The sequence below is a fragment of the Oryctolagus cuniculus genome, chromosome 5 (genome assembly GCF_964237555.1).
Source record: "Oryctolagus cuniculus chromosome 5, mOryCun1.1, whole genome shotgun sequence".
Taxonomy (NCBI): domain Eukaryota; kingdom Metazoa; phylum Chordata; class Mammalia; order Lagomorpha; family Leporidae; genus Oryctolagus; species Oryctolagus cuniculus.
The window spans coordinates 135,164,879-135,304,357 of record NC_091436.1 but is presented as its reverse complement, the minus strand read 5'-3'; the positions used below and the strand labels follow the sequence as shown (position 1 = coordinate 135,304,357).

Below are 139,479 nucleotides of genomic sequence, written 5' to 3'. Positions count from 1 at the left end.
CCTTGTGACCGTGAGGGGAACCATGGTTGTGTGGAATTACATAGGAAAGCCCTGGACCTGGGAAGCCCCTGGGACTGCGCCTGCACCTGTGGCTGGCCGTGCTGGCGATAAACAAACAGGAACCATGGAAACACCTGTTGCTCAGCCACCTCGAGCGGGCTTTTCTGTTCCTTACAGCCAGAAGCATCCTGGCTGACACGCAGAGGGAGAATGGGCATCCTCAGTGCAGGGCCGGAGTGAAAGGCTGGACAGAGCAGCCTGCATAAGGGCTGGGGGGATGGGCAGACCCTAGGAGGTCCCGGAGCACGGAGCAGGGGTGCTGTGTTGGTCCCAAGGGTACCGGTGTGAGCATGGTCACTGGCCAGCATCTGCAGAGCCTGGGCAGTCTGGGACCCCCAGCCCCATCCACACCAGCCACCTCCCAGCACGGCTTGGCTCAGGGCCTGCTGCACTGGACAGGGACACGGGCAGGACAGCCTCTCTGCATCGCTGGCAGAGCTAGGTCCCTCTGTGTCTCGGTGCCACCGCCAGGCCACTTGTGCAGGCAGACGCGCCCTCCGCTGTGTCGGCTGTGAGGCTCCGTGCCACAGCCGCTGCCCGCGCACACCGACCCGGCACCAGCCGGCACAATGTGGCATCTTGCAGCTGCAGCCTCCGGCACGCCCAGGGCTCTGCAGGGCCGGCTCGGCCTCCTTCTCACGCCAGGGACGGACAGAGGCTGTCGCCTACAGGGACCTGGGTGAGGACCCTTTGCACAGCTGTTTACTGAGTCCACATGCAGAAGGCAAGGGACACCCCCTTTCTTCTCGCCAGATCAGATGGAGATAGCATGGACCCAGCTGCTCTAGTTGGCTCTGTCTACGCAGCCAAGCTTCCGAATAATTCCCCCACCTGCCTGGGTCTCGTGCAGGAAGGCTGCGTGGGCTCTGAGCAGCACCCTCCATCTCCCGGAGTCCTGTTGAGAGGTGGGGGCGGGGGCTTCCCCTCTCCCCTGGGGCTGAGGAGGGGGCTTGCTCACTTCCGGCCACCGGGGAGCAAGGCCGCCCCCCTCCCTCCAGTGGGAGTCTTCCTGCTGCTGCCTCCTCAGAGCACCCCCTTTTCCGGGACCAGGCCTGTCCCCTCCCTCCCAGCCCCGCCATATGGGAGGGAGGACTGGGCCTTCAGGAGAAGGCCGTGGGGGGAGTGAGCTGTGCAACCCCAGCCCAGGGGCGCCCCAGCTGCTCACTCCAGCTGGTGGGGGGGCGTGGGGCCAGTGGACCCCCCACCTTGCCTCAGCTCTCCCCTCCCTCCTGCCACCCGCAGACGCTGGGCACCCAAGCAGCCCCCTTCGCCTTGGGCCCTCCCGCTTGGCTGCATGTCTTGCTGCTGCCATCCTGAGTTTGTAACCGTTTTTCACAAGGGGTGCACGGCTTTTCACCCCGGCAGCCTGGCTGGGGCTCCTGTTCCCATGATCACAGACCCTGGCCTGTGTGTCCTCCGCGTGGGCCCGCAGGTGCTGCTCTCAGGGGCACGCCTGGCAGGAGCCCCAGGCACCTCCCTCACCCTGGACCCGCCTGACTGCAGTGGCTTCCAGCGCACCAGCCCTGGAACCTCTCTGAACCACACACTGTACCGTGGCCTTCACCTGCTTATAACGCCAGGGGCAAAGCACTCCCCCTTGTGTATTCAGAAACCCTGGCCAGAGGGCCGCCCTGGACCCTGAATCCCGTCCCATACCCAGTCCCGGAGAGAACTTGCTTGGAGCTCTGCTCTGCATCCCTTATCCCGGGCCTTGTCATTCTCTAGGAAAGCGCCTGGGTACAGCTCAGGGACAGCAGGGGCACACCGACCCCTGGGGGCACTGAGGTCAGCGTCTGTGGACCGCATTCAGGAGCAGGTGCTGGGGGAGCAGACCCGGCCCTATGGTGGTGGCCGCAGCGCGCACAGCACGCTGCCCTGCAGGGCGCAGACCGCGAGCTTGGGAGCCAATAAGTGCAGGAGAGACCAACCCAAGTGGCCGGAGACCGATGACAGGGTGTGTCCCCCCACGGCCACTTGCCCTGTAATCAACAGGTCCGTCCCACCTCGCCCTCCACCCTCTGCCCCTTGGCCCGGCGCCCCCACCTCCCCAGAACAAGGGGCGCTCCCTGGCCTTGCTCCTTCCACGGCCTCCTTGGCGTCACCTGCGGTTGCCTCCCAGATAAACTTCTTCCCACATTAAATCTGGAGTTTAACTTGCACCAACTCTGCTTCTGGGGGCCCTGAGGAGGCGGGGCCACTCCTGCAGCCCAGGTCAGGCTTGCCCCGCCCCTGCGGCAGAATCCAGCCCTGGCTCACTCCTCCACACCCACTGACTCCCCCTCTGCTGTGGGGACAGAGAAGCAGCGGGGCCCAGGACTCCCACTGGGAAACGGAGCATCCTTCAGCCCCGCTTCCCTTCCGGCTTCCAGAACCACCTTCCTCCTCTCTCAAGTGTGTTTGGCACCAAGGATGGCTTCCTCTGCCCTCACACCACCGCGGGGTGCTCCTCGACCCCTCTCTTTTACCCCAGAATCTAATCTACAGTGAACACCCGAGATTTTTCTTTAAAGATTTGTCTATTTATTTATTTGAAAGTCAGAGCTACAGAGAGGTAGAAACAGAGAAAGAGAGCTTCCATCCACTGGTTCATTCCCCAGAAGGCCGCAACAACCAGGGCTGGGCCAGGCAGAAGCCAAGAGCCACTTTTTTCCAGGTCTCCCACATGGGTGCAGGGGCCCAAGCACTTGGGCCATGCTCTGCTGCTTTTTCAGGCCATTAGCAGGGAGCTGGATTGGAAGTGGAGCGGCCAGGACATGAACCAGCGCCCAAATGGGACGCCGGTGTCACAGGCAGCAGCTTTACCCACTACACTGCAGCGCCTCCTAAATCATTTCTGGACCTGTCCACATATCTCTTGGTTGCCAAGCCCAGGCCAGGGCACCTTCACTCAAAAAAGCACCTTAACAAGTATTACCAGACAAAATGTAAGATGCTGAACTAAAACTGATTTTCAGACAAATTTTATTTAGTGGAAGTATGTGCCAAATATTACACAACCATTCATGATTTTTCTGAAATTCAAATCCAGCTGGGCTTCTATTTTTTGAAAAAGATTTGCTTATTTATTTGAAAGGCAGAGTTACCTAGAGAAAGGAGAGGCAGAGAGAGAGGGGGAGAGAGGTCTTTCATCCACTGGTTCACTCCCAATTGGCTGCAATGGCCAGAGCCGGGCCAACTCAAAGCCAGGAGCCAGGAGCTTCTTCCAGGTCTCCCACACAGGTGCAGGGGCCCAAGCACTTGGGCTATTCTTTACTGCTTTCCCAGGCCATAAGAGAGTTGGATCGGAAGTGGAGCAAGCGGGACTCGAACCAGCATCCATATGGGATGCTGGCACTGGAGGCAGCAGCTTTATATGCTACACCACAGCGCCAGCCCTGGACTTCTTTTTTTCTATTGTTCTTTGCTAGTTAAAATTCTATGAAATCATGTCTGACATTGTGGCACAGCAAGTTAAGCCACCACCATCCCAACACTAGCATCCCATATGGGCATCAGTTCAAATCCTGGCCGCTCCACTTCCGATCCGGCTCCCTGCTAATGCACCTGGGGAAGCAACAGAGAATGAGCTGAGTGCTTGGGTCCCTGCACCCATGTGGGAGACCTGGATGAAGTTCCAGGCTCCTGGCTTCAGCTTGACCCAACCCTGGTAGAGGGAAGATCCCTCTCTCTTCTCTGTCTCGTCCTCACTCTCTGTAACAATGCCTTTCAAATAAATAAATAAACTTTTTTCAAAAATTCTGTGAAATCCTTGAAATGTTTCAGGATTATCCTGTATTTCTGTATCCTGATCTGGCATTCCTAATCCTGCATCATCTCCTCCCATTCACACACTGTGGTCTGATGACCTCGCTCGGACGAGACCTGCCAGGCCGACCGTGAAGTGTGTCTCTTGTCATCACTAGATCCACCACGTTAAGGAAAAGTGCACAAGGAGATATAGTAAAAGAAGCTAATAAGTAAATTAGAATTTTAAAAAAGTCAAAAAATCCAAATGAAAGAAACAAGGGAACAATAGAAGGAATAGAAATAAAATCATAAAATGAAAGTTCTAAATCCAAGCATATCTATAATACACTTTTTAAAAGATTTATTTATGTGACAAGCATAGTTAGAGAGAGAGAGAAGGATAGTCAGAGAGAGAGAGAGAGAGAGAGAGAGAGAGATCTTCCATCTGCTGGTTCACTCTCCAAATGATCACAACTGCTGGGGTTGGGCCAGGTTGAAGCCAGGAGCCAGGAGTTCTTTCTGGTCCCCCACATGGGTACAGGGCCCAGGAACTTGGTCCATCTTCTGCTGCTTTCCCAGGTGCATTAGCGGGAGCTGGATTGGAAGTGGAGCAGCCTAGGACTCGAACCAGCGCCCATATGGGATGCCGGCACTGCAGGTGGTGGCTTTACCCGGTACCCCACAGAACTGGAAATACATTAAATATAACTGATCTAAACATCAATGAAACAGACATCTAAATGACTAGGTAGCAAAAAAAATCAAATAATCTGATTTTAAAATGAGCAATACTCTAAACAGGCATTTCTCAAAGGAAGACATATAAACGGCCAACAGGTATATGAAAAAAAAAAAAAAAAACAACTATCATCACCAATTACCAGGGACATAAAAATCAGTCACAGTAAGAAATCACCTCACTCCAGTTAGAGTGGCTATTATCAACATGAAAAAGATAACACATACGTAGAGGATGTGGCAAAAAGGCAACCCTTGCACGCTGTCAGTGGGAATGTAAATTAGCACAGTCATTGTGGAAAACAGAGTAGAGCTTACTCAAATAATTAAAAAGAGGACTCCCAAATGATCCAGGATATCTAACCAGAGAAGGTGTGGGAGACACATCTGCACACCCATGCTTATTGGAGCACCATCCATCACCCATGGCCAGGAAGTGGGAACAAGCAAACTGTCCATCTATGAGGGAACGGGGTAAAGAGAATGTGGTCCAGGTACACAATGGCACACAGCTCCACCAGAGTGTGTTGTCAAGATACAGCCACAGGTCATCATGGTAAATGAAATAAGCCAGACATGGAAAGACAGATCTTACAAGATCTCGTTCATATGTAGAACCTAAAAAAGTTGATCTTATAGAAACCCCACCTGGGAGCTGTTTTGTATCCCAGTTGCTCCACTTCCAATCCAGCTCCCTGCTAATGCACCTGGGAAAGCAGTGGAAGATGGCCCAAGTGCTTGGGCCCCTGTACCCATGTGGGAGACCTGGAAGAAGCTCCTGGCTCCTGGCTTTAGGTTGGCCCAGCTCTGGCTATTGCAGCCATTTGGGGAGTGAACCAGCAGATGGAAGACATCTCTCTCTCTTTCTCTCTGAACTCTACTCTCAAGTAAATATTTTTTTTAAATTTTACTTTAAAAGAAAATAAAAGTCTCAAAACACAAATTCAAATTCCATCCAGAGAAAAGAGCAAAATAAACCCAAAGCAAGCACAAGAAAGGAAGTAATTAAGGAAAATAACAGAAAACAATGAGATTGGAGACAGAAAAACAATAGAGAAAAATCAACAAAACAAAAAATTGGTTCTTTTAAAAGATCAACAAAATTGATAAACTTCTAGCCAAATTGACAAAAAAGCTTTGTAAGGTCTGGATGGGGAACATAAGAAATGCTGATGTAAGAAAGCCAAGGCCTGAGTAAATGGAGAGACATACCATGTTCATGAATAGGGGAAGTGTTGGGGGGGAGTTAGTCGGCCGTCTTCTCTGGACTACTCTGCAGATTAACCCAACACCAACCCAAATCACAGTGGGGGCCAGCACCATGGCTCAATAGGCTAATCCTCCACCTGGGGTGCCGGCACACCGGGTTCTAGTCCTGGTCGGGGCGCCGGATTCTGTCCCTGTTGCCCCTCTTCCAGGCCAGCTCTCTGCTGTGGCCCGGGAGTGCAGTGGAGGATGGCCCAAGTCCTTGGGCCCTGCATCCGCATGGGAGACCAGGAAAAGCACCTGGCTCCTGGCTTCAGATCCAATGGCCGTGGCGGCCATTGGAGGGTGAACCAACGGCAAAGGAAGACCTTTCTGTCTGTCTCTCTCACTGTCTACTCTGCCTGTCAAAAATAAAAAAATAAAATAAAATAAAATAATAAAAAATAAAAGCAAATCACAGTGGGACATTTTTTTTAGTAGCTGTAAGCAAGCTGATTCCAAAGTTTATTTGGAAAGACAATGCAACCAGAATGTACAAAAATAATTTTTTAAAAGAATAAGCTGGAAAAGTCAGACTACCCAATGTGACGACTTAATAGAGCTACGCAGTAAAGACAGAGTGTACAAGCACACAGAGGCCGACAGAGTGCAATAGAGAGCCCAGCACTGGAGCTGCACTGAGAGCCAGTGGGCTCTTGACACAGGCACAGAGACGAGCCAGGCAAGAAAGCGCCTTGTGGGAGCAGAGGACACCTGCACGTCGCAGGAAACCAGCCACAGACTCAACCTCACGCTGCACAACAGTCAACCCAAACAGTCCCAGACCCAAATGCCAAATGCCACACTACAAGCCTTTTAGAGGAAGACAGAGAAAATCTTCACGACCTGCAGTGAGGCAGCGAGTCCTCCGCCAAAGCACAGGAAAAAACCACAAGGTGGACTTCATCGAAATTAGAAACCCTGATTCTGGAAAGATGCTGTTTAGGAAAGGAAAAGTCAAGTTGTAGACTGGGAAGAAGATGCTTCCACACCACGTACCTGACAAAGTGTGTGTACCTGGCACGCGTACGGGACTCACAACAGTCAGCAAAAACAAACAACCGTTTGGGAATGGGAACCACGGCTACGTCACCAAACTGAAGGCACGGATGGCAAACGCACACCCAAGAGACACCCAACATCATTAGCCTGCAGGGAACTGCAAACTAAGCCGCACGTAGCCACAGCCCAGAGCAAGAGCAAGGGGAGGGCTTAGTTGCTGCTGGCGGGAACGCAGAGGGGCAGCCATCCAGAACATTCAGCAGCCCCTTGAAAGTTCACACACACACACCTCTCACGTCCCAGCAATTCCGCTCCCGGGGATTCACCCTAGAGAAAGGCAAACTGCACAGACGTGGGACCACCCCCGGCACACCATCTCCCACCTGCAGCTTCCACCCTGCCTCCCTCTTCCGGGTTCCTGGAACTCACCTGCTCTCCCCTGCCTCAGGACCTCTGCCTGTGCTGGGCCCCTTCCCCGCAGCCTGTCCTGTCGCTCGCTGCAGTGAGTCTGCGGAGAGAGCCTGTGGAGAGGAGCCCCCTGACCCATCCCCAGGAGCCGGTGGGCAGCTGTCCACCTCATCCACCCTCCCAGGCCCCCTCTGCCACTACTGCCCCTGAACTTGACCCTGAGGACGGCGAGTTTGAAATGCAGATTCTGAAGTGAACCTCAGAACACGCTCCTCCCCAGGGGCCTTCCGATGTGTTTGCCTCGGAATCCCGAGTGTCAGGGCTGACGATTAGTGCTCAATCCCAGAGGCAGGCCCCCATCTCAGAGCGGGGTGTCTGGCCCCACCTGGGAAACTGCATTCCAACGTGGCCATGGGCTGGGGACCACAGCCCACAGCCCCGCCCCATCTCCGTCTCTGTGGATGCCAGCTCCCAGCCCGCTCTGTCTGGACACCCCGTCATGGACTCCTTCGCCGGGGTTGACTTCTCTGCTGCTGACTCGCTGGGGGCGCCCAGGCACCAGGCCCTGGGAACACTTAGAATTGTCCCGACCATGGCCCTGACCCTGGGAGCAGGGCTGCGAGGGAGGCTGGGCACCTGGCTGGGTGCAGGGGCGGCCCGGGAGACCTTGGGAGTCTGCCTGGGTGGCAGGTCTGGGAGGGGCTGGCTCTGGCTCTGCAACCAGGGGAGGGGGCGAGGCTGGGGGAGGGGAGCGGGGGGTGGCAGGGACCCCTGTGACCAAGCAGAGTCTCCTCCCGCCTCTGCCCTCCAGAACCCGCAGGGCCTCCCTGGCCGGCAGAAGTGCAGCCCATGGGCCCCTCCTGCAGCAGCCTTTAAACACCAGCAGGGCAGCTGGGGGGTGGCAGGTGCCCACGGGCACCCAGGGGGTCATGAACAGCAGGGAGCGAAGGCCTGTCACTCACAGGGACCTGCAGCGGGAGGAGCACGCGCCGGAGGGGAGGCCGCCCCTGCCCCAGCCCTGGCTCCCCACTTCCTTCCCGCCTACACTCAAGTCACAGCAGAAGCCCAGCCCTATGACGTCCCCACTGTCCCCACACTGGCCAGGACCCCAGCACTTCCCCTCTGCCCTCAGAGCTCCCTCCTCTGAGACCCAGCAGAAGTCCAGGGAAGCCCGGTCAGGGCCTGTCAGGACCCCTCCCCACCCACGGCTCCTGTGAGTAACACAGCACACACAAGACCTGTGCCCCACACACCCCTGACCTCCCTCCCACCCCCCGCCACTGTCCCTCAACCGCTGCACTGCTACTAACTCAGCCTTCAACAGGCCAACCTTGCTCCTGCCCCAGGACCTTTGCACTGGCTGTCCCTGCCACCTCAGTGCTCTCTCCCAGATATACATGTAGCTGCCTTGTTTGGTCGAGGCTCTGCTCAAACGTCAGCTTCTCAGGCTCCCTGGCCACCCCGTGTGAAAAGCAAACCCCCTGCTGCCACCGCCCCACTCACTGTCCCTGTCCCTGTCCCTGTCCACGGCACTGACCATCCCCTGAGGTTTGTTTAATAGCAGCTCCCCAAGCACAGGACCTCAGCTGGGGTCACCGCTGTGTCCCCAGCACCTACAGCAGTGCCCAGCACACAGTAGGGGCCAAGCCAAATAGAATTCCAGGTCAGAATCGTGCCCCCACCCCGCAACAGCCCTCTCACCCCCTCCCCCTCAAGCCCCACCCCCGCCGAAGAGTAGGGGTGGGCGTGGAATGGGGCAGGTGGGGAGGGAGCTGCAGGTGACTCACTGCCCCAGACCCAAACCCAGGACCAGGCCGGGCCTCGCCCCTCATTGCCGTGACCACAGGCCTCCCTGCACCTGGTCTCCCTGCAGCGCTCCCCTGGGGTTGCCCCGGGTGGGCACTGCCTGCCGGCCCATGCCACCTCCTCCGGCCTCACAGAGACCCCGACCCCGGCGCCCAGCTGACTTTCTACCTGGAAGGAAACGGAGAGACTGGAGGGGCTTGGGAACTGGCCCAGAGCCACGGGGACCCAGAGTGCCCTCGGAATGCCACACCCCGGGGCCTCTTCTCCTGATGCCACCAGCCCAAATGCTGGGCAGGCCGCTGACCCTGCTTCACAGGCTGCCCTTGTGGCTTGACCGTCCCACACGCCACCCATGCCGGCCGGATGGCCCCGGCGTGGGCTCTGTGCACAGGAGTGGGGAGCAGCTGTGTGCACTGAGTTCCCGCCTTGGCCTTCTAGCCGTCCCCTCTGGGAGCCTCTGCAGGACCCTGGACTGAGGCCAGCCAGGCCAGGGCGGGGGGACTTTCAGACCAACCCCAGCACCCTGAGGTCATGGGCACCATCCCTGAGCCTCCCATCCCGGGCCGCCGTCCCGCCATCCCAGTGTGCAGGGAGGCCGGGCCGCGGGAGCCTGCGGGGGCGGCCGCGCGCTTGTTAATTTTCTGCCTCGGTGGATCTGCCACCCCAGCCGGAGCCCGCAGAGTTGCCATCGAGTCTATTAAGCAATTCTATCTGGGAAGGACCTGGCATGCGAGCGGCCTGCTGACGGGCCTTTAAAATTTAATTGCTGTGCTAAACGAGATTAGATGCGGGAGCGGGGCGTGCTGAGCCTAGAGAGGAGGCAAGGGGGAGTGGCGAGTGGGATGCTGTCACCCCCATGACGGGCTGCAGCAACTGAGCCCCCCAGTCCCCACCCCCGTGCGCCATCCTGGCCACACCAGCTTCCTCCACCTGTGCTCCTGCGGCCTCGTGACTCACTCAGGATGCCACCTCCCCGTCACCCACTCACACTCCCCTCACTCCCCTCATCCTTCCGGGCCTCACCCAAGGCAGTCCTCCAGGCCCCAGGCCGGCCCTCCACCCCTTTCTCTCTCCCCTTCCTGCTAAGTGGCAGCCCTGGGTCCTCACCCTCCCCAGTGCTCCCGCACTCCCCACACACCAGGGACCTCTCAGCCCCTCGCCCCAGCCATACTCCGCTCTCCCCCAAGCCCTGCTCTCCCGGTACCCAAGTACCCACCCGAGGCGCCACGCCCCTGTGCCCACCCTGCAGGAAACCAAGCCCACAGTGAAAAGTATTCACAAGGAGGAGACTGCGCTCCTTGGTTCCGCCAGCGTCTGGGGACTGCAGACAGCTGCAGTGACAGACACCGTGTGACAGGACTGACTGGCTCCTGTGCCCTCTGATGGAGAAGAAAACGAGGCGTGAGCAGGAGCATCCTTGGCTGTCTGGGCAGGCGACACCTGTGCTGGGGCCTGAGACTAAGATGTGCCCACTGTGCTGAGCTTTGCAGAAGAGAATTCCTGGTGTGTGTGGGGGGGTGAGGTGATGCAAAGGCCCTGAGGTGGGCGGGTGTGTGGGAGGCTGGGGAGTAATACCCCAGGCCTGGGTCGCTGATGGTAGGGAGAGAAGGAGTGATACGAGACGGGTTGGCATTTTGACCCCCAAACCCTGGCTCAGTCTGGGGATGCCCGGGGTCTGTTTGGATGAGGGTTCCTGACTCTCTGAGGGCCGAGGTTAGAGGGTGGGCAGCGCAGTCACGGGTGACAGAAAGAAAAAGCGCACAGACCAGTAGGAGGTGTTGCTATGGAACCCCAGATCCCACCCGATTAGCAGAGAGCTGAGCACTGACATCGGGGGGTGGAGGAAAGTGGGGGTTCACAGCGGAGCGAGGAGCTGGCAGGTGCGACTTTGTTCCCAGGTTCCCAAGGAGTTAGGAGAGGGCGGGTTCTGGGAGGTGTGTGATCAGCTCCTGTCCAGGTTCCTGGTTGGTCAGTGGCGCTCCTGGCCTTCCTCTGATTGGTTGGCGGAACGTATGAACTGTATGATGGGCAGGTGGGTTCCAGCTGGCCTCGGGAGCGGGGAGGGGGTTAGTCACCTTCTGCCCCAGACCTGGGATTCCCCAGCACAGACCCCTCCAGACCACACCGAGACCCCTCGGTTCCGGTGATTGGAAGTTTGTCAGGCCAGCCGCATCGTCCCTCACGCCACTGGCTGCCTGCTGAGAAAGGACAGGCCCGCACGACTTGGGCTCAGGGGGACAGGCAAGAGGCCGGTCCTGCCTTGATGTTCCAGGGCTTCAGTCTCTGTTGGCCTCTCCGTGGCTGCAGGGAGACCCTAGCAGATGCACAGCCCCTGACAGGCCTCCTGGTCAGACCTGCGGAGCAGGGCCTGCGGGCCCTCCGCCCCGGCCGCCGGCCTCGCCATCTCCCTGCCCTGCCCTCTGGCCTGGTTCCTGCCTCCCGGGCCCGGCACTGCCCACAGCCTCTTTTCTAGTCCTCACCACCACCTCCGTGTCTTTCCTTGACCTCCCTCCTGCAAAAGAACCAGCCGAATGTTCCGGGCCCCTGTTCAGTGCTACAGCTGCTGTGGGCCACGGGCCTGGGACTGCCAGCCACATGTCCCGTGTGGGTGCTGGCAGCTGGTGCCCAGGGCCAGTCCTGCCGGGGCTGTGGCCCGTGTGTGTCAGGAGAGGCAGAGGCTGTAAATGCGAATCCCATGACCTCGGCGCACCCTGTGTGAAAAGCGCCCGCGGGCTGTGCGGGGTGGAGCCCGAGTGTCCAAGAGCAGGGCTGCTCTGGCAAACGAAACTCACGTGGTGCAGATGAGAAGGGAGTCCGTCGCTTCTGAGTGTGGACGCCCTGGGTGTGGCCAGATGCACCCACGTGGACGCCGTGGCCCTGCTGTGACAAGGGAGGACAATCGCCAGCAGATTAGGCAAGACAGGCAGAAGGCAGCTTCAACAAGAGGAGGAGGGGCGCGCGTGTCTGTCCCGCGCCGGGCTCGGCCTGCGACCCTGTGCGTGCGCTCCATTGCGCCGTGCGCCACGGTTACTCTACAGGGAGGAACCGCGAGCTGAAAGAGGAGTTTCGTTTCCCCCAGGATCCCTGCTCACAGAGCTCTGAGAGCGTCCGTGGCCTTGGGTCACGGACCCCTTGGCCTCCCAGGCCACAGCCCCTCATCTGCAGGAAGTCCTCCACGGCTCTGACAGCTGGCCCCTCCGTCACTGCGTGGATACCCAGACTGGCGGGGAGCTCACCCCCTGCTGAGGCTCCCTGGTCCGGTCTGTTGGGGGCAGCTCTAATTGTCCAGCTTCTCCTCCTCGCTGAACCTACCCCCTTATCTGTCAGAACAGGCGTGGCGCCGTGTGGCAGGCCCGACTGCGTGAGGATGAAATACGACGCCCGCTACGTGCTCCACGATGCTCAGGCTCTTGTTCCTCTGTGAGCCGCACTCCGAAGGGCCGACAGCTTTACACCTGCGGGACAAGCGCGTGGAGTGGACTGTGCCATCTGTACGGGTGGGCAGGGAGAGTGTGGGCTTCTGGAAGACCCCTGAGGCAGAGCTGGGGGTGGGGCAGGGGTGGGGCAGGGGGAGCCCAAGAGAACAAAGTGGCGCAGCCCCGGGAGCCTCGGCCACTCCACACCCCCAACCCCCAGCCCAACCCCGCCAGTCTTGGAGCCTCATCTGTCTTCTCTCCTGTCACTGGGCGGGAGCCTGGCGGAGGCGGCCAGGGGATTAAATCCCAGGCCGCCCACACCCCCGCCACGGCTGGCACTTCATTACCCGCCTGCCCAGCTGTCTGCGCCCATCGATCGGCCCCGGCCCGAGTGACCTCCGATCGATGGGTGCCGTGTTATTTACTGGATTCTGTCCCGAGCAGCCTGCAGAGAGCGGAAGGGGCCTGGTCACCGGCGTAGCCCAGGCCTCTGGGGGCCTCACCTGAGGCACCAAGGACCTGGGCGAGGGAAGGGGAGCGGTGGCAGGGGCACCGGGTTCAGCCCCGCGGGCCCTCGGCGGAGGTCTCCAGGGTCACAGGGCAAAGACAAGGCAAGGGCGTGGGCGGGGCCGGAGCCCTGGCCCTAGGGGCACTGCAGGCCCCCCACGGGGTCTCCCAGCACTGCCTTGGCGGGAACGCTGGGAGATTCTATCCTCCCCGCAGGCAGGCATCTGCCTGGCCGTCCACGTGCTGCCCCCGCCGTCCACCTCTTCCCGCCCGGCTGTCCACGAGCTGCCTCCCAGCTGCTGTCCAAGCCAGCCCCTTGACCACAGTGCAAAGCGGAAGTCAACTGGTGGAGACGGGGCCTCCTTCCTGCACCCGCTCCTGCTCCCCCTCCTCTCAGCGCTCATGGGCTAGTTCCCCTGGGACCCACCTCTCTCCTTGAGCAAGTCCCTTCTCACCTTGGTTCCCAAGCCAGCTAGTGCGAAGGCAGCCACCAGGGCAGGTCTGGCCCACGCAGCTGCCTCCATCCAGGCTGTCCGGACCCACAGCCCAGGTGCACAGTCCCTGCCGCCTGAGGCATCCTACCGCAACATTTATTGAGCGCCTGGTGTGTTCATTGCATGGGTTGTCAGTGAGGAGGCCTGGAAACAAGGCTAGGGGGAGGTGTGTACCAAGTGGGGAGTGTGGGGGGTCCTGGAGAGGCTTCCAGCAGGGGGCTGCAGTTGAGACAGGCCTGGCCAGGACAGAGGACATGGAGGGCCGGGTCCAGGACTGCGGAGGCTATGTCGCCCTCCTGGCCCCCAAGGCCCCTCCCAGCTCCTTCTCTGGTCAGCCTGGTGAGGCGCACTACCATGGCCCCGGCTCAGCGCACAGGAGTGTGCGGGCCCCTGACCAAGGGAGCCGTTCGCTTGGGACAGAAGCGGCCTTGACCTGGAGCTTGCTCTGGCCAATGTGGCTGCGCACAGGGCAGTCACACAGCACAGGAAGTCCCAGGAGAGGCCAGAATGGCACCTGTGAGCGTCGTGAGTACAGCCACCGTGGCTGGGGTGGGCCGGGGCGGGGATCACCCAGAACAGGACCCAACCAAGGCCAGCCCCCCGGCTCCCCACTCCACCACCCCTAGCTCTGGGCCCCGGGCATCTTCCTGAACCTTTGAGGAGGGAACCGGGGGTGTCTGTTCTTCATCACCAAAGGCCCCGAGTGGCAAGCACACTCCCCGCAGTGGGTACGGTGCTGGTAGAGGTGGGAGATGCTCCCATTTGGGGCAGGGAAGATGTGTGGGGAGGGCTGTGCCTGTGCCTGGGGGAGGGAGGGGACAGGCTCCGAGTTGGGGAGGGTCAGCAGAGAAGATGAGATCAGAAGCCAGCAAAGCTGGCTGAAGCCAGGTCCCCGGGGCTTTGGGATGTCAGGACACACTCAGGACAGGCAGACGAGTCCCCACACAGTGCTGGGCCGGCGTGGAGAAGGGGCTGGGGAGAGGGAGGCTAGAGGCAGAGCCAACACAGGCCTGCACTAGGACGGGGACCACAGCTGGCTGCTGGACGCCACATGGCCTGGGCAGAGCGGGAGAGGAAGGGGATGTCTGGACCCTGTTACTCTCTCTCTCTCTCTCTCTTTTGAAGATTTATTTATTTATTTGAAAGGCAGAGTTACAGAGGGGCAGAGAGAGAGAGAGAGGTCTTCCATCACTGGTTCACTCCCCAATTGGCCACAACGGCCGGAGCTGTGCCAATACGAACCCTGAGCCAGGAGCTTCTTCCAGGTCTCCCATGTGGGTGCAGGGACCCAAGGACTTGGGCCATCTTCCACTGCTTTCCCAGGCCATAGCAGAGAGCTGGATCGGAAGTGGAGCAGCTGGGACTCAAACCAGTGCCCATATGGGATGCCGAAGATGCAGGCGGCGCATTAACCCACTACACCACAGCACCAGTCACCCCTGGTACTCTTACAGATCCTTTTAAGCAGAAGGAATGTATAAAGTTATAACGGAAAGTATAAATAGGGGCTGGCATTGTGGTGCAGCAAGTACAGCTGCCACCTGTGATGCTGGCATCCCGTCTGGGCACCGGTTTGTGTCCCGGCTGCTCCACTCCCGATCCAGCTCTCTGTTAACACACCTGGGTAAGCAGCAGAAGGTGGCCCAGGCGCTTCTGCCCCTGTCCCCTTGTGCAAGACCAGGACGGCGTTCTTGGCTCCTGGCTTTGGTCTGGCTCAGCCCTGGCCGTTGCAGCCACTTGTGGGTGGAGGTGGGTAAACTAGCAGATGTAACATCTCTCTCTCATTGATTTTCAAATAAATAATCTATTTTAAAAAGCATAAATAGGAGCTGGCGCTGCAGCGTTGTGGGTAAAGCTGCCACCTGCAGTGCTGGCATCCAATTCATGTCCCTGCTGCTCCACTTCCGATCCAGCTCTCTGCTGTGGTCTGGGAAAGCGGTGGAAGAAGGCCCAAGTCCTTGGGCCCCTGCACCATGGAAGAAGCTCCTGGCTCCTGGCTTTGGAGAGGCGCAGCTCCAGCCATTGTGGCCATTTGGGGAATGAACCAGCGGATGGAAGACCTCTCTCTCTCCTTCCCTCTCTCTCTCTCTCTCTCTCTCTCTCTCTCTGCTTCTGTGTCTTTGTAACTCTGCCTTTCAAATAAATAAAGAAACCTTTTAAAAAGCACAAAAACAGTCCTAAAGGAAGTACGTCTTTGTGAACGATATCCATTTTGAAAACAGAAGAGAAAGCGGTGGCCTTGTTTTGCAACTTGTAAATCTTTGGAATACCTGGCTCAGAGCAGGAGCTGGCCCGTCTCTGCTCCCAGATGGACTCTCCTGCAACGTGTGGTCTCAGCTGAGGAGAGAAAGGCCGGACAGCCCCAGACGCGGAGCGGGTCCAGGGAGGGTGCTGGCCTGGTCGGGTGCCGCGGGCGCTCTCCTGGGTCTCCGCCCCCACCTTGCATCCGGAGCCCCTGTGGGCTTCTTGCAGTCTGGAATCTAAAACCTTGTCCTAAGTGTTCTGTTGTTTCCACCCGCGGGCCCCCCCGACCCCCCACTCTGAGTGGCTCCTGCCCCAGGCGCCGCTGTAACGTCACCTGACCCAGCCGGTGGGGACAAGGGTGGGGACACTGTGGAGCTCCTGGCAGGACACAGGATGTTTTTCAAATGTCAAAGTATTGCTTGAAAGCTCGAATGTTATCATTGGCAACAAATCCCGCCGGTTGTTTTCCTTAAAGCAAAACTCCCTTGGTTCACGTTCCAGAAAAGGCATGCCAAGTCGCCAGGACTCTGACCGCAGAGCGTCCGCAACGGCCTCTCGCAAGGAAGAAATGCTGTTCCGCGGTGGGGAGCGGCAGCGCCAGCCCCCACCACCCCCGCTCCCACGGCCTCCCAGGGCTCCTCTGGATCAATCGCCCACCCTCTCCCAGGCTCCCTGCGCATGGGCACCCTCCTTACCGCCCCCTGAGGCTGCTGGGAAGGCGTGCACTCCAGGACAGAGAGTTAACGCAGCTGGCCTTTTAAAAAAATTATTTATGGGCCGGCGCCGCGGCTCACTAGGCTAATCCCCCACCTAGCGGCGCCGGCACACCGGGTTCCAGTCCCGGTCGGGGCGCCGGATTCTGTCCTGGTTGCCCCTCTTCCAGGCCAGCTCTCTGCTGTGGCCCGGGAGTGCAGTGGAGAATGGCCCAGGTGCTTGGGCCCTGCACCCCATGGGAGACCAGGAGAAGCACCTGGCTCCTGCCTTCGGATCAGTGCGGTGCGCTGGCCGCAGCGTGCCAGCCATGGCGGCCATTGGAGGGTGAACCAGCGCCAAAAGGAAGACCTTTCTCTCTGTCTGTCTCTCTCACTATCCACTCTGCCTGTCAAAAAAAATTATTTATGTATTTGAAAGTCAGAGATAGAGAGATGAGAGAGGGACACACAGAGAGATCTTCCATTCTGATTCACTCCCCAGGTGGCCAGGCCAACACCAGGAGCCAGGAGCTTCATCCGGGTCTCCCACTTGGGCCATCTTCTGCTGCCTTTCTCAGATGCATTAGCAGGGAGTTGGATCGGAAGAGGAACAGCCAGGACTCGAACCAACACCCATATGGGATGCCGGCGCTGCAGGCAGTGGATTTACCTGCTAACGCCACAGCGCTGGTTCTGGATTTGGTCAGTTTTGATTGGCGCATCAAAGACATTCTTACTGAGACTGGCTCTCCTTTGCTGCCGGCTAGTGTGTGGTGGTGAGGGACACCCTGACGCCCGCCTCGGCTCCGTGGAAGCGTCTCGGCCCCTGGGGCCTCCTTGAAAGGGCATTGGAGGCCGGAGCTGCAGCTCACTAGGCTAATCCTCCGCCTAGTGGCGCCGGCACACCAGGTTCTAGTCCTGGTTGGGGCGCCGGATTCTGTCCCGGTTGCCCCTCTTCCAGGCCAGCTCTCTGCTGTGGCCCGGGAGTGCAGTGGAGGATGGCCCAAGTACTTGGGCCCTGCACCCCATGGGAGACCAGGAAAAGCACCTGGCTCCTGGCTCCTGCCATCGGATCAGCGCAGTGCGCCGGCCGCAGCGCACCGGCCGCGGCGGCCATTGGAGGGTGAACCAACGGCAAAGGAAGACCTTTCTCTCTGTCTCTCTCTCTCTCACTGTCCACTCTGCCTGTCAAAAAAAAAAAAAAAAAGAAAGGGCATTGGAAACCCCCGAGTTCGAACATCACGCCTTGAGGCCCGATCCCTGGAAGGCAGGGCCGTAGAGCCTCGTCCTGGGTCCTTGGGGCAGAGCTGGTGCCCGAGAAATGCATGGAGAGCACCAGGCAGCACTGCTGAGCGCCGGCTGTGAACTCGCACTCACCCTCACGACAGCCCTGGAGACAGGTGCCCTTATTATTGTACCCACTTTACAGGTGAGGCGACTGAGGCACAGAGCTGTGCCTCACACCCTGTACAAAAGAGAATTACGCCCAGGTGGGGAACCAATGCACTCTGTTTTCAGCCAGCTCTTCCGATTCTACCTGGAACCTGTCAAGTGCCCCCTTGGGATAGGCAGCAGGTGTCCCCAGCCCTAAGCTGTGGTCGGAGACACGGAGACCCTGAGAAGTTCAAGAACTGCCTGGACCACAGCCCGGATGTGCCAAGGTCCTGGACACCAGGGCTGCCAGTGCCCCGAGTCCAGCCCAGCTGCTACCCCCCACTCGGAGATGCCTCTCTCCACGCCCCTTGTCCCAGGCTCTGTGGACAGGCCCTTGTGTGCCCTCGAGAGTAACACCCCCTCTCTGGGCCCTCTCACCTCATCCAGGGAGTGGGGCTGTGGGGTGTGGGGTGTGAGTTTTCTGAGCCCCCCCCTGGCTCCCCCTGGCTCCCCCATGTTGGCAGCCAGGCCCCTGCAGGCCCGCTGTGCGTGCCAGTCGCCCCCTCCGGGAGGCTGGGCGGCCAGGCTGCCAGCATCAGTTAACACAGGGCCGCTTCTACGCTGTTTGCTGAGGCCCCTGGGGACCCCCCACTCATTTCCCCCTCCCGGAACTGCAGAAAAGTAAATAACCAGCCGGCTCGCCGCGGCAACAGGAAAACAGCCCGAGTTTGCTCTCCAAAATGCCACGGCCACAGTCACAGCCACGGTGCGCCCTGATGGGTCTATCTGTCTCCTTACCTTCCTTGCCACGCAGGAGGGAGCTGGGACCAAGCCGAGAAACTTCTAGAGGCGGAGGGGGAGGGGGCAGGCCTGTGGGGAGCGGAGTAGGTGCAGGTGCACCCTGGAGGCAGCCGGGACCACAGAAGCCAACCCCTGCACCACTGCCTCTGGCCCTGGGCTGGGTGGCCCTGGAAGGGTCTGGGCACACAGCTGAGTCCCAGCGTCTCTGTGAGGTGGGGACAGCCGGGTGTGCCTCGCAGGGCCACTCAGAGCAGAGCGCACACAACACGGCGGCAGTTCAGAAGGCAGCGGCTCCAGGTGCTATTATCATTGCTTTATTATTGCTATTATTATTATTATTACTAATCATCATGAGTGCCACGGCTCAGGCGATGCAGGAAAGTCCCCAGTCCCGGCTTGTAGGGGGCAGTGCCCCCCAAGCCCCTGAGGGCCCCTGAGACCCAGAGCCAGGGCTGTACTCACGCGACGTGGGTGGGGGGATGAGGGGCGGTGGACATGTGACAGCCGGGATCAGAGGCTGAAATACGCCAGGCGGCAGGCACGGCCACCGACAGCTGAGTGAGGACGGCCTAAGAGGATTAAGCTCTGGCGGCCTGGGCCGTGAGAGGGCAGGAGGCCGGTCGATAAGCTGCTGCAAGGTTGGATAAGAGAGCTCCCTCCCAATCCCTGCACCCAGGGCGGGCACGCTGCAGGCTGGAGCACGGTGTCTGGGGACAGCTGGGAGCCAGGGCACAGAACGAGGTTGGGGATCCAGCTCAGCCCTGGGGTGCCCAATGCCAGGGGCCCCCCACGCATAGAAGTTCTGCCTTGGCTGGGAGGAGCCCCTCCCCAGGCTATAGGCGGGCCTCGGGGGGCTTCCCACAGCACTGACAGAGGGCCACCTGTGTCCCCTGGAGGCTGAAGGTGTCCCCTGGCCACAGGAGCCAGCTGTAAAGTCCAGTCTGCAGGCTTTGTGGGCAGACACTGGGGTGACCACCTATGGGGGTTTGGGAGCTGGGGCCGCCGCTCTGTGGTCCTGGCTGGCTCAGGCTTCCCTGTGTAGAAATACACTTGCGCCGTGTTCCAGCCGCTGCTAATTTGGGTCCCCGCCGTAGGCCATCGATCCCAGGCCTGACTGGCAGCCCCCGCAGTGGCTCCCCCGCGTCTCTGCTGGGCTGGGGACGGCAAAGGTAACCTCCACGGCAGGGCCCCCTCCCTGTCACACAACTCACCTCGCGCCCTCCACGACTTTTCTGGACCCCAATGCATGCACATGGCACATTTTAAAGGCACGGTCACGTGTCATTGAGACTGGGTTTGTCTGGGAGGAAGACTGCCACTTGCCAGGGCCAGAAGCAAGGTGGACATTTCTCTCTCTCAGATGCAGGCCTGGGGGCAGCCATCCCAGCCCCTTCTGCTCCTCAAAGCAGCTGGACACTCGGTGCTTCCTGCTCCTGCAGCCCGGCCTGGGCCCAGCTCGGGGTCCGTGACTGCTCGGCTCCAGGCAGCAGGGAGGAGGAGGGGGGCGGGAGGGGCCAGGCGCACCCTGGCTGTCTCTGCTGCGGGTTTTAGACACTGCCTTGTGGTGTTTCTGCTTACACACCACACACCAAAACCTAACCACACAACCGCACCAAGCCACAAGGCACACGGGGAAGGGTGGACCCCACTGGGCAGCCACGCACCCAGTCCCCTGGAGGATCAGAGACAGGTGTCGGTGCACACCCGCCGCGCAGAGGGGGTACAGTGAAGAAGGGGCATGAGGGAACAGCGTGCACCTGCAGGCAGGCTAGGTCCTACAGGTGCCGAGCCTTGTGGGCGTTCACTGAGTGATCCACGAAGATTTGTGCTCCTCGCTTTGTGTAAATAGTATTTCCAAACATCTCAAAGCCTCCGAAAAGGAAGTGTAAACAAAATATCGAGCTGCAGGATTTCGGGGGCAAAGTACAAAGATGTCTGCAACTTACTTCAATGTGGAGACGCAGCAGGTGGCAGATCGCGTGCGATGTCGTCGGTTGTGGAATCTGAGTGATGGGTGCGTGGCGCCGCGCCTGCCCCGTGCTCACCAGCTTTCTGCAGTCTGAGATGCTTCATAATAAAAGGCGCTCCTGCCTCCATGGGGTCCTCCAGCCACCCAGACCCCCACATCAGCTTCCCGTGCAGCATCACTGGCCGTGGTGGGGGTGGATCACGCAGCGGTGCCAGCCACATGCTGGCTCCAGCCACTGCTCTGTGTGCTGTGTGTGTCCCATGACTGACAGAGTTCTCAGCTGAGATGCCCCCTGGGAGCTGCTGCCCCCTGAGCTGCCCAGGCAATCAAAGCAGCAGCCCCCCAGAGCCCTCCCACGGGGTGTCCGCCCTGGCCCTCCTGCACCTGCTCATTAGCGTCCCCCCCAGTCCTCTCCATCCCCTGCATCTCCATCCCCCTTCCAGCCACCTCGGCACCCTCTGAACCCTGGCTGGGTCCTTGCCCACCAAGCAGAGACCCCTCTCGCGCACGCCTCACGTCAGGCTCAGCGGGGCAAGGGGTCCGCCTTTGCTCCCCTGGGGCCCTTGGTCCTCTTGGCTCAGATCTTTCTCAGACTCTCGGCCACTGGTTTACGGAGGAAGCCGTCAGGCAGGGCTGGAAGATGCCCATGGCCGCCTCGGAGCCAGGCCCTCTTTTAATTTTTAATCTTGCACAGCGCAGCCAAATTCCCCTCCGTGGGGACTGTGGCGGCTTCGCACCCCTCCCGTGAGGTCCTCGAGGCCGGCTTTGGCCGTGGCGTGGTGCCGGGCGACAGCAGCCAGCCATCGATTTTTCACACAGGCTTGGCCAGGAGCTGTGCTCTGTCCCCCAACGGGGTTGCCCCGGTGCCTCTGTGTGCCGCTCCCGCCCCAGGGCTCCTCCCGCAGCTGCCATTGCGCCACCCCTCACAGCTCCACCCTTTCTGGTTCTGCATGGTCACCACCATGGCTTCCCAGCTCGCTCTGCCCCGCTTCTGGGTGCGGCATCAGCTGTGAGCTCTTTGTGCACCAAGGGAGGGGCATTCTTCCCACCGCTGGGTGGGCAGCACAGGTCTGCCTCCTGCCTCCAGCTCCTCTCGGAAGGAGACACGGCTGTCGGGAGCCGAAGTATGAAGCCCCGGGGTAGGACAAGCGGGGTCAGAATCTGCACTCCAGGCCAAATCCAGGCCCTCAGAGCCGGCAGACAGCACGGCTTCCCTCTCCAGGTGCCTCCCTGTCTCCAGGGGCTCCTGGGGTTCTTAGCCCCAGCGTGACTGAGCCTGCCCTGCCGACCCCCAGCAAGCCCTGGTCAGAGAGGAGAGCAGCCGCCCTTCCCCGCCCCTCCGGGGTGGGGACAGGCACAGGGACATGGGGCTGCATCCCTGCCTCGCAGCGCCCACGCTCAGCCTGCACGGGGTCGGCCATGGTCCAGCACTGGAACACAGTGGGAGACAAGGGCCCAAAGCCCCCGTCCCCTGGAGCTTGCAGTCCAGTGAGGGAGAGACAGACAGTGACTGAAAAAGCAACCGGCATGTGATGGTGTCCACAGCACCCACGAAGGAATAGCCAGGCCAGTGGACAGCGGCCTGCAGGGAGGGCTGTATTAGGTGGGAGTGGTCAGGGAGGCCTCCCTGAAGAGGTGACATTTGAATAGAGACCAGGAGCAAGCGAAAGGGCAAACCAGTACTATAGGCAGAAGTGAGCGCAAAGGTCCTGGGGCAGGAATCTAGTTGGCACTTGGTATGTATCCTGAACACTGAAGCTGGAACCGAAAACTGGCATGCTTGCTCGCTCTCGCTCTCTATCCTCCGCAGCTAGGATTAAGGACTAGGTTGGCAGGCTCTCCTGGGGCCTCCTCCCTCTGAGTTCCCCCCACCTGCAGCCCCAGACCCTCTCTGCCAGCCCAGCCACTGTCCCTAGTCAACAGGGAACCACGCAAGCTGCTGCCAGCCGGGAACCCAGAGAGAATCCTGTCTGCGTGCCAAGTCCCCGGAAGCGTTGCCTCAAAGCCGAAAGCCGCGATGCCTGACTGCTGGGATCCATGGGCGGGAAGCAGGCCGGGGCAGTCTGGCTCCTGCCCACTGGGAGTGGCTGGCAGGAGGAGACCTTGAAGGCAGATGCCCCCTCTTCCCCCCACCCCGCCCACCCCAGCCAGCCCCAGGTAGCAGCTGGTCAGGGAGGGCTGTGCAGAGGACTCCTGTAGACCCCAAAAGCCCTGGGGAGGCCATGCCACAGTCCCGGCTGCTGCCCACCGAGGGCCGTTCGTCCCCGGGAGGTGCCCCTCCCGAGTAGGAGCTGGGCTGCGGAGTGAACGCGGAGAACCCACAGCAAGGGCTGCAGGCCTGTTTTTTTAAATGAAAAGGAAAGTGCTTAGTAAAGAGTATTTTGAGATCACATCTCCCATGTAATTGTGCTTAGAATGTGCAGTAGGAAAGGAAGGGGGTTGCCCCCTTTAAGAATAATCTGGAAAGAAACTGCTTCCGTCAGCACAAAGTCGATGATTAGAAAACAAAGCAGGACTTGCCAAGGGTTTAATTAGGTCCTTTTAGGACTTGAAGGCCAGCCTGGGCGCCTGCGCAGGCGGCACCAGTGACCAGCCTGGGAGGGGCCGGCGTCCCTGGCCTGGGGCATCAGCACAGCCCCTGCCCCCCAGTGTACCCCGGGGGGTAGCCCTGAGCTGCCTTCCCCTCCCGCAGCAGGCTGAGCTTAACCAGCAGAGCCCCGGGGCCTGTAGTCCTGAGGCTCAGCCCATAGGCACCTGACCCTCAACAGCGCAAGGCACCATGGATGTAGGCCCAAGGCCTGGAAGCAAGACCTTCAGGGGGGGAGGGGGGTGGCGCTGTGGCACCGTGGGGTAAGCCACCACTTACCACGCCAGCATCCCATGTCAGTTAGGGTTCCGGCTGCTCCACTTGCGATCCAGCTCCCTGCTAATGTGCTCAGGGAAGCAGTAGAAGACGGCCCGGGTGCTTGGGCCCCGGCATCCACGTGGAAGACCCAGATGAAGCTCCTGGCTTCTGTCTGGCCCAGCCCCAGCAGTTGCAGCCATTTGGGGAGTGAACCAGTAGAGGGAAGATCTTTCTCTGTCTCTGTCTCTCTCTGTCTCTTCCTCTCTCTCTCTAACTCTGCCTTTCAAATAAATAAACCTTTTAAAAAGAAAAGGATGCATTGAGACAATGACAAGTCCACTGACAATAGAGGAGTTCAAAGTCCGCACGGACGGTGCTCCCTTGTCCTTGTCAGCTGCCTGGACAGCTGTCACCTCTCCTTTTCCTCTGTCACTGAGACGCACTCGCAGTTTGTGCTTAAAAGAGAAAAGAGCGTGAGAGACAGACGCCGCCACAGCCGCCCTTTCCTGTCCGGCGCCCACGGTGGCGCCTCAGCCTCCCCCAGAGGGCGAAACAAAGGCCAGCGTCATTGAGCAAGTGCTCCACGCGACATCCATCCACTGCTCCTCACCACGAGCATGCCGGGCTCCCCCTCCCATATCACAGATAGGAAGACTGGAGCCCAGGAGGTGACAGGACCGCTCAGCCAAACCATCCTGCTTGGAGGTCTCCCCCCTACAACACACACAGGAGGGGGGCTCAGTGGTGAGCACTGGGGCTGGCTGCCCCCTCCACCCCCCCTGGGGGGGCCTCCTCTCTGGGGTCCCTCTGAGGGCCAGCAGCCTGACAATCAAGTCCCTCAGAGCTTTTGCCACCAAGTCCTGGAGAGCAGCTTAAAACCTGAGCCGAGACGCCTCAGACATCCAGGAAAAACAAGAGGAATGGAGAGGCGCGCGCGTTCTGGAAGACTTGGCGCTGGCGGGGCGTCTGGGAAGATTCAACCCGCTCCCGGCCACAATCCCAGCGGGTTTTGCGGACATTGACAAGCCTACTGGAAAACACAGAAGAAAATGCAAAGCACGTGCAACAACCAAGACAGTCCTGGGGAAGAACTAAACAACGTAATCTGCCCAGTAGCCACTGAGACACTGCGGTCGGGGCTGGCGCTGTGGCATAGCGGATAAAGCCGCCGCCTGCAGTGCCTGCATCCCATATGGGCACCGGTTTGAGTTCCGGCTGCTCCACTTCCGATCCAGCTCTCTGCCATGGCCTGGGAAAGCGGTGGAAGATGGCCCAAGTCCTTGGGCCCCTGCACCCGCGTGGGAGACCCGGAAGAAGCTCCTGGCTCCTGGCTTCTGGCTTTGGATCGGCACAGCTCCGGCCATTGTGGCCAATTGGGGAGTGAACCAGTGGATGGAAGACCTCTCTCTCTGTGTAACTCCGACCTACAGATAAATAAGTAAATCTTTAAAAAGAAAAAAAAAAAAAAAAGACACTGCGGTCTTGGCTGAAGCGTAGGCGAAGAGACCCAAAACCAGATGCATCCACGCCCAGCTGACGGACTGACAAGGCAGACACCACTGCAACTCACCTTTGCAGGAATGGGGCCGGACCAGCGGCGTGCTGGGGTCATCCAGAGAAAGACTGCAGACGAAAGTGACTCCTAATGAATCGCAGATCTAAATGAGAATGGCAAAGCAATGAAGTGTCTAGACAAAAACCAAAGAACATACAAGAATATTTATTTTTCTTTTTAAAAGATTTATTTATTTGAAAGACAGAGTTAGAGAGAGAGAGGGAGAGAGAGAGTCTTCCATGTGTGAGGTCACTCCCCAGATGGCCCCAACAACCAGGGCTGGGCTAGGCTGAAGCCCAGAGCCAGGAGCTTCTTCTGGGTCTCCCATGTGGCTGCAGGGAACCAAGCACTTGGTCCATCTTCTGCTGCTTTCCCGGGTGTGTTAGCAGGGAGCTGGATTGGAAGTGGAACAACTGGGACTTGAACCAACGCCCATATGGGATGTCAGTGTCATAGAACGCTGGCCCCCAGGAATATTCTCATGACCTGGGGACAGGCACACATTTCTTACACATAACACGGAAAGCACTATCTCAAAGAACACGGTAAATTAGATTTCAATGAGATGGAAGACATCTGTTCATCGAAAGACACCATTAAGAGAATAAACGTGCAAGCCACAGGTGGGAGAAGGTATCTACCTATGCATGTAGCCAGAAAATATAAAGAGTGCTGACCAGCGCTGTGCCTCAATAGGCTAATCCTCCACCTGCGGCACCGGCACACCAGGTTCTAGTCATGGTCGGGGCGCCGGATTCTGTCCCGGTTGCCCCTCTTCCAGGCCAGCTCTCTGCTTGGCCCGGGAGTGCAGTGGAGGATGGCCCAAGTGCTTGGGCCCTGCACCCGCACGGGAGACCAGGAGAAAGCAACTGGCTCCTGGCTTTGAATTGGCGCAGCGCACCGGCTGTAGCAGCCATTTGGGGGGGTAAACCAATGGAAGGAAGACCTTTCTCTCTGTCTCTCTCTCACTGTCTAACTCTGCCTGTCAAAAAAAAAAAAAAAAAAAAGAGAGAGAGAGAGAGAGAGTGTTTATGAGTCAAAAAGGAACAAATAATTCAATTGAAAATGACCAAAGACCTCAGTAGGTATGTCACAAAGCAAGATAATCTACTTTTCCAATGAGCTACAAGAAAGCACTTGGCATCATTAACCACCGGAAAATGCAAATTAAAACCAAAATGAGGGGTGGTTGGTTCTTTTTTTAAGCTATTTTATTTGTTTATTTGAGAGGTAGACTCATAGACAGAAGAGACTTTCATCCACTGGTTCACTCCCCAAATGGCCACAACTAAGCTGATCCAAAGCCAGGAGCTTCTTCCAGGTCTCCCAAGTGGGTACAGGGGCCCAAGCACTTGCGCCATTTCCACTGCTTTCCCAGGCCACAGCAGAGAGCTGGACTGGAAGAGGAGCAGCTGGGACATGAACCGGTGCCCATATGGGATGCTGGCGCCAGAGGTTGGGGCTTAGCCCACCACGCCACCGTGCCAGCCCCGAGGGGTGGGTCTTTCTCATGACCGTTAAGATGCTAATTAACACCCGGATTCCCACATCAGCATACCTGCGTTTGATACTCGGCTGTGACTCTTGATCCCAGCCTTTTCCTAATGCGGACCCTGGAAGGCAGTGGATGATGGCTCGAGTAATGCGGGGTCTGCCACCCACGGGAGAGGCCTGGCCTGAGTTCCCGGCTCCCGGCCTTGGTCACTACTGCTGGCATTTGGGGATTGAACCAGCAGATGGGGGTTTTTCTCTCTCTCTCTGCCTCTGAAATAAATAAACACTAAAATCAGTCACCACGGTACAGCCACTAGAGCAGCTACAAAGAAAAAACTGACCGTACCAAGCACTGGTGGAGAAAGAGCGCTGGGCTTCTCCCACACTAGCAGGGAACTAGAATCGATCCGCCCACTTTGGAAAATGACTTGGCTCTCTCTGCTCCAGCCAAGCACCTGCCAAACCTCTGACCAACAGTTCCACCCCTGATGTTTAGAGAAATCCAAACGTGCGCACCAAAAACACGGCAAGAATGCTCACGGTAACAGCTCCAAACTGAACGATGCGTTAAAGGAAGGAGAGTTAAATAATTTGTGGTACAATCCCACGAGGGTTTATTACTCAGCAGGGAAAAGGAACCAACCACTGACATAGGAAACATCTTCAAAAATTCATGGAAAATGTGTATAATAAAAAGCGATGCATGGATTTCAGAATTTTTGCACCAAAATAAACCTCTTTAAAATCCGTTTTCCACGAACTTTTTGAAGTACTCTCATGCACAACAGCATGAATAGCACAAACCCCGGACGGGATGAAAGAAGCCCGACACAAACTAGCACGTACTGCGCTGGATGCGCACTTTGCTGTGAGTTAAGTCCCAGCTTCAAAAACAAGGTGACTCCGCAGATTAAGTCCCTGCCCGCGGCACCGGCATCCCATATGAGCGCCGGTTCAAGACCCGGCTGCTCCACTTCCTATCCAGCTCTCTGCTATGGCCTGGGAAAGCAGTGGAAGATGGCCCAAGTCCTTGGGCTCCTGCACCCACATAGGAGACCTGGAAGAAGCTCCTGGCTCCTGGCTTCAGATCAGCGCAGTCTGCCTGTTGCAGCCATTTGGGGATGCAACAGATGGAAGATCTCTCTCTGTCTCTCCCTCTCTGTCTGTAACTCTACCTCTCAAATAAATAAATGAAATATTTTTAAGAAATAACAATCCAAAGGAGAGAAGCTGCAAACGCTAAGGCTCCAGGGACTCAGGCTCTCTTCCGAAGAAAGCCCTCGAGCCCAGGGGGGTGGGAGGCCCTGCAAAGCTGCGGGGACAGACGTGTGTGCACCTGTGGTGACGCCTTAGCCCTGCTCATGCGTCCCATCTCCAGGCCGCTTCTCACCCCTCAGGCCTCACCCGCGAACCCCGGTGAAGGATTTCACAATGGGAAAGGCCAGTGCCCTGTGGGCATGGCTGGCTGTCTCTGTGCAGTACACAGAACCGAGGGTAAGCGCAAGGCTGCCGGTCACTGGGATGCAGATGACTTCCATCCAGCAGAGATGCCACTGAGCACTCGCCTGTGGACCCTGCCCAGTCCGCCGTCTCCGACTCGTGCCCTCGTCTCCTGTGTGTGAGACCTGCCCTTCAGCCAGCCGCCGCATCTCATTGGTTCCCTCAGCAAACAAGAAACCAGAGTCTGGGTCTCCTGTTCAGGTGCTAGCTGGGTGACAGTCACGATTCCTGCCACCTCCCCCCGCCCCTCCTCTGGGTGAAGTGCCCGCTCTCTCCCGAGTCTCCCACGTGAGGTCAGGCCTGCCCCCTCCCCCCCCCGGCAGCCCCTGCTTCTTCCAAGCCATGCACATCACCGAGCGCCCGATGTTTGCTGGGCTCTGCAGGTGTGCAGGGGCTAGAGACCAGCTCTGGACACCCAGGCCAGTGCTTCCGGGGCGGGGGGCATTCCAGACCTCGCCGAGCCCTGCCATGCCCCTCGGGGCAGCCGTCCCTGTGAGCAGGGTCACTGTGCTCACGTCCACCCCACCGGGAGGAAAACAGGCCAAGAGAGGTGGGCTCGCTTGCCCAGGAGGGGATCCAGGACTCCAGGCTGGGTCTCCCCGCACCTGAGAACCTGGGTGCTTCCTTGTGTGCTCACACGGGTCAGCCCCTCCCCAGAATCCTCCTGGGTGCCTCTGAGCGAGCCAGGGCTCTCCCTGCCCAGCTGAAGGCAAGGAGGGAGACTTAACATGAATGGCAAAGCAATGACGTGTCTACACAAAGACACGAGGGAATTCTTTTTCTTTTTTCTCTTTAAAAGATGTATTTATCTATTTAAAAGGCAGAGTTACAGAGACAGAGACAGAGAAAGGTCTTCCATCTACTGGTTCACTCCCCAGATGGCTGCAACAGCCAGGGCTGGGCCAGGCCAAGGCCAGGAGCCAGGAGCTTCTTCTGGGTCTCCCACGTGGGTGCAGGGGCCCAAGCACTTGGGCCATCTTCCACTGCCTTCCCAGGCACATTAGCAGGGCGCTGGATCAGAAGTGGAGCAGCTGGGACTCGAACCAGCGCCCATATGGGATGCTGGCGCTGCAGGCAGAGGCTTTACTCACTGTGCCACAATGCGGGCCCCTCATCAGAGTTTTTAAATTCAGTATTTATATGAGAGACAGAGAAAAGGAGACAGACAGCGCTCCCATCTGCTAGTTCACTCCCCAAACGCCTGCCGTGACCTGCGTCTGAGGCCAAGGCTGGGAGCCAGGAACTCAGCCAGGTCTCCCAGGCGCGTGGCAGGAGCTCCGTCGCTTGAGCCACCTCTGCTGCCTTGCAGGGCACGCTGGCAGGAAGCTGGAGTCAGAAACGGAGCTGGGTCTTGAACCCCAGCCCTCCGACGTGGGGTGTGGGTGTCTTAACACTGGGCCAGTCCTGCCTCCCTCAGCTTCTGAGACCCTGCGGGTGAGGCAGGGCCTTGGGAGCGCACTTGCTGAATTCAGCCAGGGAGGAGCCACGCCCGGCGGCTCTCAGATGCCCTGCAGGGCCAGTGATGCCCAGCGGAGCCACGCAGCTTCCAGGGTGCTCACGGCGCCTGCTACGGGCCTCTGGCCGGCCACCCAGGGCTGGGGCCGCCCTCAGAGGGCAAAGGGAAAGGAAAAGAAGCCCCGCCCAGTGGCCTCCGCTGGACTCGCGTCAGCCCCACAAGAGGCCAGAACTGAGGCACAGAGACGCTGACCAACACGCCTGGGGTTCACACAGGGAGCATGCCGCCAAGACGGGATTCAGACCCGCGGCCGGGCTGGCCTATCTCCCAACGTCCCCCAGGCTGGAGTGGGTACTCTAAGAAGGAGTCTGCTCCCGGCCGCCATCGCAGACACCTGTTGGGTCCTGACAGAGGGCCCAGCGCGCCGGCTCACCTGGCCCCGCCCCTGCAGCACGGCCAGCAGTGGGCAGACCCGCGCCCCGCGCCCAGGGCGCCACCGGTCTGCCAACGGAGCCGGCACAACGTCTGGGGGTCGTTCCGCCCCAGCCAGTACCGGCTTGGCACACGTGTCGTCCAAGAGGGAGGGTTTGTGAGGCCTTGGAAGAGGCGGGTGTAGACGAGCTAACCGCGCGGCGGGCAGATCGCGGACGCCGGGTTGGGCAGCGGCTTCAGTCTCCACGGCGACGGGAGGGGCCCGCAGATCGATCTCGCTCCAGTCAGATTCAATCCTGAGTGAAAATGGATTTTTTAACACGTCTATTAACTGCTCTGAAAATGCAAATTGAGTTCAGGGGAGAGGGAGGCTGCCTTCAGAAAACAATTTGGCCCGACGGGTGCTGTGGCGTAGTGGGTGCAGCCAGCGCCTGCAGTGCCGGCATCCCATATAAGCACAGGTTCGAGTCCTGCCTGCTCCTCTTCCGAGCCATCTCCTTGCTGATGGCCTGGGAAAACAGTCAGTGTAGGCACCAGGACAGATCTGTAGCCTCCCCAGCCCTAGGGCGACTTGTGGACCAGCTCTCCTACAGAAATGAGCAGCCTGAAGCCCTGGAGTGCAGGCAGTGACTGTAAAGAGTGCAATCCAGGAAGGCTTCCTGGTTGAGGTGAGATTCTAAGGGGCTCAAATGAACAATGATGCCCAGCGAGTTTGTGCCCAGCGCTTTGCAGTTGCTAGGTTTAGTCGTCAGCTGAGATTGTGAGTGAAGGAAACCCCGGTTGGATGGTTTACGCACTGGAGATGCCCACATCCCAGGTCCCTCTGGCAGGACCATGGCTGGCCAAGCCCCCATCTTGTGAGACCTGCCCTGTGGGAGGGGAGGAGGGAGCTGGAGGCCTGTCTGGGGGAGGTGTGTGGGGTGGAGGGGAGTAAGGCAGGCCTGGGCTGTCCCTGAGGCCAAGGAGGGGGAGGGGCACAGGGCATGGGGTCAGCTTCAGGGACTCCCCCATCGCCATTCCCTGCGGCTGGAGCTTCTTTGCATATGCAAATGAGCTCATCCTCTCACAATTACTCTAATCAGGAGCAAATTACCTTCTTGCTGTTTACTTTCAGCGTCCTTAATTAATCCAGTTATTAGACGATTAATGAAGCTTGTTTGGTGAGAAATTCATAGCGAGAATGGAGCCAGAGGTGCGCACTGCGGGGGAGGGGCGCTGCTACCCTCGCCCAGAACACTGGCAGGGCCCCACCCCCCCTTCTCACCCACCCCCTCCGCGGCCCACCCTTCCCAGCTGCCTCCAGCAGCCCCGTCCCCTCCTCCAGGAAGCCTCTGTGGGTTGGAAGGCGGCCCTGAGCATCCTCCAGGCCCGCGAGGACCGTGGCTGCAAACAGGACAGTGAGCTCCCAGGCCTCCTCTGTCCACTGCCCTGGGGCTCCGCCAGGTAGAGCCCCAACTACCCAGCCCCAGCCTGCCAGGCCCCTCCAGCAGGAGCAGCCGCCCACTTCGGGGTCAGGCCTCTGCCCAGAGGCTGCTCAGGGTGCCCTCCGCACCCGGCCCGCTGGGCTCAGCGAAGGTCCCGTTTTTAGGACATTGGCACAGCCGCGGCCTGAGCCCCACCTGGCCACGCTGCCAGCACTGCTCCGAGGGCCACCAGCCTGGTCCTTCTGGACAGCGTGTTTCACCTGCTTTGGGAGAGCCTGCACCGTCAGCGGGAGAGGTCTGTGGGCCTGGGCTTCCCCTCGTCTCCCCGCTTCCTGCCCAGGATTTGTCTTTCTGATCATTTCTGATTTTTATTTTCAAAGATGTATTTGAAAGGCAGAGTTACAGAGAGGCAGAGAGAGAGGTCTTCCATCCACTTGCTCACCCCCAAGCTGGCTACAATGGCCGGAGCTGGGCCGATCCAAAGCCAGGAGCCGGGAGCTTCTTCCGGGTCTCCCACGCGGGTGCAGGGGCCCAAGGACTCGGGCCATCATCTACTGCTTTCCCAGGCCATAGCAAAGAGCTGGATGGGAAGTAGAGCAGCTGGGACTCGAACCTGACACCCTTATGGGATGCCAGCACCGCAGGCAGTGGCTTTACCTGCTACGCCACAGCACCAGCCCTCTGTTCATTTTCGTGTTTTCCTTGTAGCATCGTTTTATGTATGTGTGTGTTATGTATCTGACAGGCAGACAAAGGAGGGGCACTTGCTTTCGTCCACTGGTTCACTCCCCAGATGCCTGCAGCAGCCAGAGGGCTGAAAGCAGCAGCCAGGAACTCAGCCCAAGTCTCCCACCCGGGTGGCGGGAGCCCAGCGACCTGAGCCGTCCCCTGCCACCTCCCAGCGCCTGCACCGGCAGGAAGCTGGACTCAGGAGCCAAGGCTGAGAGCCCAAGCCAGGCGCTCAGTGCAGGGCCCGGGCGTGTTAACCGCGGGGCCAGGCGCCTGCTCCCTGTTGTTACTGATTGGCGATCGGGGCTTCCTCGCGCGTTGTAATTCTGCATCGCCAGGCTCCATCCGCGGGAACCCTGGTACAGCAGAAGTTTGGGGTGCGGCCTCCCCAGGGCATTCGCCTTTGCTTCTGCCAGCCAGGTAAGCAGGCGCTCCCGACGCACTCGGACTTAATTCCACCGCTCAGGGTTCCTTGCAAAGCACAAACAAGGCAAATGTTTACCTCAGTCCCAGTGTGGACAGGTCGTGGTTACAGATTTCAAGAAGGCTTTATTTTTCCACCCAGAGCACAGGCTGGGACAGAAAAAAGTGTTCTTATTCTTTTTCTTTGCCACTGACTTGGTTTTTATCTCTATCTTTCCACCAAAAAAAAAATACACCTTTGAGAGTCCTGTATTTTCTTTTTCTTAAGATTTGTTTATTTGAAAGGCAGAGTTACAGAAAGAGAGAGAGAGAGAGAGAGAGAGAGGTCTTCCATCCACTGGTTCACTCCCCAAATGGCCATCAACAGCCCGGGCCGGGCAGGGCCGAATCCAGGAGCCTGGAACTCCATGGTGTCTCCCAACTGTGTAGCCGCGGCCCAAGTACTTGAGCCAGCCCCTGCTGCTTTCCGATGTGCATTAGCAGAGAGCTGGATCGGAAGTAGAGCAGCCAGGACTCGAACCAGCGCCCATATGGGATGCCTTTAACCACCTACGGCGCAGCCGGCCCCTAGGGAGGGTCCTGGGTTTCTATGGAGCTCCAGATGACCCCCGCCCTGGGCTGGCAGCCTGGCTCCTCCCTGCAGGGCCCTGCACCCACGCTTGCAGGTGGTTCCCCACCTGGACAACTGTGTCTCCAGGGGACCCCTGGCAAGACCTGGAGACATTTTTGGTGTCCCCCTGGAGGAGGGAGGAGACGCAGGCACCCCAGTGAACAGGGACCAGCGATGCTGCCAAGCAGCCTACACCGCACAGGGCAGCCCCTCCCAGCAAACAAGTGCTGCTGCTGACAAACCCTGACGTGCAAATGGCCTGAGGTCTCCACGCAGCCTCACACGCTCAGGTCCAGCACCCAGCGCAGGCTTGCCAGCCTCAAAGTCCTCCTCGCGTTCATTCTTTCATCTATTTTGCAAACACATGGTGCATTTAACAGAATAATTGTTCTCTCTGATATGCAGTCCTTTAGGGTATGCCAGAGATTTTTCAGAACACCCGCTTGTCCTTCTTGCCTGAGTCTCCCTCTTGGCGTCCACTGCCCCTGCTCCCCTCAGACTGTCCTCTCGGGGCCGGTGCTGTGGTGCAGTGGGTTAAGCCGCTGCCCTGCAGGGCCGGCATCCCGTGTGGACACTGGTTCGAATCCCGCCTGCTCCACTTTCGATCCTGCTTCCTGCTAATGCACCTGGGAAAGAGTGGAAGATGGCCCAAGTCCTTGGGCCCCTGCACCCTCATGGGAGACCTGGAAGAAGCTCCTGGCTCCTGGCCTTGGCCTGGCCCAGTGCTGGTTGTTTTGGCCATCTGGGGGAGTGAACCAATGGATAGAAAACCTCTCTCTCTCTCTTGCCCGCCCACCCCGCCCTCCCTGGGGCCCTGGCTGTCTCCGTGAGGCCGAGGTCACGGAGAGAGGGTTCCCCTCCCCCGCCCCCCCCAAGTGACGCCTGCAGCAGGTGCGCGGGGCGCTCAGCAGTGGCTTGTTGCAGGAAACCAATGAATGCGCGAGTCCCCGCCCTGGACTCGGGCCAGCCAGTCACAACAAGCCAATACAGGGCTGCTTTTAAACCCCTCGTGGAAGTGGAATTAAAGGACGAGTTTAGGCGGCAGGCGTTTTGCCCAGCAGTTAAGACGCCGGCTAAAAATGCCCGCCTCCCACCGCAGAGTGGCCCGGTGCGTCCCCTCCTCTGGCTGCCCATCCAGCTTCCTGCTAAGGCAGAGCCAGTGGGATTCCTGGACCCACATGCGAGACCCCGAGGGAGCGCCCAGCTCCTGGCCTCGCCTTGCAGGCACTTAGGGAGTGCACAATGGGAGTGCTCGCATGCTCGCTCATAAAGAAAGAAATGAAAGTTTATTTGGATGCAAAAAATGCTGAGAGCCACGCGCAGTTGTTCATAGTACACAGCCCCACGCACCCACGAGGAGCTGCGTGGATGATTTCACTTGGAAGGGACGCGGACACGGCGTCGGCTGAATGGACATTTAGGGAACAGGGCTGCGTGAGAGCTTGCGGGGCCCCGCCGGCTGGGGCGCAGCTCCCGCAGCCTCGCCAGCTCGGCCATTGCCTTCGGATGTGCTTCCTCTGACAACGGGGCGCAGCCTGCATGGCTGTCACTGCTCCTCCCCCAGAAACCTCGGTGCCAGCAACCCCCAGCCAGCCCCTCCCCAGTAAAGCAAGGTCTCACGGGGCCAGCGTGTGCATCTCATATGGGCGCCGGTTCGAGTCCCCACTGCTCTGCTTCCGATACAGCTCCTTGCTAACGCGCCTGGGATCTCTCTCTCTCTCTCTCTCTCTCTCTCTCTCTGAGGGGAGGCAGTGAGGAGGGGGCTCAGGAGGAGCCCTGCAACTGGACTGCCTGGGTTCCATTCCCACTTCCACCACCTCCAGGCTGTGGGCACATGAGCAAGTTATTTAACCTCTCTGAGCCTCAGTGTCTCCATCTGCAAAATGGGTACAAAAAGAGTACCTTCTTCACAGAGTGGTAAAGCTTAAACAACCTGATGCATGTACAACTCAGAATTGAGTTAGCCCATCTTGTTACCAGGCCGAGGGCAGTGAGAAACCACAGATGGAACCGGGAAGGGAATGGCCTGATCTGATGTGCCTCTCGCAAAGCCAGGAGGACACTTCCACTTCCAACCACGGTGAAGCAACCAGGACATCGTCCTGGTCCACTCCTGCTGCTGTGACAAAGTGTGGCAGGCCGGTGGCTGACACACGGCAGTCCTGGGGCCGCAGGTCCCAGCTCAGGGTGCCAGCACGGACCTGAGTTCTCACCGTGCCTGCACACAGCAGACAGGTGGAGGTCATGGGTCAGAGTGCAGAGGGAAGAGTGCTGGGCGGGGAGAGGAGCCCAGAGGCCCCTCCAGTGTGAGCTGTACACCAAGCATGCAGGCACAGCGCGGGGGGACAGAGCCTCAAGCCAGGACCTGAAAGGCCCACGCCCCTCCCAGAGGCTGAACCACAGAACAGTTCTGTATTCAAAAATAACCAACAACCGATGACGCAAAATGCACAGTGTCTGGCACCCAAAAGAAAGTTAGCAGGTAGATAAAAGAAGAGGGAAATGAGACCCATAATGAGGGGGAAAACCAATCAAATGATGCCAACCCAAAACCGACACAGACGATGTACTTAGTATGCGAGGATATCCAAACTGTTATTATAATCCATTCCATATGTTCAAGGAACTACAAGGGGAAAATGAGCAATTAACTAAAGACATGGAATTATTTTTAAAAAAGACCAAATCAAAATTCTGATGACGAAGGCTACCATGCTGACATTTTTTTTTTCCAAGTGTGCTGCAAGCAGCTTAGACCCTGCAAAAGATAAAGTTCATGAACTTGAAGACATGGCAACAGAAGCCGTGTGAACTACACCACAGACAGCAGGAGGACTGAGAAGGCAGAGTGGGACGGAAGTACTTCGGGGCAAGTGATGGCCCCCGATTTTCCAAATACAATGAAAAGTACAAACCCATAGATCCAAAGCCAAGTCCAGAGGGCATGAAGACTACACCGGGAAGCGCCAAATCCCCTTGCCTGGAACCAGCCAGGAGGGGGCATCCTCCCAGCGGCCTGAGGAAAGAGACACACCGCACAGGAGGCGGCAGGGGCGAGGGTGCCGCGGAGGGCACGCCCCCAGCAGGTGCACCTGTAGGGCTCCCCGTCCAGGCCGGCAGCTGTGGAGGAGCTGGCTGCCGGCGCCGACTGGCAGGGGGCGGGACGAGCTGAGGGCACCACCACTCGGGGAGGAGACAGCAGGCAGGAGGGTGGGCAGAGAGCAGGGTGAGAGGTGGGAAGGGGGACTCAGGATAGGGGACAGGATGCAGGCCGCTAGCTGGGTGGCTGCCCAGCACCAAAGGGGGGAGCCTGGGACCCGGGGAGAGGAACAGGGGTAGCAGAAGACTGAGGGGTGCAGCCGGGGAGTGCTGGGGTGGGGCAGCTGTAGGTAGGGAGAGGCCCTCCTCTCTCAGCTCAGGAGCCGACCGGCTCCTCCACCAGCGACTCAGGGACCCAAGGCGTGCATCCACGTGCAGCTTCCAAGACAAGGGAGACATGGAGGGGGCACGCGGGGCCTTAGCCAGAAGTGACCGGTGAGATTTCAACCCAGGAGAGTCCCAGGCCTCACCCGCACCGCAGGGGGCGCTGGCAGAGGAGCAGGAGGCCCGGGCGCTCGGGAGGCGCGGAAGCCTTGGGTATGATTGAGAGACGTGAAGTGAAGGGCTCATGGACACAGCCCGGAGACCCCGCCTTGGGACAGCGGGTGGGAGAAAAGCAGCCCAAAGCCAGGGTCCAGAGGGAGAGGGTGGGAGGAGCCTCACGGAAGGAGGGGCCACCAAACTCAAGGGCGGGGCTCGTGCCCTCTCCCCGCCTCCTGGGATCTTACAGCGATGTTGTAGTCTCAGGAGGCACCGCAAGCTCCATCTCACAGATGCAGAAACTGAGGTTTGGAGAGCTAACAGCTTTTGGGGGTCACAGACACCTGGCAGTGCGCAAAGCCAGGGTCTCCGCTGTTTGCCCCGCCCCCCATCCTGGCCAGGCAGTGTCCAACTCCATGGATGGGAGACATGGGCACCTTGCAGGCTGGGGGGTGGGGGGAGCCCCCCAGCACCCCAGGCGGAGGGAGGCGGCCGGCCACGGTAAGGGGCATCATTCCCAGGCCTCCCTGGTCTGGCCAGGCCCCTTTACTCTCTCGCCTTAGTCCCCACCTCCACGGGAATGGAAGCACAAGGCCCCTCGCTCCTTGCGTGCAGGCGGGCCCACCCTGCCACCCCTCGCACTTCTCCCTAACATCAACAAAGACATCCAAGGCCAGGGAAGCCAAAGGAAGGGCCCCATCTGTATACCCGGGCCCTGCCCCCAGCCCTCAGTGTGGGCACAGTTGCCATAGCAACTAGCCCCAAAAGACTCTTCTTCGCAGTCACCTCCCCTTCTGGGCTGCTGGGAGGCTGGCTGCTTCCCAGGCCCCGAGAGCTCAGAGCTCTGTCCCTCATGTTCAGGATGAATAATCAGGCCAGAGAGGGAGAGCAATCTGCCCAATGGCGCACAGCAGGCTGGCAGCACAGCCGCACCCAGGACTCAGGCCTCCTGATTCCCACGCAGGGACATGAGGATCGGCGCCTACCCACAGACCACACCCTCCTGGGAAGTTCAAGTGAAGAAAAGAAATGAGCCCCGGATTCAGGGCAGAGTCTCAGGCAGAGCTGGGGGCTGGGAGACTGCAGCGAACTGGGTGCCTCCAGGTGCAGCCCGTGGGGCCCCTCCCCTCAGCTCATTCACTCCACACACATTGACTGCACCGCGCTGGGCACCTGGGACTCAGCTGCGGCCAGACAGGCGGAGGTCCCTTTCCGGGCAGGGCTGACACTGGTGCCGGATGAAGATGGAAGGCGGCCGACGGACACACGGTGCCAGGGCAGGCAGCAGAGGTGTTCAGAAGATTCGGCTGCCCTGGGAGGTTCTTCCAAGACTCACCTGTCCTGGTGTCTTGCTGCCCGACCCCAGGGCGGTCCCAGCCGGTGGGTGCGTTTTGGGAGAACAGTCCCAACACAGCAGTCTAAGGCTTTAGCCACAGAATTGTAGGCACCGAATCAGCAGCGGGGGAGTGGACTCCCCTGAACCCTGTGAGCTGGTGGAAAAGGCAGCTCTTGGCTCCGGGACAGTCCTTCACCACATAGTTAGAAAGAGAGCACAGGCAGACCCCCCTCCTGGCAGTGGAGTTTGATTTATTTTCTGTTATGGAAATTGCCCAGTGGCGGGGGGGAGGGGGGGGAACAGCACGAACTCCGCTGCTCTGGTTTCGGCTCTACCTCCCCTGCCCACTGGCCACCGGAGAGCAAACTGAGGCTGGGCTTAAAGGGGACAGGGAAGGAGCCGGGGAGGCCCCGGGGAGGAGAGCGAAGGGGCGGAGCCTGCAGGTTAGGCAGCTCCCCCCACCCCCACCCAGTAGCCACACTGGAAGGGTCTTGGGGGCAGGGGGAGGAGGAGCCAGGCCAGCAGGGGCGGAGTCAAGCCCCCTTTCCTGTCCCTCCTACCCCACCTCTCTCTATTTTCTTTCCTCCCCTCTTCTCCCCCCCACCCCACTTGGCAATACAAACATAATTACAGGGCTTTATAAAAAAAAAAAAAAAGGCAAATTATGGTGACATGCTTTAATTATGCACCGAGCAATGGCGGGCTGAATTACAGAGGCAGGGCCTCGGAGGTTACCTAAAAATAAAGCAAGAAGCCTCGTTAGATGCTAATTGCTGCTTTTGCCAACTGAAGTGAGATTTTGGCACTGCGTACCATTCGGTGCCGGGGGATGGCAGTTTCAGGACAGGCCCAGGCCTTGCGAGACTCAGAGTGCCAGGGCCAGCACCGTGGGCTGGCCAGGGTGGCACGGGGCAGGCAGGAGGGCAGAGAGAGGCCTCCATGTCAGGGCAAAGCTTCAGGCTCCCTGTGCTCAGTGCTGAATGGGAACCTGGGGTGGAGGGGGAGGAGGGAGCCACGCGACCCAATGAGTCGGCGCTGGGAAGAGGGTCTCAGCTCCCGCAGGGCAGCGTCTTCCTCCCGTGGGCCTGGAGGCTGAGGCGGTGCCAGGGGTGGCTGGCATGGCGTGGACAGGGGTCTCCTCGGGCCTGGCTCTGTGCCTCTGTCCCACTGGGCCTCCGGGGTGACAGGGACAGAGAGGGTGACGGTGTAACTCAGAGGCACTCCACCTGTGCTGCAAGGGGCCTGTGACCCCCACTTCTCCTGAAAGGGGTCTCCCTGTGTGTCCAGCTCGGGCAGGCAGCAGCCCAGGCGTGGGCACTGTCTCTCCCTCTTGGCTTCCTAAACCCCCAGGTCTGGCGGCACACCCAGCCCACCAGGCCAGCACACAGCTTCCCAGCACCCGTCCATCACTCTGGGGAGGTTGGCTAGAGGGTGCCCATGGAGCCCCCAGCCCAGCCCGAGACCAGCATCTATAACCACACTGGCTCCCCAAGGCTTGGTTTCTTCCCATGGACAGTGCCTGGCCACCCCCCGCCCCTCAGAAGGCCCCCCCCAGCCCAAGGCAGGCTGCAGCAGCCACGACCTCGGGTTGCCAGGGTCCTGTCCCAGCCTGCCCCGGGCTCCTGCAATGGATGTCCCCTCCCAGCCCAGCAGGAGAGAGACCCTGCTGCTCCTAACTCCGAAGAAGCACTGACCCCTTGAGAGAGAGGGTGTCTCCCCCAGAACCCAGATGGAGACACACAGGTATGGGGGGCATCTGGGCAAGGCCAAGGCTGAGCCCCAAACCCTACCTAGGCTCCAGGCCAGGCCCCCTACCTATCCTTGGGCTGGCCATACAGCATCAATCATCTAGAGGGGCATGGCCAGGGAGGGGCAACGCGCCAGGCTTGGGGGTACAGAGAATCCCCCAAGGGGAGAACCAGGTGCATGTCTGTACATCCTCCCACCCCCCACCCCACCCCCACAAAACCTGCTAGCTTCTGGCACACGCCCTTGGTCCCTGATTAGGTTCTGGCTGTGCGTGGAGGTCTTGGGGACCAGCATCGTCCTTAGGGACCAGGATGAGGAGTAAGAGCCCCCTTCCAGAACAAGGAGCTGCTGTGTACTGAGACCCCCAGCAAGGCCCATTCCAGAGCACAGGTGAGGCCTCCCTGCCCCAGGGCTAAGGGGGACTGGTCAAGGGGGCGCTAACTCCTGGCCCTGGCACCAGCCAGGGTCCTGTCCCAGCCTGCCCCATATCCAGCCTCACCACTACCTGTCCCGCGCCACCATGCCGCACACGGCTGTCAGTTAGCTGTTTGCGGGGGAGGGTTGCGTGGAGGACCTGGGGGCAGGGCAGGGGCGGGGCAGGAGGGGGAGGCTCGGCACACACGCAGTGGGGGCTCCAGCTGCCGCCTGTGGCCTCATTGTGTCGCTGCGGGCTCTATAATTTACCCCCTGGCAGAGCCCAGCCCCGAAGCAGCTCCCCGCCCTCTGCCTCCCAACCTGCCAAGGCGGCCAGCTGTAGCGCACGCGGGAGCACATGTTCCCACACTTGCCACTGCCTGGGACGGGCGGCCTCGTGACGTGGGCGCGATGTGGGCTCGCACCCACTGGCGCCTAGGCAGACGGGCCCACAGACACATGACAAGTATGCACGCACGTGGAGGCACCTGTGCCGTGTCCTTGGGGCCCACAGGGACACACCTGCCACACGAGGCTCACCAGCACAGACGCATGTACGTCCTCTTAGGCCCTGCACCCAGAGACGGCCCAAGGAAGAGAGGAAGGCTGGACTGGGCTGGCACCCTCCCTAGGTGCAAGGCCAGGGGCAGGGCAGCCTCCTTAATTCGGGGACCACCAAGTGCTGATCTCCGCGATGTTCTCCAGTGTCCCGGACCCCTTCCTGGAAAACCTGGTCCCTCCCTGCCCAAGGCCTCTCCCCAGGAGCAGCAGACCCCCAGCCCGGGGGAGCCGCCTCCAGCAGCCCCCACGCCCTCCCTGGCTCCATCACCCTCTGGCTGCAGGCTGGACCCCCAGTGGATGTGGAGCCCGGGTGCAAAACCATGAGTTTATTTTTATTAGAAATGTTCTCTGTATAAAAACAATCATGCTCTACACATTGTCATCAGGAACCATCACCAAACACCCAGGCACTGAACTCCGTGTCGGCGGCAGGAGGGGCAGGCGGGCAGGCGGGCGGGCGGGCAGGCTGCGGGCCACAGGGACACAGAGGCCACCGGAGGACGCGGCACTTTGCAACACACTCAAGATTTGTTTTTGTTTTGGCTTTTTTGTGTTTTGATTTTTTTTTCTTTTTTTCTTTTCTTTTTTTTTTTTTTTTTTTTTGCTTTTGCAACAAGTAAGATTTGGTGAACCAGGCAGGGTGCGGCGGGAAGACAGGAGCCAAGGCTGGACAAAAATGAAGTCACAGAGGATGGGAAAGAAAAATGCATGAGATAAGGAACACAGGGTGGATCCCAAGAGAGCGGCAGGAGGGGCGGGAGGGTGTATGGAGCAAGGAGGCTGAGGCAAGAGCAGAAAGAGGCGGGACATAGAAACACGAGAACCCAGACAGGTGGAGACGAAGATTAAAAAAAAAAAAGCACACAAAGAGGTAAGACAGGGATGGAGCCCGACTGAGAAGGTGACCAACAGGGCCGATGGGGACAGAGGCAGAGAGAGCCAGCACTGCTGGGGCGCCACAGCCCGAGCCAGGAGGGGCAGCGGTCCAAGACGCAGGTCCTTGCAGCGGCCCGAGCTGCCCCGGCCCCTCGTCCTCATCCTGTCGCCCACTCGGCTTGCCCAGGCTGCCCAGCAGTGGCGGCCGGGGGGGCTCGGCTGTCCTCAGCACCAAGCCACGTCCGTGGGCACCCACGGGCAGGCGGGACATCAGCTGGGCCCTCGGGAGCGGCCCTGGCCCGGCGCACTGTCCACAGAGGCCGAGGTCGCTCCTGCTGCTTGGCTCCGGCGGCCCGGCTAGATTGCATGGTTGCTGTAGGTGACGTAGGTCTGTTTGGTGGCCAGCGCTGGAAGGGGAGAGACCAGGGGTAGCCAGGAGTCAGGGACGGGCCTTTCCACACCATACCCCCACCCCCACCCCACTGTCCTGCACCCAGCCCGGGCTCCTGGGCCGAGCACCAGCATCCCCCAGCGTCTCCTGTCATCCTGGTCCCCCACGTGCTACACGGCCTTCCGGAAGCTTAGCAGCACACAGTGTGGAAGAGCACACGCAAAGAACACGCTGGGATGGTGGCAGGGAGGGAGTGGGGAACGGACGCAGGAAATCGGTCAGGGAATCGGGAGGGGCCTTGCTGGGCTAGAACAGAGGTGCAGGGCTGGCATGTTCCCTCCAGAGCTCCTGCCTCCGCCTCTCCCAGCACCGCCCCGTTCCTAGTCCAGAGCCCTCCCACCTGCACCTGTCGCTCAGTCCTAGTCTGGAGCCCCTCCCACCTGCACCTGTCGCTCTGGCCCTCCTTACTGCACAGCTGGGGCTGCCTGGCATGTCCGGGCATCCCCCAGTTCCTGGCCACTGCTCCCTTACCAGGCCCAGCCCAGGGCCAGTTCCCCTGGGTGACAATGTTGGTTTTTATGGACCGCACGAGTGTCCCTGGCCACCGGCGCAAACCTTATAGCAGCCTAGTGAGGGGGCCCAGGAAGCTCCACCCTGGACAGGCAGAGGGGCGGAGCCTGGCCAGACTCTCGGTTTCTCTGGCTCCTGCCAGGGTTGGGGTCTGCGGTACTGAGTAACCAGATGCCAGTCTGGACCCCTTCAGGGTCCTGTTGGCAAAGAGGGCGTGGCCGGCACACTCAGGGGGGGCTTCCAGCCTGGAGGGGGCGGCCGCAGTGTGGTGGCCTGCAAGCTGTTGCCCAGGTGACTGCACCGGTGCAGGCCAGGCGCCCTGGCTCCTCTCCCCTGCAGCTCCGTGGAGCCCAGTGTAAATGACAAGGCATCTTCCCCGTGCTTCCTCTCGTCTCCTTTCCATGGGCGGCCGGACTCTGGGAGCCAGCAGAGCAACAAGATGGAAGGCACCTGGGCCCCACGGCTGCCTGTCCGCTGCGAATCGCTGTGTCAGACAGCAGCCAGCACCTGTCTGCTCCGTTCTGGGGGCTCTTTGTCACACCACGGTCAGGGGACACCCAGGGACGCTGCCAGGCACAGAGCGAGCAGCGGGGTGCACCGTGGGGAGACACAGGGTCAGAGCTCAGTTGGGCCAAAGGAAGAGCTGGGAGGGGAGCTGGCCCCCCATGGCACTGGGCCCCCTGCCCACAGAAACACTCAGAGGATGAACAATGGAGGTTTAGGTGCCTGCTGGACAGGAAGTGGGGCCATGAAGTCTAAACGAACAAGGAGACAGCAGGCTGCCTCACGGGCGGTCCCTAAAACGACCCGCAGACCCGGGGTGCCAGGTGCTCGGGAGGGTGGGAGGACCAGACCTCGGCCTGGGTGTCCCGGGGTGGCAGGGATTGCTGGGGGTCGGCCACACGCAGACAGCACCCCGGAGGGCTCCTGGAGCCCGGATTCTCATCGAAGGGCAGCCCCATGTTCCCTCCGTGGTCTCGGCGCCTCCTTCCCGTCTGCGGGGCCTCAGTTTCCCTGCCTGGAACACGAGGCAGGGAGGCCCCACAGCTTAGACTCCTCCCAAGAAGCTCCCCACGGCCCCCAGCACCTCCGTCCTCACTTCCCCACAGTCAGCAAAGGACACAGCGGCTCTGCGCGTGCACGCCTGCCTGCCTGCAGGCCGGGCTGGTGAGAATCAGCTCCCCAGGGCTCCATCACCTCCTGGTGAGCCGATAAAAGCAACTTTCCAAACCTGTAAAACCCTTCAGCAGCTCCAGGCTCAGAGGTGAACGGAAACGTCAGCTCAGCGGCGGCAGCAGCAGTGCTGACCGTGAGAACACGCAGGCCTGACAGTGGCCTTGGCCCCCAGGGCCGGCAGGGGTAAGCCAGGGGCCCAAGCCTTACAGCAGGACCTCAGTCTTACGGCCTGGCAAATGGGGGCAATGAGTCTTCAGGGCCCCCCACAAATCCATGCGGAGGCTCAGAGGAAGAGCTTCAGCCAGCTGGCAGGCGGGAGGCCTGCCCTCACCTCGCACCTGCCCAGTGGCCCTTCCCACACGTGGACCCTCCTGTAGCCCCGGGGACCTTGTGCCCTCCTGTGCAACACAGCAGGGTAACAAGCCCTCAGCTGGCTCCCGGCCAAGGAAAACACTCTCTCAGCCCTGCAGATGGCGGCACGGGGCCACAGTGGCAGCAAGTGGAGGCACCTGCAAGAGGCCAGGCCAGGCCAGAGCCACTCCAGGGCACGCTCACTGTGAGGGCAGGGGCCAGGGCTGTGGCCGGAGGGACCCCTCCCCACCACCACCACCACCGCCGCACCCAGCCCTCGCTGCTGGCTCAGTCCCGGCTGGCTGGGCAGCGACACACGGGCTGACAGGCCTCATTTGTCGCCTGGTGTCTCCGCACCCAATCTGCTGGCAATCAGACCTCTAAATTATTTATTCGGTTGTTTATTTAAAGATACGTGGCCTGCCAGTGACAGAGTGAAAAATGTCCCTGCTCCACGGGAGTGACACCTCCCACTCCTCCCAGGCACATCCCGGGGGGCTGCTGTCCCCAGATGACTCACACGGCGGCACCCTCGTGGCCCCCGCTGTCACTGAGCAGAGATGGGGTTGGGGGGGGACAAAGGCTGCTGGCCCTGCCCTGATCCCCACATCCCTCCTTCTCGGCCTGGGCAGGACAGAGGGGACCACGACTCGGTGAAGACCCTGCCCGCCATGTCCCTCTAAGCATGCCCCGTGGGGTCAGGCGTGAACGCCAGTGCCCAGCAGCTCTCTGGAGGGCCACTCCCACCCAGCACAGAGTGGGGCCTTGGGGGAGTGCGACCCGGCAGGGAAGGGTCTGTCTCGGGGAGCAGGGGCGCGCAGCTCCCCACACAGGACAGGAAGGCCCTGGCATGGGCTTCCCTGGGGTATCTGGACACCCAGGCAGGTGTACCAGGCCAGCGCGGGCCATGCTGTGAGCACCCCCGCCCCTTCCCACCTCTGCAGCAAGCCCCACCTTGCTGTGTGGAGCAGAGCCGCTCACCCTCTCTGGGCCTCTGCTGGGGCAGACCCCACCCCCCATCCTGGGTTTTCCAGGACTGATGTGAGGGGGGAGGGGAGCTTTGGGAAGTGAGCTGTCCGTGTGGCAGCCGCAAGCACCTGCCTCCTTCCGTTACCCTCCTCTCGGCACGTGGGAGGAAGATGCTCCCCGAGCTGCTGCCCCCGCACACACACACATACCAGGGTGAGGGCTCCTCCCTGGAGCTGGGCGCTCGGCCTTCCCAGCACCGTAGGAGGAAGCTGGGTGCTACCTCCTGGCAGGTTCTACAGCTCTCCTGGGGAGAGGGGTGCTCTCCACCCTCCCCCCCACCAACGGGAACCCCCAGGACTTTCGCAGCACTTAAACCACGCAGGCCACTTCCGGGGCTGCAGGGGGGGAGTCCCCAGCTCCAGTGGCTCTAGGGTGACCACAGCAGCCCCTTGGCCCCTCCTCATACCAGAGCAGCCAGAGGGGGGGGCTCTGAGGCTCCTGGGGGTAGTGGCAGTGGCTCCACCTGTCTGGAAGTGGAGGCAGCAGCGGGGACAGCCGGGCCATGGTGGCCCTGCCACCTGCTGGCTCTGTGAGCCAGGTGAGTCTCTCGCCTCTTTCTGAGCCTGGTGGGTGTCACGCAGATGGCATCAGATCTTAAGGCGGCAGGCGGCAGGCCTGGCACACAGCGAGGCTCAGGACCCCTCACGACCACTCCTCTCGGTCCCTGTGCCTCTCATCCCGCCCCTCTGTCCCCTCTGCCACATGCCCCCCCATACACACACGGGGCGGACTCCGGAGGAAAAGGGGAATTGTTGAGGATGGCGGCCCTGCTCCCTTCTAGACACATCCCTGAACTGGCCTGGAGGCACCTGGGCCGCCCAGGGCCATCCCAGGGTGCCCCTCCGACGCCAGGGGCCCTGCCTCCTCTCCCGGCCCCTCTCTGAGGTCTCCTGACACCCCTGGGGACACAGCTGCCCCCGGAGGTCCCTCCACCCTGCCCTACACCCTCACTCACCCATCCCGGGCAGGCCCACGTTCTAGGTCCCCATCTCTCGGGGCCCTGCTAGGGGGGGCTGCCGGACAAAGCCAAGTTGAGTGTTACAACTGCTCTGGCACCAGGGCTGCCCTCCCGGGTGACCCCCCCTCCAATGGAACCCCTTCTCCCAGAGGCACTGAGAGGTCTGAGCTGTGGGCCCAGGGCCAAGAGGGCTCAAGGTGTCACAGCACCTGCCCAACCAGGAGGGACAGGGCAGCCCCGGGGCGCTCCCACACTCCCCAGCAAACAGGGTTGGGGCTGGGGCATGGCTGGGGCCACTCCACCTGCTCCGAGGAGGGGGAGCCTGGGTGGTGCCCAGCGCGGGGAGTGGGGGTGGAAGCACTCACCCGGGGCCTCCAGGTTCTCACAGAGCTCCGACTTGGCCTCGCCGTTGGGCCGGAAGCCGCCCTTCTGCGTGAACTTGTTGGACATGGTGGCAGCGGTGACAACGGCTTTGAGGCTGCGCTTGCGCTTGGGCACGTTCTGCTCCGGGTGGAAGAGGATGATGTAGACCTTGGGCATGTAGAGCATTCCCAGGGACACCGAGGCGCTCAGGCTCACCGAGACCGTCAGCGTCGTGGTCTGGATGTACAGCTGGGGGCGGGCCGAGGGGAGGGGCGTCAGCCTGGCTCTGCCCCAGCGGGGCGGGGACCTGACCCTGCCCAGCACCCCGCCAGGAGGCAGAGACCCCACCCTGCGTCCCGCTGGCTTCGGGCAGGAGTGGTGTTATGAAGCTCGGAGTTAGACTGGGATTCTTGGATTCAGATGCGGGCGCTGTGCGAACCCGGACAAGTCGCCCCCTCGTAACACAGGTGTGACAACTGTAGTACTTACTTACCCCAGGGCTCACCAAATGGGGCAAATACATCTGGCACCTGCTAGGTGCTATCTAGGGGGGAGGCAGCTGCCAGGGAGCAGCCCCCAGAAGGAGCGGAGGGTGGGAGGGGCACCTGTGGGTGCCACGGCCCCCTGGGGCCAGGCCACCTCCCTGCACCGTGACTGGCCCCCACGTGCCCCCCGGTTCAAAGAGGACCCTTGGCATGGGACCCACGGTGCCCAGCAGGATTGGGCGGCGGCAGCGCATCAAAGCTCATTTCACGCTCACTCGCCAGTGCTAACGGTGACAGATGTTTAGCAAAACGAAAGCCCATTAATCTGGGTGTCGGATAATCCATCCTTCCAGGCTCGGCCAGGCAATTCCCACTCCCACCCCCGGGATTCCCCTCCCGCCACCTCCCTCCCTCCAGTCTTCCCGGTCCAGCCGCCCTTCTTCCCAGGGAGGAGCCAGGAGAGACCCAAGCCGTGCCTCCCAGGTCTGGGCACGGGGGTGGCTCTGCTTCCAGATCTGATGTTCCCAGGCCTGAGGCCCCTCCCCTAGGGTGTGGCTGCTGTGCCCGGCATCCCTTCCAAGAAGCCCTCCTTGACCCCCTCCCCATCATACCCTTTGCTTCCGGCACCAGCCCCCAGTGCAGGACAAGGGGCTCTGGCCACGTCCAGTGGCCCCTGAGGGTGGTAAGAGCCAGGTCTTTCCTTCTCCCATTCCCCCTCCAGGGCCTTCAAGGCCTTCCTTTCCAGCCACTCCTCCCTGGGTTTCCTCCCTTGGGGAGAGGGAGCCTCCCTCTTCTCCGGGCCTCAGTTTTTCCATCAGTGAGATGGGATGATTGTCCCTGCCTCCCCCAAACCATGAGGTTCCCCGAGCACAGACGGAGGCCACAGGAAACTGCTCTGAGTGCTGCAGGTGCTGGGCTCAAAGTGAAGAGAAGAGAAATGGGCACGGCCGGGCAGCCGTGACGCCCCCAAGCCAAGGAGCCGAGTTTGCTAATCGCCTAGCCTTGGGGCCAGCACGGCCCAGATCACACACGGCTCCGGGGCCAGGCTGCCCGGGAGTGTGGAGTGGCCACTGCCACTGTTGGGGGAAACGTCACGCGGTGCCCCCGGGAGCACGTACCTCTTGGGATGCAGCAGACATGCCCCAGTCCACACACACAGCCCACACTCCCACCACGGGCCAGAAACGTCGAGGTGGGCCAGTGGGGGCCTGCTGGCTGGGGCAAGAGGGGAGCTCGAGTTTCCCAACAGACATGGAGGAAACGCTGGGCAAAGGGACAGTGAGCCGGGGCCTCACCGCGGACCGGGCACTCCCTGGGGACAGTATGTCTCCCCACTCTGGGCTCCCGAGGGCAGCAGCTGTGTCTCCCTGCACACCGGGGGCTCATGGGTCTTGAGGCTGTGCTCCAGGTCAGAGGTCTTGCTGAAGGGGCAGGAGTGCCACGCACCCACCCGGCATTAGCGGAGGGATTCAGGCCCTCATGGGTGGGGTGAGCCTGCAGTGCACAAGTTCTGTGTTAGGAGTCAGGGGCCTGCTGTGGGGTGCTGGGCCCCCACTGTCAGCACAGGCGGAGCCGGCTTCCTGGGCACGCAGCCTGAGCTGCCACAAAGGGGGATGCGGGGCTTGGAAGGGCCCCCGCGCTTGGCTTAATGCACCTGCCACCGCCATCTTGAATCCTGAATCGCCTTTGAACCAGGGACACTGCCCTACTGGCCTGCAAAGGATGTGGCCAGCCCTGGGGGCTGCAGGAGCGTGGTCACTGGTGCTGTGTACAATGTGGGCTTTCTGCTAATGACACAAAAGCACTATCAACAAGTCAAACCTGAGCCAAGCTGCCCCCGGCTGCCGAGGTCCTCCCCACCCAGCGAGGGTGCTAGGGGCTCCTGGAGCCACCCCCCCCCCAGGCTAGGGGTAGGCCTTGTGCACAGCAGAAGTAGGGCTGCCCACCCCAGCTTACTTCTGGGAAGAACCTGGCATTGGCCACAGCAGGGACTAGTGAAAGAGGTGGGCAGAGCTGGCTTTAACGGGTGGCATGGGACATGCGGGGCAGCTCTGAGTATGGACGAGCAGCTTCCTGCGCTGGCGGCTACAGGGGGCCAGGGACCCCGTGGAGCTGCTCTGTGCCTCTGCCTGGCCGCCCCAGTGGGCTGAGATCTGCAGAGCCTACCGGAACCCGGAGCTTCCCCACACCCTGGTCCCGCCCAAGCCTGGCTGAGCACTAACCCCGCGTGGTGGAGCAGCCTGCTCAGGACGGCTCAGGGTAAGGCCTAATGGCTGCAGTGTTAAGCCCCGGAAATCCGGCTAATGCTTGGAAATCCATCCGCCTGCTCACCAGAGCGGCACAGACAGCTTCACTCTGCACAGGCGCCTGCGCCCTGCGGACGCGGCACAGCTGAGCGTGCGCAGCGGCACGTGCTCACACACACACACCTAAGTGCACGTGCATGTCTGCATTCCCGGCCACGCCTGCGCTCACACACACACACACGCACACGCACACGCACACACATGCACACACACGCAAGCACACACACGCAAGCACACACACAGCTACCGGCACACACGAAAACCTGCATTCACCCAGGTGTACACACACACACACTCCTGGGCACAGCCACACACCATCCCCACGCAGTGTGCACACACCCCACCCATCCACTGCCGAACATGCACATACGGGTACTTCGAGCAGCTTGTGAAAAGCAGAATTAAATGTAGGAGTTTATTTTGGTGCAAAACATTTTTGGCGGGGCCAGCATCGTGGTGCGGCAGGTTAAGCCACCACTTGTGATGCCGGGATCCCACGTAGGAGCACTGCTCCACCTCCAACCCAGCTCCCTGCTGATGTACCTGGGAAAGCAGCAGAAGATGACCCAAGTGCTTGTGTCCCTGCCAAACCACACGTGAGACCCGGATGGAGTTTCAGGCTCCTGGCTTCAGCCTGGCCCACCTCTAGATGTTGTAGGCATTTGGAGAGTGAACTAGCACTTGGAAGTTCTCTCTCTCTCCCCTCCCCCAAATTCTGTTGCCCTGCCTTTAAGTAATAGATAAATGTTTCTTTAGACAATTTTTCCATAATATGTGGGGAAACTATTATGAAAAAGCCATAGACTTCAAGAACATTTACACTTGATCTTAGCCAAAAGGCCGAGAAGTGATCAAAATAAACTCATACTTTCAATTCTCTTAGCCTATGAGCATCTCTTAAGCACCCTTATACCCAAAAACCCACACACAAGCTTCTGGGCACCCAGCAGCACTCCTGAGGGTGGCACCAGCCCCCCTCCCACCCCCACAGCAGCCGGGCCTGCAGCCTGCCCTGGGCGCCCGGGAGATTCCACGTGGCTCCGGCACTGCCGGCCCCCTGGCTGCCAGCGCCTCTAAGAGTCCTGGTGGCTGGAACCCATGGGGGCTTCCGAGTTCGTCTCCTCCACCCCCACCCCATTAGGAGGCCTAGAGGGGAGAAGGGATGCATCCCACGTCCCACAGGGCCCCGGGCAGAGCTGGTGCAGGCGCTGTGTGGCCGCAGCCCTGCCCCATGGAGCACCCCTGAAGGCCATCTCAGTGGCTCAGCTCAGAACTGTGCAGCGGAGGTGGAGACGGACAGGGCGGGGCGGGACGGGGCGCTGCCTGGACAGGGCATGGGCTGAGCAGGGCTGATGCCCTGGGATGACAGGGTCTCCACCGGGCGCAGGGTGCCCGCAGCCAGAGGGCAGGGGCTTACCCGCCCTCAGACTGGGAGGCCCTCGAGGTTTTCAAGCTTCCTGGGCGTGGAGGACTCCCCTGCCGACTCCACGCCCAAGAGACCCGCGCTCAGCAAGGGGCTGGGTGCACCGGCTGCCGGGCTCAGGAGCATGGCCAGGCCACGCCTCAGACCCCAGGCCAGTCCCTGCCAGCCCCAAGGTCTGCTTCTTGGAGCACCCTGGCCCTCAGGGACACCCCCGGAAGACGCCCCACAGACCTCCCTGGGCTGGGCCCACGAGATGTGGGGCGCAGAGCAGAGGACACGGCAGCCACCCAGCATGAGCTGCTGGAACAGAGGTGGGGGCACCAGGGAGGGCCAGTGTGGGCTGCAGGTGGTGGCTCCTTCGGTGCAGCAGGGACAAGTCCAGCTGTGCCACCTACTGGCCGTGTGACCTTGGGCAAGTCACTGCTCTCTCCTGTGGAAGTGGGGATGGTAGCTACTGCGTCCAGCATCCAACAGGCCCCCATTTGCGGCTCCCTGCAGGCCACACACCCCCGGGGAGCTCTCCCTGCTCCTGATGGGCCCCCAGTTACAGCTCCCCAGACAGCTGCACTGGGACATGTGCGGGGCGCCTGCCCTGCCCCCTCCTCCCCGCTTCAGCTGCACCCCGTGCCCAGGAGCCCCAGGACCACCTGGCCATAGCCCTGATCCACCCATGCTCTCCTCAGGGCTCACCCCGCAGCCAGGGCCTGGGTCCCAAGCGACAGAAAGAGGAGCTGAGGCAGGGGGAGGCCAGCGGCTTGGCCAGAGCCAAGACACGGACAGACCTGGGACCAGGCATAGGGGTCTCAGGGCCCCCAGGAGGCCTCCGACTGCAGGTCACCCCGCCTGCAGTGCCAGCTCTGGGTGTGGGCAGGGTCCACGGGGCGCTCAGGGGCCAGGCCGCTAGGATCCAGAGGCAGGCGAGAACGGAAGGCCCCTCGGCTGGCACGGCCAGGCTCCAGGTCAGCACACTCACCTTGTCGGCCGACTGCGAGGTGCCGAAGAAGATGGGGATGAAGGCGAGCCAGACGATGCAGGTGGTGTACATGGTGAAGCCGATGGGCTTGGCCTCGTTGAAGGTCTCGGGCACACCCCGCGTCTTGATGGCGTACACGGTGCACGTGACCATGAGCAGCATGCTGTAGCCCAGCAGGCAGATGAGCGACAGGTCGGAGATGTCGCACTTGAGCACGCCCCGGGCGAAGCGGGGGTCGAGCGTCCGCTGGTCCTGGAAGTCCACCACCGAATGCGAGGGGTCCACCACGAACCACACGCAGATGCCCAGCAGCTGCAGGGAGATGAGGCTGAAGGTGATGGCCAGCTGCGAGGCGGGGCTGATGAAGCGCGGGGCGCTCACCGACCGCTTGCCCTGCTCGAAGATGCGGTAGATGCGGTTGGTCTTGGTGAGCAGGGCTGCGTAGCTGATGCTCATGCCCAGCCCCAGGAAGATGCGGCGCAGCGAGCAGGTCCCCAGGTCCGGCTCGGCGATCATGAGGAAGGTGGTGGCGTAGCACAGGAAGATGCCCGCCAGCAGCACGTAGCTCAGCTCGCGGCCCGAGGCCTTGACGATGGGCGTGTCGTTGTAGCGCACGAAGGTGACCACCACGAACAGCGTGGCGGCGATGCCCACCACGGCCAGGAAGAGGGGCAGCACGGCCCAGGGCGAGTCCCACTCAAGTTTGATGATGGGGATGGGCCGGCAGCCCGTGCGGTTCTCGGTGGGCCGCATGTCGTAGGGGCACGTCTTACAGGTGTAGCGGTCCACCTGGTACTGGTAGCCCGTGCAGGGCTCGCAGTGCCAGCAGCACGGCATGCCCTTCACCGTCTTCTTCCGCTCGCCCGGCTGGCAGGGCAGGCTGCAGATGGAGCGGGGCAGCTGCTGCCCGCTCCCCGGCCAGTGCATCCGCTCTATCTGGCAACGACAGCACCGCGGAGCAGGCCTCAGGACGGGGCGCCCAGGGCCTGGACCCTTCGCCCTCTCCCGCGCAATGCCCCTGCGCCCCACACCTGAGTCAGCCAGGTGGGTGCCTGTTAAAAGTCCGACCCCACCAGGGCTTCCCGAACCCGACGGCTGGATTTCAGCCACCACCACCACCCCCACCTACCACCGCGTGGCCGGAACACTGCCGACCTGGGAGGACTCCTGGCTGAATCCAGAGCTCTCCACACTCATGGAGGAACTCGGCCCAGAAAATAGCAGCGGTGACGGCCTGCAGTCCCCACTCCCAGCCCCCAGGGCCTGGCAACTCACCAGCAGCCACAAAGCCCAGCAGCTGCCAGGAAATGCAGTTTCTGGCCTCACCCCAGCCCGTGCGACACCGAGACCCCCTCCCCAGGGTGATCTGTGCCGGCTTCACTGCCCTACATATGGCTCCACCACGGAGCACAGGGAGCGGCGTTCAGTGGAGGGGATGAACTCCAGTTTAATCAGCGGATATTAACGTGTGCCCAGGGGCTGGCATTTCTTTCCATCTTGCTCTAAATCAGCGCTACTCACAGCTCTTAAGACTCAACGGCTGTGAGCAAAGGGGCCATAGGAGGACTGTCACGCCCTCCTGAATCCGTTACAAGGTACTCTGGAAAGCAAGCAAGCAAGAGGCCCAGAGGAGCTGCAGGCCCCGGGCTACGGGAGCAGACTACGCCCAGGAGCCACCTTCCCAGCATCCGTTCCAAATGCAGCAAGAGTTCACCAGACCAGTGCCAGGTGCCGGGCACCCACTCCTGCAGAACGGCCGCCAACTGGCCGGGGGCTCCGGGGGCAGGTCAGAGCTGAGGGAAGGAGGGTGTGGGGCAGGGTGTGGATCCAAAGACGGCCTCAAGGCAAAGTGGGAATTAAAAAGGGTGGGGGGTGCTCTGGCGCAGTAGGTTAATACTCCGCCTGTGGCGCTGGCATCCCATACGGGTGCTGGTTCTAGTCCCGGCTGCTCCTCTTCCAATCCAGCTCTCTGCTGCGGCCCAGGAAAAGCAGTAGAAGATGGCCCAAATGGTTGGGCCCCTGCACGGGCACGGGAGACCTGGAAGAAGCTCCTGGCTCCTGGCTTCAGATCAGCTCAGCTCTGGCTGTTGTGGCCATTTGAGGAGTGAACCAGTGGATGGAAGACCTCTCTCTCTGTCTCTCTCTCTCTGTCTATAACTCTACCTCTCAAATAAATAAAATCTTTAAAAAAACTCAAGAAGCTGTCCAGTGGCTGTGAGCATTAACCCAAGCAGCCAGGGCAGAACAAGCCCAGGCGATGTCCTGCTGCCCCTGTGCCTGCAGCTGAGTGCCCCAGAGGACTCAGGGTGATGGTGGACGCTGGGGGAACTCTGGCTCCAGTGAGTGGGGTCACAGCTGTTGCCAGCTCTGTGCCCTTGACCCTGGCCTTCCTGGGCCTCTGTCCTACTCTGACACCGCGCAGGCAGGCAGGAAGCAGGGGGCCCTTTGTAATAGGGTCACTGCCATTTGGAAATCACAACAGGAGGGGCGTTTGTGCACTTCAGGAGAACCGCAGCTCGCCCGGAAGGGGCTCCGTGGTCCTCTCCCTGCCCCCAGCACAGGACTGGCACAGGGCAGAGGCCCAGACAACCTCTGCGGAAGCTGGAACAGTGACCGTGGCTGGTGACAGGCCACTCTCCTCCACCCCCAGGGCCTTGCCTGCTCCGTGGCCCTCACAGCCCAGCCCAAACCAAGCCACTCAAGGAAGAAGAGGTGAGAGAGTGATGGCTGAGGCCCCGCCCAGGGTCAGAGGGGGTCATGGGCGGGGCCACAAAGGTCCAGCTGGGAGGAGGAGCCTTGTACCCCCCCCAGGGAAGGGGACGTCAGGGGAGGAGCCCACTGCCGCCCACACACCCTCCATCCCTGCCACCTTCGTGACCACATCTGCAAGATCTATGTCCCCCAGCAGGGGCTACCAGTGAATGAGTCACTGACCCACCTTCTCCCACTGCTCCAAAACCAGACCCACCCCCACCACTGGGTGCCACCCCCTGCCGAGTGTCCCCTGTTCCATCTCCTTCCACTCATGACAGGCTCCGTGGCTGCCACGCTGTGTGGCCTTAGAAGAGCCCCTCAACCCCCGAGGGCTGGCTGTCCTAGCCCGCCTCCTATCTCACACACCTGTCAGGACTGAGGTCAGCGCAGACAGAGCCCTGCGGGAAGAGTCAGCAGGGACAGCCCACAACTGCCCCGGGATCCCGGAGCCGGGTTTAAGAGGCTCTGAGTCTCGGGCCAGCCAAGGTGGCCCGCCCCAAGCACGGCTCAGCTCTCTACCCTCGAGAGAACAGGCCAAGTCCCTGGGCACTTCCTGTCCAACGACCCTACCCCTGCCGGGGAGACTGGAGGCCAGAAAGGGAGCCCAGCTCCTCCCCGGGGGGAGCCAGAAAGACCACCTTCCAGAGCAGTTCCACGGGGCCCGGGAGCTCGCTGACGGCTCCCTGCCCCGTTGCCAATGCCACCAAGCCCTCTGTCTCACCCGTGCCCGAAGACTGTGTCCTCACCTCCAGCAGCCTCCCCCTACCCCCGCCACGTACCTGCCCTCCCCATCCCCACGCAGGCTTTGAGCCAGCACCTCCAGTGTGACTAAAGCCCCGCACGTGCCACACAGGAGGCAGGCAGGCCCCAGGCTGGGAGAGCGGGCAGGGCCTGGAATGGGCAGCACAACACCGCTGCCCCGTTCTGCTTCGGAGTGAGGGGACCCGGGGAGGAAGCTCCCGTGTCGGGTTCCAGACAGCGGCCCCCAGCCCAGGGGTTGGGATGGCACAGGCGACTCTCTCTGCCCGCCCTCCTGCTTACTCTGAGGTGCAGGTGGTCAGTCCAGGAGCCGATGACCTTGTACTCGGCCGAGCCATTGCGCAGCTGGTACTGGTAGATGTCGTAGCGCCCGGGAGCATCGCCGTTCTCGTTGAAGGTCACGGGGTTTCCTGCGATGCCTGTCAGGGTGGGTGGGGGTCTCGGCTGAGCCTTTACCCAAAGGCAGGGAAGACAGTGAGCTCAGGGCGGGGACACCTCCGGGGAGGCCCCCATGGGACATCTCGGGAGGTTTCGCTCTGGGAAACCTCTAGAGACCCCCCCCCCCGGAGTCCCAGGACTCCTTCTCTGGCTGCCCGACCCAGGACACCCAGGGTCAGGCAGTGCCCAGCACCACGCCCCCACCTGAGAAGTTGACGTTTCGGATGTACTTAAGCAGCTGGGTGCCGTCCACAGGGTCCATGCGCGGGCAGAGCCCCACGCGGCCGGGACACAGGTCACGGTGCATGGCGTGCAGCGCGTGGCCCATGGCGTACACGGCATCGATCACAAACTGCACCTTGCCCTCCTGCTCGTACGCCGAGTCCTGCCCGATGCGCTCTCGGTCTGCAACGACAGGACCCGGTGCAGCTTGCCCTACCACCCCAGGGGACAGGCTGCTGATGTCCACCCCCCGTCACTGCCGCTGCTCATGGCCACGTCCCCCCGCTGAGGCCCCAGAGTGGCCAGAGCAGGACCCTCTGTCACCTGTCACCCTCCAAGAGCAGTGAGCTGGGGGAATCTCCTGTGGCTGCGGCACCTGCTGCTCTCCCCCAGCCAGCCTGGGGTAATGCACGGAGCAGCCACCCCTTCTCACAGCTGAGACACAGCCGGATGGGCCAGGTCTGCCAGTGGCCGTGGTGGCACCCCTAACACAGCCCACCCATAGGTGGCCACTTCCAGCCAGAGGACACTGCCCGCACTCCTGACATAGGTGAGGGAGATGAGGCCCAGGGAGGCTGAGAGATTGGCTTCCAAATGCCCCCACTGTTGGGTATCACCCCCTTCCGAGTGTCCCCACCTGTGCCAGATATCCCAAACGCCAGTCACTATCATCCCGCCTACTTCTCCCTGCCCCCACCCCATGACAGCCCATGGAGGGTGAGTGAGCTCAGCAAAATAGGATACCCGGTCCCAGCGCTCACTCACAGTAAACCACAGCCCTTGGGCCCTGGCCTCCCACCCTCCTGCCCTCCCCGTGCCCACCAGCCTCTGCTCTGGGACCCTGTGCCAGCTCCCTGTTAGAAACAAGGGGACTCGTAATCTCAAAGAGAAAGCAGGACAGATCACTGTGAGGCTCAGGCAAGGTAAGTACAGAAACCACCCCAGGGCCGGCGCTGTGGCTTAGTGGGTAAAGCCACCGCCTGCAGTGCTGGCATCCCATGTTGGCGCCGGTTCAAGTCCTGGCTGCTCCACTTCCGATCCAGCTCTCTGCTGCGGCCCGGGAAAGCAGTGGAAGATGCCCAAATGCTTGGGCCCCTGCACCCACGTGGGAGACCTGGAAGAAGCTCCTGGCTCCTGGCTTCATATTGGCCCAGCTCTGGTTGTTGCGGCCAATTGGGGAGTGAACCAGCAGATGGAAGACCTCTCTCTCTCTGTCTCTCTCTCTCTCTCTCTCTCTCTCTCTCTCTGCCACTCTGTGTAACTCTCTCCACTCTGTGTAACTCTGACTTTCAAATAAATAAATAAACCTAAAAGAAAAAAGAAATCACTCAGTACAGAGGTTATTACACCTGCGGTTCTGAGCTGGCAACAGCCGTCCCTGGGCTGGAGCAAGCCAGGAAGGAGGAGAGGGAGGGGGCTTCCCAGCCTGGGCCCCCGTAAAATGTCAACAATGATAGTAAATAAGAGCTGCTCACTTCCACTGAGCACCTGCCATGAGCCAGGCACGGTGCTGGGCTCTTTGTTAACTCACTGCCCTCTTGAGAATGCCAGGAAGAAGTCAGCCCCATCGCAAAGACCGAAACACGGAAGAGCCGAGGAATGTGCCAGGCCCGCACACAGCAGGACCTGAAGCCAAAGTGCTTTGGCCCCCAAGCCTGTGTGCCACCCCAGCCAGAGAGGGAGTGGGCAGGAGACAGGACAGGAGGGGCAGGGCTTGGAAGTGCGGCCTGGGGAGGGGGGCAGGAGGATGGTCGGTTGTGGGGAGGGGGAAGCCCTCCCAAGGCCACAGCCCTGCACACGGCACAGCCCCCAGCCGCCTTCCTCCAGGCCAGAGCAAGCAAGTGGCACCTTGAAAGCCCCCATGCCCGGCCTGGGCCTCCCTGTTAGAGATCACGGCCACACCCTGCAGGCAGGCCCTACAGCAGGGTGAGCGGCTGCACCTGTGCCCAGTCCTGCACGGGGGCCGGGCTGAGCTGGGTCAGCCCTGAGTCCCTGGGAGCTCAGAGGTCTCTGTGCCCATCTCCTGCCTGCAGCACCTCGGAGGCAGACAGGGTCCAGGGGACCTCACTGCCTCCCACCGAGCTCTGCTCACCGCCTAACCCTCACACCAGGAAGGACAGTCACGTCCCCCACCCTAGGACGTGGCCCTGCCACCTGGCTCAGGGTGGGTGTCACAGACTGCTGAGTGAGCGCTGGGGAGGACAGGGCTCCGATGCCATCTGACAGATGAGAAACGGGCCTGGAGAGGGCGGGACCGGGTCACGCAACATACCGGCTAAAAGGGTGCCCCAGCCTGCCCCGTCCCGGACTGCGCCTGCCCCAGGGCCCTGGTGTAGGGCAAAGCTGTATTTTGCCAACAGCAGCCCTGTTTCCAGGCCAAGGGCCAGGTGGGAAGAAGGCAGAGGCACAGTCTCCAGTCTCCCCAGCCCACGTTCTCAGCCAAGGCCCCTGTCCCCGTGGGCGGCTGGGGCAGGTGGCCTGGGACACCCCTCCTGGAGCCAGGCCCTGCTCCCCCTCGCTGCCCCGAGGCCCAGGCCCTGCCACCTGACTCCGCTGCAGCTCTCACCACACCCTCGTCTCCCGTGGAGCACGCACTGAATTATTGAGCAGGGACGGAGGGAAGGCGCAGCCACTGCAGAAAGGACGCAGCCCTCACCCAAGGCCAAGGACACACGGGACGTCAGAGGCATCTCTGGGGACACAGGTGGCCTCGGCCTCTCCTCCCCTGGCTTCACCGGGTCCCTCCTCAGCGAGTGTGGCTGAGCACCGGCACTGGGCTACGTGTCCTCACTGAGGTCTACCCCAGAGTGCGGGTGCCCCACGGGAGTGTCCTCACCAGGGAAGGGCCTGCGGTGGCTCCTGGGGGACGGGCTCTGGGGTCCTGTGGGCCTGGGCAGCCCTGAGCCCCGCCCCTCCAGGCTGTCCCCTGTGGGCTGCTGCGGTGCTGGCCAGGGCCTCCCAGGGACTTCTCAACCCCCCCACCTCTGTGCCTTTACTTCCAGCCTGGAGAGAAACGGGGGCTCAGAGGGTGACTGGTAAAGGGACAGCCGGGCTGTGGCCACGCCCTCTACACACACACAACATGTGCACAACATGCACCCTCCATACACTCACACACAACATGCACACAACATGCACTCTCCATATATACACAACACACACATATACAACAAACACACAACACACACCTCTCAAACCCTGCCTCTTTCCTGTTGTCCGATAGGAGGCAGCAGCAACAGGTCACAGGGCACAGGGCACCAGGGCAGGCAGCAAAGTCCCACGCGTGCACTGAGAACACACTTGGCCCTGAGCACCTGACACTGTGCCCATCCTGTGCCTGAGCCTGGTTCCCCGGCAGGCGACCCCAGCAGTGGCTCACTTGCCAGGAGCCCTCGCATGCTGGCAACCCTCAGGTGCTGGTTTCGCAATTGCCACAGCTCTGAGACACAGGCCTGCCTGGCCTCTCCCGGGGGGAGCCACTGCGCTTTGCAGGGGGCTGAGGGAGGCATCCCTGGGTCCCTTGACTCCAGGCCCCTAGCAAGGGTTCAGCTTGTACCTGCAGGCTAGGCAGTGTGACCGTCCCCTCCTCCCTCTAGCCCCTGACCCGCCTCTCCTGTGCCCCTGACCTCAACTGTCCAGACCTACCCAGGGAAGGATGCCTCAGCAGCAGAGGGAAGGGGTCAGCTTGTCCCCTCCCACGGGCGGGCAGGACCCCCAGGCCCAGGCAGGGCCCCCTCAGTTCCTGGAGGAGACAGCTCTGCATGTGTGGGAGCTACTGCAAGAGATAAATCCCAGACGCGTGGTGGTGGTGACAGCAGCAACAGTGTGAGGATGTCCTAATTGTGTCCTGGGGCACAGCGAGGCGGAGACGTGGTGGCCTCGGCCATGGGTGACAGCCGGCAGGGAACCAGCGGGCGGATTTTCTCCATCAAAACCCCCGAAGCTGTGGTTACTCCAGTGGCTGCAGCCTTTGTCTGCAGGTTGTAAATTGTAATTGAAATGAGTTTTCAAGGTTGAAATCATCGGAGTCCTCCTTGTCTCCCCCCTCACTTCTCCCCAACAGCCTGCCAGCCACACTCCTACCGAGTGCCAGTGCACACACACACACACGTGTTCTCCAAGCAGTCCCCACCCCAGGAAGCCCAAAGCCAGCCACCCACATATTTCCACAGCTTGGGACAGAGAGCAGCAAGTGCAGAGACTCCCCCATGCCTGCAAACACATCCACACTCACATACGTGCTCCAACACACATGTGTGGACATAAACATGCTCAGTGTATGCACAGCTACATGTTTAACAGGACACTACCTTTCGGCTTCACCCACTGTGCTAGGCTGAGAAGCCCCAGAAACAAAGGAACACCCACAGGGGCAGGAAGCCGGGACACAGAGGGGACTTCCCTGGAGACCGTGCACAGGACCAGGGACTCCCAGAGCTCGCAGAAAGCAGAATTAAAGATGTTTATTTCGGTGCCAAAAAAAAAAGTTGCAATCCATGCACAGCAGAGACCTTCAAAAAGTTCAGGAAAAGTGCGTAGTATGAGAAAACTATACATACACTTCAAATGTTCTTCTGGCACCACAGTGAATCTTTCTAATTCCAACTTTCCAGGGACTTTCTGAAGTCCCCGTGGACACCTCAAGGCTGTCCCATCCGAGAGCATAAGCACCCCAGCTCATCAAGTCTCAGGCCGAGGGCCACCCTCGGGGCACCGGCTGCCAGGCTGGGCACTGCCGGCGTTTATGAGTGAGCGTGCCTCCCCACGGTCCCCAGCACAGCCCTCTGTGGGCAGCACCACCTCTGCACGCAGATAAAGTGCATTCACACACACACACACACACACACACACACCAGCTTCCAGCCCTTGAGCAAACTCCCGGGGAGTGGGCCCAGAGGGTCCCCCAAGACAGCTGGCTGAAGAGGCACCCATTGGCCTTGACTCCTGGCCGGGCCCGGGGCCAGCTCTGTGATGCAGGCCGTGGCCCCTCGGAAGTGACTCCAGGACACTCACCCCAACCTCGCAGGGTGCTGGGAGGATTCCGAGGGACGCAGAAGTGAAGCCCCCACCACCGTGCCTGCCTCATGCATAAAAGTCCCCCTCAGCCTCCCTGACTCCACCGGCACAGGCCACCCCTCTGTCCTGCCTGCAGCCTGGCGCACACGGACTCTGGCGCTGACACTCCCCACCCGCTGCCTACATACGATGGGCAAGGGTGCCTACGGCACACAGACAGGCTCCGGCTCAGCTCGGCGGGGCAGACCATGGAGCCACTCTGTGCTCCCGGCCACCTCCCTCCACCTGTGCTGCAGCCGCTCTCCAGTAGCCCGGGCCCTCACGGCCACCACACCCCCAGTCCTGCCCACATCCTCGAGGTCCTTGGCTCGGAACCCCATGTCCAGAGTCTGACTCTTGCTCTGAGCTGCCACGGCTGGTCCTCCCTGCTGGAATTCTGAGCCGGCCATGGTCACCTGCTTCCCCACCGGCCTGGTCTCCCTCCTGGTCTCAGGGATGAGGATGTTGGGGCTGGGGGCAGCTCTGGACTCCCCAGCTCCCAGAGCTCCGTGGTACCCTGAGCGCTGAGCCAGCCGCAGGCCCCTTCTGCAGGAGACCAACTCTGGCAGATGCCCCGGGAACACAGCCCCAGGATGACAACACTGCCGTGAGAGGCTTAGCCTCGGCCGTGACCGCAACTCCTGACGGCGAATGACCACGGCGGCAGGGAAGGTGCACCTGTGCCCTGGGCACACAGCCCGCTTGGACAGCCGAAATTGCCAAGTGCAAACCTCCTCGTGGACACCCTGCAGTCCCTGGGGTCCGACTCTGAGAGCAAGTCCCCGAGGCTCACAGACCCCGGCGTGAGAAACAGGACACAGGCGTCACGGTCTGCTGGCACCAGCTGGAGACCCCCATTCAGCCTCCAGGCAAGGCACTCAGCTCGTCTGAGCCCTGGTGCTCTTGACTGTGAACTGAGGCTGTTGCCCGAGAGCAGAGCGAGCCCCAAGGCAGAGGCCAGGCCAGGCCCAGGGCCTGCAGCCAGAGCCTGGGACACGCAGACCTCGGCTGCTCCCTGGTCGCTCGCAGGCCAGCATTCTTCCCCAGACAGAAGAGGACGGGGCTGGGGGCTGAAAGGGGACAGCTCTGGGGGCCAAAGTCACAGTCAAATACGGAGGGGCTGCCCGTGGCCCCGCCAGCAACGCCCTCCACTCAGCCTGGCCCCTCCCTGCTTCCACAGCATCTGCTTTGCTCTCTACTGGATCTCCCCAGCAGCACCGACGTGCGCGGTCACCTCTCCCTCCCAGCTGAGGTCCTCCCCGGCGGGCATCCCCTTCCTCTGCTCCTGTTCCCCAACAGCTGCCTCCCCCAGGCCCACCGCACCGGAAACTGCCCTTGTGGAGGCCTCTGAAGACCCCTGGGCTCACAAGTCCCAGGAGCCATCCCAGCCCCCTTCCTCCTCCGCTTCCTTTGCCACCAGGACCCCACGCCCTGCCTCAGTTGGTCCTGGTGCCCTGGCCGCTGCTTCTCAGCTCCTCTCCCTGCCCCCAACATTGCAGGGTCTGGGGCTCAGTGTTTAGACCTCACGCTACCCACACCCGCCCCCTCTGGCCCCCAGCCAGCCCCAGCAGCTGCAGGGGTCCCAGGCCAGCCCCCACCCACTGCCCCACAATGCCGCCACCTGCTCATTCAGGCCGAGAGCTGAGGGCCACCCCTGATTCCCTGCGTCCCTCTCTCACCTGGATCCTCTCCGCAAACTGTGGCCTCAGAGCACACGGACAGAGGGCCCGAGCCCTCCTCGCCATCTCAGCTCCACAGCCGCCTCCTCTCACCTGGCTGGCAGCTGCCGTCTCCCACTCCACCCCTGCCCTGTCTCCTCTCCAGGTGGCGGCCGGAGTGAGCCTGTTAGAACCCAAGGTGGGTCAAACCCGCCGATGGCTTTGTGTCATCCTGCAGAGAAGAGCAGACCCTCACCAGCCGCCCACCCCCACCTCCCCTCTGCTTCAGCCGCATGGGCCTCTTTGTTGTTCCCCGGACCTGCCAGGCACGAGCCCCCTCGGGCCCTGCCCTCTGCCCACCATGCTGTTCCCTAGAGACCTTCAGAGCTCAGCCTCCCAACACTCCTAGCGGCTCTGCCCTCTCCAGCCTCCGGTTAGCCTTCTCTGGAGCCCCCAGCACTGACCGCCAGCCCACCCCATCTGCAGGGCCACACTGCCTCCCACTTTGCAGGGGGCTCCCTGGGGCAGGCCTGCCCTGCTCAGAGCTCAGCATCAGCATCTTAGCAAACACTGGCTTGTTTCTCGGTTGAACAAGTGAGAAGCAACATGGAGGGGAAGGGCCCAGAATCCTGTGGCCACCACGTGGCCAATGGTTTGAGGAGGAGCTTGGTGGGGGGGGCCTCGTGGCTCAGCAGGTTGAGCCACGTTTGCGACACCCACATCCATGTCAGGGCGCCATTTCAAGTCTCAGCTGCTCAGCTTCCCAGCCAGCTTCCTGCTAATGCGCCTGGGAGGCAGGAGATGACGGCTCAGGTACTTGAGACCCTGCCACCTAAGTGGGCGCCCTGAGCGGAGTTCTTGGCTCCTGGCTTTAGCCTGGCTCAGCGCTGACTGTTGGCAGGCACTTGGGAAATGAACCAGAGGAGGGAAGATTCCTCTCCTCTCTCCGCTCCCCTCCCCTCCCCTCCCCTCCCCTCCCCCTCTCCCTCCCCCTCCCCTCTCTCTGCTTTTCCAGCAAATGAAAATAAAGACATCAACATTAAGGGTGGCCCAGCCTGGCACAGAGAAAGCACTCGCAAAGCCTGCTCTTTCCTCCCGTTCCCAAGAGGGAGGCTGCCTCGGCTCTTCTGGGGGGGTGGGGGGGTGGAAAGACCCTTCACAGGCAGGCTAGGGAGGCCAGGGGGCTCCGAGCTGGGACCTCAGCTGGCCTGGGGCAGGACACCTCGGAACCACGCGGCCCAGGTATAAATCCCAGCTCTGTTAGTTTCTACCTGTGTGATCTTACGCATGTCCTCAACCTCTCCGTGCCTCGGTTTGCTCATCTGCAGAATGGGTTGTTGCAAAGAGGAAATGCAGAACAGGAGGGCATAGCTCAGCAATTAATTAATAAGTGCTGCAGACGTACCCGCGGCTGTTGCTGTTCTGGTTGTCGCAGCTATTACTGCTGTCAGCACAGACCAGGTGGCTGGCACTGGTCCCCCCTGCACATCCCCAGCCGTCACGCACCACCTTCCCTCCTGGAGCTCCCAGCCCCTGGGAGCAGCCGGCAGTAAATTTTTTCCATCTCCTCATAAACCCAGCTTTCCTGCACTCAGCCATCACCTGGCTGGCAGTGCTGTCACAAAGACGGATGCCACATCCGCCTTGTTTATGACTTTAATTCCCAAGCCATGTTCCGTGGGCCGCAGGGGAGGGGCCGGGAGAGGAGAAGGGAGGCGGGCGCTGCCCTCCCACGGGCTCGACAGCAGCAGACATGCCCCTCGTGGAGACCTGGCCTGCCTGGGAGTGCGGGGGGTTTGGGGGGGTGAGCAAGCACGTGGGGCAGCTCAGCACCCAGGCGGCACTCTGCAGAGGGCAGGGCTCCCGGGAGGACGCGTGCGAGCAGCAGGAGTCCCATTTTACAGATGGGAAACCGAGGCCTCGGAAGGTCACACGGCTGGGAAGTGGCAGCCCCCCAGGAGGCCGACGCTTGAGAACCGGTGGGTGCCCACCCCAGCCTCACCGCTCGGGTGCCCCCAGGCCAGCTCTCCAGCTGCCAGCACCTGCGGCTCTTCCAAGGGGTTCTCAGCCCAGAACACTGCACATCCCCGGCCCCTTGGCGCCCCCAGTTCCGTGGCTCTTGGTTCCCAGGGGGGCTAAGCACAGCGCAGTCCACAGCGCCAGCAGTGACAAAGATGACAAAGTTACGCCTTTGTCGCCGCCTCCCCTCCTCTTTCCTGGACCCCTTCCCAGACAAACCTTGCCTTGAAGTCACCCCACTCACAGCAGCACGAGACGCTCTCTCCCCGCTCTGGGAAGGTCGCAGCGCCCTCACAAAGGTGAGGATTTGGCAAGGCAAACGACAAGCAAACACGACAGTGGCACGGGCTCACGGTGGGATCGCGGTGGGACCGAAAGAGGCAGAGGCCCACGGTAGAATGTCGGCACCCGGACAGCAGAGTGGGCCGGCCCCGGGAGAGGCGAGTGGAAGCCAGCCTCCGGGCCGGAGCCGGAGCTGAGACCAAGCTGTCAGCGAGACCTCACAGCACCCTGGGTGGGCAAGGGCAGAGATGGGGGTGGGGGCAGGGTGGGCTGAAGGGGGGGCAGGGGAAAGCGGAGGGACCTGCCCTGGAGCCAGGCTGCCTGGGTGTGCACCTAGCCAACCTCCTAGCGCTGTGGTGTCCACGAGCTGCCTCAGTTTCCCCTGCTGTAGAATGGGTGTCACCCTACAACCATCAACACCGTCCCCCTCAGGAACCCAACAGCAGCAGACTCTGGCTGATGAACTACCCGCCTCCCATCGGCATCTCATCCTTCCCTCTTCCTGTCTCTGTCAACCACAAGTATTTATCAGTTCTTCTCAGCCAGCCTTCACACACGGTCCTCACAGCAACCCCCCGAGATGGGTGAGGCCTCCCCGGTCCTGCACACAAGCATCTGAGACTCGGAGACAGTGAGTAACTCGTCCAAGGTCCCACAGCAGGGAGGAGGCAGGGACCCAGCCTCTGAGATGCACCTGCGCTGGGTCCCTGCCCCGCCCTCCTCCCAGGTGCCCAGTCCAGCTCTCCTGGACTCCCAGCGGCCGGCTCAGCTCAACCCTGGACAGGGCCATGGGAAGCCAGGGCTGCCTCCCCTCCGCCAGGGTCTCAGGTCCCAGGAACATTCCCAGCAGTGCCCCCACCTCAGCCAGAGACGGCCAGGCTCTCAGTGCTGAGTCGGGCCCACGAGGACTCTGCCCTGCCCCCACCCCTGGACTTCAGATGCAGCCAGGAGGAGCCGGTCAGCTGTAAGGTGCTGTCCCCCCACCCTTCCACGTCCATCCGTCCTCCCCTCTGCCTGGGTGCACTGTCTCCCGCCCATCACGCACCTCTTCCTCCAGGCCACAGGGTCCCACCTGGGCACTTTTTCCAAAGTCCTGCTGCTCAGGTTGCCCCCAGTATAAAGGAAATCTGGATACTGGAGGGAGGGCGGGAGTCGCACAGGAGGATTTGTGAAAGGTGTTCCATGAGTGAACGGGAACCAGCAGGGAACCCCGGCTTCAACCCCCAAGATGCAGCCCAGGCCCCAGGCCTGCGGTGGGTCGGTCCGGGTGGTGGGGGCGGGGCACTGGTACCAGGATAGCTTTCACAGCTCCCCAGCTGCCTCTCAGGCACAGCCAGGCTGGAGAGCTACCACTTCACAGTTCAGAGAGTGCCTCCATTAGCGCGCTCTCTTGCTCCCTCCCCAGACACCCTCCGGGCTGGCTCGCTATCCACCCCATTTCCCAGACGACAACACAAAGGCCCAGAGAGCTCATCGAGCCGGCCCTGGGCTCACAGCAAAGCACTGTACTTTCTGAAACCTGCTCCAGTCCCCCTTCCCCTGCTGCCCTGCCCTGAGCTGAGGAGGGGAGCCTGCACGGAGCCCACAGGCACTGGCGACCAAGCCTTCTCCCCTGCCACCCCTCCCAGACAGAGGGGACTCCAGAAGACCCCTCAGCCTCGACAGCCTGGAGCTGTCCACCTCGCCCGACTTCCCGTGGCAGCCAGCCCAGCCCCAGCCCTCGGCCGGATGCCCACACAGATTCTGAGACCTCCATATCCTCACGTGTAGGTGAGAACCATAAGGGTTCCTAAGGTCGAGAGTGAAATGAGATGATGTCTTTCCAGTCTGGAACTCAGCAGGTGCTTAATAAACCGTGATGTCCGTGCTTATTAGTTCACTTAGAAACGTGTAAACCCCCAGCCACGTAAGACCCAAGTGCACACACACACACACACACACACACACACGTGCACTCACCCACACTCACTCTGCACCCAGGCACAGTGGCTTGGGCTGGGAACCTGCCTGAGGCCCCAGGGGATATGGCCACCAGGGGGCAGCACACTTCCAAGCTGTGGCCACCCACATGGGCGCACCAGCGTGAGCGCCCCGCATGCACACACACACACACACACACACACTCCTCTCCTGGAGCCCTGCTCCCCTGTCTATCACCCCTGGCCCTTCCTGCCCTCAGGAAAGCTGTGTCAGTCTGGGAGGAAACAGGGGAAGGGGGACTATCCTGGGGACTGAGGGCCTGGAGCTGAGGCCTGGGTTCGAATCCTGCTCTACCGTCTTCCATCCGTGGGAACCACGTCCCTTTACTTACCCCCTGTAAAGTGGACCAGTCATCCCCATGGGGGCCTCCGGTGTTGCCTGTGCAGGAAGGCCTTCAAAGGCACACTGCTCTCCCCCAAACACTCCCCACTCCTGCTCTGTTCCAGCTGACCTGTCTTCTTATCGTCTGAAACCCCTCTTTCGCTCACTGCTATATCCACCATGCTCGGGCCAGGGCCAGGCCCATCCTGCTGTGTGTAGAGTGACAGCTGCACAGGTTACAGGTGGTTTTCTGCAAAGTGCCCAGACCGGTGAAGGTCAGGACTGGACACAGGGCTGTGGGGTCACTCAGTTCTGTGGGTTCCCCCAGGGATGTGCAGATGAACCCCAGGTGGTCAGAGGCCTCACTGATGGCTTGTCACAGCAGAGGTGCACTGCTTCCTAAGACCCCCACCTCCCAGGACCCTCAGGGTCTCACCCTAAAAACCCGTGGCCCCGCCCCTACAGGCTCCGCCCCTGGCCTCCCAACTCTGTCTCCAGGCGTGGGGACATTGGCATGAGCCCACCCTCCACGGATATCAGCCCTTAGAGCTCCCTAACTCTGGGCTAGGCCCTCCCAGGATCCCCCCACCCCAGCTCGGTCGGGCCCCGCCCCGCAGCCCGCCCCCGCCCCGCCCCTTGCCGCGCGCAGGCTCACTGGTGCACTTCTTGAGGTGGCTGCCTTTCTTGAGCGCGTGGCGGCTCAGCTTGCAGTGGAAGTTGTCCTCCCAGAACTCGGCGAACCAGATGTTGCGCCGGTTGTTGTCCAGCGTGCGGCTGGAGAAGTAGCGGTCGAAGCCTGCAGGACAGCGCAGCGGCATGTCAGGGCCCAGGGAGGGAGGGAGAGAAGGAAGCAGGGAGGAGCAGCCTCTGATGGGGCGCAGCCGGCAAAAACAGAATTGGAGCATTTCATTTCATTCCAAATGAAAAGAGCTGTATTAGGTCTCCGGGGCCGCGTGTGTAATCTACAGCTGCGGCTTATGGCAGTTAAGTGCCTCGGAGGCGGTGTTTCTGCGGCCTTGCTGATATCCGAGCCGCCTGGGGGGCCTGGGATTAGAGTCGGGGTGGGGGTGGGGCCACCCTGGGAGCCCCTGCAGGGGAGACCTGGCTGAGAAGGTGGGCACCACCCAGGGCACAAGCCAGGCGGCCTCGGGAACCAGACCTCCCCTTCTCCGCCCATCAGCACAGGTGCTGGCTCTCTTCTCCACTGCCCTGCAGGCTCGCAGCCCACAGCTCTGCTGGCAACCGGGAATCCAGTCCTAGGAGGTCGGCTAGTGTGCGCAACGCCCCCTCTCCCCTCCCGGGCGCCCCTTCTGCAACACTGGCTACTCTGGGCAGTTGACCGAGCTGCTTAGGGCAGCACAGCAACCCGGAAGTTCAGCGGGACAGTGCAAGTGGTGAGCGTCCTGGCCACAGAAGGGCCGAGCAGGGGCCGCTGACCAATGGTCAGAGCTGCAGACAGAAGGCATCGCCTCACACTTCGGGCCGGGTAACTTTGTGTTGGGGTTGGGGGGGAGCGGGGCACTGTGGGAGCAGCATCCATAGCCTCTACCCATTAGATGCCAGTCACCTCCCACCACCTGTGCCAACCAAAAATGCCTCCAGGCATCGCCAAATGCCCCTTGGATGGCGGAACCACCCCCGAGTGAGAACCAGTGTCTAAAAGCTACTCGAGTGTCCCGGGGCGGAAGTGTGTGAGTCCAGAGTCCAGGATTCAGGCCCAGCCCTGCCACTTGCTGTGCTGTGTGTCACTGAAGTCCCTCTGAGCCTCCGTGTGCCACCCCCTTGGGGCGAGGGGCAGGCTGAAGGACGCTGCCGGGGCCTGGCATTTGGAAGGCACAGCCAGTAAGCCAAGAGCCGCCGGCACGGGGTTCCCATCTGCTCCGGCTGGGAAGCAGGCGAGAAGGGCCGTGTGGAAGCTTCCACTGCCTCCAGGTTGAGAGGGGTCACTGCGGGGTGACCTCAACTAAGCCCCCCACACACACACAGGCCTGGGGCAGAGTGCTGTGGCCCCTCCCAGCTCGGCCAGTGCTGGGTTCCGCTGGGCGGAGCTCTGAGTTCCGTCCTGGGAGCGCAGGCAGGCTCTGCAGGGAGACCCTGCGCCCGCACGCAGCAGCACCCTCTCTCCCAGTCCTGGGGCAGCCGGCCTCGCCCCTCCACCCAGCCGGAGGAGGGGAACGGGAACACAGGGGCTGGGGGGTGAAAGAGGTTCCTTGGGGCCGCCCGTGCGTGCTGACCACCTCCCACACCTGAAAAGACCCGAGGAGCAAAGGCTGGGAGCCGCGAAGAGGAGAGGGGGGATGCAGGAGAGGAAGGGGGTGAGGGGACCTGCGGAGGAGCCGCCGGTGAGGGGCCGGGGTGGCGGTCCCGGGGCCCGGCCGGGCCTACCTCGCACAGACATTCTCTTAGGGAGGATGGTGACGGCGCCCTCGGCCACCTCCTCCAGGTGCAGCACGGGGGCGCTCTTGGAGCCCCAGCTGTCGGAGCCCATCCAGAAGAAATGGCCCGTCTGGTTGGCCCTTCGGGCTGCCTCCAGCACACGCCTGTGGGAACATGCACCAGCCAGCCCAGCCGTGTCTGTCCACACAGCTGCCCCCGCCTCCGGCCATACCTGCCCCCGGCCCACAGACTATGCCTGGGCCCCCCCCAACCCCTCTGCCACACGAGCCCAGGGCCCACGGCTGCTCCAGAGCCCCCAAGCCTGGCCTACATCTGCCCACAGCCCACAGCTGTCTGTCATCCCTACCTGTCCCCCAACCCAAGCCTGTGTCTCTCTCATACACACATACATACACATGACCCCACCCCCCTACACCCTCACTCCTCCAATCCCCTTCTGTGCCAAAAGTCCGGGTCCCCCTAAGAGCTACTCCTCCACATGGGGCTGCCAGACGCTCCTACTGTGCCAGCAGCCTTCAACCGCAGACCCCAGGGCCAGCACTGGGCCCGGGAGCTCCTAGGAGGCGCTCAGCCACAGCCTACTGGCCACATGAATGAAGCGGCCCATGGAGGGGAAAGTGGGGAGGAAGGTCAGAATTCTCCTAACCCTGCTCTGCACAGGGGAGAGTGGAGCCGAGCACAGGCAAGAGGCTTGCAGGTGTAGGGGAGGCTGTGACGTTAGAAACCCCAGGGCCTTCCCACATCCAAGGGCCCTGGCCCTCAGTCTGGCCGGGATCAGGACTTGGGTGGAGACGAGCTGGGCAGGAGGGCTTGGGGCTTCTGGAGCCCGCAGCCGGGGCTGGGACGGCTGGGTCCGTCTGTGGTCTAGCCTCGCCCAGCCCCTGCCTCCGCCAGTCCCCTCACAGGTGCACCCTCCCTTCGGTCACCCCTCAGGGGAGATGGGGCTCCTCCCAGAACCCACAGCCACAGCCCTATTAATATCACCGCGTCTGGCCAGCCCCAGACGGCCAGAGCGCCCAGCCGCCCTCCTGCAGCGTCACTGGCATTTATTTTAGCTTCTGTTCCTTCTGAAAACGTACGTGGATTCCCAGAAAGGCCCCCATCTCCCAGCACACTTCCCGCACCTGCCGGGCACCGAGCTCAGCCCCTTCCTGCCCTCTGCCCCGGACTTCCTGTCTGCCACAGGGACCAGCCCTTCACCCCACCTCCAGCACCTGCAGGCCCCTGCAAAGCAGCAGCCCCAGGCTGGGGTACAGAGCTGGGAGTGCGGGAGGGGTGGCAGAAGTCAGGGAGCAGGGGCTGCAGCTCAGAGGGGCCCCTCCTGTGCAAAGGCGGGCCGGCCGCGGCCGTCAGGGCTCCCTGAGAACTGGGCTGTGCCTCCCCCTTCGGACTGGGGCTCCCTGAGATGGGGCTGTCTCCCCCCTCAGACTGGGGCTTCCTGAAGTTGGGGCTGTGCCTCTCCCCTCAGCCTGGGACTCCCTGAGGATGGGGCTGTGCCTCCTCCCTCAGATTAGGGCTCCCTAAGGATGGGGCTGTGCCTCCCCCCTCAGACTGGGGCTCCCTGAGGGCAGGGCTGTGTCTCCTCTCTCAAGGGCTCCCTGAGGATGGGGCTGTGCCTCCTCCCTCAGACTGGGGCTCCCTGAGGATGGGCCTGTCTCCTCTCTCAGACTGGGGCTCCCTGAGGATGGGGCTGTGCCTCCCCTCAGACCGGGGCTCCCTGAGGATGAGGCTGTGCCTCCCCCCTCAGACTGGGGCTCCCTGAGGATGGGCCTGTCTCCTCTCTCAGACTGGGGCTCCCTGAGGGCAGGGCTATGCCTCCCCCCTCAGACTGGAACGCCTCTGAGCCTGATCTGTGTCCCCTCTCAGCCAGTCTCAGGGAGGTAGCAGGAGAGAGCAACCCAGAGGAAGGCGGGAGGATGGGGGGGGGGCGCTCGGTCAGCTTCTCCAAAGCACGGAGTTTCTGACCTGCGGCCCCTGCACTGAGGGGTGGCCCGGGGTCCCAGCCCGCTTGCTGCTACTCTGCACATAGATACTGAGGCCCGGGGCGACTGGGGTCCTGCCCAAGTGAGCGGGCGCTCACACCAGGACGAGACCCGCCGCGGCCCAGAGCCCTGCCCGGTACTCCGAGCTAACCAGGGGAAGGGGCACAGGGCCAGGGGGCGGCCGCCCCTTCCTGGGACCCACCTGCCGCCAGGCCCAGCTCTGAGCCCTTTCTGCACACCAGCCTTGGGTCCTCAAGCCCTTACCGCAGCCGTCACCAGCTCAGGCGGGGTCAGGCTTGCCTGGGGAGGGCCCAGCCCACCCTGCCCGCTCCGCAGCCGCCTGTCCTCACCTGATGTCGTCCTCGTTGGCAAAGATGATGACGCCCCTGGCGTTCGAGGTCTCCAGGAGGCGCCGGATGATCTTGTCGAACTCGCCAGTCTTGGGCTCCCGCGGGATCTTCACCGACTGGGCGATGCACACGCCCCCTGCAGAAGGGACGCGGTGAGTCCCTCCGCCGTCCCCAACACGCGTGCTGGGGGGGGGGGGGCTGTCCAAGACCCCTTACCCCTCCCACCTGCCGCCTGTCTCCCAACCCCGGATCTGGGTCTCTGGATGGCTGCAGCCCCGCCCCGCTCACTGGCTGGGGACCTGGACATGAAACTGAAGTTCCCCAAAAGGTAGCTGGGGGCAGCAAGAGGTGGGACTTAGGGGCCAGATGCCAGGGTTCAGGTCTCAGCTCTGCCGCTTCCCTCTGTGTGGCCTGAGTCGGGTGACTGAACCTCTCTGTGCTCAAATACCTCACCTATTAAAGCAGAGACCATAGCACTGCCTATGTCACAGGGCTGCCCCAGAAGAAGGGAGCTCACGGGACAGGTGCAATGTCCGTGGACATGGGTCTGAGAATGAGCGTCCACCCGGGCTGTCAGTGCCCCCACATCCGTCCACCAGGGGCCCGTCCCTGGGACACTCGGCAAGAGCACCGTGCGTGGCCGCTAGCTGCAGCCATCCTGAACAGGGTCCACGGTGGTGCTGCCAGGCCCCGCGCCAGGGCCCAGCCCCACACGGCTTCACATGCTGCCAGGGACAGGAGTCACTCGCGTCTTGAAATCCCACCCGCTCTCCTGGTACAAATGTACTTGTGTCACCGGAGCCCAGAGACAGGGCTGGGCCAAAGCCACAGGGCCCCTGCCCTCCTGTGGTCCAGACCTGGGGGGGTGGGTCAGAAAACAAGACACCCCCCCCCCAGGCTCCCCGGGCCCTGGGGGCAGAGGAAAAGCAAGAAGACGGACAGACCCTTGCCCCAGCCACTGCCCACCGAAAGTCTCAAAGCAACCACCCTGGCTGGGCACCCCTGGGGCTCCCTGAAGATGGGTCCAGGCTGGAGCCACCTGGGCTCTCCGTATGGGTGAAGGGAAGCTGGGACACACTTCCCCTCCCCATCCTCAACCCCCACTCCCCGCCAGCTCCAGGGACAGGAAAGCTGCAGCCAGGGAAGGCTGCCCGAAACGGTGGTACTGAGCCAGGCCCTAGGAGGCGCAGCAGCCAGGTACGGGGGCACACTGGGGAGCCAGGCGTGCTCCCTGGGGAGTGGCCGCTTGGTACCAGGCACCCTGCTGGGCCCAGGGCCACAGAACACACACACGTATGCACACACACACACACACAATCTAACACACCCTGGAAGTCCCAAGTACTGAGAAACGCACGGCCACCAGGAGCTCGCGGGGAAGGGAGCGGCGGAGCACAGGACCCGGGCAGCACTGGCCCTGCCGGCGCCAGCAGGCACTCAGCTCCCAGCTAAGCCCTCCATATGGTTTCTTTCCAGTTAGAAAGTGGGCCAATTGCGCCACGTCTCCCCCCATCTGGGAAGACAGATGGACAGGCGGAAGAGGCTGGGCTGGGAGGGGCCGGAGGGGGCGGATGCGCGCGGGCGGCCCGGGCTGGAGTTAATTGCTCTCAACAGGGAGAAGCTGTGAGGTTAAGTAACACTTCTGGGCAACACTCCTCGCTGCAGGATCCCGATCCACATGCTGCGCCCACCCAGCCCCTCGGGGCCCATCCTGCGGAAAGGATTAGGGCGACCAAGACTGGATGGGGAGGATGGGCTGTCACAGGGAGCGGTCTGAGCAGGACCTGACATTCCTGCATCCACGAGGAGGGGCCCTGCAGTGCTAGGGGCTCGGTAACTCCCCAGGACGCCCTTCCCAACCCTCCCCACCCTGCCCCTCCAGTCCCTCACTAAGAACCGATGGGTCCCTCCTGACCACAAGTACAGTCAAAGGAAGGGCCACAAGCCTGGGCCACAGAGCCTGGGCCACAGCCTGCTCCCTATCTCAGCACCGGCTACCACCCTCCACCTCCCTCGGGCTCTGACGGGACCACAAAGCCGGAATCGGGAGTCCTCACTGCCCCCCCCCCACCGCTCCAGTCCTCCTGGGTCCTCCTTGACAAGTCCCTCTCACAACTGCCCAGTCCTTGCCCAGCCCCTGCTGCCAGGGCTCCCGCCGCCTACCATGTGCCGGCGACAAGCTCCACCAGCCCAGCCAAGTCAGTGCCAGGGCCAGGCAGCCACAGGCACCTGCCAAGAACATCTGAGAACAAGAAGGCTGCGGACCTCAGAGAGGCGCCGGCCCTAGCTGCACAGGGAAGAGAGACTGAGGCCAGAGAGGGGCAGAGCCCTGCCCGGGGGCACCCAGCAGCTGGGACGGAGTCTACCTGCAGGCAAGGCTCAGGCCAGCCCTGTGATTGCTTCCCTGCGGGAGCCACCGCTCTCCCAGGCTCCCGTGGCAGCCCAGCGGCCGGAACAGACCTGTCCCCAGCCTCACTGATCAAAGCGCGTCCACTAGAACACTCTGGAGACCCACGTGGCCGAGGGGCTGGGCAAGCCGGCACCTCCCGTCCACGTTCGATCCCGGGCGCCACGTCCCACGGACACACAGATGTCCCCGGCAGCACTGCTGGGGCTGCAGCAAACCAGAAACAACCCGACTCTGTTACAACAGAAGAACGGGTAGAACGGTGGGATCCTCCGATGGGCTATTACACGGTTACAGAGAATCGCACAGCTGTCACAGATCAGCAGGACGAATCCTGAACGCACACAACTGACTGAGAAAAGCAAGCTACAGCACAATCTGTCCTGTTTATGTAAAACTTAGGGAGGACTACAGTATGTATTATGTATGGGCAGGCATGGCCCAAAATACGAGGAAAAGCTGCAGGGCGGCAGATGTTGCCTGTGGAATCCGCTGCGTTCTCCCCGATTCCCGGGACACTGCTTGGCACGTAGTAGGCGCTCATTCATTGTTGAACGACCAGATAAGGACAGGAAGGGGACTCAGCACCTTCAGAATCACGGTTGCTTCAAGAAAGAGAAGGGGACAGCGTGGGCCTCGTGGTGAGTGGATGATCCACCACTCGGGATGTCCATACCCACGCCGGTCAGAGGGCCTGGGTTCGAGTCCTGGCTCCAGCCCCCATCCAGCTTCCTGCTAATGCACACCCTGGGAGGCAGCAGCTGACGGCTCAAGTATTCAGTTCCCTACCACCCAGGGTGGGCACCTAGATTGCCTTCCGGGCTCCTGGCTTCAGCCTGGCCCAGCCCCAGCTACTGCAGGCATTTGGGGACTGAGCCAGCAAATGGAAGCTCTCTCTCCGTTGGGACTAGGATTGAGGAGGGCTCCATGCGGGGAGCTTCCAGCCAACCCAGATTTTCTTTCTTTAACAAGTGATTGGAGCCAGCGCCGCGGCTCACTAAGCTAATCCTCGGCCTTGCGGCGCTGGCACACCGGGTTCTAGTCCCGGTTGGGGCGCCGGATTCTGTCCCGGTTGCCCCTCTTCCAGGCCAGCTCTCTGCTGTGGCCCGGGAGTGCAGTGGAGGATGGCCCAAGTGCTTGGGCCCTGCACCCCATGGGAGACCAGGAGGAAGCACCTGGCTCCTGCCTTCGGATCAGCGTGGTGCACCAGCAGCAGTGCGCCAGCCGTGGCGGCCATTGGAGGGTGAACCAACGGCAAAGGAAGACCTTTCTCTCTGTCTCTCTCACTGTCCACTCTGCCTGTAAAAAAAAAAAAAAAAAAAAAAAAAAAAAACAAAAAACAAACAAACAAAAAAAAAACACACACACACACACACACACAAGTGATCGGAACCAGAAGCAAATCCATAGCATGTAGATCTTTGGTAAACATAGCTCCTAGAATCCAGGCTTAGACACGGGCAGCAGGAGGGGTGCTCCAGCCTTCACGGGGTATTGCTGGTGGGAAAACGCACCAGGACACACCACCCAAGCTTCACCGTGAGCCCCTGGGAAATGCGTGCACACAGGTGCATCTCCAGGGCACTTCAGAGCAGCTGTCTTCCTCCTCCGCACCAGCCAGCGACCCCCTCCCCTCCCAGCCTCCAGCTCCTGAAACGCCACCTCCCCCTGAGGACAGGCTCTTCCCTGGCCAGCCCTCCCCTGGCCGCACTGGGCCCCTCGGCCTCCCCCAGGCCTCAGGTGCCTGCCCTGCCATGAGATCCCCAGCAGCTGCAGCTGTGTCCCTGCTGTATCACGGAGCCTCGACGCCCTTTGCGTTTGTGGTCTGGTGACCGGTCCAGCTGACGGATCTGCGTCCGTGTCAGCCTCCAGCTGCGCTCCCCAAGGACAGGTCTGTCTGTCCATTCATCTGTCGGTCACTTTGCCTTTCCTTCACAAAGTGCCTCGCCAGGGTCCGGGCACAATCAGTCCTTGAGAAGTCATAGCAAGGAAAAGCCTTCCTGGGTGCGCACAGTCTGGTGGGCAGGCAAGACCGGAGGGCAGAGCAGTCAAGGGACGGGGCCCGCGAGTGGCTGGGGCACACGGTGGCAGTGCGTGTACTGAGCACAGCCCCCACCCCCCGCCCCACGTCACCCTGCTGCACAGCCACCACTACTGTCCCTTTCCTGAGTCAGCATGTTCCCTGAGCACCCACTGGGTGCCTGGCACGGCCTCGGGCACTGGACTGCAGCCGTGAGGACCGCAACTCTCACCAGCCCACGTCCTGGGGTATGTGCAGGGCGGGTGTTGGACAGCAGACACCTGGGAATGGGTGCAGAGAGGGAAACCGGTCGTGGGAAGTGCAGGAGGGCGTCCGGGGGCTGCACCCCCACTCCGCCTGCCGTCCCCACCTGCCGGAGGCTCAGCTGGGCCCCGCAGCTCAAGGGGCAGAAGCTGCTGCCTCGCCTGCACCCAGGCTTGAGAACACTTGACGTAAATCCTGCCACCCAGCGAGCTCGCTGCCAAGATGAACCCACTCCTCCGAGTTCCGCAGCTGGGACTGCTCGTGCCCGAGGCGTCTCCCCGAGGCACCCAGAGGACTCGGGTCTACGCGCAGGCCCCACTGCACCTGCGCTCGGCTCCCTCCTCCCTCCCCCCTCCAGCCTGAGTGGGCGGCACCCTGCGAGCCCCACGCCATGCCAGACCTCCCCTCTCAGCCCTGATGACCCCGGGGTCAGGGAACTGGACTCCACCTGGCTGAAGAAACCCTCCCCAGCAGCCTGCAAGGTACGTCCACTTGTGGCGGGGGGTCCCCCCACCCTGTGGCAGTCGGCCTGGGCAGGCAGAGGGAAAAGCCTCACGCTGGAGGCGCCTGTTTTTGCCACGCCTCGGCGGAGCACAGCTGGGGTCCCCCGGGCTCTCAGCCAGGTCCTGCTTCCCAAAGCGTCTTCCTTCACTCTTTCATCCACTCACGCCAAGGCTTCAGGCCAGATCCCACCGCCCCAGGGAAGAGCTAAGCCAAGACGGGCCTTCGTGCCCACAGCTCCAGTGGGATCCCCGCCCAGCCCTCTGGCTCCAGCATCCTGTGAGTCCCAGGCCTCTGGCTCTGCCCCCAGCAGCAGCCGGACACCGGGCTCCAGACAAGGAGGACGATCCTCCCCCAGAGCACCCAGCACCGTCCCCACGGCCTCCACCCTCGGCCAACGGTCAAGGGCGTGCGTGCACGGGGCCTCCTGACCCCTCGCAGCCTGGGCAGCTGGACCTGAGGGCCAGCACAAACACGGGCTCCTCTTTCTCTTTTGTTTTTTTTTTTAATCTTTTTAAATTTAAAAACAGCGAAAAACAATGAAAAGACAAACCCTAGGAAATCAAGTGGAAAAACCTACATTAAGGCAAAATGTGAAGGCAGCAAACTGTGAGGAGGTGGGAGTGGGGAGTTACACAGCCCGTGAGCAGGAGAGGGGGGTCCCCCAGGCTCCCAAGGCTCCCTGCAGAGATGGGGGGAGGCGGACAGAGGCTGGGAGCGGCCTGGACCACCACAGGGACCCCCAGACAGCTACTCAGAGTGGGTGGGGACCAGAAAGGGGCCGGTTTCATTTGCAGCTGGGAGCGACGCTGAGCTTGAACACACGGAGCTGTGTGATGGTGGATTCCGGGCCGCAGAGGCGGACCACGGGGGCGTCCTGAGGGGGGAAGGACACCCAGGCCCTGGCTGAATGCCCCTTGCCCGGCACCTGCTCCATCCAGGGAGAGCAGGGAGAGGGGGTGGGGTCAGGTGGGCTGGCTCCAGTGAGTCAGGGGCTGCACACCGGGCCCACTGCTGGCCTGGGCCCGCTCGGGCCTGGTTCCCAGCACCTTCCCTCCCTGCTGCTGCTTCTGCTCCAGCCCTGCAGTGTCTCCACAGTGTGTGTGTGACTGCATCTGTCCCCCAACAGGCCTCCGCACAAGCTACTCCCTCGGGCCAGCCCTCCCTTCCCTGGCTGTGGGACCTCCTCGACGTCTGTCTTCCTGTTCAGGGCCTGACAGGACGGACCCAGGACCCACGCTGTGCCCACTTGGGACTGGCATCCTAGATGAACGGGCAACTGCGTGCCCGGCTAACAGGCATGCGAGGGGCAGCCCCGCAGCAGCTGTGGGAACCTGAGGTGGCCAGAGAGTCCTCCCCGCCTCTGCAGCCCAGCGTGACCTCTCTTCTGAGCGCCTCCTTGCCCCCCACACATGGACACTGGGCGCCATGCACGGCGTGTGTCCTCGCAGGGGCGTTCCGCACACGCTGCCGTCTCTGGGTGCCCTGCCTTCTGCGTTTTGCACCCAGACGCAAATTCCTTGCCGTGAGTGCTCGGGAAACAGGCATGCAAAGCACGAACCGAGTGAAGAGTGACCTGGCCGTGCAAAGTGGCTGCTCCCGAGACAGCTGGCCAGAGAAGGGCACGGGGCCCCATCCCCCTCCCTGCTGCAGGTGGCTCCGGCCCCTGGGAGGCAGTGGGCCTGCTGGTGGGGAGTCCCCCAGAGCCAGATACGAAGGCGCGATGAGGGGCAGTCAGCCCGGTTTCCCTAGAGGCTTCCCTGATGCGCCCCCCGCCCGTGTGCATTCGTCTGTGCCACGTTGGCTGTGCAGCTGCGTGCAGGTCCTCCCTCCTGTCCAGCCAGAGGCAAGAGGAGGAGGGAGCTCCCGGCTGAGCCTCAGCCTCCCCAAGAGTCAGGCTCCCCACCTGTGACATGGGGAAAGACTTCACTCCCCCCGGAGGGATGGAGTCAGGGCCAAGTGCCCCGGTGTCTGTGGCATGGGTCTGCCTCTGGAGCCAGTGGATCTGGGGAGTGGGCAAGGCCTGGTGGGGCGGCCGCTGGGGCTGGGGGGGCAGGAGCTGGGCGGTCAGGGGCCACGCTATCCCTTGACTGTATTAGGACCCAGCATTCCTGCGGTCCGTAGCTCTGGGGACCAGGGCCACTGTGTTCAACAGGGAACCATTTCCAGGTGCAGAGTGCTGGGCAGGACCAGGGCCACAGCTCAGACACCAAGGGACTGTCCCAGGCAACACTACCCTCTGTTTCAAGAGGGTTCTCAGCCCCCACCGCCACCCCAAGCCCCTCCCCCGCCCCACACACAGGCACTCGTGGCAACAGCCACCCTCACAACACCACATCCCACCCACCACCCCCCCTTCCAGGGCCTAAGCCTTTCTGCAGAGACCCCGCCCCACTGCCAGCCACAGCCCCCACGTCGGGGACGGCCCCATGACAGCTTCACAGGGTCTCAGCACCTACTACGAGGGTGGGCTCAGGGCCACAGGCAGACAGCAGCACACACACACACCCCCCACACCATCACACAGCCCAGACACACAAGCTCATGAATTCCACACACGCTCACAACACGCACCCTACCCCAGACCCCGCAGTCACATCCTCCACACGGGCACACAAGTCTCGGGAGGCCCACCAGCAACACGCATGCTCCATATGTAACCAGACAGCCACCCAGCCACACAGTCACACAGACACGCACGGCCCTACATGGTCACATGCACACCACAGACCCACACAGCGCACAGTCACAAGCATGTCACACATTACGCACACAACACTACAGAACACCGACCAGACCCAAGCTCATTGTCAAGCACAAGCCAACAGGGCCAACTGAGGCATCACCCAAGCCCACACAGTCTACAGGGCCACACAGAGCACCCAGCACCCCTGCGGCCCAGCCTCCCCCTAACCTGAGGTCTCGCTGGGTCTCCCCAGGGGGTGCCCCAGTGCACCTGCGATCCAAGGCCCCAGGAGGTTCCAGCATCCACCTCAGGGTCACTCCCAACGTCCTGGGTGCCAGGGCCACACCACTGCACCATTTACACCCGTCCCCTTGCTGCTGCTTATACCCTGACCCTGGGGAGCAGGGGGGGCTGGCCGGGGGAGGGGGCCATGAGGAAGCCTCTGAACCCCGACCCCTGCCCACAGGCCCCCCATTCACACCCAGCTCTGGCCTTGCAGGGAAAACCAGGCTGCAGTCAGGGGCCAGTGCGGCAGAGGAGGGGACACAGGCGTCAGAGAGCTGGACCGGGGTGGCAGCAGGAGACACAGGCGGGGCCACGTCCCACCTCACCTCTACCGCTTCCTGGTAACAGCCAAGTGCCCAAGCTTCTGCCCTCACCGTTTCCCTGGCTACAAAACAGGATGGCGTCCCTGCCCCAGACACGGCAAGGTTGCTGTGACAAAGCAGGTCACCAGTGCACAGGCCCAGCCCCTGGGGGACATCCTGGGGGGCTGAGGGAGGACACAGGCCCTGGAGGGGAGGGCAGCTGCAGGGTCCCACGCCTCGGAGCTGAGCCGTGCTTGCTGTCCCCTTGCCAGGAGGCCGCTGGGCAGCACAGGCAGCACTGTTTAGAGCTGCATAATTCATGGCGCTAGGCTCCGAGCAGAGAGAAATTTGCTGAGTGATCGACCTAATATCTTAACACAAACCCATTTAGGCAAAACACCTTTGAAGCGAGGAAAGCAGGAAAAAATAGAGAAGGGAGGCGTCTGAAGGCAGGTGGAGGTGGGAGGGAGCTGGGGGCAGGGCCCAGGGAGACAGCCTGTTCCAGGCCCACCCCAGCCCCTCAGAGAGGCCCACCCTCGGCCCGGTCCACCCAGGTCCCAGCATTAGGGAATCCCACCTGCTTCTCGGGTTTGACGCAGAGAAGGGAAGGGGTCTACCCAAGGCACACCCGGCAAGTCGGGGTCCTCTGCCAAGGTCACCCCCTGCTCCAGCTCCCGGACCATCAGGTGGGGCTGCAGCAACCCAGGTCCTCGGGGTGACCACATGGCTCTGTCCCCATCTCAAGTCGCAGCCAAGGCTGGGACACTGCAGTATGGCCGGGGACACTGGGGGAGCCTCTTACACAAGGCCCTCTTCCCACCAGGAAGAGGTTCTCACTGGCCTCCAGCTGCAGGGACACCCCTGGGGGAAGAGGTCCCCAGCGTCATGGTGCAGGGCAGGGGAGAGGGGGAGAGGGTCCCCTCAGCTCTGCAGTCCCCTCTGCAGCCCCACCCCTCCACCTCCAATCCACCACAGCACGACCGCTGTCTCCAACCCACCCGGCACCTTCCCACCCTCCAGCCTCCTCCAGTGCCCTTCCCGCTTCTCCGTGTGCCCAGTCCCACCCAGTCTAGGGGCCCAATTTCTCCTCTCCGTCACCCAGGGACTATCGTGGCTCCTTCTCAGCTGCCCACTGGGGCGCCCCTCCTGCCATCCCTGCCGTCCCCTCCCCTGTGCCGTGACCACTCTGACAGCTCGCCTGCTTCGGGGGGCGGGGGGGGGGCAGGGCTGGAGCCAGGTTGTCAGGCTCCTAACTGTGCCTCTGCTTAGCTGTGTGGCTTTTGGACGTCCTGGTAACAGAGCGTGCAGGGTAGGTGAGTTCACAGCACCGGGAGCTTAGATGGCCGGGGAGACTGAGCGCTGACACCTGGCCGTCGTCAGCCAGGAGCCCCTCCAGGGAGAACGTCTTTCTCCCCTGCTTTGCAGCAGGGTGCCAGGGTCTCAGTAGATGCTCAGTTAACGTTGGCTAAAGTAGACCTCATTTCCAGCAAAGTTGCCTGCCAGCCTCAGACAGCCCAGGTCGGGAACCCAGCGTGGCAGAGACCCCCGTGTGGGAGCAGGGGCACCAGGGAGATGACCTCCAGCCTGCTCCGGCGAGCCGAGGCTCAGGCAGGCAGCGAGAAGCCAGAGCTGGGAGCCAGCACTGGGCCTGCAGCCTGGCCAACAAGAGCAGGCAGCTACAAGCCAGGAGAAATATGTAGGAGCCCACATCCCCCAGGAGTGGAAACTGACAAGCTCAATGAAATGCTGAGACCATAGGATGCTGGCGTGCCAAGCCCGGCTCCCGCCTGCCCCCAGCAGACACTGGGCCAAGAAGCCCTCCTGGACCCCTCTCCCACGCCAGCCCTCACCCCTCCTCTCCAGCCAGAGCAGGGGGAGGGGTGGCAGATAGCAAGGCCCTGGCTCCTACAAGCCAACCTCTGGATGGCAGCAGGGGCCTGCATCAAGCCCTGACCCCACAATAACAGAGGAGATCCCGCACTCCGCCAGGCCTCCCCCTGGGACAGGACAGGGACCCCAACCTGAGCGTGCGCCATCTGGAGTGAGTGCACATGAGGAACCAGGAAAGGAGGGGTGGGGACCCCAGGCCTCACTCCCAGAGCAGGAGCAGGGGACACGAGGTTGGGAGCACCACTGGTTCTCAACAAGCACGGGGGGTGGGACAGCTTTTCAGAGCAGGACGGCCCATGTTACACGACGAGAGATCTCCTAGGACTCTGGGCACTAAGCATCAACAGGGACCCGAGTTGTTGTGACATCGCCAAGTGCATTTCTAAATGGCCCCAGCGGCAGGGCCGGAGCGCCCAGCGTGGAGAGCGCCCAGCGGCAGGGCCGGAGCGCCCAGCGTGGACAGTGCCTTTCTGATCTAAACCAGGGCCCAGAGAGGGGCCGGGATTTGCTCAGGGCCATGCAGCCTGTGCCGCTCACACGCACGGCCCAGGCCCTGCTCCAGGCTGGCTCGGTAACCCCAGGGCAGGTGCAGCTTGACCTGGCAGTGGCCAGCCCCCAGGCCCTAACCACAGAGCACCCCTCGTTCTGTTCAGCCCAGCTCACCAGGCCGGGCCCATGCCTGCCTCACAGTCCTCAGCGTGCCCAGCCTGGCACCCCCAACTCTGCCCGGAACCCCAGTCCCCCTGGTCACTTCCCTTGTCCGGGGCCAAGTCCAGACTCCTCAGCCCTGTCCTGAGGCCCTGCACGACTGACCCTGGCCAGTCCTCACTCCCCACCCCACCCCCAACAACACCTGTGACTTCCCAGGTGCTCCTCCAGGCCTTTGTTCAAGCCAAAGCTCTGCCTCTGATGCCCAGTTTCCCTCCCCAGACCCTCTTCTTCTTCACCTCCCATCTGTCCTCGCGGATTCAACTCAGGCCCCCTCCTCCAGGAGGCCTTCCAGGGTCTCCCCCCGCTCCTCCTCCCCTGAGTGTCCAGAAGAATCCCAATGTCTCCATCGCTGCACTTGGCACAGTCAACGGAAATCAGCAGACTAGAGGCCTCCGTGCCCAACAGCCCCTTTCTCTGGGGGACGGACGGACACACAGCCAGCACAGAGTACTCACTGATGTATCCCTCGTTTACTAAGCAGCCGCCGTGTGAGGAGCTGCCCTGGACGCTGTGAGTATGGCCAGGAGGAGGACAGACAAGAACCTGGCCCTGGTGGCGCTCACGGCCATCTGTGAGCGGATGTGACAGACAGAACAGAAAGGGCAAACAGAGGAAGGAGCAGGAGCTGCTGCCCATCTGCAGCTGCTGCCCTCCCAGCTTCCCCCACCCCCTCCCCGCACCGCCCTCTGCCTCCTCCCTCCCCGCTTCCGCCTCTCTCTCCCGCTACTCCACGGCCTCGGTCCGCACGGCGCTCCACGGCTGAATAACCTGAGCATTGTGCGGTCTCATTAGCTCCTCTCGATCAGCCCATGTCGGAGGTGTTAGGCCCATCCTACAGACAAGACAACCAAGCTCCCAAAGTCAGAGCCTGTTCCCACACATGTCCCCCCCACCCCCACCCCCACCCCTGCAGGGACGGGGAGGCTGCCTCCACGGGTTCCGGGCAGGGCAAGGATGCAGCAAAGAGGGTTCTGCTGGGTCTCTCTCCCCGCCCTCTGCACCCCTCTGGGGTGGCCGTCTGTTCCCACTCCTCCCCGCTCCGCTCTCCTCCTGGCTGTGACTTTGTCCTGCTTCCTCCTCCCCCCATCGCGAGGCCTCCCTTGGGCCCCGAGACATCGTTAGCTTTCCTTCTGGCTCATTAAAAATGAGGATTTGCATAGAATATCCATACGAGCATTCTGTCGACGGCAAAATGGGGCAAGGATAGACTGCGGTATGAAGTTGGGGAGGTGGGAGAGGACAGTCACAAGGGGCCGGGGCAGGGGTGGGGAGGACCCCAGGCAGCAAGAAGCCAAGCGCCTGCCCTCGGCGTCTGAGGCCTCAGAGGCGGCCCCCACCACCTGCAGCCCGCTAGGCCTTTCTGATGGCTGATGCCGCCGTTTCGGTCATTCTTGCGATAACCAGCAAAGTCAGGGCTACGATTAGCCCCATTTTAAAGATGGAGGACCCAAGAGCCCAACAGGAACAGTGGCGAGCGTCCAAGGACACTGCCAAGTCTGGCAGGCCTGGAGGGCGGCACCCTCAGCCACCGACCCACCCGCCTTGCTGGTCTGCTGCTCTTGGAAAGCCGTCCCTCCCATCTCCCCTGGGACAAACCCTCCCCTGTCACCCCTTCCCTCTGACTCCCCCCTGCAACCACAGCTTGGCCGGACACGGAGACTGCAGGAGACAACTGCTGCCGGGCCCCTGTCCCCGCCGGACAACCACGCAGACCTGCCCAGTCCCCAGGACTCACAGCAGTGCCCGGAAGTAAACATGGCCAGCTGAAGAAGGAAGTGACGGCAAAATCAGGAGAAGGGGCTTGCCCGTGACAGTGCTGGCTAAGCCGGCTGTACCGCCCTCCCAGGACCAGCTGCCCGCAGCGTCTGCTCTCCGTGGTGCTGAAACAGACAGGCTGGGCCCTGCCTGGGGGAACCCTGCCCCTGCCCACTCACCAACTCTCTGCACAACTGCGACAGCCTCCTCACCAGCCCAGACCCCCACTCCACCTCCCGCACAACAGCCAGAGGACCCCCACCAGACCCAAGTCTGCCCAACCCTCCAATGGCCCCCATTCCACTCAGAGCAGAAGCGCAGGTCCTCACAATGGCCCACGGGACCCCACGAGATCTGCTCCCTCCTCTCACCCTCACTCACCATAAAGGCAAGCAGGCTGCACCCCAGGGCCTTTGCACTTGCTGGCACCTCTACCTGGAGCACTTTCCCACAGAGCCCTACTGGCTCACTCTTCACTGCAGCTGGGGCTCTGCTCGGCTGTCTGTGCTGCAGAAAGGCAGGGTGGGTGCTGGAAGGCTGCTAACCTAGCACGAAACGAGGCCCTGGCCCTCTGGGCCCAGTCACAGCAGCACCGCTCAGCTCCTGTCTGACAGCACAGCGATGGACTGGGGGCTTCAGCAAACTCACGGGAAATGTGTACGATGAGAAAACTAGGTATGGATTTCAAAACATTCTTGCACCAAACAAATGTGTCTTTTAAGTCCATTTTTCACAAACCCTTTGAACTGGCCCTCTCACAGACATGAGCACCACAAGGCCAGGGGTCTTCAGTTTCTTGACCCACTGTGGTCTCTCCAGTGTGCTGGTTCGATGTCAGGCACACAGCAGGTGCTCAATAAATATCACTCAACAGATGGACAGATCAGCGAGGCAAGGGCTAAAGGGGCTGAGGGCAGAAGAAAAGAACGCCCCCTCCCCTGCTTACCAGCCACATCCCCTTGGGGCAGTCTCTGTGACTGGGGGTCCCCGAGAACCCTGGAGCAGGAGCAGGCGGAAGCAGCAATGAAGGGGTGGCCCAGGCGACAGTCACGAAGGCTGACGGCTTCTCTCTCTCTCCCACCCCTATGAAACCTGTCCTACAAGCCTCAGAGCAGACAGGAAAGCCACAGGCTCCCTCATCATCCTGCTGCCAGCCAGGAGCCTCTCCACCTCTTCCTGCCCTGGCCCTGAGCAGAGCCTCTGGCCTCTGGGCGGGGTCTTCCCTCTGACGTGCCCCCCAGGGCTGGGGGAGGGGACAGCAGAGGAAGGACAGACTACTTCACTGAAAAGGGGGGCTTGGTGGGGGGAGTGGGGGCCTGCATCCCATATCACAGTACCTGGGACAAAGTCCCACCTGCGTTTCCTGCTCGGCTTCCTGCTAAGGCGCCTTGGAGGCAGCAGATGACGGCCTCGGTGCCTGGGTCCCTGCCACCCACCTGGGAGACGTGCAGGGAGTTCCTGGCTCCTGGCTTTGGCCTGACCCTGGCTATTGCTGACATCTGCAGAGTGAACCAGTGGGTGTAAGATCTCTTTCTCCCTGTCACTCTGTCTAAAAAAAAAAAAAAAAAAAAAAACAATAAAAATAAGAGGAGGGCTTTGTGTCCCATCCCTGGAGCTCTAGAGCCTGCCCGTCTTGCAGAGCCCAGCCCTGGAGCAGACCCCAGCCCTCTGGGCAGCCTGCGCTGCAGTCGCCTCCCTGGCAGAATGGGGACAGCTCTCAGGGCTGCAGGGCAGGAGCCAAAGCTGTGTGGAGCCCAGCAGCTCCGGGGATGACGCCGTGAAACACGGCCTGCAGTGCGAGCACCAAAACCAAAGGAGGCCTGGGTGTCTTCAGCCAGGCAGGCTGGGCGGGCTGAGGGCTGGTGCAGGAGCAGTCTGCGGGGCCCAGGGTCTTTGGGAGGAGGGCCCAGGAGGGCGGACACAGCGACTAAGGAGGCAGCAAGGGCCACGGGCCTCCCCCTGTGCTACATACACAGCGCCCTCCCTGGTCTCGCAGAGGAAGCGCTGGAGGCCCAGAGTGGGGAAGGGACCACCTAGGGTCACACGGGTGTGGGGAAGGGGCTGAGCTGGGGGAGCAGCTGCTGCAGCCCCATCCTGGTCAGGGGCAGGAGGCCTTTGGGTGGGGGGTGGACAAGGATATGATGAGTCCCCAGGCTCCTCCCGCATCTCCCAGGGGGCTCAGGGGGGAGCACCTGGACTCCAACAGGCAGCAAACAAGTGCAGTGGGTTTTCTGGAGGTCAAGGTCAAACCCGAGCTGGGGGTGAGCAGATCAGGGGCCTCCACCACTTGCTCCTTAAAAGAAGGGAGCAAACTGGGCAGGACCCGATCCCACGGAGCCTGGGGACACACCCAGTGTGCTCTGGGAGGAGCTCAGGCCGGGATGGGGGTGGGGACAGACAAGGGCAAGGAAGTGAACTGGAAGGCAACAGGGTCCAAACAGGTAGAGCTCTGTCAACAGGACAGAAGCCAAGCAAGCAGGCTCAGTGGAAGAGGCACACAGGGCAGCTGCTATTCACTTCCCCAGTGACACAGGTGCAAGCCGAGGCACAGCCCTGGAGCGACTGATGGGGCGACAGAGCCAGGATCAGAACCCAGGCCTCCTGCCCAGCAACTGGACTCTCCAGCACGCAACTCTGCCGCAATATCAGGAGGACCAGGTTCAGACAGCCAAGCTGCAGGGGCTGCACCAGCCTGGGGCGGGGGCGTCTTCCCTTGTGGGCCATCGTGACGCCGGCCCAGGCCCACGATGCTCCCTGTCTAGGAGGGAAGGGATGTAGGCTCAGCGCGAAGGCTCGGCCACTGCTGTCCCCTTCACCCCGATGTTCCCGCGGAGATGAGAGGCGAGGGCACAGGGGAGCGTGTCCAACAGTGACAGGCAGGGCAGGAGTCAGTGGCGTCACAGGGAGCCGGAGAGGTGCCCCCACCGCCCTGCCGGGCACGATGACACCCACCCACCCGGGGGACTCACAGAATCGAGAGGCATCAGCACCCTGTCACAGGGCAGAGCGCCGGGGCAATCGGAGCAGACAGGCGAAGTCCCCGAGAGGGGGCCACGCAAGCATGGGGCTCAGCTTCAGAACAGGGCGGGCATGAGCCAGCAGTCACAGCAACGCCAACACCTTGCCAATCTCCCAGCCTCGGCAAGCAGACCTGGCTGGCACACAGCGGGCCTCATGGCTCGGAGGGGCGGGCCCCGGCCAGGTCCACTTCATCTCCACTCTTGCCAGAGTGACAGGCGGCGCACGGCGGGTTTGGGCGGCCTGGGTGATTAGACGGGAAGGTAGGGCCCACTTCTCTCCTCCTCCTGGGAAAATGCAATCAGGACAGAGCATGGTGGGCTCGGGGCTGCTGGGTCCCTGTGCACGGACCCTAGGAGGCAGCTGGTGGGAGAGTCCAGAGGTTCCCCCCCAGAAGCAGCTCAAATTCATTTTACACTCAGATGTGCCACGCTCAAGCCAGTGCAGGGCCCCTCCCTGCTTCCTCATGCCCACGCCCCGGGCTGGCGTCAGCCTCATTGCAAATGACAGTGGCAAGGCCGCATGCCCCAGGCTCTGCGTGCCCCATGCCTCTGGCCCCTGGCATCCTCAAGCAAAGGCCAAGCCCTGAAGGGCCACCACTGGACATCCGCTGCCTTAGGCCTCACAGGGCTCCCTTTCCCAGCATCCTCACAGGGAAGCAAATGTCTCAGGGTGCCCGCGAGATGGGTCAGAACATAGAGGGAGGGGTCCCGACGAGCCTTTGCCATAGATGGTGTACACGGCCATCCCTGATCAGCTGGCCAGGGAGGGGAGCAAAGGCCAGATAGGACAGGGCAGGGCCAGGCCCGGGGAAGTGGACTGCCTGTGCGTTCACTCACTGGCCGCTCCACTAACACCTGAAGGGGGGAGAGACACAGAGCTAAGTGGGCCCCTCTCCCGCTGACTTTGGGGGCCTGGGGTCAGGGGAAGTGGCAGAGGGACGGGTCAGCAGGCACTGGACCAATGGGACAGCCCCCACCCCTACCAGCTTGTGGGAAGGCAGACGTGGGCAGTCTGCAGGGAAGGGGAGGCCTTGGCACTGAGCTGGGATCCCAGGGCAGCGAGGACCGCCCTACCACCACCACCCCGGCCCTGGGCAATTTGGACACGGCAGGCGGCAACTCCAGGCGCTAATTAATATGCACCCCCTCTGTCAAGCAGGTACAGCCCAAGTGCCAAAAAGCACGGAGCTGACCCAAGAGAAACTGCCCCACGCCCCTCATGCTGCCCCCTGCTATGCGACCACTGGCACCAGGCCCAGGTCCCTCCCCAGGTCCCATTGCCCGTCCGCTCCCACCTCCAGGCTCCCGGACCTGCTACTCCCCACCTGGCACAGCCTTCCCCTCCTCTCCACTTGCTCTGCACCCCCTTGGGTCTCCTCCACTAGGCCCTGCATGATGGCCTGGCCCGGCAGTGGACCTGGGGGTGTGTCTTCACCTCAACAGGCACGTCAGCATAGCCCCCGACTCACTGGCTCAGGTGAGCCCTCGGAGCACCTCCTATGACCCGGCCAAACGCCAGTCTCCTCTCTCCCACAGGAGCTGGCTACCTGGCAGGTGCGCAATCAACCTGGCAGCGGAGACCCAAGGGGGAGCAGGGCGGCACCCCTTCCCCTCCTGTCGCAGAGAGGCAGCAGCCCTAGAGCAAGCGCCCGAGGCAGACGGCGGTGGGAAAGCAGAGGACGCGAGCGCCACGTCTCACCCTGATGCAGCGCTGACAGGCCCCCAGCTCTCGCCTCCCCGTTTGCTGCCTCCGGGAAAGGATTTCTGGCCTCCGTGTATCAGCAAAGGGTGGGGGCAGCCAGGGAGTTCAGTGGGGAAGGGGGCGGGGGTCCCGGGACAGCCTCACCTCACTCCAGAGCCTACACCCTGCCAGCCTCAGCTGCCACTCCGTGGGCTGGAAAAGCCATTTCTTTGTCACGGGGGTGGAAGACAGCTAAAGAAGTGAGTGGCTGGGGGGCTGTATTTTGTAATCAATCATTCATTCAACCATCACTTGTTGAGCAAGCACTGTGTGCCAGGGGCTGCACTAGAAGCTGGGTGATGCCGCAGAGAACAAGACAGGCAAAAGGCTCTGCCTGGGGCCAGTGCTGTGGCATAGTGGGTGAAGCCATCGCCTGCAGTGCCAGCATCCCAGATGGCTGCCGGTTCGAGTCCCTGCTGCTCCACTTCCAATCCAGCTCTCTGCTATGGCCTGGAAAAGCAGTAGAAGATGGCCCAAGTCCTTGAGCCCCTGCACCCACATGGGAGACCCAGAAGAAGCTCCTGGATCCTGGCTTCATATTGGCCCAGCTCTGCTTGTTGCAGCCACTTGGGGAGTGAACCAGCGGATGGAAGACCTCTCTCTCTCTCTCTCTCTCTCTCTGTCTCTCTCTCTCTGTCTCTCTCTCTGCCCCTACCTCTGCCTCTCTGTAACTCTGCCTTTCAAATAAATAAATAAATCTTTAAAAAAAAAAAAAAGAGCTCTGCCCATGTGGACCCTAAGGAGAAAGAACAGAGCAGAGCCAGGGAGTGGGGAGTGGGGGTGGGAAAGGGCTGTTTCAGACAGCGTGACCGGGGAGTGGGCCTTCAGCCGAGTATAAAGCCTATGGGAGACAGTGGTGATGGCTCAAGGGACTGGGCTCCTGCCACCCACATGGGAGACCTGGGTTGTTATGAGCTCCTTGGCTCCAGCCCCGGCTGTTACAGTATTTGCTGAGTGAACCAGTAGACAGGAAATAGCACACTCTCTCTCTAATAAATAGAAACTAACAGGCTGGCCAGAGAGAGGCCTCGCTGCAGAGGGGACACCTAAATGCACTGAGGATGGAGGCCACGTGGGCACCCCCCAGTGAGAAAAGCCAGTGCAAAGGCCCTGAGACGGGCTCGTGGGTAGCACACGGAGGACCGCGAGGAGGCTGGTGTGGTTCAAGCAGAGGGGGAAGAGGGGAGTGGAAAGGGTTGAGGGCAGAGAGGCGAGGGGGAGCAGCAGAAAGGGGAGGCATTTCTGGACCTGGGGGAGAGGGGTGTCCTGGGCCAACACCCCCTCGCTGGCTCCCCAGAAGCAGCAGCAGTGCAGGCCCTCTGGGTGACACAGCTCCTTCCAGCTGGCCAAGCCCTGCCCCCATTCAGAGCAGCGCAGCAGGCAGGTGCGCCCTGTGCAGCCGGGGAAGACAGGCCCAGAGTGTCACTCATCCCGGCTGAACGAGGGGCCGCCTCCCGCTGCCGGAGCCCAGGGTCTCCTTCCCGGGGCCGGGTCAGTGCCGGCGGCAGGGCTGTGCTGACAGAGGCATCTGAATGCCAGTCTGCCGCTCAGCCCGGAGCCGGAGCCGGAGCTGCAGCCGCATCTCCGGAATATCAATGGGCGTCCTCCAGGGACCAGGCCTGAGCCTCCCTAGCGCCCTCTGCCTGGCTCACAGAGGTCATCTGGCTCTCCCTCCCCATCCCGGGGCAGGGGCCGGTTTGCCCCCCAGAGAGGACCATAGCCAGAGTCGCAGGTGACCCCACAGGAGAGGCCCCAGCCAGAAGCGGACCCGTGTTCTTGCTGCCGCACGTACCACAGGTGGTGCAGCTCAGTGGCTGGGAGACATCTGCTGGATACGGAGCCTCCGCCAGCTGCCAGGTGTGTGGCCTCAGGGCGGTTAGTGAGCCTCTGTGTGGCCTCAGGGCAAGGGAGCTGACGAGTCAGTGCAGGGGAAGCACAGACAGGGTGGCCGGGGATGAGGGCCAACCCTTGATGCGCCCACGTGGCCTGAGGCCGGCTCCCAAGCCTTGGTTTTCCTCTTCTGTGCAGTGGGGGCACTGCTGCAGGCTCACGACAGGCCCCGCGGATTCCGAAAGACTGTGGGCTGGCGAAGAGGATGCTCCAGACCCCAACCCCCGAGAGTGCCCAGGACGCGGGGTGGGAGGCGGCAGTGGGCACCGCCACATGGGTGCCGCCCCCCGCCTCCTGCCCTCCCACCTGGGGTGACTCACTGGCCTTATCTCCAGAGCCCAGGCCGGGCTGCTCTGCATGTCTAATCCCAGCCCGGCTCCGCGGCCGCTGCAGGGGCAAACTCCGCCTCGGCCTCGGCAGGGAGTCGGCGTGAGCACGTGCATATGATGTGGTTACCCACACCCCCGCCTCGCCCAGGCACACACACACACACACACACACACATCCACAAGCACACAGGCCCAGACACACTGCAGGGTGCCCAGACACCCCTACGGGGGCAGGCCTGCCAGCCCCGTGTCCAGAAATGCAGCCCTCCCCGCGTGCACCTGTGCTGCCCTGGCCGCCCCCCCGGAAGACACCGTGCCTGCCTGTAAGAAGCAGGCTGGCCTGGGCTCCTGCGGTCTGTCCCTCGCCCCCGCCATGCACGCACACGCGGCCTCAGCCAGGTCTCACCAGGTCAGCCCCGGGAGTGGCCGGGCACCAGGACAGCTGGGACCCAGGCAGCAGACCTGAATGCTGACCCTCCAGCATGCACCCCGCGTGCCCACCTCCGGGTGCCAGGAGCCTGTTTCATTCTGACAACAGTGAGCCCAGAGGGGTTCAGTGCCTTTCCTAGGAGTGGCCCAGACAGAGCCTGACCTCTTAGCCACACGCAGCCACTCCTGGGACCTCACTGTGGGACGCTAAGCCAGCCAGCACACCTCTCTGAGCCCCGGTTCTTCAGCTGCAGAACAGAGACGAAATGCCGGGCCCCACAGAGCTGTCATCAGGCCTGTAACAGCCGAGGGGATGCCTGGGACAGGCAGGGCTCAGTCAAGAGCCACAGGACTGCCCAGAGCACGAATGAGCCGGGGGGGGGTGGCACTGCTAAGGGGGGCAGGGCTTCCTCTAGCTCAGTGCCAATGGCCGGGCAGCGCCTGGGAGCCCCCCACCTGGAGGACAGAGCCAGGTTCCCCTCCCAGCTCCTCCACATCCTGTTTATTGGCAAAGTACCCCGGCCTGCCTCAGTTTCCCCATCTACCAAGCCGTCAGAATGATGCTCTTCCGAGGGTCAGCACACAGTAGGCACCCAGGCCTAACTCTCGCAACTCCGGTGCACACCCCACCCCGGCCGGCCGAGCGCCCGCCCCTCCCCTCCCTGGCACTCCTCCGAGCAGCTCACCGATGATTTATACTTCAGAGGACGAATCAATACAATATACGGCCAAAGACATCTTTAATCTTTCACAGGGATTAGGCTACAAGCTACAGCGGCCTCTTTCTACAGCCGCTCAATTCTGATTTCAATTTGGCCAGCTGCAGCGCGGCTTTCTCTCCCCTTTTCTTTTCCTGGGCCTGAGGACAGGCCTCCAAATCAAATCTCATTTAGGGGAGGGGGCGAGGCGGCCTCGTTGCCCAGATCCGGGGGCGGCCCAGCCAGGCCCAGGGGCTGCCGCAGCTGGCACAGGTGGCCGCGGAGGACCAGGGACCCTGGCACAGCGGCCACTTCTCTTGCTTTTCTAGATCGCGAGGTCCTTTTGTAAAACCCCGAGTAAACTTTATTTTTTCCAACTCCCCAACATCTGACTGAGTTCTGGATAACATGCACAGTGACTCGCGCGGACCCCACCGGGCCCGCTGCCCTCCCACCCTTCAGGCCCGTGTGTGTGAGTGTGCATGTGTGTGTGTGTGTGTGTGCATGCGCCCCAGCACTGGCACAGGAGCTGGGGAGGAGAGGGAGGAGACAGAAACAGAGATGGCTGAGACACCCAGACTCCAGCGCCTGCTCCACCTCTGACATGCGAGCCGGGGATCTGTGCCCAGTTCTCCACGGCCTCTCTGTGCCTCGACTTCCTCTCCAGGGGCAGGGGGTCATCCGGGACAGCAGGTGCTGGGCATCTTGGGAGGGCGCTGTGGGGCCTCAGGGTAAGGGCCCAAGGCCAGGACCCTGACTTCCAACCCCAAGTCCTACAGCAATCCTGCCTGACACAGTAAAGGCAGCGGCCTGCGCTGGGGAGCGCTGAGCAGGGGAGGAGCCAGTGGGGGCAGTGCAGGGGGAGGTGCACGGGAGGAAAGGCCGCGCGGGCAGCCAGAGGGAGAGCGACCCTGGCTCCTGGCTCTGGCGCTGTCACCCGGGGTCCCAGCGTGCCCGCCAGCCCTCCCAGAGGTGCGAGCGGCGCCCTGCTCACCCCCGCCTGCCGGCTGCTGGGGCTACGGCCATCAGTCAGCTCTGCCCCACTTCCCGCTGCCGCCGCCACCCCCTCCACTGGGCTGTTGGCACCGGAGCAGCTTCAGCTGCACAATTAAAGGGGCTTAGCCAAGATTTACGGCAGGATTATGCCTGCAGGGTGCTACCGGTGCCGGCTTCTGGACACGCCGCGGTCCTTAGGAAAGCAATTACAGCTCTGGGGCCACGCGGGTGTAAACCTACAGGCGCCACCCCCAAGGTCGAGGGCGCCTGCAGAGCCATTAGGGAGAGGCGGGAGGGGGCGGGGCACCACCCTGTGCCCTGCAGCTTCCCCGAGGTACACCCCTGGGCCCGCTACAGCCCAGGGGGAGTGCCCCCTCCACAGCCCAAGCACATTGCCCCTCAGCCCCACCTTCCCCTCGGACCCAGCCAGGGACCACCAGGGCCCTGCAGGCCCTGCTGTCTCACAGCCACCACCGCTGGGGACACCTAAGCTTGGCACTGGACGTCTGAGGTCATGCCAGGGCTTAGTGGGGAAGGTGGTACTGTGTATGCAGAGTTCCTGCCCCTCCTCCACCCACCAGGGTCCGCCCCTCCACCTCTCGCCCCTCCCCAGGCAGCTCAGTCTTAGGGACTCCACGTTCCCCATCCCGAGAACCTGTCCAGCAGATGGCTTGCCTCCTGGGCCCGTGACAGCCGCTAAGCAAGGCCCCCCACGCCCACTTCCCTTCCTCTGCCTACAAGGACATCAGCTGTCCTCTGGCCCTTACCCACTAGAACGGGGAAGGTCCTCGGGCCTTCGTCCGCATGCCGTCTACCAGCCCGCACATCCCCCGCCCACAGGAGTCACCCAGCGTGTGGCGAGGCCATGGCCAAACCCCAGCGCTCCGAGAAGAGACAGGGGCCCACGAGCGGCCGCCCCGGGCAGCAGGGCCCGCAGCTCTGGGCCCCGCTCAGCCGAGCGAGCCTGCGGCTGGGCACCAGACTCACCGTCCTCGCGGGACTTCTGGATGAAGGCTTCCACGCCGCTCTCGCCATAGCTGCCCTCAGAGGCCAGCGTGGACACGTAGTTCCACTTGAGGGCGCGGACGATGTCCACCATGGCCTGGGCCTGGTACGTGTCCGAGGGCACCACGCGGGAGAAGAAGTCGTAGCGGCTGTTGTCGCTCAGGTCGGGGGCTGTGGAGGCGTAGCTGATCTGGGGGATCTGGGGGCGAGAGGGGTGCTGATGGGGGGCTGGCGCCCCTACACACCAACCTCCCGCTCCCGCCATCCTCACAGTCCGCCCCTCCCCTGGGCTCTGCCTCCTCCCGCCCTGGGTCAGAACCCGTGGTGTGGGCAGGACAGGCCCCAGCCCCGCCCGACAGAGGAGGAGACTGAGGCGGGGCCCTCCTGGGTCCCGTCTATCCCCACGGGGCGAGGCTGGCATCAGGGGAGAAAGGGCCGGCTGGACAGACACACCCAACCTCCTCCTCCTCCAGGAAGTCTCCCAGCCAAACCGGCCTTGCAGGGCCCTGCGACACGGAGACACCCCCAACCACACACACACTACATGCATGCATGCACATACGTGCACACGTGTGCACACATACCAGGAGCTACGGGGTGCCTTCACCCGGAAGGGCCCGGCCCAGGAGTCTGGGGGCCAAGGTGGGGATGCAGAGTCCATCCCCAGGCAGCCCATTTGCCACCACCCAGCAGACCCCCCGGGCCCTGCAGGGGGCAGCGCAGGAAGCTGCAGGTGGGGTATCCTCCAACAAGTTCCCTGTCTCTACAGCCAGTGTCCCAGGGCCAGAGAGGAAGGGTCCCATGCCCAGCTCTCTCCAGTCACACCGCTGTCATTGTCATTGTCATGGGGACACCTGCAAACAAGGAACAGGCTCCCCAAGGCCCCAACCCAGAGTGCAGGCAGGGCAGGGAGGGCAGGGGGCTGTCCTGGGGGGCCTCGTCTGTGTCCCAACGGGTGACTGTGACAACCTGGCCAGGTGGGGCTGTGAAGTCTCTGCAGCCTGGCGCAGAGGGAGGGGACACTCGATTTACATTCTCCTCGGAGCGCTCCTCTCCCAGCCGCAGCAGCAGAAAGGCAGGGAGGCAGCCGTGCCCGCCCCAACGCCAGCTGCTCCTCTCTGCCTCCTCCTTCCATCGCCCAACACAGAGCACCTGCTGTGCACCTGCTGTGCACCTCCATACCGCTCCAGGCGCTGGAACACCGCACTCACGTCCCACCACCCAGGGCAAGAGCCGGTAGACCCCACAGCACCTGCCCAGCCCTGCCTGGCCCAGGTGGCCTGCACGGGGTCCATCTGTCTGTCCGCTTCCTCCCCTCTGCCCCAGGGCCCACGACCTCGTCTCCCCACGACCTCGTCTCCCCACATCCAAATCCTCCCTGCATATCAAGGCCCGGCTCAAATGTCCTCTCCTCCAGGCAGCCCTCCCTGAGCCCTTGGCCCCCAGAGTCAGCTCGGCCTCCCACGGCACCAAGCTCAGGCATACGGTGCCGGCTGCTACAATTCCACAGGCCACAGACAGACACACAGAGGTGAACCAGACTGACGCCACCCCGGACAGCAGCCAACACTCTATATCCCAGCAATGCCACCTGGGGAGGGGCAGGTGGTGAGATCCTGAGTGACACCCAGTGTGTTGGCAGCTGACACCCTGCGGTGTCTCCAGCTTACATAATGGGTGAGCGACCGGGCTGGGGTGTGTGTGTGTGTGTGTGTGTGTGTGCGTGTGTGTGTGTATGAGTAGATCTCCCTCTCTCTCCTTTCTTTCTCTCCACCCCCCTTTCTCTCCCTCTTCTCCCTCTCCCTCCCTCTTCCCATGACCCATGGCAAACGACAAAAGCTGCTTCCTTCTAGGCTTGGGCAGCAGAGGAGATGGCACTAGGCACAGCTGCCTGTGTGTGTGTGTGTGTGTGTGTGTGCGCGCGCACGCGTGCTGGAGTGTGCCCTGAGCGCATCCATCCACTGCACACCACAGCCTGCCAGGGATGTTCTCAGCTCTGGGACCGGCTGACCCGACACCTGCCCCCGAGGGGCTCGAGGAAACAAGCCATGGGATGGAGATGAGGAGCCAGGAGAAGGAGAGGACGCAGGAGGCCCAGGAGGGAGCCCCAGGGGCACGAGAGGGCAAGCATTTCAGCAGAGGGAGCGGCACACGCCAAGGGCCGCCGACACGAGTGTGGATGCCCGTGTGAGCGCTGTGTGGGCAACTGTGCACGTGCCCGCACATGCTCAGAGCCTGGATCTGCCCTCAGGCCGAGCCCACCTGGCCAGCAGGCGTGCAGGTGGCGTGCCAGATGCCCACAGCTGGCTGCGGGTCACCCGCCCCCAGACCTGCAGAATCCAAGGGCCCCGGCGAGCAGCTGCCCAGCATCGAGAGAGGAAAGGGCAGGCAAGGGCTGAGGGATCTGCCCAGCGTCTCAGAGGCCCCCAGCGCACCCACAGCCTCCGCTCAGAGGAGTGCCGGGGGGCAGTGAGGGGTGCAACCCTGACCCCTAGAAGGCCGGCCTGCCCCGCGCCCAGTGCCCAGCCGTCGCAACTGTCCCCAGCACGGAAACCCCGGGGAGCTTCACCGTGGAAAGCACTGGCCCGCCCTCCTCCTCCTCCTTCATGCCAGGCACAGCATGGGGTCCCCCAAGGGCCCTGCAGCCAGCCTGCCCAGGGCTGCACAACACTGCCTGGCCCTTCAGCTGAGCAGCCTGGGACAAGTAAGTGACTTCGCTATCAAGTAACCATGGTAACAACAGAGCGGCCGCATGGATCAAGGTGCACGGGGTGGGGGGGGGGGGCAGGTGTCCTAGAGAGGGAGGTAGCACCTGGGCCACAGCGCCCATTTTGCAGATGAGGAAACCGAGGCTCTAAGAAGTCAACGTCCCCCCTAAGCATCCCGGTCAGGAGACGCCAGAAGCCAGGTGCTGGCCGAGTTGCCCAGCCCCCTGAGCTCGTCCTCCGTCCGGCCCTGGGCCCTGCCTGCCCTCCCTGCTGACTCAGTCCTTTCTGTCCCACCCCCAGGTCAGACCAGGCAGCCACAGACTGAGGCTGGCACCCTGCAGCCACCTCCGGCCACCAGCCCGGCCTGGGCCAATGCAGACAGCTCTCAGGATCCCACCTGCCCAGAGGCATACGGCGTCTCACCCAGGACGCCGGGGACCCCGCACGCACAGGCGGGCGCAGGCCCCCAGGACTGCCGGCTCCCTGCCCTCCGGAGCCCGAGCCCGGCTCCCAGCATCAGCTGCTTCCTTCACAGATAAAAGGCAGCAATGCTTTCAGGCTCAGAGCAAGCGCAGAGCGGGAGAGGGTGACCTGCACCGACCCTGCCGGCACCGGCCCGCCCCGCACACCCCTCCCCAGCCAGCCTTCGCTGCAGACACCCAGGGCCCTGGAGGAGCAAGAAGGGCCATGCTCAGGGCAGCCACTGCCCTCCCCACAGCCTTCCCCAAGCTCGGCAGGACTGGGGCAGGTGCACATCCCATGAGGGCCGGCACACCGCATCCTGGTAAGCAGGGAGCAGCGCATGGTGGCCAGGGCTGGGATCGCAGACACATACACCCTCAGGAGCCAGAGCTACGGCCCTGAGGACAGCAGGGGGGGGGGGGCAGCCCAGGGCCACGGGGCTGACAAGGGGATGGAGCTGGGGCCAGGCTGGGCTGCCCAGGGAAGTGCGACCAGGGGTCTACCAGGGAGTGCGGAGAGATTCCATATGGGGGGACAGGAGGTCGGGTGAGGAGTTTGTAGGGGCAAGCCCAGCAGCCTGCCACAAACCAGGCCTCCCTACTCTGCCCCGCTATGCCCCGCTAACACACAGCAGCCATGCCCGTGTACCCTGGGCCGGTCAGCCTACAGCCCCATGCAGTCAGTCCACCGGGGCCCCGCGTGGCCCAGCCCAGCCTCGGCCTTCTTCCTGGGAGCCGAGCCGGCTAGGGTGGCAGCCCCAGTGTCCCCACTGTGACCGGGAGTGCATGTCGTAGTGTGCAAGCAGCAAACACCATCCCAAAGGACAGGGAAGTCTGCACACAGGCCCGTGTGGTCCCCTGGGCTCAGACGCTCCTGGGGCAGCAGCCTCTCACCCCCAGGGGACTCTGTCCTGTCACTCAGCAGTCCACGCACTCAGCTGTTGCCTGGGAATCCATCCCAGCCTTTGTGCGACTGTGGCACTGGGTGAACACGCTGGAGACAAACCCCTGCCTTTGTGGAAGTGGGAACAGAAACAAGCATAAGCAAACAACCCGCCCACGACGCCGGCATCCCCGTGAGCACCAGTTCTTATTCCGGCTGCTCTGCTCCCAGTCAGCCCCCTGCTAGTGCACCTGACAAAGCAGCAGAGCATGGCCCCAGTGCACCCACACGGGAGGCTCGCACGGAGTTGCAGTCCCCTGGCTTCAGCCTGCCCCAGCCCTGGGGAGCGAACCAGCAGATCAGAGCTCTCTCTCTCTCTCTCTCTAAGTCTGCCTTTCAAATAAGTAAGTAAATCTTTTTCAGAGGAGGGAGGGGGCTGGTGTTATGGCACAGAGAGGTAAGAACATACACACATGGGGCCAGCGCTGTGGCATAGCAGGTAAAGCCACCGCCTGTAGTGCGGGCATCCCATATGGGCCCTGGTTTGAGTCCCGGCTGCTCTACTTCCGATCCAGCTCTCTGCTATCACCTGGGAAAGCAGTGGAAGATGCCCAAGTCCTTGGGCTCCTGCACCCTCATAGGAGACCTGGAGGAAGCTCCTGGTTCCTGGCTTTGGATCGGCACAGCTTCGACCCTTGCGGCCAACTGGGGAGTGAACCAGCAGATGGAAGACTTTCCTCTCTCTCTCTCTCTCTCTCTCCCCCTCCCTCACTCCCTCTCTTTCTCTGCCTCTCCTTCTCTCTGTGTGTAACTGTGACTTTCAAATAAATAAATAAATATTTAGAAAATAAAAAAAGAACACATATACGTGGCTACCTGTGGCGCTCTGCCTCCCTAGCTACCGGTAAAATCTCCGCTCCAGGCCCTTGGGGGTTGGGTGGGCCACCTGAGATGCTCTGGCCAATGGGCTTCAGGCAGAAAATGCCCATCACTTCCGAGACCCTCTGCCTTAGTGACTGCCTCGGCCCCAGCCAGCCCGGGCCCCTGAGGAGGGAGGGGCAGGGCTCTCAGCCACCCTGGCGAAGGCCACGGTCACACTCCTCCAGGCCGCGGTCTGCAGCACCCCCTCCCATGCCAACAGCAAGCAGACTTCCGCCCTAGCTCTGCGTCAGCCAGAATGATTCTTACTCATCTCCACCAAGTGCCTGGGCAGGTCAGGTGCACACCCATCACAAGCCAGTTTGGAATGAGCTGGAGTGAATGTGCACGCGCGTGCACACACACACACACCATAAAAGCTAACACTGAGAGCTTACTATGGACCAAGAACTGTCCTAAGCGGCTTGCACACCTCTGCACCTTCAGTCTTACAATAATCCTGGGAAGCTGGCCCATGTTTCTGAAATGGAGGCACAGAGAGGCTAAGTCACTTCCTGTGGTCACACAGCAGAGCCAGAATTTGACCTCCAGTGGCAAGGGGCTGCCCACCCCACCCCCACGGGGCAGGAGCCTGGGCAGCAGCAGGGCGAGGAGTTGATCTCCCCCCACGCTCACTCCTGGCAGTCACACTACAGCGGGGGCTGAAGCGGCCCATCTGTCTCCACCACCAAGGGGCGGGCAGAGGTGGGGGCCAGGGCCCCTGAGGGTTGTATAAATGGCCCTACTTTGAGCAACAGCTAATTTCTAAACATAATTATTAATTTCATGCTTATCATATGCAGACCTCTATCTCCCAGACGAGATGGAATTGATTTAATTAGACATTCCATCGTCAGGCCTTTGGATGCAAGCTTTTAATTAGGAGCCCCAACCCCACGCCAGGCTGCTGGAGCAGGGGGTGGGCTCACGGCCCCCGACTTCTCTCCCCAAGGGCCCCGGCACAGCTGGGGTGTACAGCCCTTCACCTGCCGGCGTCTCCCAGGGCCCAGGTCAGGGCCTCACTTTCTCTTGCCATCACATAGCAAAACAGCCTGCACCCAGAAAGACTGGGGCATTTCGGGTGGGTGGATCCCAACTTCCGGCAAAATGCACAGACTAGCCCTGTTGGGGGAGCCCCTGCTGGGCGCTAATGCAATGCCCTTCCCAGCACAGCCCTGACCAGTTCTGCCGCAACGACCAGCACTGGACCCTGTCACACACAGACCTCATCTCTCCCCACGCCCATGCTGGTATCACTGACGGCTCCAGCCACACCACCTTGCCACACCTGGAATGCACCAGGCATGCTGCCTCGGGGACTTGGCACTGGCTGTCCCCACTCCCTGCCCACAAAGGCATGTGACCAGCTGCCCCCCAACCTTCCCCTTCCAGGCTCGGCTCAGAGGGGCCTTCTAAGGCACCACGGCCCCCTGGCCCACCTGCCCTCACTTTAACTGTGCCCCTACTGCTCGCCTTGGAGCACGCCCCAGCTCTGCCTTGCTTCCTTCTCAGCTCAGGGCCCCCAGGTGTGTGCTGTGCCCAGTGAGCGCTGGGGCCCTCCCATGCCTCTGCACGGCCGCTGTGCGACAAACCCCGAGCAGCCACAGCCCTCACACCGGGGAGGAAACGGAAGCTCAGTGCCTCCGGCCTGGCCAAGGCCACACAGCCGCTGGGCAGCGGGTTCTGACTCCCTGGGCAGGGGAGACAGGGTCTCACTGCAGTGATGGGAGGTGGTCCGAGCCCCGCCACCTCTGTGCCCTCCGGGGGCCTGCTGCATCTGGTGCCCCCAGCAAGGCTGCGCCTTCAGGGGTTGCCCCGGGCCGCCGCCAACCCCTGCCTAGCCCGCCCGCCTTTTACACGACCAGCAGGAAACGTGCATGCATTTCCAGGCCTGATCTGAATCATGTTTTCCTGGAGAGAACCAGACAGATGCAGCCACCAGGCCTTTGAGCAAATATTCCCCCGGAAGGCTCTTCACTCACTCCCTTGTCGCGCCCTTTTGAACACACTGTGTTCTCCTGGGCGCCCGGGGACAAAGCCGCCCGCCCGCCCCCCACCCCTGGAAGGCAGGGAGTGAGCAGCAGGGGGGCCACCAGAGGCTGGGGGGGCCGAAGCGCAGGAGGCACCGAGCAGGGGGCAGGAAAGGGTGCCCGGAGAGCCACCACAGGGCCCAGACTGTGTGACCCTGGCCAAGCCGCCTCCCTTGCGAGCCTCATCTGCTCATCTGACAGCTGGGAGCCACCTAGGCTGTGTCAAGCTCACTGCCAGGGTCACCCAGGAGAAGGGACGACAGTACAGAAGCTTGGGGGATGAGGGCGGGTGTTAGCTGCCATTCCCAGGTTGCTATTGTGAGCTCTGGCCCCAGCCGTCGCCAGCACAAACTCTCACCCGCTGGGTTTCACCACGGCCTGAGCCCCTCGCTTTCAAACAAGCCACTGCGTTCAGAGGGAAGGAACTTGCCCAGGGTCATTCTGCGCTGGGCTCGGCCGTCCACCCAGCCTGTCTGAGGGCAGAGCCAAGCCTTGTCTGTGCTTGCAGTACCCAGGGGCCAAGCTGATGGCGGGACTGGGCTGGGCCGGTGGAGGCTGCCCAGGTGCCGGCTGTGATGCCCACGGGACAGGTGGCCACCATGGATGAGCTCCCAACTCTGTGCTCCGTCCGTGCTCCCCAGGGATCATCCCATTCACTTCTCACCGGAGAACCCCGGGAAGCAAACACGATTTATCAGCTTCACCAAGAGGATCTGGAGACAAGACCACACAGCATGATCTGGACCCAAGTCTGCCTGGCGCAGCACCTGTGAGCTCATCCGCTATTCGTGGCCAACCTCCTGCCCCCTGCCCTCCCGTCCTGCACCTGGGAAGCAGCCGATCCTTGCTCCAGGCCTCTCCCACCACACCCCCTGGGCATCTCTGAACCCGGGCTTCTGCACCTGTTCCATGTGCTGCACTCACGGGAAAGGACTGAAGGAGGAGCCCCACTGAGCGGCGCACAGGGCCCGGAGGGTGTCCTGTTGTCCACTTGGCAGGCACTGAGCCCGCCCTGGGGCTGTAGCCAGGCTGAGGGAGAGTTAGCCACGCTGTCTGCCCAGCGCTCTCCCCGGCCAAGTTAATGTGCTGCGCCGTGTGTGATATATTGCGCTGTATTAATATAATATGATATAATGGGATGTATTAACATTATTGAACACATGAGCCGATAAAAGTCACATCATCATCACTCCGCAGAATTTATATCACAGCCAGGCCACACCGGCAGGCTGGCAGCCTGGCCGGCAGGGAGGAGGCCCCAGAGGGAGTCTGGGCGCTTTCGCCGGAGAACAGGGCCTGAGCCCCGGTGAAGAGGGCAGCCAGAAACCAGGGCGGAAGGCAGGGGCAGCCAAGCCGGCGAGGCCACGCCGCCGGGCTGCCGCGCCATGGCCGGGGGCTCCCCATCGCGCCTGCCCGCCTCACAGCGGCACTGGAACCTGCAGGAGCACTTGAACCCCACTCAGCCCCTTCCTGGCAGGGTCCCCTGGGTCTGCTCTGCTGGCCCGGCCTCCTTCTCCCACCCAGGCTCACTGCTACAGCGTCTCTCCCCTCTCACCCCTGGGGCACGGCTGCCGACGGCCTAGATTCTCACGGTGGCACCTGCTGCCAGGTGAGACAACTAAGGCCGTTCCCTGGACTCCAGGCTCCCACCCCACTGCCGGCTCCCCCAGCCATCGAACGGGTACCCCACAAACAGCGGGTCCCAAATGGAGGCTTTGTGCAGCAGCCGCCAGCCAGGCGACTGCAGCTCTGCCCTCCCCGCCGCTCGGCCAGAGCACTGAGTGTGTCGTCCTCTTTCTTATTTAGGGCAAATGTCATCAGCTCCACCTGGAAAATAGACCCCGCCTCTGCCACGACTCCCTCCCTCCACCACTGCCAACCAGCAACTCTGGCTGGCCTGGAACAACAGCCCCTCCCCTCCCCGCTGGCCTCCCCCCACACTTACACCCCTGCCACACACACAACCCACAACAGACCAGAAAGGAGCCTGCCGCAGGCCCTTTGCACCTGCTGTTCCCCCTTATCACCACGTGTTTCATTCACGTGTCCCATTGATGATTCTCTGCCTCCCACTGGAGCATCAGTCCCTAGAGGACCAGCACCTGTGCCCGGCTCACGGCTAAGGAGCAAGGAGGGACGGAGCCTGACACCAAAGCTCCCATCTACAAAGGGGTGCGCCTGGGCAGCAGCCTGCTCCTGGCTGAGTCACACACACACAGGTTACTCTACAGGAGTCTGTTGGGGGAGGTTCTGCTTCTAAGCAGTTTGGAGGTGGAGGGGTGGGGAACATTTAGCCCGGCAGGTAAGATGCCCAGGTCTCACGCTAGAGGGCCTGGGTTCGGTACCTGGCTCCAGCACCTGACTCCGGCTTCCTGCAGATCCTGGGAGGCAGCAGGCTGGGTCCCTGCCACCACGGGTAGGAGACCTGCATTGCTTCCCCAGCCCCAGGCTTTAGTCTTAGCCCAGCCCTGGACATGACAGACATCTGGGGCGTGAACCAGCAGGTGGGACTTCTCTTCCTCTTTCTCTCTCCATCTCTCTGCCTTACAAATAAATAAGTCAAAATGCAACCGTCCCAGAATGGGCAGGCCAACGGCAGCAATTTGGCCAAGGCCACAAGGCAGGCTGGGGGTGCCGCACCGTCGGGCCCAGCGGCCGAGCTGGTGGCTGAGGCTACTGAGCACCGCGCCTGCAGGGGACGCCTGCCGGGGGCTTCTCTCCCTGCCTGGCTGCTGCCCGCTCTGGGACAGCCACTGTGCTGGTGCAGCAGGGAGGCGCCAGCGGCCACGCTGGCCGTGTCTACAGAGACAGAGAGAAGCAGGACCCGCCCAGTTATCTCCCTCCTCGTGACCCACACCTGCCGAGCCCACCGAAGACCAAGCCAAGGGCAGCAGGCTCCCCGGCGCGGGCCTCCTGGGCCCGCTCTGGACCAAGCCCATCCCTCCAAGGTCCCTGGGCTCCTGCAGCTTCCCCGCCCCCTCCCCCCGGGGATGCCCCTGCCTCCATGTCCACTGTCATGACCTCTGCAGTCACCATGGGAAGACCCCGCTCTCTGCCACCTCCACTCGCTGTGTGACCTGGAGCAGACCCGCCTTTGGTTTCCCATCTCGAGCACTGGGACAGCAGCTAACGTTTACTGGGCTGTTGTGGGTGCCAGCCTCTGCCCCCAGCACCCTACAACTTACTCAGTCCTCGCCAGTAACCTGTCACAGGCAGAGGGGCCACCATCGCGTCCGTTTCACAGGTGCGGGAACCTGCCCGGAGACACTCAGGGGGTGAGCGGCTGAGCCGGGAATGGAACCCTCACAGTGGGCCCTGTCTGCCATGGGCTTGACCACCTCCCTGTATAAAGGCGGGCTGGACGGGGGTCCCTCTGAGACCCTCGGGCTCTGCTGTGCTCGCATCCTGTGCTTCTCGGCCCAGGAGTCAGCCGCTGGCCTGGAGGCCGCCAGCATCACCAGACCCCGGGCCGGCCTCCACGTTCCGCAGCGAGGCTCCACAAGCTCCTCCCATGTACCAGACACAGGGACGTGGCGGGATGGACACAGGGGCGTGGCGGGATGGACACAGGGACGTGGCGGGATGGACACAGGGACGTGACGGGGATGGACGCAGGGACGTGGCGGGATGGACACAGGGGCGTGGCGGGATGGACACAGGGACGTGGCGGGGATGGACGCAGGGACGTGGCGGGATGGACACAGGGGCGTGGCGGGATGGACGCAGGGACGTGGCGGGATGGACACAGGGGCGTGGCGGGGATGGACACAGGGACGTGGCGGGATGGACACAGCGCCTGCCCAGCACGGAGGGGCTGCTCCCGCCCTGTGCCAGCTCCGCCCCCCTCTCCTCCTCCACCAGCTCCGCCCTGAGCTCACCGCCCAGGAAACAGGCCTGCGGCCCCCTAGACCCGTCCTGTGACACAGCTGACAGCGCTGCCCATCGTCCTCTCACCCCGTCTCATCCTGAAAGCTGCCCCCAGAGAAGACAGCCCACCCCATCTCAGGGGCGAGGGCCGGGAGACTCGGGGAGAGGCTGTCGCTCCCGGATCACTCTGCTGCACACTGAAACCAGGCCCCCCAATGCCAAGGGCAGAAGGGCAGAAAGCCTTCCGCCCAGCTGCCTGGCCTCCCTCCGAGCCCAAAGCAAGAGCCACCAGCCCATCTGGGTCCTGTCCAGACAATGAGAGGACAAGCAGGAGGTGCCCCCAGGCTCCCCCTGTCTCAGGACCAATTTCCAACAACTGGTGATCCAAGCTGATGCCTCCTTCCCAGAGGGAGGCCTTCCGAGATCTCGGCCTGCCCGCTCCGTCTGCCAAAGCTCTGTCCAGTTAGCCCAGGCCTCCCAGAGGGCCCGTGGGGGCAGCTTCAGGGAGCAGAGCCTAGAAGGAGCCAGACACCCACGCAGCAGGCCTGGCCAGCTGCACAGGCGCCCCTGGACATTCAAGGGGAGCCCAAAACCCCAGCTGGGTCCCTCTAAGTGCGGCCCCAACGCCTTCCCGTCTGAAACCCCTGATGCTGCCACCAAAAGTGAATTTCTGCTCAAACCCGCCTGGGTGACTCGGAAAGCAGCCTTGACCAGAGACCCTTCCAGGTGCAGGGTGGTCCCTACAGCGTTGCTGCTGGGCCTCTGGCCTCTGCTGCCCCCTACCACAGGCAGCTTGCCATGTCACACAGTAGCCCGTCCCAGCTGCAGGAGGGCTGAGCTGAAATCCGGCTCCCCATAATTTTCATGGGGTTCAGGGTCTGTTCTCCGGAGCCACAGGGGCTCAGCCTGTGCCCCCTCCGCCTCCTTTCTAGGACTGATTGATTGATTTCAAAGGAAGAGAGAGAGAGAGAGAGAGAGATCTCCCATTGCTGGCTCACGCCCCAAATTGCCACAATGGCTGGGGCTGGGCCAGGCCAAAGCCAGGAGCCGGAAGCCTCTTCCTGGACTCCCCACATGGGTGCAGGGCCATCTTCTGCTGCCTTCCTGCCATCAGCAGGGAGCTGGATGGGAACGGAGCAGCTGGGACTGTAACCAGCACCCATATGGGATGCTGGCACCGCAGGTGGAGTTTTAGCCTTCTGCACCACAGTGCTGGTCCCCAGCCTGGGCCCTGAGCTGTAAGGACCCCTGGGCTCCTGGCCCCTGCTCAGTGCACCCCCTCATCTCCAGCTACTCGGCTTCCCCAGGGGGCCTCGGTCTGCACAGGTACACGCACGGGACACATGTGCCCAGCTGCCCAGGCAGCCGCTGCTTGACACCTGACAGCCCCAAGCCCTCGTCCCCTCAAAGCAAAGCCTGGCCTGGGTCAGCCCCGCTGCTCACTCACTGCCCTCAGCACTCAGCAGCCCCTGCACACTGGCCCTGGGCCTCTCGGTCTCTGCGTGTGCTGTGCCTCTGCCCAGCTGGCTGTGCCTAGGAGCTCCCTGTCACTCATCCATGGCCCAGGACAAGTGTCCCCCATAGGACGGTCGTCATTGAACAACTGATCTAAAGCAGCCCCTCCCACCCTCGGCGCACACCCCCGGGGGCAGGGCTTGGGGGCGGGGGGAGGCAGTGTTAACAGTGCCTTTGGCAGAGTCCCAGACAGCATTCATACCCCCACATACTGCCCTGCCCAGCTGCCCAGAAAGCAGCTGGGACCCTGACTGCCCCAGGGTTTTCTGCCAGCGAGAGACCTAGCCTGGAGAGGGCAGAGGTCAGGGCAGGCTGGAGCCCATGGCGAACAAGGGTCAAGAGGGAATGGAGGACTGAAGGCCCCCGCCCCAGCTCGGGGCTCCCCAGACCCTGCCACACTCCCAGCCTGCCCTGCTCCCCACCAGGTATCACGGGCGGTAGGCAGCAGCCCTGCCCCCTGCCCAGGCACCACCCACCCGGGGCCCGGACACCTGTTCCACTTCCTCGTCGTCCGGATCTTCCAAGGCTCCAGGGACACAGGGACCCTCAACAAGCCAGGCCTCCTCCCTCACCCCCCAAGTTACACCCAGATAACTGCAGGGGGAGGCGGGAGCTCACCCTGAGACGGCATCTGTAATTGGTTTCAATAATCCTGCTGAACCGGGAGAAAATTAACAAATGGGAAGCCAGCTCAAAATTAATCAAACTTCTCCCTGTCCATCCCCCCACCTTCCATCTGAACGAAGGTTATTTAGCCAACGAGCAATAAAACACAGAATTAAATTAAACTCTAGGCCCTCACGTCCCCTCCCCTCCTCCCCCTGCAACAGCTGTAGAAGCTACGGCGCAGCCACAGCCTCCCAACACCCAGCACTGGGGTTCCCCCAAGCAGCCGCTGGGTTCGCGTGGTCCCTGTCTGGGTCTCACTGCCAGCTCTCGGTGAGAAACAGGAGGACATGGCTATTAACTCAACCATGGAGAGGGCCCATGGCTTCTCCACGGGGGCCTGGGTGTGGAAGGGGAGTCTGGGCTTCCCCGGGCGGCCACTGTAGTGGCCACAGTCTGGCCCAGCGGCAGGCACTGCCCTGCCCTCACCTTTGGGGGAAGGAGCCGGGGCGGCTGAGGAAGGACTTCTGGGAGAACAGCCTCAGCCCTTCTGCAGAGCCCAGGGCGCCAAACGCCGGACAGCGCCACCCTCTGGCCCAGAATGCACCTGCACCCCTGGCTCCCTCTGGCAGCTCGCGGGGCCTCCCCGGATTTCTCTTTGCTGCAGCTTTTGAATCCATTTGCGTCCAACCGGAGCCAGCCTTTGTCTTAAACCGCTTCCTTGGCTCGCTTCCTCTGGTTCTGACGGTCGCGATGATAATCGCCTTCCGCTTACGCACCCCGGTCCCGTGGAGACCTCATACCCACCCGTGGGGGAGACACTTGTCACAGCGCCCACTCTGTGGAGAGGAACCCTGAGGCTAAGACAGGGTCCTGGGCAGCCGGCCGCAGGTGCAGCTGAGGAGGGCCAGGATTGCCGGGGAGAAGTGGGAAGGCTGCAGAATTACCAGGCTCTCTGGAGGCCTCCAAAGGGTGGGGGGAGGGACTGATAGCTCCCTGGGAGGACGGAGAGCAAGGGGAGGAAGAGTGGGAGACACAGGCTGAAGACAGCACTGGAGATGCAGCCCTCACATGGCAGCCACAGAGTGTCTGCGAAAAGGAGGTCAAAGGGCATCGCACTCTGCTTAAAGCCTCCAGAGGCCCAGCCATCTGCTGATCCAGCCCTCACCCCTCACCCCTCACAGCTTCCTGACGCTCCTCTGATGGGCTGAGAATGTTCTGCCTCCGGGCCTTTGCACTGACTCTGCTCCAAAACACCATGCAGCCGCCTGGCTCCTTCCCCCTTCACCTGGGTCTGTGCTCAGTGTCCCTTCCCCGGCTCCCCCGCCCGCCCGGTTCAGAAGGGCCCTCCCTCCCCCTCCTGTACCCCTCTGCACACCTGACCGTGAGCAGTGTCCCCCTCCTCACACACTCGCCCTTTGTTTGATTGGTAAGTGAATGAATGAGTGAAGTCATTATGCCTAATGCCGTCGTTTGGGCCACCGTCCCCTCCAGTGTGGACTGTCCCACCAGTCTCCTCGTCATTTTCCCAGCCTCAGGCTTCGTCCTGTGTGGGGAGCAACTCGGACTAGACTAAGTTACTGGAATTAAGACTTATTCTATGCATCTGCTCTCCCACAATATGGCGCTGAGAAGGGAGAAACAGCTTCTACGCAGCTGCCTCCAGTTCAACCAATAAACTGTAGGACCTACTCCTGATTGGAGGAGAGCAGCGTACTCGGCGTGTGGGTAGCAGAGTTGGGATTGGTGGAAGAGGACTATAAAGGAGGAGAGAGACAACATGCACCAGGAACATCTAAGGGGAACATCTATCTGAAGGAACACCTGTGCAGCCCCCGAGAGAGCCGGCCGGCGGTGTGCCGCTCCCCTGCGCAAGTGGGGAAAGTGGCCAGGGGGAACCGCCCTTCCACGGAGGTGGAAGGGATGGCAGCCAACCCGGGAAGAACCAGCAGCAAACCCGGGAAGGGCCGAGCAGACAAAAGAACAGCGCAGGGTCCTGTGTCGTTCCTCCACGAAGAGGGGGAGCGACATAATGGTGCCGTGACTCGGATAGGAAGCCTAGGCAGGGCTTAGTGTCGTTCCTCCACGAAGAGGGGGAGCGACAGTCCTGCAACCAAAGTCTGCTCCATACCCAAAGGAAGGCGTCTAACTCCCAGGTCCAATCAGGGCCCCATTCTGCAAAATCAAGTCTACTCTCTTGGTCCAAGCCCCCTGCCCCGTCCAGAGCAGCCCCCTCTCCACTTATCTACCACCCAGCCCACTCCCATGCCACAGCCCCACTGCACCCCCACCAGACATTCCGGAACTCCCACCATAGCCACTCTGTCTGCTGAACGCTCAGCCAAGGCACCACGTCTGCCCGCAGGACACCTGCCACCTTCTCCATCTCTGAGCCCCAGACCCTCACCTGCACAGCCAGCACCCCAACCTCCCACACCCCAACCTGAGCGGTGACTCATCATGGTGGTGCCACACCTCCCCCCGTCCAGGAAGAACCCAAATTTATTCGTTGGCAATCTCTCCCATCCCACCACCTGCTCCAGGATTTTGCACAAACTTGGAGTGCCATAAATACTTACTGGATCACAGCAAACTAATTAACACACAGGCCAGGAGAGTGCCCACTGAGAGGGACCTTTCCTCCACGCTGAGGTCATTTCAGGCTGGCCCCAGGACAAATGGGCCTCTAAGTGCATTAATCGCTACACACAGCAGCAGCTGGCCCCGCACTCTGCAACCTCCACTCGGGCTGGCTCAGAGGAAACCGAGGCCTCGTGGCAGAGTGGTGCCAGGGCCCTATTAAAATGGCAGTGCTCTTGGGAGCCGGTGCTGTGGCATAGAGGGTAAAGCCGCCGCCTACAGTGCCAGCATCCCATATGGGCACCGGTTTGAGTCCCGGCTGCTCCTCTTCTGATCCAGATCTGTGCTATGGCCTGGGGAAACAGCAGAAGATGGCCCAAGTCTTTGGGCCCCTACACCCGCGTGGGAGACCTGGAAGAAGCTCCTGGCTCCTGGCTTCGGATCAGCCCAGCTTCAGCTGTTGCAGTCATCTGGGGAGCAAACCAGCAGATAGAAGATTCTCTCTCTCTCTCTCTCTCTCTCTCTCTCTCTCTATCTCTGCCTTTCAAATAAATAAATGAATGAATTTTTTAAAGGATTAAATAATAAAAAAATGGCCATGCTCCACCTCCCGTCCAGCCAGTAGCACCTGGCCCACCAGCAGCTGACGTGTGCACATGGATGTGCACGAGTGCATATGTGGCCGCCTCCGTGGGCAAGGCCAGCAGGCACAACACAGCCACTGCTGAATTATTAATTCTGTACATTGTTAGTGCAGTAGAGAGAGAAACTGTGTATCCAGGCCTCAATTAAGATATCAAGGCACCTGCACCGTCTGCCCAGCCGCATGCCCAGTTCCCACCAAAACCCACAGGAGCTCACCTCCGGGGAAGCCACAGGACCCCAGGCCGCACTTCCCCGCCTCCCAGCCAGAACCCTGTTTCAGGACCACGGACAGCAGCCTCCGGGGGCTGCGTGAGCTGCACCCAGGAGGCCGCCCCAGGCACCCCGCCGACCTTTTCGGGCTCTGTAAGCCCATTTAGTGAATCAGTGGCCTCTCTCCTGCCTTCTGAAGGGCCCCCAGGACAAGTCTTGGTGGATTTGGGGCCCAACCCCAGTCCTCCGCCTGCTCCCAGCCCTCCCTAGCACTCTCCCAGGCCCAAGCTGGAGGCCAGAGTTCCGGGTTCCACCCCACCTCTTCAGCCTGCAGGAGGAACTGGATACACATCAGTCAACACCTCCCTGGGCTCCGTCTTTTCACCCAAAAGCACAAATGCTGAAGACTGGGCTCGTGCTCCAGGGGTGGTGACAATCAGCGCCAAAGGGCTTTGAAAATGTAAAAAATAAAAATAAAAAATTGAAGCCCAACGGCTGACCCGCGAGAAGAGGCTTCACTTACACACAAGTGGGTTTCTGTGGCCTGGACGCCCACCCCAACCTGGAACTCCCCAGCTCTGGGGCCCAGGCTCGGCTGAAGGAATTGCGGACAGCTCCTTCGGGGAGCTAACTGGGTCACCCACGAGATTAAATTCAACAACCCCCAGACTAGAATATGCGGCCGGGGAAATCAGAGTGGGCGAGCTGAAAAAGAGCAAGAAATTCCAACACATGCTGCCTCCTGGAGCCGCGGAATGAGCACAGGCTCCGGGGACAGGCAGGCGGAGGCCCCCTCCACTGCCTTCCAGACAAACTAGCTCCTCACTGTGCCACGGGGTCAGGGAGCCTGACTTCCGGGCAGGTGACTGACACGACGTAACCCACGGCACGCAAATTCTGCCTTTCCTTTTGTTAAGCACCGAGGCTGCTCCAAGCTCGGATGGCTACGGCAGGGGAGAAGAGACACGACTCTGACCAACACAGTGGACACCCAAGTGGTCAGTGTTATCTCAGCGCAGTAGACGAGGAGGCATGAGAGCACAACTGGGACTTCCAAAGCAAAGAAAGGTGGCAAGAAAGCCCCATCTCTGAGTAAATGGTTGGCAGTACCTCCTGGAGGTCATCGCTCCTGCAGCCCGCGCCAGCAACTCAACCTAAACCATACACACACACACACACACACACACACGTACAAAAGCACTCAAAAAGCTTGTGGGGAAGTGGCATTAAAGGATGAGTTTATTTTTGGTGCAAAAAAAAAAAAAAACCTTGAATTCCATGCAGTTTTTTCAAAATACGCAACTTTTATGAATGTGTTGAAGACCCTTCATATGCATGGACTTAAAATGTTTCGTACCTGGGGCCGGTGCTGTGGTGCAGCAGGTTAAAACCCCAGCCTGCAGTGCTGGCATCCCATATGGACGCTGGTTCGAGTTCCGGCTGCTCCACTTCCAATCCAGCTCCCTGCTATGGCCTTGGAAAGCAGTGGAAGATGGCCCAAGTCCTTGGGCCCCTGCATCCATGTGGGAGACCTGGAGGAAGCTTCTGGCTCCTGGCTCCTGGCACTAGATTGGCTCAGCTCTGGCCGTTGCAGTCATCTGGGAGTGAACCAGCAGAAGGAAGACTAGCATTCTTCAAGTGCCCGCAACGGCCAGCAGGGTGCTAGCTGGGAACTGGAAACTCAATTCTGGTTTCCTACAAGGGTGGCAGAAACTCAACCTCTTGCACCAATTCTGCCGCCTCCCATGGTCTGCATTCACCGGAAGCCAGAGTCAGGAGCCGGAGCCGGGAACCGAACTCAGGCACTCCGTCACGGGACAGGAAGAGCCTAAACCAGCGCCACTCGCGAGGCTGATGATCCAGAGAGCTGAGTGCTTCCACCCACCAAAAGACACATTCACAAATGTTCTGAGCAGCTTTATTCATAAGCGCTAAACCCTGGATTCAGCCAAATGTCCAGCAGCAGAATGGATAAATAAATGATGAACCATGCAAACAAAGACACAATGGAACAGTACAGAGCTATAAAAAAGTGAGAGCCATGGACGTGCCCATCCCCGTGGATGTGCTGGAAGAAGCCACACCCAAACATGCCACTAAGCCTCCTCTCGTGTGAGCAGGATGCGGTCAGGCTGCTGCCGAGCGTCCTTGGGAGGGGGGATGTTGACCAGGAGGGGCTATGGGACTTTCTGAGTCGGAAAACGTCCTCCACGTCGGTGGACAGGCACCCACCGGCACTTATAAAAGCTTGCCGCGTCCACCACCTGCCTTTGTGCGCTTCGCTCTGTGTGTGTTTCAATGCTGTTTATTTAAAGATGTGAGAGTTGGAAAGCTGGCCAGGGCACTGTCCAGGGGCACAGGGGCCGGCAGAAGCAGAGGGCAGCAGGTGGGAGCAGAAAGTGGCAGGGCCAGAGCAGGGCTTGGAGGTGGAGCGAGGCTGTGGGCCAGGTCATCGCTGGCTTCCAAGGCACTGCTAAGCGGGAGCCTCCTCCCCCCAGCCCCACCTGCCATGCCTCCCATCTGTCCACAGCAAATGGCACTTGAGGTCACCTCCCCTCCCAGCCAGCCTGGCCCCTGTGCACCCTGCACCCCACACCCCCCCAGGCCTTACCCCATTTCAATTCCCGAGCTCAACTGTGAAGGCTTGGAGGCTTTCACGCCTGACAGGCTCAAAGCGAAACCCATCTCCAGCCCCTATGCCTGCAGTTCAGCTGAGCGCGTCTCCCCAGGTCCCGCAGCCCACGCCCACGGTGCCAGCGGGACACCTGGTTCTGCCTCCCACACTCCACCTGCCACGTCCACCTCCCCACCCGCTCTCCCTTGCTGGGAGCTCACCTGAGCACCTGCGTTTCCCAGGATAACTGCTCCAATTAAGTAAGTCCCTGGTGCCTCCCGTTCCCACGACCCAGCCCTGAGGCTGCACTGTCGCATCTTCCCCATGGACAGAGGCAGACACGGCCAGGGAAGCAGCCCCCGACCTCAGCTCCACCCAGCCGCCGCTGGTGGGACAAGGCTGGCAAAAAGCCCCAGCGCCACCCCCAGAGGTGACAGCGGAGCTCGAAGAGCCACGGTGAGGAGGGTTGCAGGATACCGGAGATTCTCGCCATTATGGCCCCGTACGAATGCTGGGTGCAGAGCAGTCCAGATGCTGTGACCTGGGAAACCAAACAGCAGGGCTGGAAGGGCACGCACGCGCCAACCGAGCCTGTCGCCCTGGATCGCAGCATGAGTGAGCAATTTTCATTTGGTTCTCGGTGCTTGTGTTTTCCTCGGAACCCGCAGCAAATGTGTTGGCTTTTATAACCGCACCACGCTCACACAGGGGCCCCACACTGCCTGTCCCTGCCCAGTGGCACCGAGGGAGGGCACCCTGACTCCAGGCTGCAGACCACCTGCTGCCGCCACCCTCAGGCTCCCGCTCTAACAGGACGCACTCCCCAGCCTCCCACCAGCAGGCCGGGAGTCCAGCTCCGGCTCTAGCTGGCGGTAGATGCCACCCAGTAACCTCTGTGAGCCTTATTTTCTCATCTGTAAGACAGGTCAGTTCTCAGACCCCTTTGCAGGGCTGCGGTGTGCAACGATCAAGAAGCGACTGCGCAGGACTGTGAACTGTAAACCACTGGGCTTTCGCGCTCTGTGTCTCCGTCGAAGTTTCTAAGAAATGTCCCGATGTTGCCTAGAGCTGGCATCTGACCACTGGGACCACGCTCCAGTGCTGAGCCCCAAGGAGCACACGGCACGCACTTCAACTGAACTGGAAACCAGAGGCACAACCCGTCTCCCTGTTTAAAGCAAAACTCACGGCCTGAGGGGTCCTCAGGGAACAGTGACCACGGACCGCTCACGGCTGAATCGTGTACCTGCTGCCTCAATCCCAGGGTGCTCTGTGTCTGCTTCCTTTTAGGAACAGAGATCTTTTTCCTCCTCATATTAACATCTCCCTGTTAAGAAAAAAAAGTCTTCGACTGGGAGCAGGTGTTGTGGCCCGGCGGGTTAAGCTACTGCCTGGGAAGCCCTCATCCTGTAGCTGAGTGCCTGGGCTCACGCCCCACCTCTGCTTTTGATCCAGCTCCCTGCTAATGTGCCTAAGAGGCAGAAGAAGACAGCCCAAGAATTTGGGTTCCTACCACCCATGGCTCCTGGCTTTGGCCTGGCCCAGCACTGACTGTTGTGGGCATGTTGGGAATAAGCCAGCAGATATACGATCTCTCTCTCTCTCTCTCTCTCTCTCTCTCTCTCTTCCCTCAACCCCCGCCCCCCATTTGTTTACTTATCCCTCTAGATTCCATGGAGATCCAGAGAAAACTGGTGACACAGTTCCCACTAGCTACCTGAGGCTCCAAGGGATCAGGTCAGGATTGGCCACAGCCCCTACCCTGCGCAGCAGGCAAGGTGGGCGTCCCAGTGCAGGGCACCTCGGAGTCCAGCCCTCATCCCCATGGCCAGAAGTCTGGGCGGCCACGTCTGCACAGTCACAAACATACCTGCCCTTGACCTAGCCCCCCAGCCACACACCAGGCCATCCGTCACGGCCGTCTGTGAAGCAAGGAGGCAGGAATCTGCTCCATGTTGGCCAAGAGGAGACCGGAAGCTGGGAGTGCCGGTCTGCACGCTGGCCAGAGCAGTCCCTGGACACTGCAAGCACCAGGCAGGTGCTGCTGACTGCAGAGGGAAACATACCGTGTGGCACGAGGAGGCTTCGGTCATCAGTAGGTGCCACGGACTGCACCACCCGGTGCCATGTGGCCAGCCTCGTTTGTGTGCACACAGGACGAAGCCACCTCAGCTCGCACTTCTCAGAGCGCACCCCTGCCTGGAAGCAACGTTCGGTATGATCCCCACACACTTGAGCCTGGGTGGGGGCAAGACTGCAGGCAGCATGTGGCCCCGAGGACAGGCGGGGCTGGGCCCTCAACCAGCAGCAGGTGTTACGTGTTTGAACAGTAATTCTGACCTTTAACAGAATGCTAAGCTGGGGGGCTCCAGGCTCCCAGGGCCACTGGGACAAGCTCACGCAGAAGAGAGCAGCAGCCCTAACAGGGGTCCCCTCAGGCCATACAACCCCTCCCCTGCCAAGGCCTCAGGGCCTGCATTGCAGAGGAGGTGGGGGGGGACCTGCTCCACGCCCGTCCCCCATGGGGCCCAGGGGCCAAGGGGGGGAGCAGATGAGGGCGCAGCTCCCCCCGGCCGGGTCTGGTGAACTTTCCCAATTGATTTTGCGTCTGTCCCCGGGAGGCTGCGGACCATCTTAGGAAACCACTTAAGCAATTTAAAATCATCAGAGTACTTATAGGGCACTTCACATTTCCTCACACTTCCGCCTTCCCAGAAAGCCCCTGCCAGCGGCAACCACGGCTCCTGTCCAAGTCATCCCTGCCCCTGCCGGGGCACCCCTCAGCCACGGGCACCCTGAACCCCTGCAGCCTCCCGGAGCAGACAGGCGACCCCCCACACACACACACAGGCCCACCACACTCACCAGATCCTGGGCCACCCTGATCCCTCCCCTTGGAACGCCCCTCAACCTGGCTATACCCTGGCCACTGCCCTCCGAGAGGAAGCTCCCTGACACCCCATTTCACAGATGAAGACACCAGGGCTCAGAGCCCCACAGCGAGTGAGTGGCCGAGCTGGGAGGGGCCTAACCTGACCACTGAGCGGCCCAGGGCGTCTCCAAGCGCAGGTCTGAGCACGTGCAGGGAGCCCACTGGAGCAGACACCGCGCCCTGGGAGGCCCTGAGCAGGGCTGGCACAGGCCCAGGCACCTCGTCAACAGCTGCTTTAACCAGCCCCAGGGGACTCAGTCAGGGAGCCAGGGCTGGAAACCGGTGCCGGCTCCGGCGCAGCGGGGAGAACAGGGCAGCCTGTCCCCCACCAGCTCTCCCCAGAAGGTGGTCGGCGACCCCCGGGCGGCCACACAGGAGCACGAACAGCAGGTGCCCAGGGGCGGCACACGGAGCTTAGGTAGAAAGCAGTGGAACAAAGCAAACCATGGATTGACGACGCACCTGTCCATCAAGCTGGAAGCACGCAAAACTACACTGAATATTACTTGGAGGTAAAGTAAGTGCAAAGCAGTCAAAAGGGTTAAAAACGCCACATCCAGAACAGGGCAGCGCTCGCCTCCAAGGAGAGAGGGGAGGGAGAGGGCCAGGAGGTGTCCACGGGCCCCAGGCTGCGTTCGCCAATCGGACAAGCTCCCGCACCAGCAGCGCACGCAGCAATGGTTGGCCAGGTGTGGGCACGGCGCAGCCCGTTTCTGAAATCCGCTGTGACGCTCCTGACACCTGATACTGCATTGAAACACACACATCTTCTAATGTGTGAGACCCACATTGAAAATGCCACTCACTGGGGCCGGCGCTGGGGCGTAGCGGGTTAAGCCGCAGCCTGCAGTGCCGACATCAAAATTGGGCGCCAGTTCCGGTCCCAGCTGCTCCACTTTTCATCCAGTTCCCTGCTAGTGCGCCTGGAAAAGCAGCGGAAGATGGCCCAAGTGCTTGGGCCCCTGCACCCACGTGGGAGATTTGGATGAAGCTTCTGGCTCCTGGCTTCAGTCTGGCACAGCCACGGCCATTGTGGCCATCTGAGGAGTGACCCAACAAATGAAAGATCTCTCTCTTCTCCTTTCTCTCTCTGCAACTCTGCCTTTCAAATAAATAACTAAGTATATTTTTTAAAAAGAGAGGAAGGGGCTGGTTCTGTGGCGCAGCGGGTTAACACCCTGGCCTGAAGCACTGGCATCCCATATTGGTTCCGGTTCAAGACCCAGCTGCTCCATTTCCCATCCAGCTCTCTGCTATGGCCTGGGAAGGCAGCAGAAGATGGCCCAAGTCCTAGGGACCCCGCACCCGTGTGGGAGACCTGGAAGAAGCTCCTGGCTCCTGGCTTCAGATCGGCACGGTTCTGGCCATTGCATCCAATTGAGGAGTGAACCATTGGAAGGAAGACCTCTCTCTCTCTCTCTCTCTCTCTGCATCTCCTCTCTGTGTAACTCTGACTTTCAAGTAAAATAAATGAAATCTTAGAAAAGAAAAGAAAAGAAAAGAAAAGAAAGGAAAGAAAGGAAAAGAAAGGAAAGAAAGGAAAAGAAAGGAAAGAAAGGAAAAGAAAGGAAAGAAAGGAAAGAAAGGAAAGAAAGGAAAGAAAGGAAAGAAAGGAAAGAAAGGAAAGAAAGGAAAGAAAGGAAAGAAAGGAAAGAAAGGAAAGGAAAGGAAAGGAAAGGAAAGGAAAGGAAAGGAAAGGAAAGGAAAGGAAAGGAAAGGAAAGGAAAGGGCTGGCTGATGGCAAAGAGTTTCCTGGGTGTGCCCTCCCCCCGTGTCCTGGCTTGGGGCCCCCCACTCAAATGCACCCCCCAGGGTCAAGCACTGCCCTTCCAGCTGTGGTGTGTGGCTCACACCGGAGCCCCTGGCAGCCTCCAGAACCTGAGCTTGGAAGCAGAGCAGGCCTCTCTGAGCACATCCCCCTCCAGGCCCTGCCAGAGGTTAATGCTCCAGCCTCGGCCTGAAACCACAGCCCCAGGGGACACAGAGAGGGAAGCACGGCCCTGACCCGACACTGGAGGCCCCACCAGGGCACCTCCGCCCGGCCAGGATGTCTCAGCCGTGATGAGTTCTCAATTCCCCGCAGGCCGTGGGGATGGCGGCAGAGCCTGTCAGAGGCCTGACTCCAGCTTCAATGCACCTGCGCGGAGGTCACCCCAGGGCACCTCTCAGCAGACAAGGGGGGGGGAGCCCTCCTCCCACACCAGCGCCCCCTTAATGCAACCCCTCACCCATCTGACGGGCCTGGAAGCTGCCCACGGTCACAGAGCCAGCGTTGCAACTTCTCTCTGGAAGCAGGGTGGCAGCCCTGCTGCCGGCCTGGCTCCCTGTACCCCGGTAAGTCTGCAGGGCCAGCCCTCATCCCCACAAAGGGCCAGGGCAGCAGAGCACAGAGCAGCCCCAAGACCAGCCTGAGGCTGGGCCACACTTTCTGGGGCAGGCCAGGGGCACCCTGAGTCACAGAAGCGGGGTCTGGGTGGGCTGGCTGCCCACTGGGCAGTGCCCTGTGCTGAGCTGCCCAAAGCCACAGTCCAGGCTGGAGGGGGCCTGAGGCCGGTGCAGCTGGTGGGACACAGGAGCATCGGCCTCCTACCCCTAAGCACCGGCTACTAGGAAGGAGGTCATCCCCATCACCCCAAGAGAGCCCAAGAAAGAGGCCAAGAGAGGCCCAGAGGACGTGACAGCTGGGGTGGGGTACGTGAGCGGAAGCAGAGAGGGGCCCGAGCAAGACAGAGCGAGACGGGGAGCCGGGGGCAGACAGACGCACAGAGCCAGAAGGCGTAAAAGTAAGGTGTCCCTGCTTCGTCTCCACCCCAACCCAGCTTCAGGCCACGACTCTGCAGGCCCCAGAACCAGGCAGCGAGGCCCAGGCCCACCTGCATCTCGTCTCGTCCCAGGCCGGAGCCAGCAGCAGCCGTAAAGGTCAAAGCAGCTGCAAAGCAGGACCTGCAGCCTCTGTTCTGGATCACAGCGGTGCTGTTTAGCAAGTGGGGAGGGAGCTGGGCCACATCTGGATGGGCAGGGTGTCCCCTGGCTGCGAGCCGGCTGACCACGGCAAGTCCCACCCCCACTGCATGCAGATGCCACTCAGTGCCGCTCCTGGTCCACGTGTCTGTCCCACCATCAGTGGGGCAGGAACAGGACGGGCCCAGCCCGTCCCGCTCCCCAATATGCCTGTGGACTGTGGGGAGCCACAAGTGCCACCCAAGAGACTTCAGCAGCCAGGCCTCGAAGGAGCCGTGCAGTCCTGCCCATCAGACATCAGGAAGGACTTCCTGGGGGCGGGCGGAGTGGGGCAAAGGCCTGGAGTCAGGTGTAGAAGCACAAGCATAACCAGTGAGGAGCAGGGTAGCCGGGCAGGCCCGCCCAGGCCAATGCCCATTTTCACCCAAGCTCACAACACAGCCAGGCCCCGAACTATGGGTCCTAGCCAGGTCCCGGGCTATGGGGGCTTCGCCAGCAAGGGGACCCCCAGCTCTCTCCCAGCGTGGAAAGCTGGAGACCCCCATCAACACCCACAGCAGGTTCCCCGGTACAGCAGGCTCTTGTACACACACCAGCTATCCCCTGCGCGGCCCGGCCACCCATGGCTCAGGCCACACACAGCCTGGGAGCCCCCTGGATGCTCAGCACCCCCACGGTGCCCCTGCCAGGCGCTCCCCTGCTCTCACCACACCTGAAGGCTCCAGCAACCCTGCCTGGATGAGAGCCAAGATGAGACAGGTCCAAAAAAGGCTCATGGTCTGGGGCCGGAACCGAACCTGCCTTCCTGGGCCAGGTCGAAGCCAAGAGCCTGAAATCAGCCCAGTTCTCCCAGGTGGGCAGCAGCGCCCCAGGCACCAGGGCCATCACCTGCCGCGTCCCAGGACGCACATCGGATTCCAGGCGCCGGAACGCAAAGCAGCGTGGGAACTCGAAGCCAGGCATCAGTGTGAGATGCCACAGCCGCTGCACCACACGCTGGCTTTCATCACCTGCCGTCCCCCTTGGGCGAGGAAACCACCAGGACAAGGCGTCCCCTGTGTGTCCCCTGCCTTGTGAGGTCCACTTAGAATTCCGGCTCCCCAACCTGCATGCCACACCGCTCTCATCCGCGGCTCCTAGACCTCATTTCAGACCAGCCTAATCTGGATTCCCGGGCTGAGGCCTCAGAACCAGGCTCTGAAACTCCCCGGGGGATTGCACGGCACGGCGAGGTGGGGGATCCTGCTCCGGGAAGTCCAACGCAGACTGGGAGAGGCAGGCAGTGGCGAGGGAGGGAAGGAGGAAGCGGGAGGCAGGGGGGTGGGCAGGAATTTTTACAGGCAGGCAAACTGAGGCGCAGATGGGAGAGGGGGAGCCCCCTACACGGTGCCACACACCCTGCAGTTCCAGGGCCTCTCCAGGTCTCCCCAGGAGCTCGGCTAGGCCTCCACTCTAGGGCCAGTGACAGCGGGAGCTGACAGCCCGTCTGCTTCCTTCCCATTCCTCCCGGCCCCAGACGCCACCCCCAGGGACCCCACGGCAAGGAAGCGGAGGGCAGAAGCACCACCAGAGCTCCAGCAGGACTCCACGTGTCCGCTCCAGGGGCCGACAGAGCCTCCGAGCAGGTGTCCAAATACAGACACTGGGATCCAGAAAGGACGCGCTCCCTAAACTCCTGGGGAGACGGCGCTGTGCGGCGGGCGTGAGGACCCCCCCACCCCGGGCAACGCGTCCCATCCACGGCCAAGACAGGGACCTGGCTACAAGGAGCCACAGCAGCAGAGGGGCCACTGAGCTTCCCCTAGGGACAGCTGCTTCCCCGTGCAAGCCCCTCTCCCTCCTCCCTCCCCGCTCTAGGCAGGGGCAGCCCGGCCCTCTCCTTCCCCAAACACCCAACCCCTGCACCTCACATGCACACTGTTCTGCCAACACCAGCCTCCCCTGAGCGCCTGCTCAGGGCTTTGCACATAGTCCCTCCTGCCAGGTGAACACTTCACACCCATTTCACAGATAGGTGAGCTGAGCCCCAGGACCACGCATGGCCACAACCCCTGCCTATGCAGCTGTGAAGAGACAAGAGTAGTGGGGGCCGGTGCCGCAGTTCACTAGGCTAATCCTCCGCCTTGCGGCGCCAGCACACAGGGTTCTAGTCCTGGTCGGGGCGCCGGATTCTGTCCCGGTTGCCCCTCTTCCAGGCCGGCCCTCTGCTGTGGCCAGGGAGTGCAGTGGAGGATGGCCCAAGTGCTTGGGCCCTGCACCCCATGGGAGACCAGGAGAAGTACCTGGCTCCTGCCATCGGATCAGCGCGGTGCGCTGGCCGCAGCGTGCCGGCCGCGGCGGCCATTGGAGGGTGAACCAACGGCAAAAGGAAGACCTTTCTCTCTGTCTCTCTCTCTCTCACTGTCTACTCTGCCTGTCAAAAAAAAAAAAAAAAAAAAAAAAAAAAGAGTAGTGGGATACAAAGGGCGGGCGTGGGGCCAGACAGACCAGGGTTATGTCTAGGCTCCTCCTCACTCCAGCTGTGTGACTGGGTCGGGGGAGAGTGGCTTTGCTCCTCCGTGCCTCAGCCCGCACTTCTGTGAGGATGGGGGTGGGCGCTGCACAAATGTTTTCATTAGCCCACCTCAGTCGCTCCTCAGCACGTGCTGGGCAAGCCCTGTTGTGAGAAATCCCTCAGAACCGCCTAAAATGGGGAAGAAAGCTTAGGTGTCCAGCAGAGAGGACAGAGCCGGCCAGCCTGGGCCACCGAGGCAGCGCCATGGGGGCCCAGCCAGCCCCTCTCCCGGCTGCAGATGCAGGGGCCTCCCTCCCGGTGCCCAGCCATCCTTGTGCCCCCCCCACAGGCCAAGTGCTGGGTGTCTGGTACAGGCAGGGCCGGCTGGGTCTCCGTCTCACCCATGCAGTGGCGGGGGTGGGGGGCGGGGGGGGGCTGAGCACCGTGGAGGCAGAGGGGTGTGGCTCTTCCCAGCAAACCTCCCCTTTGCCCCCCCCCCAGAATGTGAATTTCACATCACTTTCTCCTGTCATGAGACATCTTCTTCTGTTTCAAACCCTTGGAAACACACACACACACACACACACACAGCCCCAGGGCAGTGCCCATACTGGTCCCTGGCTGCACTTTGCTAACCCCTGGTCTCCAGGGGAAGCCAAAGGCAAACAGGAGAACAAAGACGACCCTGAATTTAGGCGCCATGGGTGTGGAGAAGGAAAGGCGGGAGCTAAGAGGGAGTGGCACGGGGCGGGAGCCTCTGCCCGAAGTGCAGCTCCGGGCGGGACCTGGACAAGGAAGCTGTGCCTTCCCAGAGGGCAGGTAGCCCAGCCACTAAGCCACGCATGGGAAGGACACCCGGGTCGCACATCAGAGAACCTGGGGCTGGCACCTAACTCCAGCTTCCGCTGTTCCCTGCTGGATTGCGCTCCCAGCTCTGGGTTTTAGCCTGGCCCACTCCCAGCTGCTGAAGGCATTTGGCGCGTGAACCAGCACATGGGATATCCGTGTGTGTGTGTGTGTGTGTGCGTGTGTGTCTGCCTCGCAAATAAATAAATAAATAAAAATTTTAATAAAAGTAGAGGGAGAACAATACAGACCGCAGTGACAGCAGGTGCAAAGAGCCTGGGGTTAGAAGACAGCCTGATGTCTTCAAGCAATGTAAAGCCAACAGTATGAGTGGGCTGGGGTGCAGCCAGGGACAAGCGGCCCTGGCCAGGGGAATGAGCACAGGGCCTCTCACACGGGCCAGGAGATTGCATTCTAATCTAAAGCCAGGAGAAACCAGCACAAGGCTTAAGTGAAGGGTAGGCAGGTTTGATTTGGATTTTAGAAGGACTGTTCCAGCTGCTGGGCGAAGGTGTGGCTGGGGGAGACCGCGCGCAGTGCGGGAGAGGAGAGGGGTGATGGGGAGGTACAGGCGGCTGCGGCCCGGGCAGTCCTGGAAACAGAGCCTGAGGGTTTGCTGAGGCACACAGAGAGGGAGGCCCCCAAGGCTGCAGGTTTGCAGCACGAGCTCAGAAGGGCAGAGCTGTCTTCAGGAGAGACGGGCGGGCGGAGGGCAGGCGGATTCTGTCTGGAGTCCCTCCCAGCTGCCCAGTGCCCACACTAGAAAGACACAAAAGGCACACCCTCCACGGAACAGCTTCTATTAACCAACCCTCCGCGCACCACCCCCGGCTGGAGCTCTGGGCCAGGCACTGAGGGCCCCGGAAGCAGCCACAGGCCATTCTGGCACTGAGAGCCCCGCACAAGGCAGGCTGGGGGGCTGGGGGGCTGCCCCTCCCCCCGTCCACTGAGAAAACAAGCGATCGGAACCGCAGCACGCTGAGCACGCAGCCCGTCCGTGGCCGAAGACACAAGAGGCCAGCAGATGGCAGGGCTCTCCAGGATCAGCCTCAAAGGTCACCATCTGTCACCGCCAGCCCGCTCCAGCCTTTTCCGCATCAGTGCCCAGTGCCGTCGCTCAAGAGGACGGAAGGCCGGGCCACAAGCTGTGCAGTGACATTTCCCGTGGGCTGACTGTGTGCCAGGCACCACGCGACGCCTCTCAACGCCCACGCCTTTGCCCACGGGGTCGGGGCTGTTACCACGCCCATTTTACAACTGAGAAAACTGAGGCAGCTTTCCAACCGATTGGTCCCAGGCTGTCCGGCTCCAGAGCCCGGGGTTCCACCCACGCCACACGGCCTTTCCCGGGTGGGCACTGCCCTGGCCACTCCACACTGAATGCAGAACTCAGGGGAGGGACCGCCGGGGACCCTGGAACAGGAACCAGCCCAGGACTCGGACACCACGCTCTTTCAGGGACCCTAGTCAGCTCCTTCTCCCCACAGCAAGGCTGTTCTCACAATGGATTTTTTAAAAAATAAATAAAAGATTTATTGATTTGAAAGCCAGAATGACAGGATGGGCCGTGCAGTGGGCCATCTCATTCAACACCCATACCCCATACTGGAGTCAGTCTGCTGTTGGTTTTTTTGTTTTTTTTTTTTTTGTTTTTTTTTTTACAATGCACTTATTTATTTGAAAGGCAGAGAGACAGAGCGAGAGCAGAGAGAGAGAGAGAGAGAGAGATCCTCCACCCACTAGTTCACTGGCTGCAACAGCCAGGGCTGGGCCAGGCCAAGGGCAGAGCCAGGAGATTCATCCGGGTCTCCCACATGGGTACAGGGGCCCAAGCACTTGGGCCATCCTCTGCTGCCTTCCCAGGCAAGCTGGAAGGGAGCTGGATCGGAAGCAGAGCAGCCGGGACTCAGAGCAGTGCTGGCATCACAGGCGGTGCCTGAACCTCCTCGGCCACAGCCCAGGCCCCGCTGCTTTGCTTCTGCCCAACTCCCTGCTCCTGCACCTGGGAAGCAGCAGATGATTCCTGCCACCCACACGGGAGACGCGGATGGTTTCCAGCTATTGTGGCTATTTGAGGAGGGAACCAACGGCTGGAAGATTCTCTTCTCCCTCTGTCACTCAGCCTTGCTTTTTTTTAATTTAAAATTTTTTTATTTTTTTGTCTTTTTCTTTTTATTTGACAGGTAAGAGTTATAGACAGTGAGAGGGAGAGACAGAGAGAAAGGTCTTCCTTCCATTGGTTCACCCCCCAAATGGCCGCTACGACCAAAACTGCACCGATCTGAAGCCAGGAGCCAGGTGCTTCCTCCTGGTCTCTCATGCAGATGCAGGGCCCAAGCACTTGGGCCATCCTCCACTGCACTCCCAGGCCACAGCAGAGAGCTGGACTGGAAGAGGAGCAACTGGGACTAGAATCGGCGCCCATATGGGATGCCGGCGCTGCAGGCGGAGGATTAACCAAGTGAGCCACAGCGCCAGCCCCAAGCCTTGCTTTTTTTAAAACTTATTTATTTATTTGAAAGGCAGTGACAGAGAGAGAGGAAGAAGGAGAGAGGAGAGAGCTTCCCTCTGCTGGTTCACTCCCCAGATGCCTGCAACAGCATATGCGAAGCCAAGAGCCAAAAAGGCTATCGGGGTCTCTTATACAGACAGCAGGGACCCAAGCACTTGCGCCGTCATCTACTGCCTCCCGTGCACACGAGCAGGAAGCTAGATCAGAAGCAGAATGGCCAGGACTTGAACCAGCACTCCAAACTGCGACGTGGGCAACTGCAGCAGCGGCTTAACCCATTGAGTCACAAACTCTACCCACCATGAGTGGCTTGTTGCCTCGTTCATACTATAGTGTAAATAACTGATATACTGAATGGACACTGAATGGACGTAGCTTGACCGGCTCCAGGACCTGGGCTGGATCCACTACCCCTGGTATTTTTCACACTCACCAGTATTCCTGTCCTGGGAGAATGGCCTACAACGAGGAGGAGGGACAGGGGTGGGAGCTGTAAGACCTGCGGATTCCCAGTGCCAGGGCTGCTGGTCCCCAGAGGAGGTCTGGGTTTGAGTCCCACCAGCAACTCCGCTCCCTCGGAGGTCTCTGGCAGCAGGGGCGGGGCCTGGCTCCAGCCCTGCCCTGGGGGTCGCTCAGGGCCAAGTCTCCACATCTGTAGGATGCGTCGGCCCCTCCAGCTCCGACGCGTCGGAGTATCTCTGTATCCTGGCTCTGACCCCATCACAGTCTGCACGCGCAGCGTCCCCAGATCCACAGCTCCTCCCAGGCTGGGCACCAGAAATCCACCTCTGGGGGGCAGAGGGAAGGCAGCGGGCCCTGTGGGGCTGGGGGCTGGGGCAGCACGGCCCCTCCCTCTCCCTGTCCTCCTGGAAGCTCCTTCCCCAGCCTCCCTAAAGTTGCATCATCTTGCTCTCTAGGCTCCCGCCCAGCCCCTTATTTTAATCACTGGGGGCCTCGTGCAGCCCCCTCGAGCAGTAACCAGCTAAAGCAGCTCTCTGAGCCCCTCCCTCCCCTTCCAGCCCCCTCCAACCACCCCTTCCCCACTCCCCAGTCCTGTGGGGGGCTCCCTATCCCTGTCCGTACCCACTGGGTACACGGCCCCAGGCCCCTCCCCAGTACGGCCCCGCCCATCGTGGTAAGGGTGGGCACTGATGCGTCATCCCCAAACAGCTGTGTCTGGAACCCCAACGCTGCCAGGGGACGCCTCTGAGCTTCTGCACCCTTCGGCTGGCCTGGGCCTCTCCACCTCCTCACCTCTGGGTGGTGGCAGAAGGGACCCTCACCCAGGGCATCGCTCCCAGGGCAAGCTGTTTACCGACTTTCTAGAAGGCCCAGATCAGGAGAGATACCGAATGAGAAAGCGCCACGTGTGGTGTGGCCCTCCTGGAGGCTGGGGGTCTGTGCTCCTTGTCCAGGGCCTGTCCCCTCTTCTGAGATGCCCAGGCTGCCTCCCCTCCTAGGCCTGGGCCCAGTGACTTAGTGAAGACTCAGCGGCCCGAGGACCCCCACCTCCAACTTACTGGTCTCCAGTCCGTAGGGCACAGCCCATGGGGTGGGAACCCTGGACGGGCCCAGCAATGACTCAGTCCCAAGGGTTTGCTCAAGGCCTCCTGCCTCACACACCTGAAGCTCTGCACGAAACATTCATTCGTTTTGCTGTTGACAATGTGTTTGCACCCAGATCACCAAGTCAAATCAACACTCCAGGACAAGGCCAGGACTCCGGGACCGCACGGCACAGCAAGGATGTGCAGATGCTGTGCACACAGGAGGCAGCCTGCCCTGTGACCGGAGAGCTCCAGTCCTGTCCTCATCGCCGCTGTCCCCAGCTCCACACAGAACCGTCCGCTCCATGCACCCCTCTCCTGCCCTGGCCTCACATCAGGGCAGTCCCACAAAGGGGCCAGGTGACAGGGATCCGCCACAGCTCTTCCCAGCCTGCAAAGCGCCCAGCAGCCTCTCCCAGTCCACTCCCAATTCAGGAGGCCGAGAAACTGACACCAGGGCAAAGAGGGACCCCAGTAGCTTCCTCTGTGCCCCATGCTCTCCGGTCTCTCTTCCCTCTCTCTCTGTCTCTCTCTCTGTCTCTCTCTCTCTCTCTCTCTCTCACACACACACACACACACGCTCACACATGCACACAGAGCAAACCAGGCGAGCACAGAGACAGCGCGAGAGCAAGAGCAAGAGCGAGAGCGCGAGGCGGGCACGTAATTATTGGTAAAATGCTTGTAATGTTTTCTCTCTACCCGGTAGCTTTCAGTTGTTTTAGCAGCTTAGCGAAGCACTTGGCTCCAATTGAATTGCAAATCAGCAGCTCTTGCCCCAGGAAGAGAGGAAGGGAGGCGGCAAGGAGGGGGCAGGGAGGGATTTCAGAAGGAAAGGGAGGAAGGTGTTCGAGAAAGGGCAGAGGGGAGGAAGCCAGACAGGAAGAGGCCTGGTCTCCCGCCAGGCCCGGCTCGCCCAGCCTCGTCTGCAGCCTCTATCCCGAAGTCCCAGCCTCCCCCCAAACAGGAGGGTGCATTCTCTCGCCATAGTCACGGCGGCAAGGCCACGAGGGAATTCCTCAACTACCCGGAAGGAAAAGGCGTTTTCCTAGGGGACTGCAGGTGCTGAAAACGACGGGAGAGCAGGGTCTCACCCTCCCTCCCTGGCATCTCCACCACCCACCTTCCGCTCTGGCATCTCCATCTCGCTCTGTCCGCCGCCCCTCCTCCCTCCGCCCTGGATCCGAGTGTCCCAGCAGAGTACCGAGGAACTCCGACCCGGCCTGGGTTGCCAGCTCAGCACCACGGTCAGCGCCCTCCCACACAACACCCTGAACTGGGGCAGGCCGACTCCACACCCTCAACCCTAGGAACAAACGCTCTCCCGTGGGGGCAGGAAGAGGAGAAAGGGGCTGGGCTGTGGCCGGCCACAGGGCACTGACCTTGAACAGGCGAAGGATGTTGGCCACCATGATGGAGACGGAGCTCCCCGAAGCACCGATGACCCCCACCACGCGCTCGGGCTTGGTGATGATGGGCGGGCCGCCACTGCCGCAGCGGACCTCCGTGCCGTCCTTTTCAATGAGCGCCTGCACAAAGGTCAGCGACTGCTCCAGGGCGTGGGTGTCCCTGGAGCAGGTGTCCAGAATGCGGGCGCCCAGCGTGATGTTGGGCAGCAGGTCCGGGTCGTTGTTGATGCGGTCCAGGGCGAACAGCATGGCCTCCAGCCGGTGGATGCCCTTCTCCTTCTTCAGTTCTCCGCAGGCCTTGCCCTCGGAGCCCCGGCCGTGCACAGGGAACAGGCCGCCCAGCGTGATGTCCCCATCTATGCGGATCGAGTTCATGTGCGGGTGGCCCTTGGGCTTCCCCAGGGAGGAGGGCAGCCAGGGGCCGGACAGGCTGAGGAGCAGGCAGAGGGGCAGCTGTGCCCACCACCGGCTCCCGCCTCTCTTCCCAGGCATCTTGGACTCCCTAGAGACCCATGCACAGTGGGCCCCACTCCTAGCCCCGGCAGGTGCCTGGCCACACTGCGGCGGCGGCAGCCCGGGGATGCATGGGCAGGGCCGCTTCAGCGGCCGGAGGGCTGACCCATGCTGAGGCTCTCGCCCACTGCCTCCTCGTTGAGAAGCCCACAGGGTCCCGGCCCACAGACGGCAGCGAGCGGCCGGGGTTGCAGGCAAACGCGGGTCCCGGCCCCCGAGTGCTGCGGGCCTGTGCTTGGCGGCTGACTGCGGGGAGGGAAGGGTGCTCCCAGCTTGGCGTATCTTGGCATCAAGGAGGAAACAGCTCGGCTCCTCTCCTCCTACCAACCTTAGAAGGGAGAGAGAAAGAGAGAGAGAGGGAAAGGATATCAAACTGAAGCCCCAAGAAGACATTAGCTATTCTGGTCGCTCGTCAGGAGCCGAGAAGAAGGAGATGCCGGAGGTTATCACCAAAGACTCCATAAATCTCCCGAACTTGGTATCCTCCCGGCTGCGGCTCCACTCCGGTCGAAACGAGAGAGCTTAAGGCAGAAATTAGGTCATGTTTGAAGATGTCCAAGGCCTGTTCCCGCTGCCATCAGCACAGTCCCCAGGAACAGCCTCAGACGGGCCCTGGAGGAAGAGGCGCCTTCCACAGCACAGCCACAGAGTGGGCAGCCACCCCCAGGCCCAACCCACGGGAGAAACAGAGGCCGGGGCAGGGGAGCAGGCTGCCGACCCTCGGGGCGGGGGGGCTCCTGGAGGAGAAACCAGCCCCGGCCGGCCGGGAGGTGCTCCCTGTAAGGCCAGGGAGCAGCTGAGCGCGGGGCCCTCCACCCGCCCCCTGCATCGAGAAGTTTGACGGGGACCCTCTACCTCCCAGCCCAGCTCACAGTCCCCAGGCCAGGGCTCCTGAGTGAGAAGAAAGCCCCCACTGCTCTCCCTCCCCCCACCCTACTTCCTCCCGCTGAGACTGGGGCTCCGGTTACGGGCCAGCCACTGCACATTATTATGATCATCGCCTGATTATTGTTGTTGTGATTAAATATTTATCTGCAAGGGGAGAGGAGCGAACACCAGCTCTTCCTCATTCTCACTGCTAATTTGGGCTAATTTCCCCTGAGGGTTCCCTCCCTCACCCCAGCCTCCCTGCTCAGAGCCAGCATCCTCCCTCCCCTCCACTTAGGAGACCACAGGGAGAAGGGCTGGGAGCTGAGTCAGGGCCTGACTCGGGGGCCCATCCCTGTGGGTTTTCTCAAATGAAGACCTGCAAGCCACTTGTCCAGTTGGTGCCTCAGTTTCCCCAGGCAGCTGGAAGAGGGGCTGGGGTTGGGACGGAGAGGTTTCCCCAAGAAACCTGCACAAAACCACGAAGGCCCAGCAGAGGCCTCGGACCATTCCACCCCCACCAGTCACTCTCCCCACAGAGGCCCCAGCTGCCCAGTTCTGGGCCCAGGGGAGGGGGGATGGGGCAGCTCCTGAGCCGCTCCAGCCTCCCGCCCCACCCCTCACCAAAAGGCTCCTTCCACTTTCACCCCTCAGAGGCCAGAATATGGCTGTTCACCTCCCCAGGCCCGGTCCTGCAGGTGACCCGGGGGGTCCAGGGCGTTACATAAGCCTCCCAAAGGCACAGAGCAGGCAGGCATACCGCATTGGGGACCAAGAGTCAGCACCACCCGTGCAGAGCGAGCCAGGAGGAACCCCGGACGCGCCCCTGCCCTGCAGCCAGGAGCTGGGAGCCAGTGCTCCAGGAAGGCTCACGACCTGTTCCAGGGAGCGGGGTCGCCCCTGCACGGAGATCCCAGGGTCCTGATACCACTGCCCGTGCTAGAGGCACATCTCTGCCAGTCCTCATTTTCTGTGTAACGGGAGAGGCGGAGGAAAATGCAGTCTGGGGGCCATACTGTCCTTGCAGGCATTCGCTGTCCACTGTGGCCGTGCTGGGGCGGTGTGGCCGACCAGCCTGGGTGCAGGCAGGGGTCAGCATGCTATGGAGATGATGAGCACCTCCTGTGTGCTGCCCACCACGCTGCCCCGAAGAGAGCAGCAGCCAGGACCCCGTACCGGAGTGTTTGCTAAGGGCAATCAGGTCCCTGTCTCAGACCTGAGGCACCCCCAGCACTTCCGTGATGGTTAGCTCGGGCCACAGCTTGCACAGGCTGCCCAGGGCCCCCAGCAGGCCGGCCCACCTCACCTCTCCGGCCCTGCCAGTTCCCGGTATCCTGTAAGTTCACGATTGGCTCCCATCAGTTTCTAACAGAGGGATTTTGGGCATCGTGACAAGCCGTGTGCCGAAGCGACAGCAGAGCAGACTCAGGCTGCGAGACGGGTGCACAGCAGCCTCCGACACAGATCCTTTGAGGGGGCTCAACACTGGCTTCTCCTGCAGGCCTGCGCATGGCTGGGCTGAGCAGAGTGCGCGTGCACAAGCTCAGGGTAGGACAGGCCACACGGGAAGAGGGCCTCCGGGAGGAGAACAAGCACCTGCAGCCCCCGGCCTCAGGCCCTGCCCCCAGCTGCTCAGACCCCCACAAGGCCTCACTCCCAGGGCCCCTGACCACAGCCAGGCCCACTCCACCCTGCCCAGCTAGGCCGGCCTTTTCTGAGCCTCTCCAAAGAGCTGGGCAAAGCCGCTTTTAGCCTCCCCTCCTTCCTTTGATCGTGTAACAGGAACAAGAGCAAGTAAAAATACCCCGCGAGTGAAAGGAGCCAGGAGAGCAGAGGCAGGGGTGGGGCGGGGTGGGAGCAGGAGCCGCCCCAGGCTCAGGGCTCCCTTTGGCCCCCCACTCCCACTCCAGCCCTGCCTGCATCTGCCCAGGAAGGGTGAGCTGGGGCCGGTTAGCAGGGGCTCTTCTGCGAGGCCCCTTCCCCAGTCTCCAGGAATCCCCCCCCCACACACACACACACACATTCCAAAGCAGCCAGGAACAATGACACCCCCTGGGAGTGTGCCAGTACAAGCCCCAGCCAGGTGGGCGCCTCCTCCCTCTCCTCCCTCTCCACCCGCTCCAGCCCCTGCTGGATTCTTTGGCTCCAACAGAGGACAGAGCTAGGCTGGGAGGGAATAGGAGAGCCGAGCGCAGAGGGCAGCAACAGTTCACAGGCCAGCTGGGTGTTCCAGAACATTCTCTGTGAATGGGGACATGAGGGAAGCTGGGGGGACGGTGGCCAGCTACCCCTCCCCGCACAAAGGACGTCCCCACCCAACCCAGCTGCGCGCAGGCCTCCCTGACATGGGAGGGCCTGGGTGAGGCTGCAGGCTTGGGGAGCAGGCGCTCTGTGCCTCCCTAATGCAGTGTGGCGCCTTGCCTCTCGGCCCAGCCAGGAAGAACCACAGGGCACACGCCACCACCAGTCCTACGAACCGCCGTGACTTTCTCAGCCCCCAATTACTTTTCCACCCAAAATGAAGGAAATGGAACAAAACCCACAGGCCAGAATAAAACGCTAATAAATACAGAGGAAACCTGACACTGGCTCCGGCAGCTCCAGGGCCAGTCCAGCGGCAGGGAGGCCTGGGGAGTGGGGGCGCCCAGCAGGCCTGCTCCGGGGGGTTTCGGAGGGCCCCTGCCCTCAGCTCACCACCTCACCCCAGCTCCCTCCACGGCCCCTCGCATTCCTTCCCCCTGCACAGCCCCCACCCCCGGTGCTGCTCAGGCATACGCAGGGGTGGCAGGGGACACTGTCTGCTTTCACTCTCCAAAGCTGCACACACCGGACATCAAAGTCACCGCTGCCGCCTCCCCAGGACAGGAAAAGAACCTGGTGGGGGAGACCCTCAGCTGGCTGGGCAGACGTGTGCTCTGCACAAGGCGCAGACCAGAAAGCAGGTCATAGGCACAGCCACGGCGCCACGTGGGCCACCACCACTGGGGGGCCAGGCCGTGCTCCTCGGATCCCCGGGCGCCCCAGCACAGCATGGGGAAGACAGTGATAGGGAGGAGAACTCAGGACCCAGGGCCTCCGCTGCTGCGTCTCCAGGACCTGCCTGTCGACAGTCCTGTACCACACACGGATGGTCTAACGGTGGCCGTGGGGCCAGAGCTTGAGACGGGCCACGGAGGACTGACCGGGCTGTCAGGGGGCGTCTCGTTGGCCATGGCCTGCTCTGCACAAGGAGCTCCCAGGCTCTCACCCAGCACCGCCGCATCCTGAGAACGCGGTGGAGGGCACTTGGGGGTCTGGCTCCCCAGCCCCCTGTCCACTGAGCCCCTGCCCTGCTCCAGGGAACACCTCAGACCCCACCTCACAGGCCAGCCCTTCCCTCTTCTGCCACACTGATCCAGAGGTGGCTGGCTCTGTGCAGGCCATGCTCTGGGAGGCACTGGGGGGGGGGGGGGGGGGACACGTGAGGGAGCAGGGAGCAACAGGGCTGCAGCAGTTCCCTAGCTTAACACCAGTGGGTACTAAGGAGGGGAAACTTGAAACCGATGGCCCCTGCCGGTGAGTGCCTCCCTTCAAGACAGAGCTGAGCTCTCTGCTCCCCCAGGAAGCCTGCCCTGATTACTCCAATTCCTGTTACCACTCCCCCTGCAGCTAACGTCACAGACCCTCCCTCGTGTTAATACTAAGGAGCCTGAGGACATACTAAGGGCCTGTGGGGATCGGACCAGCCTCATCTCTGCATCGCCTATGCCTAGTCCAGGTTCAGAACACAGGACACGTTTAATAAACACCTGGACAAGCAGCCAGCACCATAGCCCGTGGCAGGGCGTCTTCACCTTGCACTGAATTCCGTTGTGAGGCTACGCATGAGCAATTCACCACCATGAGCTCTTGGCTAATCACACACGGGCGGAGCAGCTCCCAACACCTGCCCTGTGGAGCTGACCCTGCAGGGGGAGATGGTGAGCGCCGTGCAGCCCTCAGGGTCAGAGCCTGGGAGAGCAAGCAAGCAACTGGGGAGTGCCCCAGAAGGGCTCTCCTGGGAGAGGGCAGTCAGGCCCTTCTGAGGAGGGGGCATTCAACCAGAGATTAAAAGCAGTGAACACGCGTGTGTCTCTCTTGGAGGGCAGAACACCCCAGGTAGAGAGAATAGCAAGAGCCAAGGCACTTACACACATCTGGTGTTCAAGGGACTGGAAGGCAGTGGGACAGGGGAGAGACATGAGGACATCAGATGGTGCCAAGCACACGACAAGAGGGCCCTGAGGGGTCACAGTGTGGACAGGGCCATCAGGGGGCACCGGAGGACTCTGAGCACACACAGCGACAAGCAGGGACAAGGCCCAGGACAGCCACCTGCGAAGCCCACAGCAGCTCACGTCACTACTCCAGGATTGGAGCACAGCCAAACAAGCTCCTCCCATCGGCCCCTGGTCCCAGCAGTGCAGCCCAGCAGGTGCCCGTGACCTTCCCCCTCGCCCAGACCTGGGGCCCCGCTGCCACGCTCAGCTTGCCCAGGTCTCCGCCCAGCAGCGGGCCCCCACTCCCACATGGTCCCAACCACACCGCCCTCCCTCGCTTTCCAGCCCAAGATCCAAGTGGGCAAGTGCATGCGGCTGATGCTCTTGCGGGCGTCGCTGCTGCTGTTGCCTCCCCTCCTCCCGCCAGAGCTCCCCACCCCAGCTCCAGCACTGCCCTGGAAAGCTGGGGCCGCTGGCTTAGCCAAGGTTGAGACTCCCACCCCCAGGACACAGAGGCCAGGCCCCAAGAGGGGACAATAAGCGACATCAGAGAAACCAAGAATCCAGGTCGAGTCCCCAGGTCTTACTACTATATTTAAACCTCAAAATAGCCCTGTAGCCATGGCCCCAGCGAGAAAACAGGTCCCAGGTCTGGTTTCTGTCTCCCTAAGGAGCAGAAGGAGGGCTGGGAGAAGCAGGCAGAACCCAGACTTCCCAGTCCCGAGGCCGGCAGCCCCAGCCTGGGAGAACAGCAGGCTGAGCTCTCCTGGGACTCCGGTGACCAGAGCCTCGCCAGTGACGGGCAGCCAGTCCCTCCTCCTGGAGGCCCCGGCGGCTTCCCGAGACAGCCGTGGTGGCTCGGCCGCCCAACAGCATGGGCCAGCATGTCCCAGTCACTGCAGATGCTATCTCCCTAATTGAGTGGGGTCCAGATAACGTCATTATGCCCTGCGTTCCCCGACTTATTTAACAGACGTGCGTACACAGATATTTATGCCTCACTGCCGCCCCACAATCGCTCAACAGTGAGCTTCGTAATAAAACACTGCCACAGGGGCCATCGGCCTTAATTGAAGGGGTGATCTCTACCGTCGTGGCGCTCGGTGTTCCAAGGAGCCAAGAGAAATACAGACACGGGAGAAGAGCCTCTCTTGGCCACGGACCAGGAGGCAGGTGGGCAGGGCTGTGGGCTGGGCTATGAGCAGCCCTCATCTTTCCTATACAAGCTCCATTTCTACGCGGCCCTCCCAGGAGCAAGCTAGGGCAAGAAGACAGGTCGGGGGAGAAGGAAGCCGGCGAGGAACAAGTAGCTACTGCCTAGCGGGGGAAAGCAGAGCAGGGCTCAAGGATGGGAAGAGAAGGCTGCAAGGGCCAAAGTCAAGGCAGCCCCTAAATTCATTATTCAGAGTCTCCTGCTAACTAGGGCAGAGGTGACGCTCGTGCAAAGAAGCCCTCCCGCTCTTTCCATGAGCCAGCGCCGAGGGGAGGGGCCGGTGCCAGAATGCTGAACCCCCCAGCGCCAGGCCCACGGAGCCCAGGGCCGCTCAGCCCCCCCCCCCCGGGTCAGCCTCTCCTGCCAGCCTCGGGGAGCAGGGCCAGAGCCCAGATGCCAGCTCCCTGCACGCCTTTCTCCGGGCGGCGGAGGCGGCCGCCACTCTGCAGCAGGGAGATAACCTTCCCCAGGCAGCCGGCCGCCCAGCTGCCCGGGCTGCCGGCGGGGCTGCCCGCTGCAAAGCTGGGGTCCAGGCCGAGCAGAGGAGGACAGCAGGGGTGGGCAGAGATCTTGAGGAGGGCGGTAATTAGGGGCTGCCGGCTCCACACTTGTCTCGGGGAAAGGACTCGACTATTAGCTGTAATTGCAACATTCGGGAGCCGGCTCCCATCTCTTCCTGCTGGCAGCAGGGCTGTGGACACCCAGGAAGCAGGTGTGCAGAGCCCACCCCACCCCACCCCCCGGCCCCTTCTGGCTGGTGGCACGGGGCTGGCTCCCAGGCCGGCTACCTCAGCTGCCTGCCGTGGTGCTGTGCAAGGCGCTGCCTCCCTGAGACGTCATTGCTGCCGCCAGGATGAAGCCGCCCAGATGCAGGTGGGGGGAGTGGGAGGGAGGAGCAGCCACACTAGGCCAGAGGCGGGAGCACAGCTCAACTCTGCCTGCTCAGGACCTGCTGCCCCCCCTCTCCTGCAACTCGCCCAAGGTGGGGGGGGGCATTCCTCCTGTGCAGCCCTGCCACCTTCCCTCCTGGTCTCCTACTTGCAAACCCATCTGGGCCAGAGAATCCAAGAAGTGACTGAGACCTGGGTCGGGGACAACTTTCTGGGTATTTCTGTCCAGGTGGTGTGAAGGTGTTGGCAGGTGGGCGAAAGCTTATGCCTGAAGACACAAGTTGAGGGAGAGGTTTCCACAGTGGTGCCCTAACTCACAGGTGCGCGCCCCAGCCAAACAGAAGCTCAAAGCTCCCCCCACCTCTCCAAGGACAAGGCCCTGGCTGAGGACTGGGGAAGCCCTCCAGGAAGTTGGGGGTGTGTGTGTCAGGGTCAGGGGGACAACGGCTTTGCACCCCACTCCCCGCTAGCCTCCAGGTCTGCCCACAGAGCAGATGAGCCCCCTGCCCTAGGGCACAACACCCAACAGCCTCCAGACTGCTCTGTGGGAACTCTGCACAGACAGGAAGCTCCCCTGCTAGCTACAAAGTCGTAAGCCCAGCATCCCCTGTGGGTAGGGGAGAGGGGGCAGGCAGAGGGCCGTCCCCAGGGGCTGGCCCCCCGGGGCTGTGAGGCCCACGCTGCAGAGCAGCAGGCTGTGGGATAGGGGTGCCGGGCACCCAGGGCCTCCCTGTGAGCCCTCTGCCCGCTCCCAAGGTGGAAGTATGCACCTACCCACGCTCCCTCCCATCACCCCCCCCTTCCTGCCAGGCGGATAGAGGGGCTGGCAGACACGTGGCTCAACGGGGCAGCCCAGCGAGACAAGCTCGGCTCGGTGGACGTCTGGAAGAACCAGCCTTCTCCCCGCGCCGCGCCGCGGGCAGCGAAGGCGAGGAGATGGGGGAAGGAGGCGCTTCCTCCGAGAGGAGTGAACCGTGAGGGCGGGGGCATCACTCGGGGCCTAGGGGCAGGGGGCGCTCGTCCGTCCGCGCCTCAGGACTCCCTGCGCCGCCGCGGCTGCCCCAGCTCTGCACAAACAGCTTCAGACCGCCCGGTGCGGGGGCGCCCCTCGCCGTTGGAGCCTCCCCCCTCCCGGCCCCGCCTCCGCGCGGGGAGGGGACGCCACCAGCCCGCGAGCGCCGGGGAAGACCGACCCCGCAGCGGGGACCCCCAACCCAGGCGCGCGCGCGCGCACACACACACACACACACACACACTCACACAAACACTCGGCAGCCCACGCGCCCGATTGCCGCGCGGGGATTCGGGTTCATCACGGTCCCGGGTAGGGACGGCCCCGAGCGTCCGGAGACAGCCTGACCCTCAGGTGCTAGCGCTGCGGGGAGACCCCAGGCCCTGGGACGCCACCCCAAGCCGCCGCGGCTGTAAGGGGAGAGGGGGTCGCCGGCTCCTGCCGGTGGCGAAGGCGGCGCTGGGACGGCACGGGAGCCAGACGCGGTGCCCGGGAAGGGAGCCCAGGCGCGCGAAGCCGGCGCTGCCCTCCCTCGGGGAGAGACGGCGGGAGAAGAGGGGCAGATACTGCCCCGCGCCCCCGCCGGCCCTGCCTTTCCGCAGAGGGGCGCGCTGATGAGAGCCAGCAAGACCCTCCATCCGCTGCTACCCGACATAACCCCTGTCCAGACACTACTTTCCCAAGCCCGAAAGGGGGAAAAAAAAAGCCGCTTTCCCATTCCCTCCCTCAGGTCTTCTGGAAAAGCAGACGCTACCCCAAGGGGAAGAGCCCCTGGGCCGGGGTCCCGCGCCCTTCGGCCCGAGGGCTCCTCCGGGCGCTACCGGCCGGAGGAGCTCGCCGAAGGACACCTCCCGAGCCCTGGAGTCCCCGCCGCAGCCCGCGTCCCAGGAGGCCGGAGGGCTTGGTCCTCGCTGCCCGTCCCCTTCGGGCCACAACTCACCGCGCGCCGGCGAGGTTTAAGCCGCGGCGAGGGGTCGGCTGCGCGCCCGCCTGCCCCGGGGGCGCAGGGAGGCGGCGGCCGGAGGCTCGGTGCTCGCGGTGCCCAGAGCCCGGGCCGCGGCGGGCGGCGCTGACGCTGCGGACCGAGCAGGGCGCGGAGCCGCCCGGAGTCCCGGACGCAGCAGGGATGAGCTGGCGAGAACGCCAAGCCCGCGGCGTTCGGCGGCTGCTCCGGCGAGAGCGAGCTGGCGAGCGGCGGCAAGCCCTGTTCCTGCTGCCGCGGAGCCCGGCGCCCGAGCCGGAGCGAGAAGGAGCCAGGAGGCTCCGGGGAACTGGGTCCGGCAGCGGGCTCCGGGCTGGGAAGGCAGCGGAGCGGGAGCCGACCAGTGAGCGCTGCCCGCCGGGGTGCGGGCGCCTAGCGGCGCCGCGGCAGCGGCAACAGCGGCAGCAGCAAGGAAAAAAATGAGAGCGAGCGAGAGAGGGAGCGCGAGACGGGGAGAGAGGGGAAGACGGCGAGAGGAGAGGCTGCGGGCGGGGCGGGAGCGCCGCGGAGCGCGAGCGGGCGAGGGGGCCGCAGCCGCTGGCCCCTGCGCCCACAGCCGCTGCCGCACCCGAGGAGGCGCGAGCCCAGCCCCGCAAGTTTGCGCTGCAAGTGCGGGCCGAGCGCGCGGCGCTTCCGCCAGCCTTTTAAAGAGAGAGCACCTGGGAGCCCACCCCTACCCGCACCTCCACCCCCGGAAGGCCCGGCTCCTGCGCGCCCCGCCGCCCCTCCACACGAGGCGGCTCCCCCCACCTCCCCGCGCGCGCCTCCACCACACCCCACTGGCGCCCTCGCCCGGAAGCCCCCCTCCCCGGCGCGTGCCAGCTCAGGGACCCCCGACCCCGAGGAAGACTCGGCCGGGGACTCCTCCTCACCCCAGAGGTCGAGGGTCATGGACTCCCCCCTACACACACACACACATACACACACTGAAAAGTACAGCAAGGCCCAGGCACGCCAGGGGCCGCGCTACTCCCACCCGGTGCGTCACGGGAAAGCCTCCCGCGGGGCTGCTTCTCACACATCGGCGAGCACGTGGTGTGTGCCCCCGTGTGGCATGTTCTTTTGCACACCCCACTGCGACTGGTTCGGGCCTATGATGGTGGGGGGGAGACAGGCCCAGGGAGGTGATTCCACGGCCCCCCTCCACGTGCCTCTCTGAGAGCCAGTGGCTACGGGAACATTCCAGCCACTGCTCCACCAGGGCTAACAGGTGGCCTGGGCTGCGGGCTGCAGGAAGCCTTTGGCCTTCAAGGAGCTGGAGCCCAGCTCTCCCCCCTTGGGGGGGGGGGCTGCAGGTGCTTTGAGAAAGGTGGCCTTCGAGGCAGGCAGGGGAGGAAGCAGGGAGGGAGCCATACCGCCCTCTTAGGATGGCAAGAGCATCCCTTCCCAG

The 139,479-nt window shown here is 61.9% G+C and overlaps 1 protein-coding gene across 3 annotated transcripts; it reads right to left on the bottom strand.

The window, feature by feature from the left end:
• Nucleotides 1–40,887: 40,887 nt before the first annotated feature.
• On the bottom strand, nucleotides 40,888–138,702 carry GRM4 (glutamate metabotropic receptor 4). Of its 3 annotated transcripts, XM_002714597.5 has the most exons (11): nucleotides 138,048–138,702; nucleotides 128,348–129,215; nucleotides 94,619–94,835; nucleotides 71,708–71,843; nucleotides 69,364–69,518; nucleotides 67,634–67,774; nucleotides 55,646–55,846; nucleotides 55,286–55,422; nucleotides 51,491–52,426; nucleotides 46,306–46,552; nucleotides 40,891–41,872 (listed from the first exon to the last, which is right to left on the bottom strand). In XM_002714597.5, the coding sequence occupies exons 2-11, from the start codon at nucleotides 128,864–128,866 to the stop codon at nucleotides 41,823–41,825; spliced, it is 2,739 nt and encodes a 912-aa protein (XP_002714643.2). In that variant the 5' UTR covers nucleotides 128,867–129,215; nucleotides 138,048–138,702; the 3' UTR covers nucleotides 40,891–41,822. The 3 variants fall into 3 exon arrangements, with proteins under 3 accessions (XP_069930785.1, XP_002714643.2, XP_069930784.1); XM_070074683.1 differs by lacking the exon at nucleotides 138,048–138,702 and having other exon boundaries at nucleotides 128,348–129,767; XM_070074684.1 differs by lacking the exons at nucleotides 94,619–94,835; nucleotides 138,048–138,702 and having other exon boundaries at nucleotides 40,888–41,872; nucleotides 128,348–128,479.
• Nucleotides 138,703–139,479: the final 777 nt, after the last annotated feature.

What these genes read in the sequence shown, in the direction of transcription:
- GRM4 (XM_070074683.1), bottom strand. Translation starts at nt 129,280, where the DNA reads ATGTCTTCTTGGGGCTTCAGTTTGATATCCTTTCCCTCTCTCTCTCTT. An exon ending in TAAGAGAATGTCTGTGCGAG is followed by an intron (nt 67,775 to 69,363) that starts GTAGGCCCGGCC and finishes GCTGTCCTGCAG; the next exon opens with GCTTCGACCGCTACTTCTCC. An exon ending in CTGACCACCTGCACCTCAGA is followed by an intron (nt 52,427 to 55,285) that starts GTAAGCAGGAGG and finishes TGTCGTTGCCAG; the next exon opens with ATAGAGCGGATGCACTGGCC.